Raw genomic sequence first — 135,123 nt, 5'->3', positions numbered from 1 at the left:
CTGGGTGCGGGGGGTCCGGGGCTGCAGGTACCCGAGTGCCCCCCTGGACCCCGTTCGCCCGGGGAGACCCCACTGGGGAATCCCATTTTTTTTTCTACACTGCGGGTTTTTGAGCCTAATGGCTGGGGAGAAGCTTGCGGTGCCAGGCGGAGCGTGTACAACCTGCCTTGGGTCGGCTCGGGCAGCACGGGAGGCACGGCCGGGTGCCGTCGGGAGAGCTTTGAGCTCAGCGCCTCTGCTCTTCTTTGCCTGTAACTTTTCCTCAGAGTGACATTTGGGAGATGAAGCATCTCCTGCTTGGCGTTAAGGCTGGGCTGATTTACTTTGGAGAGAAGGGTGAGAGGGAAGAGTGACTTGGGAGGAAAATGTGTTGCCAGTCTCAAGAAACCAAAGGGGCATTGTTCACCTCTAGGGAAACCGTCCAGCCTCTCCCAAGAGTCAGGCAAGTCCTCAGTCCAGCGGCTCTCCCTGAGCAGCGTGCACAGGCTCTTCGCTGCACAGCCCGAGCTTTCTGTGGGAGTTAGTGCTGCGGATCCTACAGCCCCTCTGCCAGGCAGCACTCAGCACTGAGGCAGAAGGGGCAAGGGCCCCACCCTGGAGGTGGTTTAGAGGGAAGGCATCATCCTGGGCATGCAGGGATTCCACTGGCCTCTCAGCGGCTGCAGCCGTGGGACTGTGCCTGCCCTGGACAGAGAGATCTGAGCTATGGCTTGTAACTCCCCTGTCACAATACTGCCACCTCCCACATTCCCAGTGTAGCACTGTGGGGACTCCTTGCAATAGGAACAGAGGACAGGGAGAGGATGAATCCACTGATGAATCTACTCCTGCTTTCCTACGCAAAAAAATATCTAAAACCTTTTTTGCTGCCTCCTTTGTGAAGGAGACGGTAGAGATGTAAATTTGCATAAATGTTAAATGCACTGCACTTGGTGCGCAGAGGCACACTGGGTCTGGGAAAGAGATTATGTAGGCAGCTCCATCTCTCAGAAATCTCACCAGCTCCTAATTTCCAAGATACCATTCTGCCTCAAGGACTGACTCCATTGGGCTCTACGGGACGCAGCAGAGTCCTGGTGTGTTCAGGCAGACCTTCCAATGGCACATCATCCTAAGACTGAGTGCTCGCTCGCACCGCGAGGCCTTGCCTTCTTATATCTGAGAGACCTCTCATTAGGAGTCTTGTGCTTTCCCTATTTGCATATACATCCAGTGTGGATGAAGCTATGCTGATAAGAAGTGCTTTATGCCAAGACCATTTATTCCCTTATTGAAATGAAAATAGTGTGTATTGGCACCAGCCCTTTTACCCAGCTGTAACATGGGCTGCAGTCAGAAGTCAGGGAACCTCTAACCAGTATAGGTGGTACCTCTTTATAGTTAAACACAACTTCTGCCTGCAAGCAGACCCTGTGAAAAAGAAGGTTTTGTGTAAGAGTGCCATCTGGTGCCACCTGCCAGGACAGTGTGTTTAAAGTGTGTGGTGGCCGTGGGCAGGCTGGGTCTGTCCTGCCTCATTTAAATAGCCTTTCTGCTTGGAGAGCTGCTTCTGGAAGTAGCTTGCCCTTGTCTTCTCCTTAACTACATTGCAGTGACTCAGACATCGTTGTGCTCAGCTGACAGTAGAATGGATTTTTTTTAATTTTTTTTTTTGTGTGTGTGTGGATTTTTTTTCCCAACTGCCAGCACCACAAAGTTCTGCTGGAGTGCAAGAGTCAAGCTGAACTTGCTGCAGATGATAAATATAAGAGATTCTGTAGCCACTTCTCACCTACCAAATCTGTTGGTGATACAAGAGCCAAAACATAATACATCGCCCTCTTTGTTCTCACTCTGCATGACAACGGGGTGGGGGTGGGGGAAGGAATACACTTAGATTTTCTTACTAAATCCAGCAAATCTCTTGGGATCTTGAGATGTGCGGAGAAGTTCTTTTTACATAGAACTGTGCAAAGCATCACTGCACAATAGCCCACAAAGTCACCAGTGCCTTTGCTTCAATGATGGGCAAACTTTTCTATATATTGTTCAGTAGACATTTCTCTTAAAGCAGGCCAGGACTTTTGGCCATAAATTGTGAAACTTTTCCTGAGGATGATTTCCTCTGTTCAGAAAGGAAGCAGAAAGAAAAGATGGATGAATATTACTGCAGAGGCTGTGCTCCTTTTCAGAAGGAATTACATGTCTCTAAACTACTCCTCTTTCGTCAGTCTTGGCACTCCTAATGAGTCATCTTGGTCTTTAAAAAATGGTTCTCTGTATTGTTCATCTAAAGTTGTGACAAAGAATTAATGAAGGCACATCTGTAGATGTATCTTCAAAAAGGTTTGTGTGCTTGCAACAGAAAAAAAAAATGAATAAGTGTGGGGGCTGCTTCAGAGAGACCTATCCAATTTGTAGGAATAGGTTGCAGAAACCTCATGAAATTCAGCAACGACAAATCCCAACTCCTGCCTTTGGGATGGATGGGTGTACTGACCCGCCAGAGGTCATGGGGCACTGCTGTGCCCTGGTAGCAGAGGCAGCTGGGAGCAGGAGGGCAGTGGTAGATAGACAGAGGGAAGTGATTATCCCTCTTTTCTTGACAATCATAAAACTGTATCTGAAATACAGTGTCTGGTTTTGGACTGACTGGTACCAGAAAGACATTGATAAAGCTGAGTGTATAAAGGGGATTGTCACAAGGATAACTGGGGGCTGGAGAACTTCTCCTGTGAGGAGTGGCTGAAGGAGTTGAACTTGTTAGCTGGAGGAGAGGCAGCTCCAGGAGGACCTAGCAGAAGCCTACCTGCACTGGTGAGGAAGTTGAGCTCCCACCCAACCTGCATGAGGTTATGATTATATGATGGGGTTTGTTTTTTTTTTTTTTAAATCTTGAGGAGAGTGGTGTCTGCTTGGTAATTGGAAGGGAAATCTCCAAGGAACACAAAATGTCTTTCTTCATTTAGCTTCTGCTAGCCAGACTTAAATAGGATGGCTAATAGCACTGTCAGTCTCCTTTTGCTCAGGAGGCCACATACTGCTCTTGAACTTAGGGAACTTTGCTCATCTTTTTCTACCAGAAGGACCTACCATATGAAGCTAATCCTTCATGCAGTGCCTGTTTATCAGTTTCACCTGTTTGTGTCCTGCCCAGTCCAGCGTTTCTGGTAATTTCTGAGAACACCCATCTATTCGCTTACAGTCTATTACAGCTGCACTCAGAGAGCTCTTACTTTCTCTTTCAGCTCCTATCAGTGCTGTGAAACTCTTGAAAAGACTTAATCTTTTGAGTCAGATTCACCACTGTGCTTCACTAGGTTTGTGGCACTCTAGTGTCAGAATGAAGCCAGAATAAAGCAGCCAAACAGGAGTCACGTGTTTCTTTTTAACCCAGTACCCCAGTGGGTTTGTTTCTTCCCTCTGTTTCTGTGTTTTATAGTACAAAAAACACCTTCAAAGATGACTTTAGATATTTATGTAAACACAGCTTTATTTTGACTCTACGCTTTTCGAAGCATATACTTTACCTCCTTCTAAAAGAAAGACATCAAGACAAGAAAATAGCCTGCATGCTAGCTGAGGTCTCCACTGTTAGAAGCTGCAGAATGGCAGTTCAGGCTGTCTGAGGAGTGCTAACCCACTGCCTCTGGGGAATGCACAGTAACATGCTCTTTCACTGTGTTATCCTATATGACCAGGCAGTGTGACAAGTGGCATTTTCTGGAGCCTATGGGGGGACAGCAGAATAGAAGAACTGCTTGTCTCTGTGGGTTTGCTCCTTGAGTGCAAACTGGGTGTTGTGCTTACTGTATGCTCTTTCCTTCAATATTACCCAGCCTGCAGAAAGGATAGTGGCAGGACTGTACGTAGTGAGCAGGCTGAGAGCAGTGCTGGTGCAACTCATAAGGGGATCTTCCCCTGAAGATGAAGAGAGGATATTTCACCATGGATGACTGTCACTCTTATAAGAAGCCTGTACACACTTCTATTCCTCTTATGACTACTACAGGGACATAAATAGCGCTTAAGTGGTGCTTAGGTCTTGGACTGACCTTTGGTCTGAGTGAGTTTCATGCTCTGTATACTCCTTCTCACCATCTCGGTGCACGCTGAGGACGAAGAACTCAGGCAGATTTGATCACCCACTTCTTAGCCCTTCTAGTTGCTAGACATGGTAGCTCTGCTGTAATGGAAGGCTAGGTCTCTGGAACTGATGGTAGTCTCTCATGGGGACACATGCAGCAAGCATTTTGGCCCTCTATTCCTATGCCTTGTAAAATTTATTCAGTAACACACCTGTGGTTAGTTAGCCAAGTACTGGGAATGGAAAGGCTGTTTTCTTTAAATTTTGCTTGGAACTTGTCAGTTAGATTCCTGGAGGATCTGGAGCATGGATACAGAGAGATTTGGTGGGGCCATCAGACCTGGCCTGATGGAGATGAATCCTAATATAATAGTTCCTAGATCTTCCTATTTCATTAGTCTCTTTGGATCCATCTTGTGGTTCCTCCACTTCATGTCCCTGCTGTTCCTTACTGTCTCGTGGTGGGACTTATGCCTGCAGAATTGCTAGCAGCAGGATGAAGCCAGAACTGTACATAGCAGTCCATGGGTCTCTGAGCATCATCACCGCAGGGTCACCACCAGTAAACATGTTTCCATTTTGGTAACGAAGAGAGGGAGAGACTTGAATTTCATTTGGAAGACTAGGTCAATACTGTCTTCAGAGACTGTGGATCATTCATGTGTCCTACCTGCCAGGAAAATGATAAATATTGAGATAGTCTTCCAAAATAAAACATTCATCTGTTGGACAACTGCCTGCATGTGCTGGAATCCACTGTTCTACACGCTCAGCCAAAGTGGGAGAACCCTTTGACTGTGCTGGTAGGCCAGAGCCAGGAGGTTGCAACTCAGAGCAGGACTGCAGGAAGGCATGTGTCCAAAACAGGGTTAAACAGTGGAGCCAGAGCCATCAGTCTTAGTGGGGAGAAACAGGAAGGACTTTGGTGAAGTGCTTGGAGGGTAAACAAAGGGAGCATTTGGCAGGAGGTGGAAGTACATCTGTGCATACAGTCCACTCCCACTGAGGAAGGGTGTCAGCAGCACCAGCTGGGAGATGCTGTATTGCTCAGACCATGTCTGCCAGGTGATCCCCATCCCCTGGCAGCCATTCAGTGCCACCACCCCTTTCAGAGAGGAGGAAACCTGAGGCCTCATTCGTACAGATGAGACTGCAGAAAACCTCTGAGAAAACCCATTGAACCTCCTCCTGTACCAGTACAAATGCCTAAGCATGGTGGGTGTGTGGCTTCTGAATCCCATGAGATGTATTGGGTTCATCAATGCAAAATGTCTTCTGCTGCCTGGGAGCTCATCTGGTCCCATCCCATGCTGTGCTGGTCCCATCTGGTGCTGCACTGGTCTTGCTGAAGCCTGCAATGGAGCTGTCTCTGGTATAGAGAAGGAAACTGGGAAAGAAGAGCGTCTTTCTGAAGCAGCCATTAAAGGGGAATTTAGAAGTAGGGATTTCATAGTCACAGGTGTAGCTGCACTGTTCAAAATAAAGCCAGGCTGACACCTCTGTGACACACTCCTATATGTCCACTGAGAAAGATCTACTCCCGTGCTTGCTCCTTTTTTTGTCAGTACTTCCCTGTAGGTTTTAAGACTGTAGTATTTAATTAGCATTTGGTAATTACTTGTTTCCTATTTAAAGAATTCTCAGTGTTAAAGGAAGCAAAGAAAGAGGCTTAACTCTCCGGAGTTGTCTTTGTCCACATGGCAGGTCCTCTTCTCACAACCACAGACAGGGTTGTGCTTGATACAAAGATATGATTCTTGAGACCAACTTGTACCAATGCATTCCAAGGAAGGGATGAGTCAACCCACTAAAGCCTGTGTGTCCTTGTACTGTTGTGCAGTCCACTGCAAGAAACCAGATGGTTCCCAAAAGCCAGTTGGTGACTCTCCTTGCTGCAGAGTTACAGGGAAGCAGATAAGGCACCAGCAATGAAGCTGTGCCTAAGAAATGGCCGAAAGCTGTCTCGTTGGCTGGGAGATTTCCCAGGGAAATTCCAGGCATGTGCTGCAAGGTCAAGTGCAGTCACCTACACTTCACAGGCAACCTTGTGGCCAGCATTGTTCTTCAGGAGAAGTGTCTATTGGAGGAGCCAAGTGTGTTAGTCCTCACTTCCAAGCCAATCTCAGTCCTGGGATTACTAACCTCACCAATTCCCGTTTTCTGCTGGGGTCTGTATTCTCTTTACACATCTGAAGTGCTGAGACTTCATGTCTCCACATGGGAGATGAGGACTGATAATAAAGGTGGAACCAAAGCCATGTTTCTCGGCTGAGCCCTGTGCTGGCACTGTCTCTGTCCCGCTGCAGCAGGTGACTTCTTGTGCTTGCAATGTTTGGTATCCTCTGACTGAAATTACAAATCCAGTTTTCAAGCTGGCATTAGGACAGGGTGGGTGCTTGCACGAAGCCCTTCTCTTACTTTTTCCTGTCTTTGGAGCTCAACTTGTGTTGTAAGATGTTAGGTATTTTCTTGGGTTGGTGCCTGAATGTTTTGCAACGTCCCTCAGAGCAGAAATAGCTGAAAGGTTGGGAAGAGCCAAGGGCATGACCGGAGTGGCAAGGGACTGCAGGTATCATACTGAAAGACAGGCTGTGTCTTTCAACCCAGTTGCTTCCCATGTCTGCCATACAGTGTTTACAGCTATCTAACTTATTCCCAGCTGCTCAAGAAAAAAATTTTTTCTGCTTTCCTGTAGGGTCACACCATTTAAAGTTTTCATTTCCTGTAGTTCCTTGAACTGACCTGAACACTCCAGCCTTATCCTCTCACCCACCCCCTTTCTGACTTCTTTACCCATCTTCTTTTCTCTTTCTTTGCGTATCTCCTTTACTATTATTTTCTTAAATGCTTCCAGGGCTTTCTGCCTTTGAAATCGTGAGGAGCTGCTCTGGTTTGGTTAGTGTCCAAGTGATAGATGCTTGACACTGATCTTGACATGTTGTTTAGCCAGAACAAGGTCTCATGAAGGTTGGAACTGCACATATCCACACACTGTTTCACTCCTATATTTCTTGTCCTATTTTATCTTATCATTTTCTAAGACTGCAAAAATTCCCTGTACAGTACTGTGCAAGGCTATTCTCCCTGAAATTAGTATGTAATTTAAAACAGGACTGGAGTAATTAGTACCATCTCTAGCACTCAAAGGTGATGGCTTATGTGAGGTCATTCGTTACGATCATGGTCCATCCTATTCCAGAGGAAACTTACCCCTGACTACCTCAGAAAAGTTTCTTTTGGCTTCTTTACACTGTGACTTTGTCTTGATTAGGAAAAATGTTTGCTTAGGTCAGTCTGGATGACCCGATTAGCAAAGCCTGCTCAAAATGCAGTTAGCATTTTTCCTAGAATAGATGCAAAACATAACACCTTCAGCTCAGCAATCTGTGTCAGGAGTTCCCCTGCAACTGGAATGTCAGGGCTCCCTTGGAAGGCTGGAGGAGAACTACGGCTTGGGCCTGGCATCAAGCATTTTACAGAGGAGGGAGCTGGATACGACATTGTTTTTGGACAGTCATACTGGATTGTCAGCATCCCTCCTGCAGGTGAGCTTTCTCTGATGTCCAAACAACTTCCCCTGTGCTGAGCTCCCCGCCAGTGTCATGGCTTCTCCTCTTGATGGCAGGACACGTCCAGAGGGAAGCACTGCAGATCAAAAATAACACATCTCTGCTGTTCAAGGTGCAGGGAGTCTACCATGAGAACCTGCTCCTGTGTCTGCAATATTTGCAGTCCTCTCACTGTGAGAAGAGCTTTCCCCTCTAGAAGAGGTAGCTGAGGCAGAGGGAGACCAGGATGACAAAGAGGACCCAGGTCCAGAGCCTCAGTAGTTAATTTTTGCATGTCATGACAGCTTAATGTTAAATTAGTCCAGTAAACTCATGACAGTTGAAGGAAGGAGCTGGGCAAGTGCTTTTGGCTGAGCTCACTGCTGCCCTGGAGAGGAACTGCAAGCCAGGCAGCTCAGGGAGGAGGAAACCAGCTCTGACATTTGTAAAGACTGTTGATGGAAGGTTTCTTTCAAAGACTTTTCAGTCTTTCGATCTGGGAGCTCTTTGCCTGGGGAGTGCTGGAAATCTGGCTCTTCTTTCCAGGCAAATGTGGCAAATTCTGAGAGCTGACGAGGTGCTGTTGAGCCACAAATGCTGAATTACCAGTTGAATGACGTTGGGTTTGTTTTTGTTGTGTTTTTTTCTCTCTTTATGATCAGTAATGCAGTGAGGTTGTCAGGAATGGGAGAACTGTATCGTAGTCCTGGCTCTGCCAGTTACTTAGTGTGTGATCCTCAGGGCATCACTTCCAGCGATACAGCTTTTGCTTGCTATAAAAAACTACATGTTCTTACTGACATGGGGCAGTGTCATCAATAGGTGAAGCAGATCAATGAAAAGTTAGACCGGGATGGGGTTTCGCTAGTAAATATCTTCCAGGAAAAGTTCAAAGGAGCTATTACCTTACTTCCCTGGTTAGAGTCTCTTTGTAGCTATACATGATATTAGCAACATTTTCAGTTTGGCTGATCTATTCTACACTGATCTCCCAGCTATCCTTCACCCCTCTCCTGTTCCTTGTCCCTGTGGACTGCATGTGTCTGATTTTGACCTCAGATACTTCAAGCTAATCCAGGGTAATCTTTCTGTGTCAGTCTGAGTGACTGTGTTGGTCAGTATTAGGATTTAAACTAAAGTACTTGGCCCATGCTGTCGCTGGCCTGACCTCTTTGGGCCTTACTGAAAACCAAACAATTTGTGCTTTATATAAATCCAGTGAATGGGCTGTACTCATACCTCATCCTCCACTGCACAACCAGATCCTGGCTCAGTCACAAAACCTAACTTCTCCCTGGGTTTGATGCAACTTGCTGAGAGCACTCTGTTACATTTCTGCCCAAAACTGCTGCATGGTCAGGCCTGGGCTGAGTTCCCAGGCCTTCAAGACTATGTCTCCCCTGGCTTGTAAATGAGAAGGAGGTAACAAGCTAAAAATACCAGAGTGTCGTGGCTTTATCAGTCCCCAGCAGGGCGTTCAAGACCCCTGTCATCCCTCCTGCTTCTCAGAGCATCATTTTGTACTTTCCCTTTCTTTGGAGGTGCCTTTTCCTCGCAGTAAGTCTGCCAGACTTGTTGTAAAGTTAGGATCATCATCATCCATTGGGAAGAGTGATACAGAGGTTGCTTTTCCATTCTCTGATGCTTCTCCTGCTCTTCAGGTTTTGTCAAATATAGTTGGCAGCAGTCCAGCAGCTGGATTAGCAGTAAGTAATGAGTAAATGGCCTGCAGCCCTTTTTCAGACCTGGCAAAGCACACACTTTTCAGTTTTTCCTTACATGTCTTTGAGTCCTGTTTTTATCATTCTGGGAGAGAGCTAAGTAGCAGCACATGCTGCTCTGGTCAATGCTGGGGACAGAACAGAGGGTGCTGTGCTCCTTTCTTTGTCACTAATTAGCACCAGGGTGGTAGGTAGAGGCTGCTAGTGAGGACAGCAGAACTCCCCTTGTAACTGCAGCCACAGCGAGCAGTCAGTGGCAGCTGCAAGCAGCTGGGGTGTGAGTTGCAGCAGGGCAGAAGCAATGCTGATTTCTTAATTTTCCTACATGCTTCAGGCTCCAGGGGAGCAGCCCTGGCAGCCTCCTCCTTTGTGGCCAGGAGCTGAAGTCCCAGGTGAGATGAAGGCATACGTTACTGTGTCAAGCCCAGCAGCTACATAGCGTGATGAGGTCACAGCCTCGATATCTACAAGTAAGTGACAGAGACCCGTGTCCTGACCAGTTGCCCATCCACCGGTCTCAGATGCCTTTCTGACATTTGATGAAACTGAATTACATAGAGTTGTCAGAGGATTTTTTTTTTATTATTATTTTGGGAAAGGGAAGAGGGAAGGAGGCCAGAAGGGATGGAGAACAGGGAGAGAAAGAGGAAAGAAAAAGTGAAGACAAGAGAGAGGTAGCTATGCAGTTAGCATTTCTGAGCCATCTGGACCTGTTGGCATGGCCCCAGTTGGACAGGCTCACAGGTTTATCCACAGCATGATGTAATCTCCATTGTCCAGCATTTGATTTTTCTCCTTGTGCTGGATGGCCTCGTATCTAGTGCATGTCTGGAGCGGGCATTTTGATTTCCTGTTGCTATTTGTGGACTTTTCCTGGCCGATCCTCAAGAGCGGTTTGCATTCCTCAAGCAGAAGCAGCAATGCCACCCCGCCGGCAGGAGCGGAGGCCAGCTGCAGCCAGCCTGCCAGCCAGGGAGAGGCAGCTCCACACAGGCAACCAGCTGTGCTTTGCACCGTGCTGCAGCTGGAGAGAGGGTGACACCTCTGCCTACTGCTTGGGCTGCTGCAGCTGAGCTCAGGAGTCTGCTCAGCCTTCAACACCAGCACAGAGAGGGCTGGCAGAACTGCCATTCCTGGATGCTTGTGGGCTTCCCTGCCCTACTGGGCCTTGCAGCAGAACAGGAAGAAAGAGAAATTTATTTGACCCAAGACCTATTCCTCCCATTGGTAGATGTGAGTAAAAAGCAACAGATAATCTCAGTCTCTCTCCCTTGCAATTGCCAGCACTAAAGAGCACCAGGACTCTCAGCTACCCTGTGAAGCAGGTGGGCTTCTCAGCACATGGGAGGGACATGATCTGACGCTGCCATATGCCCACTCTTCGTAGTGGAAGGCCTGTGGTCCCCTTCCCTCTATCACTGTGTGCCATTTCCAGGAGGTAGTGCAGTCTAGTGGGAAGAATTCAGACTCGGGTTCTCTCTATGATCTGTGGGAGACAGCCATGCCTCACCGAGACCAGCCATCTCTTTTTTTCTTGAGTCCTTCCCAGCACATGAAATGAAGGTTTGCATGTCCACCTCTATAAGAGTACACTGTTTGAAGGTCTTTAAGCTACAGGAGGTACTCAGTCGTAAAGCAGCCTTCATCACTACATAAACTCAATGTGTGGAGGTGCAAACAGTTGAGCTGTAGGTCCCCTCCTGCCTTTAGAATCAGGACAATTCCCAAGCTCCTGTATGGCTGGGAAAAACTGAGATACTTGGAGGATGAAGATGGGGTTTCTCTACAGCGTACCACTGCTACAAGCAAATCTCAAATCCAGAGATACGAGGGGCCTGCTTCAGACTATGCCATTTCTCTCCCTCACATCATGCCCACATGCCTCCCTTAGCTTTGTTTCCTCCACAGGCTTGGGAATGGGGAAGTTGAGTCCAGTGATCCCTAGGGAGCAAAATTATTTTCAGCAGACAATCCTACTGCCTGGCTCAGAAGTTGCACCCAGAGGGAGCACCCAAAGGGAGCAGGGCTCTGCTTTCATAATACCCCAGGGAATGCCTGTCCACCAGCGATGGACTCCCTGGAACCACAGAGCTGAGCTTTTCCACCCGACTCAGCTCTGCTGAGTGCAAGAGTAGCTCTGGAAAACGATGGCCTCATTTTAAACCAATTGGCAAAACTCTTGCATCTCTGCTGGGAGTGGGCCAGGGATTCTGAGTCACTGCTTGAGTGGGTTGTGGCCAAGGTAGTCTTACCCAAGATATTAAGTGAGAGAGGAGAGATACACCCAGGAGTGCCAGCAGAAGGAGAAATAGTCATGACCACAATTAATAATAATATAATGATGAAAATATTCAGAAATGCACTGCCCACTCAAAAAATGAAGTTTGAGGACAATTCAAATGCTGTAAAGAAAAGAGAAGAGAGGAGAGAGTCGAGAAAGACCGCCAAAGCCTGCATGTCAGCTGCAACGCAAGGAGTCCCGTCCAGCTGGCCAGGGTTCAAAGAGCTCCTATTGTCCAACAGCATTTCCAAGACACCATTCAAAACTTTCAGAAAATGAACCCAAGATGCAGGGTGAGATTTATCACACAATGAAGGCAAGCCAAATGTGTGCACCATTTCAGAGAGAAGAGACAAGAAGGCAGCAAAAGAGGAGCACAGCAGGGGAGAATCAGGAAGCAGAGGCATGAGGGAAGAGGTTGGCATGAGAATGCCTGCTGCTATAAGCATCCAGGCAGGAACAGAGGGCTGGCTGCATCTGTGCTGGGAGACACACTGGGCACTTGTGAAGGGTTTCGTCTATATGGAAAACACCATACTTGGGAAAATTCACTTAGTGTTGGGGTTAAGGGACAGAAAGGGACGTTCTCACTGATGCTTCTCTTTTGTTGCACATAAAACCATGATGGACACTGTTATGTTATCCACATGATGGATGGTTATTGTTGCTTCTGGTCCTGGATTATATACCTACAAAATAAGGCCATGTCTGAAAGGATGTCCAGAAGCCAAACCACTGTAGATTTTATCTTGATTTTCTAAGGCTCCCACTTTGGACTGACTACCATGGCAGGGCTGTAACTTCTTTTGCCACAGGAATCACTCACTTCCCCCTGGGAATTGATCATGTTAAAATCTAGCAATTAACTACACAGAAAGATAATTTAATCTTTGAATCTGCTGCTAACGTGGAGTTACGTGACCACCACTTGCCATCATTAAATAAGTCCTCAAGTTTTCCCTGCCTGCAATATGACCAATGCTGTTTCTGCTGTCTGTAGAATAACCTGGCAGGGTGGCCATGCCATACCACACTCCACAAATTAAAAGGTGAGTTGGATTTGTTCTCACAAAGATCTCTGGTAGTAAGGACTTTTTTATCTAAGAGCAAAAAGCCTGAGAAAACACTTTGGACACAAGCTAGAGAGTTCCTCTTTGCAATGACTCATATGTTTGGTGACTGTATTTAGCTTCTAGTTGATTTGGTTGTGTTTTTTTTAAGGAGTGGATTTATCTGGAGGCATTAAACTGAGATCAGTTGCACATGATGAGTTTGAAGCAGGAGACATGAATGCAGCTCCTGCACTCAGCTCTGTAAGGAACCATATTTGATTACCAGATTGGTTCCTCTAGGCCCTAAAACCCATGAAACTGTGCATCATTTCCTTGTTCTGCTCCAGGGACATCCAGAAAATGGATTCATAAAACCACCAGCTTCTGCAGACACCACTCCAATGCTGGGATGCAGATGTCTGCTTGATCTCAGACACAGGAACTTTCACGGCAGGAATTCAGGGCATAATAGGTTTCCTGTCTTCAAAGGAACTTGGGATCTTTTCTTCTCAGAAGCTTGAGTGCATGATACCATGCGTCTCCACATTTCTACTTCTTCTGAACAGCTACAGGGCACTTGGCTGCTGGGCCTTGTCATGAAGAAGTCCAGCTTGAAGAGGGCGTAGCTCGAGAGCCAGGTGTTGTGAAAGGGTTTTCACAGACTTCCTTTCTCCTTCAGCAGTGATTTTCATCCCGTGGTTGAAGTGACTGCCTGATCTCTGACCAGTCAGATATCCATCCTCATCTTTGGAAATAAAGGGCTTTGACCCCCTGGCTCACCAACATCACACCAACATCTACCCCAGGATGGTGTTAATCCAGGATGCCCCAGTAGTGACGAATGGTCTTAGAGGTGCTACTGCCCTTTGTGGGCTAGGAAGGGTTTCCCCATTCTCCAGAGACTCTGGTTTCTGCAGCTCCACTGCTATGGTGAAAATGATACCCTCAGCATTGAAGCTGAAGTTAAATTTCCTATCTACTGCTCAGGGCACAGATTTTCCACTGGGATGTTGGCGGCAGGTCAGAAATCTGCATTCCAAGTCGAATTGCTTTGAAAACTGTCCTGGGGCGGGACCCCATTCAGTCTGCTGCTTGCAAAACCCAGCCTGGCCACTGAAGAGAGTTCCAGCTCTTGCCCTCTCAAGATTTTGCGTGAAAATCCCTCACATCCTTGAGTCACAAATCAGCTAGTCCATACTTAGTTGCTCTGTAATTGCCCTTTACAAAGGCCCAAGGAATGAAAGCCACCAGTAATGTTTGGTATTAGCTGCATGCCTCAGCTTTTGGACTTGAACAGAGTACAACTATCTTCCTCTTCCAAGTCCTGCTTTTCTTTATGGGTCTACAGGGACCTGCCAGGGGACAAAATGTGAATTATCTCTGATTTTGCTCTCTGAGCACTGAAGAGAAACAGTTTCAATTAAACAAATGAAAATGATTGTAAAGATAATACAGACCTTTCCTCCTTTTGTGGTTATCTCCCAAAGAAGATTTCCTCTATCTCCCAGTGTGCCTTTCTTGATTTCGTGCAAGATGCAGAAAAAAGGCTCATAATGGTATGAGGCTGACAGGCTGTCTAAGAGCAGAGATCTGCCAACTCTGGCAACTCCATACTGGGCAGGGCCAGAAGCTTCCAAGAAAGATGGAGGCAATAGTGGAGTGGCATTTATTCTAACTTATTTTTGTTATTGAATATAAACGCTCCCATCCCACTGACTGGTGCTCAGCTTGAGCAGTTGCACCTCTCTAATTTGTTTTCAATTGTATTGAACATTCATTCTGCATTTCATGTCTTTTGGTGATACTGTGACCCAGCTTCACATCAGCATGGCAGGATTGTTCACAGAGAGTCATGCAGAGTAAACCAGTATTTTCTTTCATTTGCCCTGTCTTCTGCCTTTCATTGCATCACACATCCCTCACCATTAAGCAGAATTGTTCCACAAACTGCTCAGGCAGACATGCCACACACAATTAAATCCACGTAGGCTTTTCCAGGGTAGATTTGCCTCTAGATTTGCAAGGCTGAGCCAGAGATGCATCCCTAGGTTGTGCAGGGATGCTGCACGCCTACAAGCATGGCTATGGACACCCAGTTGTGTTCTTGCTGCTGTGCCTCTGTGGTGACTGAGAAGGGATGGATGTGTTTGGGCTCTGCAAAGGGCACACCTGGATGAAGGTGGATTGGGATAACATAGCAGATAGGGCCTTCACAAAACTGATGGATTCTATTTTCACACATATGGACATAAAGTTCACATGAACTTCCTCCCCGAGACACTCCAGCAGCTGAAAGCCCCCCATCATGGTGTGGAGTTAGAGTGTCACTGAGAGCCTGCTGCAAATGCAGCTGAGGCTGCCATGTTAACACAAAGCACCAATTTGGCCAAGAGAGCAGAGATGACAATACAGCTTCTCTCTCCAGGAGCTACTGCTTGTGTGAAGTCTCTGCCTGGAAACTGTACTGACCTTGGCTTGGGAAGGAGCAAAGAAGAGGAAGAGACCCCTGCCAGCTTGCCCAGGGGTACCTGCATTCCCATGGAGAACAGCTCCTACGCATCTCTGTTTGAACACAGCCCAGCTGCCACCATGATGGCTCAGAAATAAAGGCGACTTTGTTCTGTAGCAAGCAGGTGTCTTCAGTTCTCCAAGTTCAAGAAAAGCCTTGAAGGACAAACTTTTTATTTACCTTTCACAGACTCCTAGAAATACACCCCAAATCTTCTGCCAAATGAGGGCTAAGAGCAGCTGATCTAAATGTTTCATCCCAAGAAGGTTGTGTCCGCTTCTGCGCATGGTTTAAATCCTGCTCTAATTTTTTTTAATCAGTCAGCTGCAAGGCAGTTGTAAGCCAAAGGAAATTTGGGATGTTCATTGCACATGTAGCATACAGACAGTAAAAGCACTCTGAAAAGTGGAGGCATTCCTCATTATCCTCCAGGGTGCTGCTGCTCCGGGAGGAGGGGTGCTCCTGTCTCTGCAGATTCAGCAAGTCTCATGCAATAGGCAAACTATGTACTGTAGCTGCTTCCCACTCCAGGCTAGTGGAGCCGATTTTGCCAAAGGGTGGCTGCCATTTCCCCCTCCGCCCTAGCACGTGCATACCTGCCCTGCACTGTGGCACCCGCAGGTGATTGGAGGGCACACAGATGGCCACGACACCATGGCCACACTGCAGTGCCACTTGCCTTTTGATTCACGTCGGCCTGCGTTCTGCCTTGCTTCAGTCATTCCTCTTGCAGGGCACTCCCAATCTCTCCCACATCACCACTGCCAATGCCGGCTGCTAATCCTATTTATGCTGAACACACTAGAGCCAGATGTGGGGACTGCAGCAGCACTCAAAGTGCATCCACTGGTGCTGCTGGGAAACCCAGTCACAGGCTAGCAGATTTCAACTTCCCCTTTTTCTCCCTTCTTTTTATTCTTTCAGGAGCAAAAACATTGAAGTAAAATACTTAACTCGCCCTCTCTTCCTGAGCTGGTGCCTCCCAAGGTTCCTTCCCAATGAACTGCAGGCTTGTAAACTCTGAGCTATTACACAGCTGCAGTCTCGGAATTTCGAAGGGGTCTGTGTTGTGCACATGCTTTTATCAACATCACCCGCTCCGCCAGCTGATGGCTTTGTCCCCCTTGCCAGGGTTGTAGGGGAGGAGGGGGAAAAATCAGGAAACCTTCCTGCTTGCCAGGAAGGTTACAGCAAGCCGTGGGAGCCGTATGTGCCGGAGGGTGCCTGCAGAAGGGCCGGGCCGGTGTTCCCTGGGGCGCTCCCAAAGGATCCCGGCAGGAGAAGGAGCGGCCCGCGCCGCTCCGTCCTAACCCTGCACTCCTCGCGCCCGCCGCGCGCCGCTGGCAGCCGCCTCCCATTGGCGCGCTCGCGGCGGCCGGCCCAATGGGCGGCCGCCCGCCTGCGGGCCGTTGGAGCGCCGCCGCGGCGACCGACCCGCGCGGCCGTTCCCCGCGCGCGGGGGGCCCGGGCCGGGCCGGACCGCCCGGCCCGTGAAGGGCTGCCGGCACTCGGGCCCTGCGCGCCGCGCCCACAGTCACCCTCCCCTGATTGTGCCTTGAGCCGCCGTCGGTCCCTCCTATGTCTTGTGGCGCCTAGCGCTGGAAATTGTAAATCCAGGACCTTGGAACGGATGCGCGGTGGAAGGAGGTTTCCACACCGAGTTGTGCCTGAGCCTTGCAGAGACGAGAGGAGACTCCGGGGAGAGCTTATCGCTCTCTACAACTGCCTGAAAGGGGGTTGTAGCTGGGTGGGGGTTGGCCTCTTCTCCCAAGCAACTAGTGAGAGAACGAGAGGACATAGTCTTAAGCTGCAGGTTTAGGTTAGACATTAGAAAGACTTTCTTCAGTGATTAGACATTGGAATGGACTGCCCAGGGAGGTGGTGATTACATGTGCACACATGATGGTGTTTGGTCATAGGTTGGACTCAATGATCTCGGAGGTCGTTTCCAACCTAACCGATTCTGTGACTCTGTGATTCTACAGACAGCAGCAAATTCTGGGCCTGGTTCTAGATCAGGTTCAGTTTAGTCCACCATGCAGTTCAAGGTTGTGATGCTGAAAGTAATCACAGGTGACTTGGGCATTGCCACAGTCTCTGGGAAAGACTGAGAGGTGCTGCTGGTCCAAGTGCTGTCCTGCTGCTGGAGGGAAATGGCAATGGTGCCCGCAGACAGTTTGGCCTTTGGTGCTTCAGCCATGGCACACAGAGAAGCAGGAATAGCAAGGGGGTAGCAGGGCAATGACAAGTTGTTCAAGCAGATCAGGGATCTGGGCAGACGAGGCATGGAGGAGCAGGGAGCACTGGTACATGAGGGGAGAGAGCAAGAGCAATACAGGTCAGAATAGAGGGGTACCAGAGGGGTCTGAGAGAGCCAAGAGGTGGTTGGATGATCACTTGAGCCCCTCGGGGTGCACATGCACCAACTGGAGTGTGTGGAGAAGTGTTCACAGCATCTGTCCATCCTGCCTGAATCTTGTTAACATTGTTGAGAACTTCACTTTCATAAAGTCTAAAATTTTCTGCATTTTAAAGAGAGCAGAAGGACTGTCTGGAGTGTATGGGCTCTTCTTTCCTGGAATGTAAAGAAAACCTCAGCTCTGCAGCTGGAGTGCAGGGGGCTTCATTCCTTAGTGAAAGCAGAGAAGGGAAATGCAGATGTCACAGCTGGGACAGGAGATTTATCTTGGCAAGCAAAGAGGAAAAATACTTTCAAAAAGAAAAGAGAAAACTCAGAAGAATCCACTCCCCATCTTCACTGCCTGCCAGCACGAGCAGAACCTCCAACCTGCAAAGGCCCTTCGTCTCCTGGGCCTGGGCTGCCGCCCAGCTGGATTAGCCCCTCGCTGCTTTCTCTTTGGAGTGAGACCATTGTGATGGGACCAGAAAGGCTGTGAGAACCAGGCTGATCCTGAAGAGAGGCTGTCTCCAAACAACTCAGCTGGAGGTAGGAAAGGAAAAGTCACAGTCAAAGGATGGAAGCATGAAAAGGAAAAGCAGGGACAGAGGCAGCCAGGATGACTACAGAGAACTGGATCCAGGGAGAGGAAATCATCCCCTCCTCATCCATGCAGAGTGCCCCTGGGCTACAGGAGTGACACCTTAAGGCATTCCATGCACGCCCAGGCAGGGGAGAAGGGTTAGTTCCTCAGTCTCTGCTTGGGGCCTCCAGAAGTCTAACACCAGCTCTGGGTGGGGAGAAACGTACAGCTTGCATTTGGATGTCTGAATGCCTTACATTAGCTCCCCAGATAACTGTTGTACAACAGGAAAGGGTGTTCAAATGAGAAGTGCACGCACGCACATACAGTGTGCTATTTAGACAACCCTAAGCATGAGGTCAGGATGAAAACATGTGGTGGAAATATGTTTGGAAGAGTCAGTGCCTATGTTGATCACCCGGAGTGGGAGGGAGCAGAAGCCAGCAGCTGACAGATTCTCACTCTCTCCCCATAGCTGAGATGGCCTCAGCTTGAGCAGATTCTCCTGTGGCACCAGAACAGCTTAAGGCTCTCTGTTGGGCCTAGAGATGTGATGGTCATTGCCTCTCCATACCTGTGCACACTGGCTAATCCTCTTTGGGCACTGCCTCCCCGTCCTCCTAGAACTGTGGGGGGGGGACGGGCAGCTAGAAATCAGGCTTGGATCAGGAAATCCAGCACATCCTCGCCATTGCATTTCTGTCCCTTGGCTGCCCCCTCCCTGACCGCTCACTGGTAATACAGCTTTGGAAACATATCCCGTGCTATTTCTTGGCTTTGGAGCATAGTTAGAAGGAGAAGGAAGGAGGGTGTGAAAGGGAGGGGGAGATAACAGGAGAGAATAATGCAAAATGAGACTATGCTGTGAGCTTCGTATCCCATCTGGAAGCTGTTTTCCCCCAGTACACTGCACACCCACTCCCTCTGGGCTAGGATGGTAAGGGTCAAGTTTCCCAGTTGACTGGTCCTCTTTACTAAAGCCAGACCCATCTGCGCAAAATCTGCCCGAGATGATCTCAATAGAGTTGCAGAGTCCTTCATTGTCACAAATGTCTTGACCAGCCTTCTGAGGAGTGGGTGCTGGCTGGAAGGCACTCTCAAAGAGGCTGTGAGAGGATGAGCCTGCTCTGCTCCTGTATGTCTGTCTATCCCACCTTCCTTCACATCTGAGTTTTGGGGACTCTTTCTTGGACCTTCCCTGGTCTGCTGAGATCATTGTTGCCATTGTGTCAGCAAAAGTCTCCCCAAAGCCTAGCATGGTTGTGTCATTTTGTGGCAGCACATGAAGGCCTTTAGCTGTGCTGGCCCCACTCTGGATGGGAAGGGAGCACTGGTGGCCACCCAGCACCTTCTTTGGCATGTGACCTTCCAGCCAGGATAAAGCTGCTATCCATTTGGTCAGGTGATAAACCTACTTCTGTATATCGCTCAGAAGCTCATGCTCTGCCATGATCTGCACAACTGTGAGACACCACACCCTGGGACATGCAGTTTCCTGAAGCCTTCTTTCTCACACATGCAAAGGAAGAGTATGGCTGAAGCCTCTGAGTTTTGCCAGATAAGTGCAGCTCCCAAAATGAGGCTCGGTGGGACAGAGTTTGCTTGTTCTGGGTTAGCAGGCTCAAACTGAGCTAATTAGCAGTGGCTTTGATGGCATCTATCCAAAATAAACTCTGGGCTGCTCTTCACTGTGCCCATCACAGTTGAATCTGGACAAGAGGACTCTTTCCTCTTACCATGTGGTTGCATGCACAGGTGTCTTATATTAATAAGAAATCTAAAATTAACAATACCTGTTGGATTCAGGAGAGAATGGAGCCAACCCAGAGACCCAGCAGTCTTCCTGGGATGTGGTGACAGCTTCCTGCTGGTCCTGTAGTTTCCATTGTGGATATAGCCAGCTACAAAGCCATGTCATTATATTTGTTTGCTTTACCCTTCCTGCTTATGCTTTCCTCTGCTTCTTGCCACCTTCTTTGAGTAAAATAGCAATCTTCAGCTCTGTGTCAGCTATAGGTGCTCTTGCTCCTTGAAGGTGTCGGATCCTTGGTGCCCCCTTTGATAATAACCATAGTTATTCCCAGTCTCATAGGCTATCATCCTTCTCTCCACCGTCTGTGTTTAGAGATGTATGACTGATGAGAACTGAAATGGGACTGCTTTGGTGAGAAAGCTTTGCCAGTATTTAATTGTGATGGAGGATATGACCCAGGAGCCCAGAGAGGGTTAGGTGCCCCAACATTTCTGGATGCCCAGGGAAGCTGCAAGTTTCATTCTTTGCTTATCACCTGTTTGCCCTGTCCTGTGCAGTAGGTCTCTGTCTCTTGGGAGAGAATGGTCTCTTGGGGACCTAACTCCCATGTCTCTTGGAGAACAGTGTTGCCTTCATCCTTGCTTCCAAGCAGTGAGGTCCTCCAACAAGCCCGGTTTTTTGTTTAGGAATATAGCCAGAGGCACATCTCTGCCTCTTCCCTCCAGGTAGGTTTGTCCTACAATGGAAAGATTGTTGACTGACCGAGAAAGATCTTTGTTCTGAGTGTGGGTGGGATGCCACTAAAAGATAATCTGTGGAGCTACTGCATAAATGCATTCTCGTCTCTCTTTACTCCCACCTTTGCCTTTGTTAATGCACAGTCGTGAAAGAAATTTGAAGCACGTGGCAGAGTTGCAGATAGCTCTCCCCACAGCTGTCCATCCAGCTCTGCTTCTCCTCCAGGGCTACACTGGTTCTAGTTTTGATGGTCACAACAGTATACAGGATTTGAATGCCTCTTGTTTTATCCTGGCTCTGCTATGCTGTGGTGTGCCAGCACTCTGAATCCCTTCACTTCTCTGTGGTTATATTCTCGCCCTTACCGTAAGGCTACCGTGTTCATATCCTGTATTTGCTTGTGTTGTTTAGAGAACACAAGACAAAGAACAGCTGTTACATGAACAGGCGCTCTCTGAGGTTAATACTCAGGACTCCAAAGTCTTTATCCCTCTATGCTGTAGGATAGGACAAAACCTGTTTTTCTAGTGGTTTTTAGATAACTGTCTAACCCAGTTTCATCTGCTGACTCAGGTCCCTCTGAAGAAGTTATGCTCTGCACGGATGGAAGGTGTTTTCCGTCACTTGATTTAAGCAGAAATGCTTCTAGGCAACTTGGAAATGGATGGGTAGATTTTACCAAGCTACCCCACCAACTCGCATCTGCTATGGAAACAAGTGGAGAAAACTTCAGCCCAGACATCCAGGGAGGGCCTCAACACTGGGATTTAGCATGAGCATGCCTTTTCTGCCTTACTTTCACATGCAGTGTCTGCCCTCCAGGGAAGCCTCGGATGGTGGTGTGTTGGGCTGTCACTCCAGGCAGTCAGAGGACAAGTGGGAAGGAAGCAAATGGAGAGAAACCTCGTGTCAGGCAGAATGCTCGTGGGAGGGACTCCACCCCCATTTCCAGCATGCTCTGTGAGCATCTGAGGTTTTAAATCGAGCAGGTGAGGGATGATGTTGGAGGGTAAAAGGCACTGACGTGTTCAAGATTGCTGCAGCTCACCATCTCCCTCCCCCACTTGTTGGAAGCATGGGTCTGTTCAGTTAAAGCCTACTTCACTCCCCAGCCCTCTGACAGCCAGTGGAATGTTGACAGAGCTACTGTGCTCTGGTAAAACAAATACACGTTCCTGTAGGAGCAGGAACCTACAGGCTCCGGCATCCGGGGTCCTCTGGCCACCGCCTCCCTCAGTCCTAGCACTGATGAAAGAAAGGACTGCATGCACCCCATGCTTCTCTAGGAGCCAGGCTCCTTCCTGAGCTCAGCTCTCACGCTGGAATTCACTGGCATTCATGTCTCCACTCTAGGATCTGTGTGCTCTCTCCCACTCTCATCCATACCCTGTTGCTCTTGGTATTTCAATATACTGCTTTCAATGCTTTTCTGCCCACCCAGATGCTTTTCCAGGCAGGGGGTGGGGGGACAGACCCAGTCCGACTCTGCTGAGCTCTCTCCAGTTCATTTAAGTTACACAGTTCTGTCTGTGTAATACAGTCACTTGAATCTATCTGTCTTTTCTTTCCTCTCCCTGAGCCAGAAGCCTTAGTCTGCCAACAAATGGGATAATTTTTCAGCTGGTGTTTGGCAGCCATCATTTTTCTCCCTACCCAACCCATACTTTGTTGTAGCAAATGGAAAAGTTAGTGATTTGACTTCTGAAAAGGAGGATGTGCCTCAAAGGAAGCAGGTTCACTGTAGTATCAGGAGCCCAGCTCTGCAGCAGAACTGGCCAGATTTACTAACTGTTACTGGAATGATTAGTGGAATGATTGTTTGTTGTTAACAGCCCATCTGTAGTGTTTAAACTTCATCGGGGAGCCGAATTTCACAGGCATTATCTGGCTGGAGTACAACCTCATATGGTCCACAGAGGGGCTGTTAAATCCCAGAGGAAATTAAATACAACAGGGGGCCTTCCTGTTATGTTGATCCAACCGATCTTTTTTTCTCTGATAGAAATCAGCAGCTGGGTTGGTGTTCTCTGGGCCATAAGTGTGCCTATTGCCGCTGGCAGAGAACATGAGAAAGTGTCTGTCACCAAGGACAGGCACTGAAGACCATGATTTTCTACCACACTTGCACTTTGTCATCACAGGAATTTCTTGCCTTGTGCTCTATTCAGTTTGTTGTCACAGCAAGATGGTGCTAGGAAGATGCAGATAGGTACTCACAGAGAGAGGGGGAGATGAGAGAATATAGAAGTTTCACGAGTGTTTGTGGCATAGATAAACAAGCAGTGATATACAGCACCATGTCCCTTTCTGTCTTAATTAAAGGTGTTTTTGTCAACCTGATGCAGGCAAGGAATAGGAACTGCTTTTTCCCATCCAAAAAGTGTTGTCACTAAGGTTTGGCTCTCAGTGCAAAGGAAGGCTCTCAGATCCCCCTTGGAGTTGACACTAACGCTCTCTCTCCCTTTGTCTTTTCTCAGCATTTCTCAGAGAACCTGGATCAGTTCTCTGACAACATGGAGGATTTCTCCAATGACCTGTTCAGCAGTTTCTTCGATGACCCAGTACTGGCTGAGAAGAACCCACTGCTGGACATGGACCTGGATCCACCCACTCCAGGCATCCAGGCAGAGCACAGCTATTCCCTCAGTGGAGACTCTGCTCCCCAGAGCCCCCTTGTGCCTGTCAAGGCTGAAGATAATACTAATGGTGAGCATGAGATATGCACACGGCACAACTTTGGGCACATCTGTTAGCAGAGGCTCTGGCTGTCTTCCATGTGTAAGGACAAACTGGCTATTCCTTGGTCTTGCACGTGGCTAATCCGGGGAAGAATGTGATCCTGCAGTTGTCAAATACAGCCTATGTTTTTTCCTTCCATTTGTGCTTTGACAGTCACATTGCTCCTTTGCCGGGCTTACTGTTATTTATGAGGATGATAATTGGCTGTGGTTCGGTGTGCTGCCAGCTTCTGACAAGCAATAGACAATGTCTTTTTAGGATCCTGCAAACTTGGGTGTGGATGCCCTAGATCCAGCTCCATTTTGGCATCAGGCAGCAGGGTTTTGGCTTGAACATAGGAAGCATGAGTGCTGGTACATGTGGAAGGCTAAGTGGCTTCTTTACTGGCAGATTTTTTAGCAGGAGACAGAGAGGGACAGTAATTTCAAGACTTATTTTTAAAACAATTCATTTCAGCATAATTTATGATGGCTGGATATTTTTAGAGCCGTCCTTGCAGAGAGTCCTGTAATTTGTGGGACTGTGTGGGTGTCCCATAAGCTGATGGACACCACGCTGCCTGAAAAAGCAGTGGCATAGGCTCAGTATACACAGAAGAAAGCCATTCCTTTGAGCAAGAGTGAGACCTGGGACAGAGGCTTCCCTCTCATGGCCAGCAATGATCCCAGCTCTCTGGTACAAATGTCAAGGCAGGAGAAGAGGAGGCCGGCCTCCACTGCCTCTTTGGTCCCCTCAAAGGACACAACTATCTGCCACGTTCCTTAGGGGCAACTCAGAAAGGTGCTGGGAGAGAGGCTTATGGCAGGCCAAGCAGCTCTGCCTTAGTATCAAAAAAGCTTTCCACTTACATTTCTTCTTCCTTAGCTTTAACTCCAGTACAGTCTTGGAGGGGGCAACTAAAAAAAAACCAAACCAGCACGAACAAATAAACACATCTTTATTTTGCCCCTGAAAATGAATAGGAGGAGAAGAGACTTGGGAATGACAGTAGGAAAAAGGATGATTTTGTAGAAAGCTCTGAAAATTAAGACTGCCTACATGAAGCTACCTCAGGGACTCCTCTCTGAGACACTTATTACCACTTCTGCTCCTCTCCTCTGTGTTTGGACATGCCCCTCCTTCAGCTGCTGTGTCTCAAAGGCAAGACCATGACTCTTGTGAATGGAGCGTGACACTGATACCCTTGGGCAGAGGCCAGCACAGAGTGTACAGCATTCAACTCAGGAGAGCTTGAGATGCACCTGGCACTTGCTCTCTTGAGAGTGTAGATCAGCTTTATACAGGAAGTAAGGCCTAGCATTAATATGGCAGGTACAGGAGTATCTGTGCACCCAATCCTGCAGCTCGATAATTCAGCTCATCTTTCCAGGGCTTTCTTGGCTCATAATTGGATGTGAGTCATATTCTAGTGAAGCCCTGAGTCAGATCCAGTATTTACAACACTGTGCAGTCCTTTTGGCACGGTTCCATGCGGTCTCAGTCCTTTTAGACATTCATTTAAAATTAATTGTCCAGGAATGGCTTTTCTTTGACATTAAGCAAGCTCTGCTTGGTCTGCAGAGCTCCTCAGGAATGCCCTCGCTCTGTCTAGGCTTGGAGCTGGCTGAGGCTTGCTATTAATCAGCTTTCTCCCAGCTTTTCTGCAGATCTCCAAAACTTTTCCAAATCCTGCCCCTTCCCACATGGTTCCCACAAACACAGGTCAGCTAGAGCAAGCCACTGGGTGCATTGTGACCCCGCTTATCAGCAGAGTCTGCTTTCCAGACGGTTTGTGCATACGGACTGGCTTCTTCAGTTGTCAGTACCAGCCCTCAGTTTTGCAGGGTGTGATTTGATGCCAGGAGCAGGGGGAACCAGGGTTGTGCAGAACAGCGGGTGGTGGACCAGCCTCAGGCTAGTGCCAGCCCTCCTGTTCAAGTCCTGCTTCCTCATTGCTCTTTGCCTCACCTCCTCAACCCAGAGCAGCTACAGGTATCTCTCAGCTGTACTTCTTCCTAATATGTACAGAGTATCTAGAGTAGAGGGGGAGCTTCCTGGGATGCCTCATCCACCAGCATATAGTGAAATCTGCAGTGGTTACAGGCTGGCCAGGCCTCTGAAACATCCTCTCAGGCAGCAGAACACAGATGTGTCCGCATGAGATGCCTCCTCCTCAATCCCTTATTGACCCTCTGATGGCCTATGTGTTTCGGATTCTGTAACCCAATCACTCCCCAGATAAATCTTAGACGGTGGGAAAGTGAGCAGGGTCAGAATGTAGACAGGAAATGGGAGGACAGCACATACTTATTTGGGTGTCTGTTCCTTAGCCTGTCTGGACTGACAGCACTGGGGGCTGCTCTCTCACTGAGTCAAGTCTCGCTGGGGAGAGCTCTTGGTGGTCTGCTCTCCCTTGCTTCAGTAGCAGCTCCCACAGAGGGTGCCCCACACTTCTGAGAAAAAGAGGAATGCAGAGCTTTGCAACAGAAAGGGAAGATGAGGAAGATGAGGCTTCAAATTGTGAGAAAATTCTCTTCTATCAATTTATAGAAACGGCAAAAAAACTTTCGCAGGACAAGGAAACTTACAGAAAAGAATCCTTTATTTGCAGCGCTGGGTGCAGTCCCAAGCCACCCGCCTGGAAAAGCACACCCCTCCAAGAGCCCGTGTCTTTTTTATACTCTTCAGCTACCCAATATCTTGAATATTCAGCAGGTAACAAGTATTTTACCTTAAAGGGTACTTTTCAAATCGGCGGGTGGGTGTCACCCTCCCACCTGATTGGTTCCTCGCTTGATTGGTCCCACCTGATTGGATCAGGGCATACCCCCTGTACAGCTTGATTGATTGGTGACGTACCCCTCTGTACATGTACAGGGGGACCCCCCTGTACACAAAGACACGTGGCCGATGTAAATTTTCCATCTATATATTGTATCCTACCTCGGCCGCAATATTCCCTTGGTGTACAGCCCTGACGGGGCCTTTCACCTTACAATCTTCGCGAGACGCCTGAAATAAAATTAAATGGGAGGTAAGAAGGAAGTCCCAACACCCTGTTTCCCACTTACATAACTTTACTTATAATAAAACCAGATTATTTTATTTCTCATAAAATCATAGTAAGGCAAAATGTTCCCATACTGGGCATAGTGAAACCATAGAAGAATTTAAATGGGGGAAGCTGTGGATGCTTCATTGCCTTTCAGAGCAGTAAGATTAAGTCAGACAACCATCTGTCAGGACTGACACAGATGTGGTTGAACTTGCCTAGAGCAGTGGGATAGACTGGAAGATCTCTCAAGGTCCTTTATCTCTGTGACAGGCAGAAGTCAGTCCACGTTTTCTGGACACAAACACTCATGACTGTGTACCACCTTGCCTCCTTCCATCAGAAGGGTCTGTCTGCATACCAGAGGTATGCAGGGGGGGTTGTCTGCATACCAGGAGACTTTGCTACCAGCTGCAGGTTTGGTGTCCTTTGCAGGACAGAGAAAACACAGTCCACTCTGCGTCTGCTCAGAAGCCTCTCCATTGTTATGCCTGTGCAGTGCAGCCCTGCCTGAGACGCTGCCTGATGACATTGGCCCTGCTGCATTGTGGGAAGCTCTAGGAAGTGATCTAGCAGCACTGAGGGCAGCACTCACAGCTAATACACACACAGAGCAGCCACAGGAGCTGTGTCTGTGCTTGAAGATGTCCAGTCACAGAGGCAGCTGGAAGGAACGAGCATGTGCTAGAGATACTTGTCTAGGCAGAAAATAAGAGGTGCTAGACCAAAGACAGGAAGATAACATATTCCACTGGCAAGGACAGCACTGTGTTAACTGATATAATCCTTGCCCAGGCTTTAACACCACTCTGCCCAAGCAAAAGCCAGAGGCAGGATTCTGCCCTGGCATCTCCAAGAGGCAACAGAGGCTGAGTTGTTAAGGTACCTTTAAGTTTAGATCAGATGGCAGCTCCACATGAACAGCTGTTTGCTTGTACTCTTTGTGCAGGCTTTTCTGGACCTGAGAAGGACCTTTTTCCCCCTCTCCTCTTGCCAGGACATCTTCTGCACTGCGGCCTGCACTGAAGAGCTGCTGTGTGCAGCAGATAGCTAGGCAACATCCCTGGGTCTGACTGAGAGTGCTGCATGCAGAGAGCAGTGCAAGAGGGGTCAGAGAGTGAGTTGGACTATGGCCTCATGTGGAGGCAACTGGGGCACTATCTGGTGACATACTTAGCAATAGTTTGTCCTGTGTCAAGCCAAATGTGTTTCTGGTTGTCAGATAAAAAGGGAAAGGGCAGGCATGAGGATTAAGGAGGGTGCAGGCTGTAGGCCAGCCAGGAGTAGCTTTTTGGCAGGCTGAAGTGTTTGAAGAGCAAAGACCAAAACTTCAGAGCAGAGTCCAGGCAGCTTTCCTGCCTAGCACTCTTTTTTCCCATCTGAGCTGCAGTTTATCCGATGCTGCATGAATCCCAGTTCCTGTGATCTCTAATTCCAGTGACAAGCCAGGTTCACGTCTCAAATGTGCACAGGACAGAGCAGGCAGGGAGCAAGTTCTCTTCAGACACTTCATTTCCCTCACTGCTGCTTCTTGCCCCTGCTAGCAATGGCAGCACGGCACAGCTGCAGGCAGCAGTTCCGCTGAGCAGTGCAGGGTGAAGGAGAGAGTCTCAGAGGTGAGACTGAGGGGACCAGCTGTGGAAGCAGCCTCACAAGCAGGTGCCACATTGGGCTTCCTTCCACAGAAATGGACCTTCCTCCTTTCTGTCAGGCAAAAAAGCCCGTCATCCAGATGATGGCACAACATCATCTGGAGGCCAAAGCAGCACTGTCAGCCTTTTACTGTCATCATGCTTGCCCTCTCACCAGCTTTCTAGCACAGAGATGGTGCTATTCTTGGTAACACACCTGGCAGCTCTGTGATGCTGGCCATGCTGCCTCAGGAGCAACAGCCCAGCATCCTCCTCTCACTGAGCCTTAAATATAAATAAGCTCCAGAGGATGAGACATGGACATTACTGGGGGAAGAAACCCTGCAGCTGTCCTCCAGAGCTCGGGCTGCACAGTCAGAGCACAGCAGAGATACAATTCCTCTAGCTCTGTCCTGTCTGCTCCCCACACGCTGGGGGTTCACTCCCTTTTGCACTCCGTGTTGTGGGCCTGCACATGCTTGTGTGATTACAGTGCTAAACTTGGAAAGACAACCTCCTCAGTCAGGGGGAAGCTGTCTGCATGGCTTTTATTTTCCTTGCCCTGTTCTTGCTAGAGTTTGACTCTCACGTTGTGCATGTTTCAGAGCTGGAGAATGGAGTGTGGTCGCTGGGGCCCAAGCTCTGCTCCATCATGGTGAAACAGGAACAGAACCTGGCTCTAGACCTGCCTGAGTCCCAGCTAGCTGCCAGCTCCATACCAGTGCTGAACCTCAACCCTCTGCAGAGACTGCCAGTCCCCGAGGAGGTGAGCCCATCTAAGATCCATTGGGAACCTGGGCTCTCACACAGCGGCACCCTTGGTGATGCAGACTCAGCCATGTGACTGCAGGGTCCTGCAAGGTGATTTAGCTACTGGACAGAGAGGAGAAGGTGATACAAAGCCCAGATACTGCATTATTTGTCATTCTCCTCTTGAAATGGCAGTCAGAGAAGCAGCATTCCTGATGTTGGCTAGAACTGTTCTTGATTTCTGCAATGAAGCTAGAAGACAGCTTATCCTTCCAGAGAAAGTGGTGAAAGGAGGATTTTCTCCAACACAGGAGGCTTTGCAATCTTGGTTAAATATAAGCCCAGTTCCTTGGCACAAAAGCCAAAGGCTTTAAGCTTGCACGTGATGGAGATCTGTCCCCTCCAATCTGCCAGTATTTCTATAGCCACTCTTGGCTTATTTTCATTTTTCAGAAAACAGTGTGAAGTAGTGCGGTGCCAGTGACCCCACTCTTCCTGAGTATAGACCCCTCCTCTGCCGCTCTCTTTTGGACTTGTCACTTGGCCTCTCACTTTTCGTAACTGCTCACTAGAAGTGGAGGTTCCACTCCAGGTCCTGCTTGCTTTTTCCTATGAAGCAGCAGGAATTATCATTTCTATGAAACAAGGGGCCAACTCTTTTTGTCATATCCAGGTTTTTAAGAAATCTGTTTGTCTGAAGGAGGTACAGTTATGCCACTGGCATCTGGGTGTAAGTCAAGGGCTCAGTTTGGCTGGCCTTGAGTCCAGCTGTGTTCATGAGAAGGTCTGATCAGTCTCACACAGACCTTGCCTATCCTGAAGCAGCTCAGTAGATAACAGTAGAGCATCTCTGGGGTTCACTTCCTTTTTTCACTCATGCTGATCATCTTCCCATTTAAGCAGCCATCCAAAACAAATGGTTTTTTCCAGCCAAAACTGTGCACAAACTTCCTCTATTATTTACACAGCTTGAACTTGCTGTGCCCTCAAAGCTCTGCTGTGTGCTTAGCAGCCATTCCATGGTCTTCTCTCAGCTGTGTTTACAGTCTGGAGGAGTTTGAAATGTGTCTGTTTAGTGTAAAAACTCCAACCTGTGGTGGGCAGGGGGCTGGCAAGCAAAGGAGCTGAAGGGCAGCATAACCCAGATGGGAGTAAATCTACTCTTTATTCAGCTCTCAGTCCCCTCCGATTGGAAACAGTTGACCAGTGGCCTTGGGGAAAATCATGAGCAGGACAGGGTGGTTGTTCTGTTTCTGTTCTGTATAACCTCTATATTCCCATTTATAATAAAGGCAGATCAAAGAGGGACTTTGCATGGTAACACATGGGTTGGTTTAAATTACACTGTCTGGGTCTATCAAAATAATTGCCAAGGATAAAAGTCATCTCCCTTTTGGAGGTACTCAGCTCAGTGCATTGCTTGGCAGCACAAGCATCTGCCTCTGCCTTTTCCTCTGCAAACATATTTGCACTCTGTGTGCCCAGCAACTGAGACTTCAGAGGCTTATGTTTGAACTCTTGGTTTCCTTTATGTGTGGTGAGAGGCTGCTTTGGAGCAGAGCTGTGAGGTGGGGCAAGACGGGCAGCAGGGGAGCAGTGACTGTGAACAGAACTGGTGGGAGCCTTTTGGGCAGGGGAGGTGAGGTGTTTGGCGGTGCCCAAAAGCTCTTTCTGCTTCTTTTCCACAGATTCCCATAGAAATTACTCCAGCACCTGTGATCAAAGCTGAACCCAAAGAGGTGAACCAGTTTCTAAATGTTCCTACAGGTAAGAAGATAGAATTTCCTGGTCAACTATATTACTCAGATATGGATGGTTATTATATTGGGAGAAAAGACAACACCTGAGGTCAGAGCCATGCATACAAGGTAGCATTGGGGCACAGAATAATAGAGGAGTGAGCATTGCACTGTTCCAATGCAGATCGGTGTCTGGACCAGCAGCCACACACAGAAATTGTTCAGATAGGGACTCCCAGGCAAAGCAGGCTACTTCAGAGTTGGAAATATGCAAGAGTGCCTTTAAAATCCTCAGAGAGACCGTAGAGTTATCCAAAAATAACCATCTGAAAGTCAGGAAATTCAGGATCCAGTTTAATTTGAAAGAAACCCAAGCATCTGAAAATCTGCCGATGCACAAATGAAAGCACTATAGGAACTCCCACTACCGCAGAAAGACATTCCTTAGGCATATTCCCACTTCCATGAAGGCCCCCAGGGCTCTCCAGTACAAAGTGGGGACAGTTTTCAAGTGCTTGGAAATTACTGAGTGACCGGAGCCCCTTTGGATCAAGTGTGCTGTCAAGTGTGTGAGCCCAGCAGTGCTTTTGGAAGAGCTTTTCTCTCACAGAGCTTTCTGTACTTGTGAACATCATGGGCTTTGTACTTCATTTTGGTTGAACTGGAGTACCTTATTGTTTTGTAAATACCTTCAGTGTCTTGGCAAAGCCCCTACCAGCTCTCCTGCAGTTCCTAGTTTAGCACATTTGAGGTCAGTCTCACTTCTCTCTTGGGCAGTGCTCAGTCCATCCTGATTCTCAGACCCACCCCATCTTGGGAAACTCATCACCCTCTCCTTTCTTCTACCCTCTCCTATGCCTCTACCAACAGGCTGACATGAGAGCCATTGACTTGACCTCCTTATTTCTCAGTAGATGACCTGGTGCAGATGCCTCCAACTCCACCCAGCAGCCATGGCAGTGACAGCGATGGATCTCAGAGCCCTCGGTCCCTGCCTCCCTCCAGCCCAGCCCGGCCTGCTGCTCGCTCTTCTACTGCCATCTCCTCCTCACCTCTCCTCACAGCACCACACGTAAGGAGGCAGAAGGACATCACTGGGACACGGGGCTTCTTGGTGCTCAGAGGGATTTGGAGGCTTTCCAAGGCTCGCGTAGGGGATCCTGCTCTTGTTATGGTCTCCAAGCTGCAGTGCTCTGGCAAAGCCATGTGATGTCTTAGCACGGGGATGTGGGGACAGGATGGTGAGGAGTGAGGAGAGGCACAGTGAGTCTTGCATAATACCTACCATCAGCTACCTTGTTTTAGCAGGTACTGTCTTTCACCCCCAACCTTGGGAAGTGGCCTATGCACTAGAGGACTTTCTGAGGAGGTTAATGGGAGAGAAAGGAATTATTGAGAATTCCCGTAACCAGACCATTTTATCCATTGCCCAAAAGTTCTTTGGCAGGGTCCTGCAGTGGAATTGTGTAGCCAGCCTCACCATGAAAGAGCAGATCCCCTCCCAAGTAAAAGAGGAAAAGAGCTGCTGAGCTGTGCCCCCGTGATCAGGTTGAGAGCAGAAAAAAGCACTGTCCTGCACCTATTTAGTATCAGTGGGAAGCAGTGTATTCCATTCTGATGTATACAGCCTCTGGATGCTCTGCAAGGCTTTAAAGAGGATCACTGGGATAGAACTCCTTGCTGGCACTGATGGATGCTCTGTGTGTGTTTCAGAAGTTACAAGGAACCTCTGGCCCGCTGCTCTTGACTGAAGAGGAGAAGCGCACCTTGATTGCTGAGGGTTACCCCATTCCTACCAAGCTGCCCCTCACCAAAGCAGAGGAGAAAGCACTGAAGAGAGTCAGGAGGAAAATCAAGAACAAGGTGACTGCAAAAAATGTAATCATACAGTTCCCATGATCCCAGAGCATCCTCAGCTGACCAGTGCTATAGTTACCCTCACCTCCTCAGCTGCACTGCAGCTCAGAAAAGGTGGGATCCTGCCTTTGGTACATTAGCACGAGCCTCCCAACCCACAAAAATGGTGCCAGGGGTCATCTCTGCATGCTTGCTCTGCATACAGCCATATCCGGGAAGTATGGCTTCCAGCCCAGCTCCTGGGAATGTGTGGCCTTCATAGGGCCCACAGGCCAAGGCATCACAGATCAGACTAACTGGCCTGGTCAGTCCCCTTGCTGGTGGAGGCAGGGAAACCCAGAGCCATTGCATGATGCAGGACGGGTGATGCACAGAGCTCATGAGCCAGGCAGAGGCTGTGAGACTTTATACTGTATAGGAAAGCATCCTGTGGGAGAAATGGTGAGAGCCTGAATTAATCACCAGGTGACTCATAAGTGATCTGGGGCAGAATCAGCCCAGATGGCCACAGCACATACCCATGTGAGTCAGAGGAGTTCAAAGCACCCCTAAAGATGCTTTCAGCAGTGAGGGACATACTGCAACAAATGGTTGTGGCCTACAGGCCAAGAAAGGCTGCATACCTACAGCATCCATCCCTCCCAGTTTTGGCCTGGAGACCAGTAGGAATGACAGACTGGAAGGCGACTTCCCCATTTAGAGTACTGTGTGTGCAGGGAACAGACAAGATGCATGAGCCACAAAATGTCCAGACATTTATGATGTTGATTCCTCTCTGATGGCTTGCCTCCCTCCCAGATCTCTGCTCAGGAGAGTCGCAGGAAGAAGAAAGAGTATGTGGAGTGTCTAGAGAAAAAGTAAGTTTCTTCTTCTCAGTCTTATCTTTAAAAAAAAAGAATCCTGTCCATGCACAGTCTTCCTTTCTAGTGTTTTGTGAATTGCTAAGAAAGTATGATTTCTTGCAAGGCTGGCTGCACAGGAGTTTGGTTTGGGATCCTGCCCCTATTCCCCTCCTTCCTAAAAGCCTTCTTGTGGGATAAAGATTGCTCAAGAAATTTTATGTTTCCAACTGCTTAGTTTGGCTGGTCCCCTGCAAAACACAGGCCATTTTGGCTGCCAACAAGGTGGGATTTTGGGTAAGAGTCCTATTTCCCCACTAGAAGTTGTTTCTGGTTTTTTTGTCCCACAAGCAGTGGGCTCTCTGAGAGTGCTATCCATGGCTTTTCCCCCTCTCTTCCCATGAAGGCGGACACACAAGCACTTGATAGCAAGAAAAGCCTTGCACTACAGTTATTCCCCACACTTCCTCCCCTTCCACTCTCTGCATTAGCTTTGGTTTTCTCCTTGCAACCCTGAGGTCCTGCATGAATAGCAGGCATAAGCTTATGGTGACATCACATAACACTGACAGGGTAGAAAATAACTTCTGTACTAGCAACCCCAATGGGCATTCCCATAATGGGCAAAGAAGAATGCTAGGATCCAGGAGCAAATTCATGTTTCTGCAGAAATACTATCTTCTTCTCAGTTCCTAACACCATCTGAGATCAGCAAATGGAAAAAAACAACCCCCAAAACCAACCTTAATTAACCCTTCTTCCTGATGCTACCTGTTTATCTTCTCTAGTTGCATAGAAATGCTGAATTAAAACAGATGACTTGAGGCACCTTCAGGTTCTCACGGAGCATCTCGGTGTGCATGTGTGTGTCCAGGCATCAGAGCACATAATCTCCAGCTAGTGTCCCACACTGACACCCAGATCCTTCAACCAGATCCTTCAAGCTGGAGCTGAGGAGTTGGCTGGCCTTGCTTAAGGGACAGGTCCAGGGCGTTTGGTGCTGGGGCCTGTTTCCCAGCTGTGGCTGTGCATGGTGCCTGTATGTACTCAGCAGTTTGTTACACTGGAGCATTGCTATGACAGATGGCTTTCAAACAATGCCAGGTTTAAATGTGAACCAAAAGCAGCTTTCAGTGATTTTTTTTAATGGAACATGTCTTTGGTCAGTTTGGCTTTCTGTAAAAGCTGGTTAGTCAGAACCTGTAATTGGGCTCTTCACCATTCAGTTTGACACTTTTGCTGCAAGCCCAATTTTTGCACGGAACGCCTAGTTCAGAGGCTGTCCTGGAAGCCTCCGTCAGGATCAGGCTGTGTCCCTGGCCTGCCTTCCTCCGGGCGTGGAGGCATTCCCCTTCCCTTGTCCCAGCTGCAGCCCAACCACTGCAGTTGGGAAGCCGTAGGAGGGAGCCTGCAGGTTCTCTGCTGCCCTCAAGTGTCTGCAGTCGTAACTGGCCCAGCGTTTGCACGGAGCAGCCTGGATTTCACAGCCAGGGTGCACAGCCAGGGCAGGTTCTCAGTCTGAGTGGGAGAGGTTTTACTTTGTCCTCCTCCTCCTCATTTTTCATGCTCCTTAGGGGGGTTTGGAAGTGATGAAAATGTCTGCGTAACTTTGGGTCTATCCTGACTTGATCTGCCTGTAACCAAATGTTACTGTCTCTCCCAAACCTCGGGAAACCCTGAACTGTCACACTTAACTGTTCACCTGCAGTCTCATCCCTGCTCTATCAGGGCTGGCAGCAACATTGGGCCAGTAACATTTGACTCCAGGACCATATCTGCAGGTGATGGATGAGGCTACTGAGCCTCCACACCCCAAGAGAGGCAAGCACTACATTCTTTATCTGTCTGGCCTTTGTAACTAACTGGCTTATGGGTTTTATTCCCATAGGGTTGAGACATACACAACAGAAAACAATGAACTCTGGAAAAAAGTGGAGACCTTAGAAAACGCAAACAGGTAAGAGGGGCTAGACCTGACCCTCCGTGGGTAGGGCAGGGTGAGCGGGAAGGGAAGTCAGGGAGTGCTGGGGCAGAGGGCTGAGAAGAGAAAGGCAGGCTGTCCCAGCTCCTGGTGGATGGGTGCTGCTCAGCAAGGCACTGGTTTTCAGCCTGTGACAGCAATGAGGCAGCTGGGTTTGGTTAGCAAGCCTGGAATGTTTGTGTTGGGATGACCAGGCCACACCACAGCAAGGGGAGGGAGGGAAGGCGTTTCCCATATCCCTTATATTTTCCGCCTTCTCCTTGCAGCCCTTTGGGCTCATGCTGCCTTCCACATTGCCCTCCAGGTCTCTGGCTGTCTCCAGGACAGATGTATCAAGGGAGGCCTCTCACACCAGCCTCTCAGACCCATTGTTTCTGCTTTTGGTCTCTTTGGAGGAATACAAGGCCCTGGACATATTGTGGCTGTTTCAGGTTTCTCTTGAGAAAGCTGAACAGACTTGGTGAATACAGGGAAAGGCTCTTCCTCTAATAAAGATAGCTCCAACCAAATCTAGGGTAATTCCTTGTGCATATGGTGTTCCAGCCATTTCTTAGCCTCTTCTGGGCAAAACAAGCCCAGAGAATCTCCCTCACTGCTGCTGCTGCTGCTGCTGCTCCCCTGAAAGGAGCAAGCTGCTCCCACAGCCCCAAAGATCCCTCACCCAAAGCTCTGGTGAGCACCTGTGCTTCAAATATGCAGAGCTGGCCAACTGATCACCAGGGGAATTTGCTTCCTTGGAAGCATATATGAAGACTTCCACCTCTGCAGTGGGGATGGGCAGCAGGAGCTGGAGAAGGGCCTAAATCTGCTCGCCCTTACTGGGTGCAGCAGGTGTGAGCAAGGGCAGGGTCAAGTGCAGGGCTGGTGAAGGGGATGCTCATTTTTGTAGCCCCATTTATATCAGCTCGAATTGAAGAGGAGAACCACAGCCAGAGAGTCAGTTCCTCACCCACTCCTCTGCTGCCATTACAGCTCATGGAGAACTCCTAGAGGCTCATGGAGAACTCCTAGAGGCTCTACCACATTCCTTCCTCCCATCCATGACATGAGTGCTGTGGCATTGGCTTCCAGGCCAGCCACTGGTGCCAGGACTGGGGGCTGTCAGGTGTGGTCTGGCAAAGGTGTGCAAGAGCCAGAGGTCTCCCATCTGCCAGAGATACAGCTGCCCAGCTGCTCTCATGCATGAGGCACAGCTTGCCCCCTGGCCTCTCTGGGAGTGTGGGCAGCCCTGCTGCTGAAAAAGCATTAGCCCCACCCTGAAAAATCAGGAGATTGGCCTAAAAACCGGGAGATTTTTTTTTCAAAATACACATTGTGTTCTTTCGAATTGGATTTGGTTTTTGAGCACTGCCAGTGGGACACTGTGTGCTTCTCTCCACGTGTACAAGTAGCTGAAGAGGATTTGGAAAGAGATAAAGCCGGGATTCTCCTGCAGTCACCTGGCCCTAGGACCTGGCATTTCATAAAAGTTCAAACATACTTGTGTAAAACAATCAGTGCTCCCCCAGGGAAACTCAGCAGTAGTCTGCATTTCAGTAATTTGCAGCTGTTGGGAACTGTGTGCTTTGTAGTCTCCCTCATTCCAGATTCCTTCACCAGCTCAATGAAGGGTTCAGTACCTCTTGGTAACACTTACCACTGTTTTGTGTTTATGTGTGTGGATGCCCATGAACAGTTAAATGGGGCAGAGAGACCTTAGCACATGTTCCAACCAGGGCAGCCAGAGAATGATTAATTGCTGAACTCAAGATTTGGCTTTGCCCATATTCCTCTGCAGAGTTTGCCAAGACTGAATAAATTGGAGAGGATCACAACTGTTTCTTATTTCTCTCTCTACCTCATGCTTTGGAGCTTCAGAGTGTGTCAGTAAGTGAAGTGGGAGCAGACAAGTCTGTGCTAAAGGCCTGAGCTGTCTACAAAGCTCAGTCACCATCCCAGAACTTGGTTTTCATGGTACCCTGGCTCTCCACTGCTCTGGGAGTTGACAAGTTGGGCTTTGAGGCAGCCAGGAGTCCTAAATGAATGAGACATTCACAGCAGTGGGTAGGTGCAGTGAAGGTGGCGGTGGATCTGCTGGTGAGATCTTTTTCTTTCTCTCACTTCCCAAGTCTGTTTGTTCAGAGAACTTGGGCAAGAAACAGCAAAGGGGAGATACTTGTTTTCAGAAGGAGGAAAAATCAAGATAAAATATGAAGAGAGTAGTGATAGTCTTGCCTCGCTTACTGGCTGCTGCCTCTTATCAAGTTTTGATATGCGTTGTTTCCTATCACAGGACTCTGCTCCAGCAGTTACAGAAGCTGCAGGCTCTGGTAGCTGGGAAAGTCTCCAGACCTTATAAAATGGCTTCCACGCAGACCGGGACCTGTCTAATGGTATAAGCTTCATTTCCATATTCCTTATTGGCCATGCTTGTCCAGACAACTTTGTAGATTGCCTCTGCCCTCTTCCCTGCTGCCCTGCTGTGTTGCCAGTTACATCTGCTCTCTCCTTTTGTATTATAGTCACCAGAGCTGGGCCCTGGGTCATACATACATTGGTATTGACAGTTGTTTATGCAGAAACATTAGAATAATTCCTGCATTTTCACTGTCTTGTTCTTTGGGCAAAATGGCACTTTGTTTGCCTTTCATTAGCTATCAGCCATTCAGAAAAAATCTTCAATGAGCTTCCATCGTAGTGGGTAGAGTTTTCTTTTGCTGAGTTGGTAATGCTTAATGTTTAACTCAGCAAGGTGGACAAACAGTCCAAGTATTCATCCCAGTGGGCATTACCTTCTGTTTATTAGCGAGAAATGGCATGTTCTTGCTATGCTTGCACATCAGGCTTTGTTAAATCCAGCTGGAATTCTCTTTGTTTGCCCTTTTGACTAACCAAAATTAATCAGGGTTGTCTGTTATTTTGGTAATCCCTGTTTACCTCTCATTTCTCCTAGTGGAGGATCATGGTTAAATAATATTGGCTTCACTGAGTTGTTTTAGGACATGCCACTGTGTAGCCATAGAGTCAATTGCTTATTCTTCATCTCAGTTTTGGCTGGGGGAAAGTTTCTGATCCATGGTAAAAATATAACCTTCACCCTTGTGATGTCTTTGCAGGATTGTCGTAGTAGCTGGTCATGACAAATTTGTCAGAGTTAGTTATCTTTATCTGGTAATCACTTTTGTACTGCTAACAGTCACGAAAAGCAGACAGATGGTGAGAAGCTTGCCCCATTTTCTCAGTATCCTCAGTGTCCTGAGGGTTTGTTTTTTGCTCTTAGTTCAGTTTCCATAGTTCCAGAGCCCCTGCTCTATAATTTCCAGCACTTTCAAAATCTGCTCAAGCTTTTGGTACTCTTTGCTGCCCCCATGTCAGACCAGATTTTAATGACTGTCTTTTCTTTTTGCTGCTCTATGTCTTCATTCTCAAGTTCTTTCCAGATTTTCAGGTGTGACCTACCTGAGCCCAGTGGCTTATTGCTCCTTAATGCAGCATCTCATCAGAATATCCCTGGCTGCAGCAAATCTTCAATGCTACTACCTGGAATAAGCAAGTCCAGAAGAGGTGCCAGATATCCCCTGTGCTACAGACTGATAAAATACCTAATTTAGCGTCCCAACAATGTCTTATCTCTCCTTGCTGCTCCCTTCATTCCAGGCATCCCAGCCCACACACCAACTCTCTCAGGCTTCCTAGCTTCCAAGCATTTCAAGAATTTGTAATTTGCTTTTCTATCTTTGGCCAGTTCCTCTCTTAAGCCTCCTAGTTCCCATTTTCCATTTTCAAATACAGCACTTTTTATCACAAAAGATATGTAGAATCATCATGCCTTGCAGCATAGGAGTGGAGCAGACTTCTTTAGCTCTGTGTCATTCCTGCTGGATATTTGTACAGCCAGTTCTTGAAGGCCTCCAGTGGTGAGCAGTACTCAGCCTCCCAGGGCAAACCATTTCAGTACCATGTTATCTTTTCCAGATAAAGCTTTCTTGCTATTTCATCTCAATCTCCCTTGCAACAGCTTAAGCCTATTAGAACTTCTGCCCAAGCAAGATCTGTTTACTCCCCCTTTGTGCATCTGCATTTTACATATTGGAAAACTCTTGTTTTCAAGCAACTCCCTTCAGTCTGCTCTGCTAAATCACTATGATTTCTTCAGTCTTCCCTTGTAGGCTGAATTACTGAATCACTGCTTGTTCCCAGAGCTCTATTCCAGACTTTCTTCAGTGGCCCTGCATCTTTTTGGAAGTATGGGGCCCAAAGCTGGACACAGTGTTCCACCTGAAGGCTAGTACAGATCCAGCCAGAAAGCCTATTCATTCTGCTTGGGCTGCGATTTGCCTTTTGCAAAGTGACACCGATTTGGGCCTGTCTTGTGCTCCATTTTAACTCCCAGATCTTCTCTAGAACAGTTGAAACATGTAGTCACTGATGTGTTTCCTCTGTTAATCAGTCCTGCCACCTTGGAGGTTTCAGCAGGTCTCCACATTTGTCTGTATAGATCTTCCCACTGTTCTCTTGGACCACTTCTTCCCATGATCAAGATCATTCTGAATTTGAATATTGACCAAAAGCCAGTCTGCTTGTAGTCTCTCCCATCTGCAGATTTCATACAGTCCATCATTCAAGTAAAGTTTAAAAATGCTGAATCTTGCCAGATCCATAACAGATCTCTCTGCTACTCCATCTGCTACTTCCTCACAGTTTGACAGTGAACCATTTGATAAATACACTCTCAGTATGTCTTTTTTTGATTAGTTTTTCCTCCACTTTTCCAACTGGTTTTGAAGTAGTTTTTCTCTAGCTTGATTTCCCTCACTTTTAAGAGGTTGAGTAATGAGATGGTCAAAAGCTGTGAGATGAATTGTACTCAGAGTCAAAACACAAGTTATTGTTATGAAGTGTTGTAGAGTTTGAACTAGAACTGAATCAGAGCATCAGAGTTAACCTGAAACAAAACAGAGCAAAAACAATGCTGTTTTGCAAAGCCCCAGTTGAAAGCCATGTTAAAGCAAGATGTTAAGTATACTGCTCTTTCCCAGCCCAAAAACCTGTTTTGTTTTAGGAGGGAAGAACAGACTTCACAGGGCTGGCTCCCTTTTCTGCAAGTTGTGTGTTTGGCTGTGATAATTCCAAACAACATTTATTCATAATTTATTTTTCCTCTGTTTTTGTGGAATAAGGATTCTAAATGCCTTGTGTGCCTGATATGACGTACTTAGACAGCATCTGTGCTCTCCATGTTTAATGTCCTTCCTTAAAACCAGCCATGAAGAGTCTGGACAATTAAAATCCCTCTTTACATAGCACAGTATCCTCATGTTATTATTCTATCTTCCATATCTCCTGGAATTCACTGGTGGTCAAAATTACCTTGATGTACCAGCTTCTGTGCATTAATTAGGCACAGCTATTCTGAAATAGGTAAACTTCTGAAAAGCAGTCAAGCAATTGCTGGCTGTGCCCACAGGTGTCCCCCCAGGTCAAACTTAGCTAGTTTATATGTAGGTAGTAGAAATCACCAACAGATGCATTGCCTCTTTGGCTGCTAAGTCTGAGTACTGAGCTGGCGGCATGGGTGTTCAGGTAACAAGCATTTGGCTCTGTACCATTTCCCCTGTGTCCCTTCTTGCTCTTTACTGACAGTTCCCTAAGCTCTATAGAGGCTCTTAAAATCAGCACTGGCATCTCACTCTGAAGCTTTGCAGTTACAACAGAATTTCCAGACAGGTCCAGACCTACCTGAGGGGCATTTCCAGGGAGATTTCATATGCCTTTCTCCTATTGAGCTAGTAGCTCTGACTGGTGTGCCTGACAGCAGAGGGTCTTGCACACGTGGTCCTGCATACCTACATGTCAAGCATAAATTTAACCCTTTCATTGGACTCAGCATCTTTACTATCAGGTATTAGGCAACTGTAATTCTGCTGTCATTTCTGTCCTCACATGGATAGTAGCTTCACCTTGCTATGTCCTGTGGTACCTCACAGATTTCTCCCAGTGAGCTTGTTTTTTTACAGCCTACAATAGCTCCTGCTGAGCCAACGGTCAGGTTCCCTTTGGTCAAGGCAGAGTTCGTCCCTTCTGTTGAGTCTCATTCTTTCTCAGCTTGTTTCTCAGCTACGCCTTCCACTATCTCTTCTCAACTGGACGGACAAGTTCTCACTATTGAACCAGAAACACTCCAAATAAAGCAACAAGAGGAAGTTTCTGATTTCCCTTCTTAGATTTGAGGCAGAGATTAGAACAGCAAGTCCCTTCCCATCCTGGGGGACCACAGGTACCCAACTGTCAGCCTGATCAGATCTTCTTACACAGCCTCATGTTTGTGTGCTGTGGAGGGGAATGGTTCTTCATGGCATTTCTTCAGCGGCACTGACTCTGTGCTGATCTCCTCTCTAGGTGCTGGCACTCTGCTTCGTTCTGATCCTGGGATCCCTGATGCCCTGTCTCCCTGAGTTCTCCTCAGCATCACAGACAGTGAAAGCAACACCAGCACCAGACATTTACACAACTAGTAAGAGTGAGTCTAATGTGGTTCCTCCATTTTAACTTGTCAAACCATTTCTGGCTCTGCTCTCAACAGTCCCTGCTCAGGCATAGCATCCTCCCCTCTGTGCCTATCCCATATGCTGGGGCTGTGGTGAGGGAAGATTCCTAATCTGCCAGTGGTAAAAACTCTGTTGGGGCCTGTTGTCATTCCATGCTAACTGCTGTCCTAAAACATGGCAAGTGTCAAAGGAAGGAATATGAGGGAAGAGTCCCAGGGCAGACTGGTTGTCTTCTGAAGAGGCTATGTGTCCAGGGGTCTGTCTTCATTTGCCTCCTGAAGCTGGGGGGGAGGAGGGTATCCTGCAAAGTTACACATGGACAAGGCTGGGTGAGCATGTGCTGAAACCACTGTCATGACCCATACCCGTTGCAAGAGACCTTATCCTCATTGTTAACCAATGCTCTCCTTTTTTCCAGTTCAGTCACGGAGCCTTCTTTTCTATGATGAGGGTGCTGGCTCCTTAGAAGAGAGCTATAGCTCCTTCCTAACCATGGACCATCCTGAGGGGTGGGAGGCTGAAAAAAGGCAATCTGAGGAGGGAAGGCCTCATCTGGCCAGGACACATGAGACAGCCAAATATCTGAGCAAAACCCAGCTGGAGGGTCCCGACCAGAACCGAACTGACACAACTCTCACCCACCTCAAAGAGCAATTCCATGAGAGGTAAGCACATGGGGCCACCTTCTGAGCCCAAAATACAGCGTGGTGTATGGGAGTAAGCAGCAGGCATGTCTGTCCCCTCTGCTGCAAGCTAAGGACAGCTGAGCCACCTGGGGCAGGCAATCAGCAGTGGCTGAAGGAGGCCTGGCAGAGAGCATAAGAACAAGTTTATTTTCTAGAGCAAAAGTCTGAGACTTCATAAAGCAGCGACCCACTAGCATAGAGCTGCAGAGGGCTGGATGACTCAGGTGGTCCCAGGTTTGCATTCCATTCAGTGACCTGGTGAAGGAGTTCATCCCGATCAGAGCAAACTAGTTGGGCACACAGAAAGGTGAATTGAATAGGAGGCTGCAATGAACCTTGACTGATGCTTTGTCTTTTCTTTCCCTCAGGGAGACAAGCTCCAGTGAGACAACTGAATTCTTGTAGCAGCTGCTGGACCTCAAGGCCTCATTTGTCAGATTGCAGGATTCCCTCCTCACCAAGCAACTGAGGGGACTTGGCAGGAGAGGACACTGCATTCAGACACTAGTAAACTGGCCTTGGGTTCAGCTCCTCCCCTTCCCCATTCTTCCCATTAGTAATGATCTCTCTAAGGGGAGTCACAGGACTGCCAGAACCAGCAATAGATCTCTGGAGAAGCCCTGGACACCCTCTTCTCCTGGCCTTACCTCCTGCTTAAGTGAGCACTACCCTATGGATGTGGGCTCACCTTGAAGTGGAGTGAGATCGGGGGAGCCCCCAAACTACTCAGCTCACTCCCCAAAGCCTCCAGACCCAGGGGGCTGTCCCCAGCTCTGTACCCCTTGGCTACATCAGGTGCACCTGAAGGAGAGAGAGAAGAGAGAGTGTTGGATTTACTGTCCTGCCTGGGAGACTTAGGAGTGGGTGATGCTGGTGCTGGAGAGATGGCTCTGGAGAGTTTGAGCTCATTCCTTGCCCTCCATCAGTTAGTATATTTCTCCTTCCACTGAGAGAAAACCTAGTTCTTCCTTGCTCTAGTTTTCTCTTGATGGACATGCCTACGTAATTTCAACGCCAAATATCTGCAAAAATCTGCACACAAACGGCGTGGGGAAGGCAGATCCCAGACAGATAAATCACCATAAAAATTAGCCAGCAGCTTTTAGACAACCAGAGCTCTGAAATAGATAACAATTTTCCCCCACAACCCACTTCTCCCCACCCTCAGCACCCCTGCTTTGGCAGGAGTGGTATTTCTCCATCTGTTCCCAGCTTGGACCCTACAGTGCAGTGCTAACCAGGTCAGTGGTCTTCTCGCTTTCCATTCTGGAGGCATTTCCTTTGAGAGTGAGTGAAACACATTCCTATAATCTGACCCCCGTCCCAGCTCTCCATCCCCAATTTGGCCTCATGACAAATGGGGTCTTTCTAGGAACCACCAAGGAAGGCTCTGAAACCCATTGGAGGTCTGTCAGATTAGCCATCGTTCCCCTCACATCCTCCGTGTGCACACAACACATAGTGTTGTGAAAACCACTGAGGACATACTGGCATTTCTTGAGACAGGTACATCTGTCAGGAAAGGGGTGGCATGCTGGAATTGGCCAGGGTAACGAAAGACAGTCTTAGACCTCTTCCTTCTAAGTACTGACACCAAAGGTAGCAAATGCTTGCCATACCATCCCTCAGGCCAGACTTGCCAATTTTGGTGTTGAAGTGACCTCATCTCAAGCCTGTGCCATCCTTTTTAGCACCCAGACACTCATTTCTGATCCTTCTCCCTCCCCATCAAAAGCCCTGTAGAAAGGCTTAAGTGTGTCCTCGCTCCATTCCCTCAGCTGCCATTTGATGAAAGGACAACGTGGGACATGAGTGGTGGAGATCTGCGATGTGGCAGGTTGCCCCATATTTTAACACGGGAGTCCCTGCGCACTCTGTCAGGTCTCACAGCAGGTTCCTCTTCCACTTGCTTCTCATCAAGCACCCTGGACTCACTCTGCACTGCCCCAGCCTCTCCTCTTCGTCCAGTCTGGGAGTGGAGAAGGCCCCCTGGAGAGGAAGGATGGGATGGCTCTTGCTCAATGAATAGGAGAAGCGAGGGAAGGGCCCTCATATCCTTCTTTTCTACCTTTTGAAAATTGGTTTTGCCCCCAAAGCCATTTAGGAAAAATTTGGACACAGCTAGCTGCAGCCATACCTGCGTGGCCAGTGGGGTGAGGAAGAAGGTGGCTTTCAGCATAGCTCTTCTCAAGGTCACCAGATACCACTGCATTTCCCAACCTCCACCTCCACCCCAGCACAAAGAACCACTGCCGGGTCCAAGCACGCCTTCCTCCACCCCAACACTTCCACTGAGCATGTCCCCATGCCTCTCACTCCCACCGTTGTACAGAGACCAAGAGCAGAACTCGTTTGTACATAATGAACCTTATTTTGTATTATTGCCGATCCCTTAAGATATTGTATTTTGGAGACTCTCAGATCCTATTTTCAGTATTGTATTTTATTAAGAATTAGTGCGGGCTTGGCATCTATCAACTTCTTGTAGCAGCTCACTTTCAACTTATACTCCAGCAGCTGCCTATTCTCTCCTCTTTGGTTGGTTTTTTTTTTTGGTTGGTTGGTTGGTTGGTTTGTGTTGGTTTTTTTTTTAAATTTTTTTTTTGTTTTTGGTTTTTTCCAAGCCACCTTTTCTCCTCCTCCTATCACTTGCTCTGCATTTGCTTTGTGAAGCAAAATAAAAATAAAATAAAAAGTTGCAGCATCAATCCTGGGTTGACAGGTCCTTTCATTGAGGCATGGTCACGCCAGCCCACATGCACAGCTCCTCACTTCCTGCTCTCTGTTCCATTCCCAGGCCACGTGCAGAATTGCTTCAGTACTGGGACCCCATGCTCAGTGTTGGGGGGCTAAGAAGCAGACTTGCATGTTTTGTTTCCAGCAGCACTGTCATTTCTTCTGCAGTTCTGAACAAGTCAGAACTGTTCTGTCTCAGTTCCTTTTCCCCCTTCAAAATACCACTATCATCCTCTTGAAAGGAGGAAGATCATGGAAGAAAGTCTGTGAGGTGCAGGGACTGTGAAGGGGTCTGCACAACAAAGACATAGCTCCGGTCCCATCCTGTCTGAAAAAGTACTTAAATCCTTCCATTAACTGTAAAAGCGGAGTAGCTGCGCTCCGACTGGCAATGACCTGGGTCCTGGCTGGTAGGCTGGCTGTACTTCTGACAGTCCATTGGCATCTGTGAAAACTGGTTTGTTTTGTCCTGATTTTATGTGAAACACAAGGCAACGGGATCTAGAAAACAAATCTTCATTTTCTAGAAAGCTCCAAGTGGGTACATTAGAATTTGGCTATTGAAACAACTCTTTCTTGCAGTCAGGCCCTCCATATCTGGAAAGCAGCCCAAGCAGTAGCCCCTTTCAGGGATGCTACAAGGTGGCTCTGTCTCTCACCTCTGGCTGGGATGGTACTGCAGGACTGACTCTGCCACAGCAGAAGAATGTGAGGCTTGGGGCTTGCAAAGGTCTCTTTTTGTGTATTACAATTTCTTTGTGGAGAGAGTAAAGCTGATGCCACGCTGTCATGACAGGTCATTGAAGAGTGGCGGGTTAGACTGACGTGGGTTTCGCAGACCCCTTTAGAGCTCCCTTCCCCTGCACACCCACTGAGGCAAGAAAATGCCTGGCCTTGCCCTGCAGTTTGTGTCCTGGGCCAGAACTAGTTTTGATGTTTTCCCTGTTACACCTTGTCCAAAAGCAGCCTCCTATTCCTGCATCAGTATGATGCACCTTCCCCCACTGTGGGGTGGGGCTGCTCTCTGCACTCACCAGATTTCATCCAAGGGAGTGGCTCCTGCTCTGCTCACCCCTGTGAAACTTCAGGCAGCTCTTTAGGAATTGCCTTCCAGGGAGATTCTGGCATGCACCCTTCATGCACAATGGAAAACAGGTGCAAGAGGGAAATTCTTAAAAGGATAAGTTCTCAGGCTTTGGTGCCTTATCACTGACGTGGCCAGAGCAACCAGAACCCCATTCCATCAGGAGAAAATTCCCCTCCATCTTGACAAATCCTCCTAATTCTGCAGTCTACTAGATAATTCTGAGCTGCTCAAAGCAGGCACATTAGGATCTTTTGATCCCTGGTATGCCCCTTGAAATGCAGCCAGCCAATCACATCTACCAGTTTGGCTACAGCAGATAATTAGAGCAGAACAAGAGAATTAGCAAAGCAAGAGTCACCTTCTTTACAAGTCACCTTCAGCCTCACTCAGTTGTGCTTGGTCTACTCCAAGTGCCTCCAGTCAAGCTTTGCCGTGCCAAGATGGGCTTTTGCTCATTTAGGGTCACATTTCTAGGAAGCCTATGCACTCTCGACACTTACAACCCCTGAGCAAAGGAGCACTAACGGAACATGGACTTCGTTTTTCAGAGACAAATTATTCCGGACTGTTCTCTGTTACAGGCCAATTGAAAAAAGAAAAAAAAAAGAGAGAGAGAGAAAATAATTGGTTTTTGAGGCACACCACTGCCAAGCAGGTCACTGGCAGTCCATAGCAGCGGCCTTGTGGGTATGTTTTGTTCGTTAAAGAAGGACAAGTCCTGTTAGGGATCTCAGGAGAGTATCCCCACTCTCCAAGCCCAGCACGATCCCTCTTGCTGTTCCCATTTGGGAGTGTGCTAGCACTCACATGGATCCATCATGTGATCAGCAGGCTTTGGTCCTGCTACCTGGCAAGGAGCCTGGGCTTTGGACACCTTCTGGGGAGAATGGGGAGGTCACACGTCCTGATACTCCACAGGTACTGAGGGCTTGTTAACAGCAATGGCACCTGCATGGACACTGACCCAGCCTGCCTCAACAAATCTGTGTTGATTTTCTAATCTGGTGGCTGGAATGGGGCTTAGAGGTGAGCAGGGCGGAGGTTCCTCTCCTTCTGCCCAGGGGAGGAGACTGTTCCTTCCCAGAGCTGTACTCACTAGAAATGCTGCTTCCTAGAAGGCTCATGCTCTGCCTGTGCCTGCAAAAACGAGGATGGGGTCTGTATTGTAATACCAATATACCCTTGCACTGTTCCATGTGCCAACACAGAAGGAAACCCCTACCCAGGGCACAGGTGAGTGCTATGTAAACAGGTGACCTGGCTCAGCTGAAGGGTGCCTTGGGTGCCAGGAGGACAGGACTGACCCAACACAACTGCCCAGCCACATTGTCCCCAAGCAGCATCTGCCTGCTTTTCCCAGGTCCTGAGGGAGCTCCAAGTGAAGGGTGACCCGATTTGTGACAGACATGTGAAATGTCCTTCTGAGAGAGGTGGGCAGAGAAAGATGCAGAAGCCTGAGCAATCCTTTACATCCCCTCATGCAGGCATATCCTGTGATGTCTCCTCCAGACACACAAAATCTGCCCTGCCCTGCCTGTGTGACAGCTGTACAGTTTGGCATGTGGGTAGAAAGGGCCAGCTCCTCCCTGCAGAGGAGGTTTCTGTAGCACAGGATCAGCCCCCCTGGGAAGGCAGGAGGTACCCACTGTCCAGGCCCTCTCTCAGCCTTGATCAAATGCGCTGTGACCCCAGAGCTTTGCTTTGCCTGGCTCTTGGGACATTTCCTGCAATAAGGGCCTCTACTTCCCACCCTGAAGCTCCTTTCCTATGGCACCAACACGTCCACCAGTGAGAAATGCTCTCCACTCCTTCCCACCTGGAAGTCTGGAGCCTGCTCTCCTCCAGCTTTCAACTTGCATCCATCCCTTACTGGCCATCCCCTTCCTCAGCTTGGTGGCGTTTAACCATAAGGGATAAGACAGACGTTTGCCAAAATCTCTTGAGCACATGAGTGGACCTGCATCCCCAGTAGCTCCTCTGGGCAGCCCAGTTCTGTCCTACCCTGGCAGCTTGGCCAGCACAGGTGAAGGTGGCTCTCATAAATCCATGGCAAAAGGGGCACCGACAGGCCAGAGACGGCCCCAGGGCAGGCAGGGAGGCATTGCCCCATGGGTGGTGAAAAGAACTGAGGTGCCACAGGTCCCTCTGCACCAGCTGGGCACCTGCTGCTTCTCCCTTTCCACAGCCTGCTCCCAGCCTCTGCAGTGCCCATGGGCAGCAAGAGGACATGGAGCAGGGCCATGCATCCATGCAGGGAGCACTGGCAAGCTCCCAGGCAGGTCTCTGTCCCAGCAAGAGAGGGTGAAGCTGCTTCCCCAGGGCCAGCTCTGCTCATCGGGGAGGGTTCAGCCAGCAGCACTCCAGCTTTAATGGGGAACAAAAGCCCTGTGGGGGCTGCAGGGGCTGAGTCACACAGCAAGGAGGGTGTGGGGCTCCCTGCCAGTCACGGTTCTGTGGAGGAGTGGGCACGGGGGCTGCTGTGCCCCTTGGGAGGTGCAAATCCTCCAGCAGGAATAGAGAGGGGGAGATGTCATAGTTTCATTTAGGACCAGACAAAGGTTAGGTAACTTGAATTGAAGGTGCCACTGGGCTGTGGTTCCCAGGGAAAGCCACAGCCCTTCTCCAGCCTCTGCTGCTTCCGAGTTTGGGGTCAGGAATGGCATGGGAATATGCTGTGCCACAGCACCCTGCAGCAGAGATGTCACAGGGCCACATGGAGGTGATGGGGAGTGCTGGCAAGATGAATGAGCTGCTCCTGACAACTCCCAAGGTAATACAACAGTCAGAGCACATTGAGGACGGGTTCCAGCTCCAGTCATGCCAGACCTTCATGGGATGACACTGGGATTAGGGGTGACGGCAATGTGTTCTTGGTGTAATACATGACTGTCGGGCCCTGTCATGATGCAGGGGCTAGCTCTTATAGACCTGAAGTTCAAATTTTCCAGTGCCTAGCAGGTAAAGCCTCAGCATGTGAATCTGGGGCAGAACAAATCAGGCACGTATGGGAGCTCTGTGGGGATTTCTCACCCCAGCTGACATCCACAGCACCAGAGTGGGCAAGGCTGAGGCAGGCCATAGCTGGGACTGTGGTCACAAAGTTCAGTCCCAGCCCAGGACAAACAGACAATGCAACTCTCCTGATGGATGTGGGCAGAGAACAGAAGGGCCTTTCTACCTCTGGATGCCGAGACTGGAGAAAAAAATGCCTTGAATTAGGAAAAATCAGGGGTAATGTGGTTTCCTAAATGGCAAGGAGCTGAGCCAGCTGGGAAGAGGGAGGCCATGCTATGGCCATACCTGCTTGGTTGAGTACCACTGCCCATAGTCAGGGACCCTGTGCCCAGATAGGTCTTATCCATGTAGGATAATTGGACAAAACAACAGGTACTTTGCTCTGCTGGGGCTGCTGTCATGCAGTTTTCCAGGCTGCCTGACTTCACCTGATGGCAGGTCCGGTTAAGACAAGTGGCTGAGACCCAGCTCTCTGAGCAGCCTTTGCAGGCAGGCAGATGCCAGCTGGACTGTGAACAGAGAGGGGTGGCTGAGTGGTCACCCTCCTCTGCCTCCCCAGACTCCGAAGGGTTAAGTGCCAGTTTCGAGTGTCTCTAAGGTGACACCAGGCTGCCTGCTCCGTGCAGCTCCCCGCAGCCCCCTCCCCACGCACACAGCACACACTCACGCTCACTTTCTGCTTTGTCTTTTGCGAGCTGCTGCAGTGCACAGGCACTTTACTCGCTGCCTACCTCTGCCTGCTGCTCCTGCTCGGCTGCTGCTGCTGGGGACGCTAAGGGACGTGCCTGGAGAGGGACCCTCGCAAGAAGGCAACCCAAGCTCTCTTCCGCTTGCTGCAAGCATCGCTATCCCTGGACCGTACTCTCTCCTAAGACCCCTTCTCCGGCGAGCGCTGTGTTTCCCACTCCCTCCCCGCTGCCCTCAGTGCCGGCACCTCCGAGGAGCAGCACCAGCGATTCCGTGTCTCTCAGATATTCCTCCGCTTCGGAGTGGCAGGGCAGCAGAGACAGCGTAAGGCTGAGCTGCTGTGCCTGAGCTGCCCAAGCTACTATCAAGAGGCTGATAAATACCACTGCAAAAAGTTGGACGCTGCTTTTTCTCGTGCTTGTGCTTCCTCAAGGAGTTAAGCCTCGCTGGGACTGTCCCACGGCCCTGGGGAGGCAAAGCAGAGCAGCACCGTGGGACTCTGTGGGGCAAGACCAGGCTGCCCAAGAAGTTTTGGAGGACTCCTTGCCTAGAGAGACACCTCACTTCACCATGGCTGAAGGTCCTGGGAACTGGAGAGACTTCTCCCCTGCCAGGAACGATGGTGAGGTGGCCAGGGGGGCCACAGCAAGTCTCCAAGGAGCAGTAGATGCAGAGAGCACTGGGCAAGCACAGCGCTTGGGCCTCCACAGCATGGATCCAGCCTGGGAGGAGATGAGAGGGGCAGTGGCCGTGGCAGAGGTGGAGGAGCAGTTCCTGCAACTGGCCATCAGAAAGCAAGCCTCTTACAGGTAAGAACACCTCGGTCCCCAAGTGTCAGGGCTGGGCTGGGGCAGAGGAGTGCCCTGCCCTGGGGCATCTCCCTCCTACAGGGTCAGGGTTGGCTCTTCCCACTAACCACCAGCACCTTCTCACCAGAAACCATGTCAGCACAAAGACAAGGGAACCAGTTAGTCCCATCTCTCCCCATCCATGCAACAACTCCCTCTGCAGTGGCAGTCCCATTGTCACTTTTGCAGGTCCCCTTATTTTCCTTCTATCCAACTCCCTGTTCCCATCCTGGGGCTGTGATGCCTCCCAGGAGCAGTCTGTGCCCAAGAGCCTCCCATGAGCTCTGTCATGGGGCCATGGGCTGGAAGTTTTCCTCTTTCTCTGCAGCACCAGCTTTTTGTTGTTCAGTGCATTGAATAGACGGGACTTCTCATAGCACCTGTTCTCCTTTTCCTCCTCTTCCCCAAGGCAAATGTCCCCTTACTTGATTTTCCAGGTCCAGAAACTTTGATCCCACCTGGGGAAATTGAGCAGTGATACAAAGATGAAGGGCCTGAGATTAGGGCTTAGGCTATAAATGTGTTTTTGGGGGGCACCTTGCAGCAAGAGGAGATCTGTCCTGCTTTTTGGTGTGACTCTTCTGCCAGGACTGCTCTGCTTACCCACCTCTGCTATAGCCAAGCAAATCTGGTGAAGGCAAAGAGTGGTTTTGATAGCTCTCAGAGCGCTTACAGCTTGTGGGAGCCACTGCCTGATGACACTCAGGTGAGCTCCTATTCCCAATTCCAACCATAATGTCATAATCCTGCTTGGTCAGCATCTCCAGGACCTCAGCTCTACTCTTTCTGTCACAGTGAGAAAGGCCCAGGGTCCCACCCTCCCCTTTTTTTCACTAGAAGGGCATTTGAGCCCTTCTACTATTTACTACCCCCAATCTTGGCAGAATGGCTTTTAGGTGTAATTGAGGAGAAATCGTTTTATCCTGTCTCTGCCCAGAGTAAATGTGAGCACTTGCAGGACTGACCCTGGGTTACTGTGAGGGTCTGGGACTGAGTAGTGCAGAGAAGGCAGGAGCTGCCTCCTTACAGTTCTCCTGAGCTGGCTTGGCCGAGGGATGTCTCTGTGTCCTTCTGAGCTCCATGTCACCATGTCATGCTTAGCAAGTGCCACGTAGTTTACAAGCAGGTGGAAGACTGACATGGAGGATCTTGGTGCCATGCTCACTGCCATGGCGGATGGAGGCCGGATGGGCTCTCCTGCCTCTAGTCTGGGACTTGGGGACCCTGGGGTGCAGAGTTCCTCTGGGGAGGCAGATTTTGGGCAGGAGCTGTCGGTCACCCCCATCCGCACTCCTATGTGTACAGCAGCCCTTTTTCTCCTTTGCAAGGGCTGCGGTGCAAGCTATGAGGAAATTGCTCTCTAATACTGCAGTAATGAGAACTAATAGGAAACTGTATTAGTGCCTGCAGAGCAGGAGGGGCCCCTGAGCTGACTCATCTCCAGCACTCCAGCACATCTCATCACCCACATTCCTGCTGTGGGTGACAAGCAGGAGCTGGGGTGGCAGAGATCTCCTTGAGGTGCCCTGCCTCCCCGATCCTTGCCATGAGCTGGGGCAACATGCAGCTCTCCTGGTCCTCATTCTGTACTTAGAGCTGCTCACTGAGGCTCTGCCCTGATGCCACCGAGGATGAGAAATCACTGTGCCAAGAAGAGAGGGCAGAGCAGGCTTTTCTTCTCTTAGCTGTCTTCCTCCAGATGTGCACAGTTTTGCGAATGGATTAGCCGGCTGCAATTTTCCAGCCTCCCCTCCAGGGGAGGAAAGGGACCATATTGCAACCTAATTTGATCAGCCTGAATATGCTCCAGAATTGTCTAAGGTTGCTGGGGATTGTTTACATCCTACCCATGCCACCCCAGCCACCCAAAGCAGGTGGCTCTGTTGACATGCTCGAGCCTGTGCTGCCCTTACACAAAGCACCTCTGTTCTACTCAATCCTCACTAGGGATCTCTTTGCAAGAGACTTTGCTCCATTCAATGCAGGCTTTGCAGAAGAGAGGATTCTGGGGGGTTGGAGGGAATGCTGCAGCTATCTGCAGGCCATCAGCGAAGGAGGAAACGGTACTTGGGATGAGTTGCTTCCTCCACCCTGCGTTTTGGGCAGCCAAGCGAAGGGAAGGAGAAATGGGAAAGGAAGAGTCTGGGGTGGAAGATCTGCTTGAGCTGTCCTGTGAAACCCATGGAGGTTTGGGTCTGGCCAACTTTCCATCAGGTGCCCCTCCTGCAGCATGAGAAGCTTTGGGGGGCTGACAGAAATCCCTTTGCTCTGCTCTCTGGATCTGGAGACACTTACTGAACCCTGGTACAGACTTTGGAGGAGCTCCTCTGTGGGCCGCGGGCATTACAGGTGTCCTCAATGTTAAGAGAAGGTTGAAGGCCTCAGTCTTCTTGCTGCCAACCTGCCTGCTCCTGCTGGGACCTATTAGTCATCACAAGGGGCAGGCAGCATAAGCTGCTATATAAAGGTTTTGAAATGAGCAGAAATGATATTAATCCCATGGAAATAAAGTTCCTTCCATAAATAGCTGCCACGGTGTATGGAGGCGCCTTAGGCGGGTAGAAGAGAGCTCAGCACTCAGGTTATATTTAGGGCTTTGAGTAGCAGTTTCGTGCCAAACATTAATGATGCTGGCTTGTGCACCAGATTTGCACATTCTGGGACAATTTTCCCAGTAGGGAGGTGCCTCTGCAATGCCAGAAGGACCCAATGCCCTCTGTCACTGCAGCAAACCTGGAGCAAGCACCAGGGCTTTGTGCCTCACCACTTGGAGAGTAACTTCTGCCAATGGGAGTCCAAAGCCAGCTCCTCCTTCCCTTGAGTGTCTCCACCAAGGTTTTGTGGTGGGGCAGGATCATCTCTAGCTTGAGAGTGAGGCAGCTTTGGTGGCAATAAGGCAAGTTAGAGGCTGGAAGAACTTTGCTGTAGGGAAAACCCTGTGACGTGGGTCCAGGGAGGCCCGGGACAGGTGCTGGTGGGCCGCAGCAGCACCCTCCAACCTCTCCTAAGCAGTTCTGAGCTCCCTCTCAATTTCCTCACTTTCTCAGCTGCTTTCAGGGTGATGCTTGCAGCAGTATCCTTTGTCACTGCCACTGCTCCCAGCAACCAAGATCAGAGGGGTGTTTACCCAGAAAGGAAACCACAAGCGCACAAAAGCTCCTGCATTGGCTCCCCACAGGCTATGCTGCACGTCTCCCGCCCCATAGATGTGCAGGGTGTCAGACAAGTGCCCTTCTGCTCTCAGCCACCTCCAGAGGTAGAACCTGGACCAGCCCATGCCACACAGGGCTCCTCATGGCGTGGGCTGGGCATCTCTGGCAGGAGGAAGAGGGGGTCCTGTGTCCCTCTGTGCCCCCCAGCCTAGCGTTAGCCTCTGAAGAGCAAAGAGGGGTATCAACTTGCCAGCTCTCATCCCTACTAGGGAGATGTGGGGCACCTTGGCTGCTCGGCGCAGTCCTCAGGCTGGCAGATAGGACACAGCTAACGCATCTCACAGGCTGTTCTGTGCCAGGGAGCTAAATATAACCCGGAGAGCAGAGCAGAGGGGGCTACTTTGTAATGTAAATAGCAAGGGAGCTTGGTCACAGGGCAGGCAGGACAGAGGGGAGAGCTGGCAGGAGCTACTGGAGAGAGGGAGGTAGGAGCACTGAGGGGCCCAGGGGAAGCTGGTTGCAACTCTCTGCTGTCTTCTCTTCTGTCTGCCTTCATATCTGCCTGGACTCTGGGTATTTGTGAAGTCTCAGAACAGCCTGGGCAGGGCAGGGGTTGGGGAGGAAGGAAAGGAGAGCCTTCTCCTTCTGCAGGGAGAAAGGGGCAGAAAGGGGATCTCCTTCCTCTGAGTCCTGCCTGCTGGCCTTTTAATCGTGTTAGCCTGGCTCTGCAGAGCAGCATAATCAAATTCCCATTCATTTCCAGCAAGCCGAGCCTGCTCTGCTCTGACAGACACATCTGTCTCTGCATCCCTCTGTGCAGTCGGGGAAAGGAGATGGCTGGCACAGTCGGAGGAAAGTGCTATTAAGACCAGACACACTCCCTGATTTAAGCTAACCCAAGACCCTGCTGCTGCCAGAGGGGATACTTCTGTCCTCTCTCCTGCTGTGGTTTTTCCACATCAGGCAAGCCAGGTTAGCTCCCTGAGGCAGAAGATGACACCAAGTTAGCCTCCCCTGGTTGTCCCCATAGCCACAGCTGCAGCTTTCCATGCAGTGGGGGTGTGCAGAGGGGCTGTGGAGTGGGACTCCCCAAGAGCAGGCCAGTCAGGAGGTTAGGGGCAATGCCAGACTGCATCCAAACACTCCCACATGGGGAGAGCTGGGATCCCTGAACCAAGGGACATCCCTTCCCTTGGCCACCCCTTGATCCCAGTTAACAATAAATCCCACAGGCAGGTATCCTGCTGAGTTTGGGTGAAGCAGGCAGCTTAATCTTTTCTGTACCAGGGGCTGCACAACTAGTGCAGAGACAAGGGTGCTGGTTCACAAAATCACCCAGCACAGTGACCTCCATCCCAAGAACAGCCAGAACTGGCCTTTCTAGGGGATCCTCCACAGTTCTGCACCAAGCCCAAGGGACAGAACTGTGGAAGGACACACAGACACAGCGCAGAGAGGATGGTGCAAGTCCCAGGGCAGGGTGTGTTACTTCTCTGACAGCCTCACCAAGCGCCGGTGCTCCTGGCTAAGAGGGTTAGACATCAGTGCCATGAGACAGAGCACAGAACATAAAGCGGAAAAGTCCACAGGCAGGGAGCAAATGCACCTAACCCATCACGGCACGCAAAGCAGTGGGGATGACGAACTCTTTCCGTGATAACGAAACCTCTCCCCTCCCTGATCTCTGAGCTGGAGTTAGGCATCCAGGACCTGCCTTTTTCTCTCTGTGTACACTAATTAGCACAGATTGTGTTCAGTTTCAGAGCTTGCCTGGTGAGATCAAGGTCTGCTGATGTTTCTTTTTTTTTCTTTTGATGATGGAGGTTAAAGCAAGACCACGTGCCCCTTTAGAAATGCCATCCGTGCAGGCCGTCAGGACCAGCTTTGTTTGCGTGTTTTTCTCTGGCTCACTGAAGCTGTCCACAGACCCCCTTGATGATCTGAAGCTCTCCTGAGGCCAGATTAGACCAAGTAGCATCTGGTTGTGAAGAGCTGGAGTTCTCGGAGGTGGGAACAGGCTGGGCCTGCAGTCTCATGCTGTGTCCACTCAGACTGGGGGATGGATGATGAATGTCAGGGCATCTCTCCTCTCTCTGAAGGCTGGCTGGGAGCCTCCTGGATGATTCTACTTTCCACAGTGCCCATCCCTGGTTTACCCAGGTGTTTTTTCAACAAACTCCCGTGCAAAGTGAGCCGACGCTCATGGCTGGAGGGTGTTTTCAGACCCGCCGCACAGAGAGGATGCAGACACCTAGGGGTTGTGAGTGCTGTGGTGCTGTGAAGGGTTGTGCATGGCACAGGGTGGGTGGCCGGAGGACTTGCCACTGCCATGGCCCAGTTTGCATGGTGGTGCTGGTGCAGCTTTGGGAGAGCGGGCTGTATGGGGGCATTCAAAGAGCCACCCAGCAAGGGAGGTGCGGCTCCTCGGCACACAGCCTGGCGTGCCAGGGCGTGCTGCTGCTTGCTGAGGGTGCGCGCAAGGCTTCACTGGAGAGGACCCAGCAGAGGAGGTGGCCGGCGCCGTGGGAAGAGTGCAGCACAGTCGGCTGCAATGACAGCCGCCCTCACACTTCCAGGAAGTGCAGAGAGAGGAACCAGGTGGAGGGTGCAAACAAAGCCGAGGCCCCAGGCAGGCGGCCGTGGCGGAGCACAGCCAGGGACCTGCCCTCGGGATGACTCCGGAAAGCAGCTGCCGAGGGAGGAAGAGCGAGAGTGAACCCCGGGCTGGCTGAGTGCATCAGCTCGTGGTGCGGCAGATGTGGCGGCATCGCTCCTGGGACGTTCCCCAGAGCCCTCCGGGGGACGTAGATACGAGGTACCCACCGAGCTGGGATCTACCATCTTCCTCTTACTCTTGGGGGACTGAGGTGCTGTGGCTGGTGCTGACAGCCCGTGCTTCAGGGGTTGGGGGAAAGGCTTCCCGTGCTTGCCTGGTGCCTCACCGGCAATCCCCTCCTCCTCTCCTAGTGCCATTGCTGGGCTTGCGCAGCACAACCTCACAGTCAGGATGCCGGAGAGCCGTGCGGGTGCTTTCGATGCCCAGTCTGTGAGCACACTGGGCCAGTGGGACTTTGCTTGGGCCGTCAGGCTCCTGGGGAGCTGGAAAGTGTGTCCCCATCCCCACCAGCCCTCCTAGGAATGGCTGGTGCTTGAAGTTTCCAGCGGGACCTGCCCCAGGCTACTAATGGTCAGCAGAAGCACCGTGCGGCAGGCAGACAGGGCCCTGCCCAGGCAGCTCCCGCAGCCCTGGCTTTCAGCCTGGTTCCACACCTCTGGGAAGCGGTGAAGCTGCCATTGTGGCCGGCACATATTCCATGCAAAGGAGGGCTGGGAGAGCCGCTCCTTGCCTAGACTGACAGCCATGTCGAGCAGGCCAGCCCCTGCCCACTGAACCGGCGGCTAGATGGCCAAGGTGCCCCTGGACTCAGGGAGAAGAGGGGCAGGCGCTCGCCGGGCTGAGTAAGAGCAAGGCTGGCGGTGGCTCCCGGTCCCCGGAGAGGGCGGTGGCGGGGCTGTTGACTCCGTCCCCCCGTCCGGTGGTGAACAATGGGAGGCGGAGACGGAGGGAGGCTCCGCTCCCGCCGCCAAGCCTTTTCCCCGAGCGCGGGGCGGCGGGGCCGACACGCGGCTTCCTGAGCTGGCGGCGCCGGGCGCGGAGCCACAAGGACCGACCCCGCCGCCAGTCCCGCTCCCGGCAGGCGGCGCTGACGGCGCGACCGCCGGTGCGCGGCGGCACTTCCTGCCCGCCGCCCTCCCGCGGCCCCGGCGGGGCGGGAGCGGGCCGGCCGCGCCCCCCCCGCCCGCCCCCCGCTGCCCTCCCCTGGCGCGGCACCGCAGTAAGCGGTGGTGCCGAGCCCGAGCCCGGCCATGGAGCGGCTCGGCCCCCCCCGCCGCCCGGCGGTCGCCCTCCGCCGTCGCCTCCTCAGAGACCGCCGCCGCCGCCACAGCCACCGCCACCTCCTCCGGAGCGTCGGGCGGCGCCGAGCCCGAGTGGGGCCGCCGCCGCCGGCTCCCGCTGAGCCGCCGGCACAGCAACAAGCGCTTCACCGGCCTCAAGCTCTTCGGACGCAGGTGAGCTCCGGGCGGTGCGAGCGCGGGCGTGCGGGCTCCGGGTGGCGCCTACCCCCGTTGCCCTGGCACCTGGCGGCGGAGCGGGGCCGGAGAGGGCCAGGCTCCCGGGCAAGGGCTGGCTGCGGGCGGCTGGAGCATCCGGAACGGAGGCGGCGGAGCAGCGGCTCCCGGCGAGCCTCCCGCCGCCGGACTGCCGTGAGCAGCCGCCGCACCAGGCCCGGCCGAGCGCAGGCGGGGGATGCGGCGCACGGTGTGGGGATGGAGCGGGACGAGGTTGCGTTTTCCTCCTTTCGAGCTCTTGGCACGAGCAATGAGAAGTTGGGGAGCATCCCCCTCGCTGCGCTCGCTGTCCTCCCCGTGGAGTCGGAGCCTCATCTCCGCGTGATTCGCTTCCCCTCGCCCAGACCCGCCTGTCTCCATCCCCGCGCGCCCGTCCCGTGTTTCGCCCGACGGGCAGTCCTGCCGCGCCGCGCGACGGCTGTGCTGGTCCCGTGCTGCCGGCTGGGATCCCGGCTTCCCATGCTTCCTTCCCAGAGCTAGCTGGGCTCCATGCGCCTCCCTTAGCTTCGCTGTTAGCCTCATGGGATTTGGGGGATTCTTGGACCGTGTAAGCGAAGGGGTGCCCCTGCCAATCTGTGAAAACACTGAATAACTGAGGTCTGAAGATCACCTGGTCTACCCTGCCGCCTCGAAGCAGGGTCAAATTTGATCAGGCTGCTGATCTTGAGTTTTGAATGTCACCAGCGTGGAGAGAGCACAGCTTCTGTGGACACCTGCTCCCACGGTTCAGCTCCTTGGGAGTTTTTTTCCTCTGGTAAATATTCAGTTTCCCTTGTTACAGCCTGTGTCTCTTCTCTCTCAGGTTGTCACTGTTCACCTTTGGGCAGCATCTGGCTCAGTCTTCTCTCTATCTTTCCATTAGGTTGCTGAAAATGGTATTAATATTCCCCCTTGAACTTCTCTTCTGCAGGCCAAACCGCCCCCATTATTTCATCTTCTCTTTGTATCTGATAACTCCTGCCTCGAGCCATCTTGGTGGCCCTGTGACAAACTTGCCGGAACAGCTGAAGCAGGATGCAGTGCACCTGGGTGTTGTCACAGGTGCTGAATGGAGGGGAAAGGCCCCAATTTCAGCCTCCACAGCCATGCTGGAACTGGGAGTGGATGGCTTGCAAGGTCACTCTGCCACAGAGCAGTGTTCTCTGAACTGGTTTCAGAGCTATTGGTAGTGGCTTCCTTGAGCTCCTGGCAGTCTCTGACCTGTCCCCAATACTGCATGGCATCTCTTTCTGACTCCCAGGGGTTCAGGCTGCTGTTACCACGTATATCAGAGCTGAGGGGAAGTTCTCCACATGTGAACAACCTTTGGCAGTGTGGACACATGGGGGAGAAGCAAAGTGGGACAGGCAGGAGGTGCTGAGCTGGAGAAGGCAGCAGGCCCTTCAAGATGGCTGGAAATGCCCATTGGGTTGTTTGGTGATACTTCTCTTGCTCTTCTACTGCTGATGGAGGGACCCAGTTCCTTCTGGCTCAGGGTAATGAATGCAGCGCCTGGAGCTGCAGGGTAGTGAGGAGAGATTCTCACGGACCTCTGAGATTGAAGGGGCTCCCACGCATGCCTGTGGGAGGTAGACTCGATGGGAACTCATGCAGGATAATTGGCTGCATGCCACTAAATTCATGCCCACCTGAGCGTTGGAGGAGACGATGGCTTGAAGTTTCTTCACCTCCTCTGAGGGAATTACTGGGGAAGGCTGTGCTGCACTTTCTTTTGTCAAGAAGTACAACCAGCCCCTAACCCCCAAATGTTTTCCAACAGCCATCAGTGAGGAATTTTGCACCCCTCTCTATTCTGAGCTTTACCTAGAGTATATGTAGCTGGGTCTAGAGGAAGCTTTGGCAATGGGCAGGAGCTTGCTCCCTGGCAGTGATGGGTCTCTGGAGAGCACTGGCTTCAAGGAGAGAAGTCTCCTGAGGTGGGCATGCACTACTGGGCTCTGCCTGCAGCAACACTGGGAGGCATGGCCGGGGGGGCAGGGGTCCACAAAATGGCAAGAGAGCCTGTCTCGTCCCGAGGGCAGATGAGCCCTGAGGGGATTTGAAGCAACAGAGGAGTGGGCTCCCAAGCTCTGGCCTCTGGTGGTACGTTAGTCCTGTGTTTTGCAAGAAGGCTTATTTCTGTACCTTGTAATTGCCTTACTGGAGGGTGGAGTAATTGGCTCTAGGGCCGACAGAGACAAGTACACAATACATGCATCCGGGCCATGGATGGGTAATTCTTTTAATTGGGCTGATAAAGAGATTGAGGCTGATCAGATAATAGGTGGTTAGGATTAAATTGCCTTTCTAGGTGCCCCATTTCTTGTGCTGTGAGTAAACAGCACAGTTTACCCTTTCCAGGGGGGAACTGGGGAAGGAGTGTGAGTACTGGGAACAAAGCCTGTTTCTTGCTCTCCCCCATCCCCGAGAGGTGGGATGCTGAAACGGGTCTTTCCTGTGGATTTCAGGGTCTGTAACACATTCCCCTTCAAAGGAGGTATGTGTAATGGCTGGGTCTGGTGTGACAGCATAAGCAGGTAGTGTAGCCACCAGTGGGGCAAATTGGCAGATGGTTGTCCAGCAGGGAGCAGGGGACCAAGATTTTGGCTGTGACCCGTTGGCAGGCTTGGTGCTGGAGCCTGCACGTGAGCTTGGGGGTGTCTGCTACTGCCCCAGGGAAGGTCTGTGGGTGGCACAGCCTGTGGGTAAACGGTAAACTGAGCCGAGCACCCGCCTACGTGTTTCTGGGGCGTTGCTTGTCGCTGTCTTTCTCGCAGCTTGATGCTTGCGCCTGTGTGAAAGCTGGGGATGACGTGCCACTGGGACAGCAGTGCAGCCTTCCCCATCCCTGCTGTGTGGGGGTACCCTCAAACTTGCTGGCCTGTGGGCCTGCTTTCCTCTGTGCAGGTGCAGTAGAGGGACTGTGCAGTGGGGTAAGCACAGGTGCCCTGGGGGAAGACCAGACATGGTGAGAGTCCTGAAGTTTGTGCTCTGCATGCTGGCAGGCTGAGAGCAGTGCTTCCCTCGGGATAGGCTTTTTCACAACTTACCTTGCTGCCAGCTAGCTGTTGAGCAATCATCTTCCTACTCCTCCTCCCTGCATGCAGATTTTGTCTCTAGTTCTGAAACCCTCCAGTCTCTGCTCCCCGTCCTGTTCACAGGTGTTGGGTAGTATTTAGTTGGGCCCAGGCCAGTGTCACCTGTGGGAATCCCCAGCTGTCTCCTACAGTGACACTTGAGCTTGTTTGCAGGGCAGATGGGATGTGCTGGCAGAGTTGTTTCCGCTGCCGTGTTTGCTCTGTGATCTCTGCTCAGGGCCTGACCTCCTGTGGGGCAACTCAGGGACTTTTTATCTCACTGGGGGAAAAAAGTAAAGCACTAGGCACTCTGAGCAGCTGTGCCTGTTGGCAGCCAATGCAGCCTCCCAGCAGAGTCAGGCTGGGGCGACCGCCAGCTCATGGTGGGGCTGTGGCATAGGGCAGGTGTGGTGGGTCTGGCTGCTTCCAGAGGCTCGGATCCTCCCTGCTGTGGTCCCTGCCTGCCACCTGCCTTGTCTCACCAGTTTCTGGCAACCACTGGCAGCTCTGCTGCCCTCCCAAGATCAGAGCAGGGGCTGCCACAGTGACATGTGCCTGTGCTGGAGAAGGTGTCAGAACCTTTATTCATAGAATCATAGAATGGTTTTAGGTTGGAAGGGACTTTAAAGATCATCCAGTTCCAACCCACCCCCCCGCCATAGGCAGGGACACCTTCCACTTAATCTTCTTAGGAGTTGGACCATCCTTTCCAGGAAACCCGGTAATCTCCTCAAGGGGCTGAGAGGAGGGAGGATGATGGACCTCTTTCCTACTTTGAGCGAAAACAGTGGGAAGAGAGTCAGGCACTGGGAAGCAGGTACAGGTCTTTGCAAGGAGACAGTGCTGAGAGAGGAGAGGCAAAGCCATGAGTAGTGCAAGCAGGGAGAGTCTGGGAGCTGTTTGCTTGTGTGGGTCCCCTTGGAGACTAAGGAGATGCTCGTAAGGGGAGGTCAGCCCACTGCTATGGGGGCAATGCTGTCATGAAAGGCAGCCTGAACTCTGGCAGGTGGTAGGAGATACAGTGTAAGATTTCTTTCACTCATCATCCTGCCGTGCCTGGGGAGCAGACAGTCTTCCCAGAGACTTGGCAAAGCCTTTAAATTGAACTTGCAGCTCTGGTCATGGTGGAGCTCAGGTGAGTCCATGAACTGAAGCTCCTGAGTTATCTCTCAGCCACTCATTCGCTTGCTTGCTGGTTCTTTAAACCAGTGCTGACTTTCAGATGCTGAGCTCAAGAGCAGAGCTAGGGCTGCAGGCTGAGGACCCTTGACCCTTGGGCCCATAAACAGTCTTTTTTTGGAAGAGATGAGGGCTGGCAGGAGGTGAATGGCTTCTGCTGAAAGCATTTAGAGGTAGGGACTCCAGTGCAGGTCTGACTCAGGGTCATGGAGAAGATGGAGAAATAGGGGAAACCTGTCCTGCTGGTTCTTGAGCTGGCACGAGGCTCCAGAGAAATAAGTGGCTTTGTCTTTGCAATCCTGAATTGGAGAGTTTTCCCTGGACCAGCTCTCCAGTATTACAAAAGTAATAGCCTGTGTTTCTGGTGCAACTTGCAGACCCAGCAGCAGCTGCAGTCTCTCTGAGAGTTGGGAGGCTTTCTTCTCCTCCCCATCAGGACACCAAGTGGAGGGTGAAACTCTGCCAAGGCAAGCAAGGAGGCTGCACTGACCAGGCCAGTGCCCAGTGGGGATGGAGTCCTCCTGTCCACAATGGATGTGAGTTAGACACAGTACTGTTCTCCTGCTGCCTTTGGTTTAGGGATTGATGCCTGAGGGTGTTAGTTTTGTATTTAACTGTGAGGTCTTCCCCCAGAAGAAACTCTTCCTTATTGTGCTAGGATGAGGAACTGAGAGGATCTCTTCCCAGTCCTTGCTGTCCCAGACAGTAAGAGTTAATGGGCCTCCTGTCTCAGCCCTGCCTGCCGGGCAGGTTGTGCTGTCTGGGTTAGACTACCAGTTCCAGTTTCTACCTGTGACCATTGCTCCCACACCTGGAAACTGCCTGCCTGAGCTTTGCCCATCTCATGGCTGTCAGCCCTTCCCAGTGGCTCAGGGCCTGGGGAAATGAGCTAAGCATGCCCCATCTTGGAGAAGCTCTGCCCAGCTGTGAGAGTTGGGGACCTGTCTCTGGGGAGACTGGGGGTTGCTGCCCAAGATGTGGGTACAGGGTGGTAGTTACGTGACACTGGTGTGGGAAACCTTGCTCTGGGAGGGCTGCCCTGGCAGTACTGCAGGATGCCAGCTTGTGGCAGGCTGCAGTCCCAGCCCCACAGAGAGGCACCCAGCCAGAGGGGCATGAAAATCCCACCCAGTGCCAATAGGAAAGAGCTTGGTGTTCACACTTTCCATCACTCTGCTCACACCATCTCTCTTTCCCTGCTTGCCAGCTGCATCTTAGCTCTTTGTGGGGCTGGAACAGCCACGGCTCCAATACATGCTATGGCTTTGTGGAGAGTCACGTGTCCCACTGGCTGGCTGGTCCAGGAAGTTAGGGCAACTAACACAGAGCCTTCTTGCAGAACATTTTCCTCTCATTTGGATGCAGCTTGGCTTCCAGAGGAAATGTGGGTGCTGGAACAGTCCGCCCCTCGCTTGCAGTTTGCAGCTCAGGTGTGGATCTGGAGCCAGAGAGCAGGGGAACTCCTTGCTGCCTGCTCCCCCCTGGCTGTGGAGGGTCCCACCTCCACTCTAGGGCAGGACTTAACAATAGGACGAGGATAGAGAGTCACAGAGCAGAAGTACCTAAGACAGCTCAGTCTCCTCCTGAGCTCCCAGCCTCCAGGCATGGCCTGTAGCCATCCCAGAGAGGGAGCAGGGGGCCATGCAGCCGGCCACATGCTCACCCCTCCATGGGAAAGTTCCCACTCGGTCAGATTATTTGTATCTCGTCCTGCCTTGACACCCTGGCCCTGGCCAGGAGCCTCTGAGATCCAGCGCTAAGCCTCTTACCGCCCAAGCCTGAGGTCACCACACAAGGGAACATGGCGTGGGGCACTCTGACAGCAGGCGCATGGCAGCTACTGCTGCTGAAATGTGGCGGGGGGTGAGGGGGAGGAGTGTTTTCTGCAGGGATTTTGCACCCATTGGAGGCTGGCAGATGGCAGGATTAAGAAGCTACGGGGCTCCTGTCCCGTGAGAGCTGCCAGGGTGCATGGAAGGAGGTACCCCGCTCCCCAGTGCGGCTCCCAGCAGGGTTACAGCTTGGCGTAGGACCAGGAGATGCTCCAGCACAGGCTGCTGGTGAGGATCCCCCACCTGGGCTCGAGCAATGTTACCCACCCAGAGGTTTTCTTGTTGCATGAACAAGTGAGGAAGCAGATGTGGTGGGGGCAGGTATCAGAGGGGTCTCAAAAAAATGCTTTTCATCTGCACTGAGTCACTAAGAGCTTTGCTCCCCAGCCCCTGGCTGGTGGTGGGTCAGGGCTCCTAGGGCTTGGTGCCTGTGCCTAGCCAGAGGGTTTAGGGCAGGTGAGCTGCTCTGCCCTGCCCAAACAATGCTTCTCTGTGCAAGGCTTGGAGAGTGCCTTTGTGATTTATTTGAAATTCAAATCCATGCCTGGACCCAGAGGTTGAGGTGAATGAAGGCTGCCAGGAGCCAGGCCAGCAAAGGGGATGAGGAAGGGAAGGAGAGCTTCCTCTCTGTGCCAACCTAGCCCTGGTCCCTGAGTCGTGTGCCCTCTTGCAGCTGGCTGGGTTGGGCTAGAGGTTACTCCCAGAGGAACTCTGAACTGAGTTAGTATCCCAGAAGCAGGAGTGTAATGCTTGATGTTTGCTGACTGGCTCATAGAGGAGAAATGTCCTTGCTGACTCCAGCTCCATGGGCATGTTGCCTGCATTGACCTCTATGGCTGACAGCAGGGATGATGGCACAAGTGCCATTGGAGCCCCTGGGATCTGCAAATGCCAAGGCAAGGGGAGAGCATGTGTGGTGGAGGGATGACATTGGGGCAGCAAAACTGTGGAGGGGGAGGATAGTGCTGTGTGCCAGGTAGCCAGGCATGTTCCTGGGGAGTGCTTGCTGACCAGTCTCTGTGTCCCCAGACTCCACCTGCCCCACAAAGGCGTCTTCCCTTGTCTCCAGGGCAGCCAGCCCACTTGATGGGGATCCAGGAGGATAAAGCACTGGCCAGCAGTATATAAGTATGTGGTATTTTTATTGGCTTGCACAGGCTGTGCAGTCCCAGCAGCTGCCACAGTGTTTCTTCTCAAGAGCTCTCCTCACCACCACCCCCATCTCACCCTGCCTCACCTTCTTGTGTCTGTACTAACCAAGGCCACTGAAAGCCAGGCTGCCTGCCTGCTGCCTGTGTCACTAACCGTGTTCTAGAGGGCAGCTCATGGCTGGACTTTAATTGATTAACATTTCAGCTCCTGTTTTGCTGGTGTTTGGATTAAAGGTCAGTCGAGGTCTTCCTCCTCTATGTCCTAGCCATTGTGGGCGTGAGCACCTATACCCAGTGCATGCTGAGTGCTTGGAAGACCTAAGGTGACAGCACTGAGGCTGGTTTAGTAAAATGGCTGAAGCAGCCTGAAGTTTGGTAGGACTGTGACTGCTAGGAATGGTGGAAAATCAGGGCCTGGGAGACAATCACCATTGTTGGAACGTAGTTGCTGTATGGGAGCCAGTTCCTGGACTAGCCAACACCTCACTCACACGGGCTCCCGAGGAGATCAGCAAGTAGAGACAAGTCCCAGGTCCATTCCCAGGCTCCCTACACCATGGTCTTTGCAGAGCAGCACATCAGCCTGGGCAGGATTTGGCTGCACATGTGCAAGTGCTGCAGTAGAAGATTGTCGGTGAGGACTGCTGCTTTGTGGCTTCTGCTGTACGGTTTCTCTAGGTATCACCCTGTCTGCATGGCATCCTGGGCCTTTCTGACTTTGCTACTTGGTCTCCAGTTTGTGTCTCTGACCTTGTAGACACAACAGACTTGTGTCCCAGGGCTGCTTGGGAGTGGTTGGAGGTGTTGGGAGCAAGAGGCAGTGTGGCCAGTTAGTGCTCTGCAGAGGCGAGGAGGAGGGGTTTCAGAGAGGTCCAAAGAGCCATGGGTTGAACACCAGAGGGCACAGTTGGTCTTCAGAGCTCTTTGTTGCTCTGCTGTGCAACTCTAGCCCTTTCTCTGCAGCTGGCTTCAGCTGGGTGTTGTGACATGTCCCCTCTGCAGGGTCACTTGGTTCATTGCTCCTGGTTTTGCTTTCCTCTCTTCTGCAAGGAAGGGCTTGGCAAAGCATCTGTGTGGAGTTTTTTTTGTGCTGCCACGACTGAAGTGGCTGGTGAGCTTGATGGCTTAAAGTGGTCAGCTGCTGCCGCGGGCTGGCTGATGCTCAGAGGCAAGCCTCCAGCCAAGGCAGCTGTTAGCCAGCTCCCGCTGCACGGGCTGGCGTGTCCTGGTAGCACTCAGAGTCACACAACAGCAACCACACAACCTCTGCACCTGAAGGCTGGGTTGCTTCCCCCAACACTGGAGGTCTCCAGAGCACTCAGTGCTGCTCTGTGGGCGTGGGAGGAGGAGCAGAGAAACTCAGGGAGCAAAGCAAGGCAGCCCTGCATTAAAGGTCTATGCTAAAGTGTTAGTCCATTCCAGGAGGAGGACAGTGGTCTACTTTCTGCACCAGCATTGCCTCTTCGCCTGGGATCTCCTCTCTGAAGGACAATGGTTGTTGCAGAAGCTGACAGATGTGGGGATATTAAGGTGAGAGAAGAAAACGAAGCACGTAAGAGCAGATATGCTGAGGGCATGTAGAAAAAAAAGGGTGGAGGAGAAAAAAAATCAACTTTTCCTCCTGCCCTCCCATTTGTTGCAGAGAGAGAAGCTGACATTCAGCAAAACCAAAAAAAAGATAGATTTAACGTTGTTAAAAGGAATTACTTTACTTTTTATATGAGGTGCATAGTTTTGATGTGTGGTGCGGAATAAAAAGACAGTCACTGCCACAAGGTGAAAAAGTGAAACTAAAGGTTAGACTTGATATCAGTAACAAGTTCACAGTTAAACCAACAAATGCCATTTGTGTGGCAAATCAGCATGTACTTTGCTTAGTCACGGGGTCACAATGAAGGCTTGGGAGGTGTCTTTCTTGTCTCAGGCTTTGTGGTGTGGAGAGGTCACTGGGGACCAGGTTTCTCAGGGATGCTGAGCAGTTTTGCCCCTTGCAGACACCTGCAGGGGCTGCCACTTGTGGTGTGGTTTCAGGTGCGTGGGACCAGGGTCTCCTCACTTGGAAAGTCTTGCTCAGGGCTGCGTGGGCCTGGGGAGCCTCTCAGCTAGGAGCAGTGGTTTCTGCTTGAACACAGCAGACTGAAACCTGTGACAGCAGCACAGGGAGCCAAAGGTCTCCGTCATGACCCATTCTCCCATGTGCATGTTTACAGGCTGAGGGCTTAAGTAAGTCATGGGGGAAGGAGGAGAATGGCAACAAGAAGGTTTGCGTGGCTGGCTTGAGGAATGGGCTCTTAGGCTTTCTACTCCCACTGCCTCCAGGGAAAGGGACTTGGAGAATTAGTGACCTGGTCTTTTGCTGGTCTGCTTGACTGGGAAGGGATTTGGGGGCCAGCTGGAATCCTCCTTTGTCACCCCTCCAGGCTGTTTCCATTTACATGTCTAGATCCTGCTGGCCCAGGAGGGAGGTAGGACTGTGGTGGGGGTGAGGAGCAGCAGGGGTGTCTGCTATGCATAGACCATGGGGAACAGGGAGAGCAGCATGGGTACAGGGCAATTGGAGACAAGCTGGAAGCTTGAACCCTCCCTGGAAGTGTTCAAGACCAGGCTGGATGGAGCTTTGAGCAACCCGGTCTAGTGGAAGGTGTCCTTGCCTGTGGCAGGAGGTTGGAACAAGATGCTCTTTAAACTCTCTTCCAACCCACACTATTCTGTGATTCTGTTAGCTTCCTTGGCTGGAGATGGGGCTGGGGAGGAACCGCACATATCTCTTACCAGGCTACTTTGTTCTGAATGATTGATTAGTTATAGCACAGTTTTAATTTCCCCTTTGATAGAACATCCTGGCAGTCCCAGTCAATGGGTCTTAGTGATGGACAGGGGACTGTTCCTAGGGGCCCTTCTGCAGCTGGCAATGTGGCCACCCTGAGGCTGCAAGGATGCTGGGACCTGCTTGACTGCTAGTGGCAGCTGGCTCTTTCCTGGAAGTGGGAAGGGAAGTCCAAAGGATGTGTAGATACCCTGTGCAGGGAAAGGGCCCTCCATCGTTCATCAACTGCCAGGTTTGAGGGGAGAGAGGACTGAGCAGGTGCGAACATCTCCTGGCTGCCCTGGGTATCTCCAGCTCCCTTTCCCCTCTGGCGTTGTGAGAAAAGGGCTGAATGCAATCCCCACAGCAGCTTTGGTGGTGCTCACGTGTCCTCTCCTACCCCTGCCTCCCCCTGCTTCGCAAAGGCTACTTGCTCCTTCTGCTGTGATGGAGGTGGCAGCAGTGGTGGTAGCTCAGCCTTCAGGCCTGACTCCCCTCTGGTTAATGGTTTCCTGTGAACTGCTTTCAAGACACCCATCAGGGAAGGCGGCTGGCCGCTTTGGCACACTGGCTGCAGCCTCCGTGACGTTTTGTTATGATCCTGTTACTGTAGTCTCTCTCCAGGCCCCAAGGAGCACTGGGCACGGTCCAAATACATGCACGTTCCTACACACAGAGGAGAAGAGCTCCCTGCCTAATTTTAGCCATGACATGTAGGCAAGGGGAAGGAGCAGGCGGGAGGGGGCAGGGTGTGAAAGGAAGAGGTCCGAGCTGCAGCCACTCAGGCTGACTCACTCACTACAGCCGTGTGTGTGTGTGTGTGTGTGTGTGTGTGTGTGTGTGTGTGTGTGTGTGGCTATCGGTTCCCATCGCCGGGTAAGTGACCAAAATAACAATAGTTGATGACGCATCCTGAAGTGAGCTGGCCTGTGGCATGACCCTCCCTCCCCTCTCTACAAAGACCAAAGCAGACGTGGGTTTTGTGGCCCCAAAAGGGAGCTGGGTTGTGTTTGGCTGGGAGCAGGTCCCTAGGGACAGCTGGGGGACCCAGAGAGTGGTGAAACATGATGGGGAAGTCCCCAGCCTGGCTACAAGAGGGTCCCATGGAGAGTTTTAGCAACAAGGGAAGACAAAAAGCTCCTGAGACATCTGTGGAGCCTGCCTGGAGCAAAGACTGTCTATAAGTCAGGAGCAAGTTACCTCCTGTACACGAAGATAGGTTCTCCGTGGCAGGCGGCTTTGATCTCGTCAGCTGTGCAAACCCCTTTATCCAGGTCCCAAGGAGGCGGGAGAGAATCGCCTCTTAGGCGCATTCTTCCCCTTGTCCTCCTCCTGCCGCTCCCAGGGAAGCAGTGCCATCCTCGAGCCGCAGCTGGGTATTTGGAGGGCAGCTGGGCGCCGGGGGGACCCCTCTCTTTTTGACCCCCCTTTGGTGCCCGTGCCTGCGACCGGGGGCAAGCCGGCCTTGGGGCTGCTCTGAGAGGAAGTGCAGTTGGTTATTTTAACGAGCGCTGTCAGGGTTTGCAGCGCGGGGAGGAGCGGAGGGAGAAGCCAAGCGCTCGCTCTCCAAACTAGGACTTGGTAGGGGAGGGCTGGCCCGGTAGGGGAGGGCTGGCCCACAGCTGCTGCACGGCCACCGCCACCCGCTCGGCACCTGCAGGACCCCTGCGCCGCTCCGGATCAGGTCACAGGGGCTTCTCCCCACGCGCTCCCCTTCTCTGCTCCTCTTCTTTCTTGTCCCCTCGTTTGCTGCTTTTGTTTGTGCTGGGTGGGGGATGGGAAGGGGCCTGGATCAGACAGCTGGTCCGTGGGACTGGCCACCCTTTAAGTAGCATGTCCTGCCTTGTGAGGCACAAAGCTGTGCATACTGAAGGAGGTGACCAGCACTGGGGACAATAATGGGAATCTGCAAAAGAAATCACGGGCTGGGCACCCAAACCACCAGGACACCCTGCTAAGCCCCCCTGCTGATTTACTTTGTGCATGTCACTTTGGAAAGGGAGCTCAGAGAGAGAGAAGAAAGTGACTCCAAGTCCTTCCCAGCCTGCATTGCTGGTCCTGCTGATGGGACCAAAATAGAAACTGCATGGCTGGCCTCTCCCTCGACCCCTGCATCACTGATAGCGGTGGCTCAGCCTCTGCTTTTACTCCTGGTTAATTCACAGCTCGAGGCTATCAGTCTTGCTGTTTGACTCCTTAGCCAAATGCAGCAACAGATTGTTTATATCAGTGCTGTCAGGTTTTTTGATTGCCAGGAGGCAGATTATTTACTGTAGTGGCATATAAACTTCATAACATTATGGTGGTGGAAAGTTGTCAAGAATATGAATGCCCAGAATCAGCCCAGGAGACTCAAAGGGAATGGCTTTGATTTAAATCAAGACAAAATACTGTCTTCCATGGATTTTGGGAAAGAAGTCATGTTACTCTGAACCCTAGGACTGACAAACTCTTGACTTTATGAAGCATAAGTAGAGGATCTGAGCTAGTCTGGCAGATATACCATAAAGGACATCTCAGGTTTGCTGAGAAGGTGGTGAAGGGGAGATGGCACTGGAGCATCATACAGAGTTTGGGGTGAGGCAGGATGGAGTTGCCACAAGGATGTTGGGATAATGCTAGGAACTGTAAAAAAAGTCTCAGACCCTTTTGCTCCCAGCCTGTACTCTTCCCAGAAAACCAAACTTGAGAACACTGTCTTTTGAAGGGCCAGGCATGAAGGTGGGATGACTTTTGCCTTGCATTGATTGAGGCAGGGCCAGGCAGTGGCCTTCCACCTGGCTTTGCCACTTGGAGAAGCCTTCCATGGCAAACTGCAAAGCTGTGGTGTTTCATTTCTTTACCATGCTACAATCCCCCTGCAAGGCAGCTGCTGGTCCCCAGTGCTGCATCCGTCCCCCTGCCTTGCTAGTTCAAAGAAGGAAGCTTAGTGGCTGCATCTCCCCCGTGTGTCCCCAGCTTCTGACTGACTGTGAATACCCAAAAATGGTGTGGAGTTAGTGCCTGTGTCTCATCCCTGGTGTGAACTGCATGGTGATGTGCCCAGGGCACCAGCAGTCAGAAGTGATGCTGAAATGGTGATGCTGAGGTGTGCTGTGAAGTTTCTGTCGCCTGCAGTAAGGCCTGTGGACAGGTTTTGCTTCTGGTCATCTTGTGCAGGTATCCTGTTAGTCTTTCATGTCTGGGGTGATAGGATATTTGTGTCAGGTCCACAGTGCTGGCAGTGCTGTGACACTGTGAACAGAGGTGTCTATATGTGAGAGCAGGAGGCTGTGAGTTGTGCTCTTGCTGAGCCACACGCAAGATGGGTGCAGAGGGCAAATTGATGTAGCTGCCCATCCCTTGTGAAGCAGTGCTGTCCCAGGGCCTCCAGGATGGTCAACCAGAGTGCCCAGTAACACTGGCAGGCTTCTGAACAAGTTAGCAAACTTGCTTAGGTATTGCCAGGGGTACCTTGCTCTTGCTGTCCATGCCCAGTAGCCCTTGCAATGCAGAGACCCCAAAGACCTCAGGACTGGGAGGAGGTTCTCTGCAGCTGCATGCATCTGACCACCAGCTGGTTTCTAAGCACTTTCCTTGCTTTCTCACTAGAAGAGAGGTCTGAATTTGTCTTGATCAAACCCAGGGCTCACTGAGAGATAGGTGGAGATTTGTTCCCCTCTGAGTGCTCTGCTAGGACCAGAAATGGGCTTCTGCAGCCTGGAGGGGCAGCCTTAAGGTTGTAGCAGTAATCTCTTCCCCTGAAGGGTGACAGCGCAACCAAGGATGTCCTTAGCCATGGTTTGCCCTGGGAATGCCATGCTCCTGCAGCTCAGAAGCCTGGGAGTGAGGTGCTGTGGCCCCTATAGGTGGTGGCACTTGTTGCAGTAGATCAAATGTATGAATCCCCAAACAGTTGAGCATAGCCTGTAGCTCACCCCTTGTGACACTTTGAAAGGCTCATGGTTTGGATGGAGCCTCCCTGCCCCTGTGCTGGGGGGAGCCCCATCTCCTTGCTCCTACTGGACCCAACATGGGGGAATTCCTGACTCTTTTATTTGCATGATGGTAGGAGAGATGACAGCTGGAATGGAAATTCTGAGTACAAACAAACTGCACAGTTTGGGAACTTGCTGATTGCTGCAACGAAAGCCTGAAGGTTGCACTACATCTTGTCCAGTGTTTTCTCTTCCCTGTCTGGCATGGGGGCACCTTCCTCAGCAGACCTCATCTGTGCAGGTTGCTCTTTGTGGCCCTTCAGAGAGGGTTGGCCAGGGAGCCCTAAGGGGAGAGGCTGGTGACTGATACGTGGGAAGCAGCATGGGAGAGCAGGGACGGCATCTCAGGAAGGGTGGTGTGAGGACGGCAACATACATGGGAAGATTGAATATCAGAGCACTGAGAGGGGGATGTGGGCTGCACAAGCTTGTGATAGAAACCGAGGCTGAAAGCAAGTGGTGGGTGGGGATGGCGTGGGGATGAGCAGCAGTTCTCTGGATGGGCTCCCAGGCTCTTGTCCCTCAGTCCTTCTGATGTCCTAGCAGGGAGGAGACAGAGAGGCAGAAGCCCAGGGGATCTGGCTGTCATGCAGGGGTGGCTAATAATAACAGTTATACTTTCCTTATGGTTGATCTGTACAAGTCAAGTGTCCTTGACAGGCGAAGACAGCTTGTAAACTGAAACGGGCTCCTGCACGCATGCTGCCAGCTCCAGTGCCACAGCAGCTCCCCAGCACCCACAGCAAGCCAGGATGCAGGAACCCAACCAGCTGCCATCAGGACAGGTGCTTGTCATGGAACAGGGCAAAGCACTCTGACTCGTTTTCCTTGTAGTCCCGTGGTTGGAAAAAATGCTTTCCAGTCGACTAACTGGAGATTTGCTGAAAGGTCAGGAGCTAATGGTGTTTTTCATATCCAGGCTTTTCTATGACTCAAGACTTGTGTGTTTGCTGCCAGCAGTGTCCTGCAGTAGGGTCCTCTTGCCACCTTTGGTGCCAGGGGACAGGTGCCAGATATGCCACTGTATGAAGGTAACCTGAGATCTCTCTTGCTTCTGGGCACTGGCAGGAATAGACCAGGTTGCTAGAGGGACAGAGAGAATAAAAATGTGGAGAAAGGGCCAAGCAGGCTTATGGCACAAGATCGCTCTATGTATCTAAGGGCACAGAGGGCCTGTTCAGTTTAGTATATGGGAGTTTGCTTGAGGCTAGTGAAGCAAAGCAGAATAATGGAGCTGAATATCCAGGTGCTCCTCCTGATGGGGGCAAGAGGTTATACCATGATGGACACTGCATGTTTAGCCCTGGGAGTCAGCCTGTCTGATTTTAGGACTACCACCACCACATGAGGGATGGCTGTTGGATGTCTGGAGAGATGTCTCTGAGTCAGCTGATCCATGAGCTCCGTGTCCACTGAAGTTACAAGATGCAAGTTTTTCCTCTTCAATCCCTGCTGTACTTTCCAAGGGCATTTGGATCCTGCGAGGACATGTTCCTGCTTCAGCAGTGTGTCTGCCCACTGAGACCAGGCTGGGAGTGTAGGAGACTTTGAGGGCTCTGGTTATCAAAAAAAAAAAAACACCTCCCAAGAGCTCTGACTGAAAATCATGAGCAGACCAGATCTGCTGTCTCTTTCCTTATTCACAGGAGGAGATTGAAATGGTAGTGTGTATCTGCTGATAAGTAGATTTGATATCCTAGTGTACATAGCAGTACTTCCTTTCCTTTGTACACTGCAAATGCCAGACTGGCTTCATCCAGCCTCCTAACTGAGCTGAGCAATGCAGTCTGCAGAGCAGCCACAGGTGCTGGCTCTTCTCCATCTTTTTCTCAGTGGCAAAAAGGGCAGATCCCAGAAGTATGCTGCTGTTAGGCCAGAGGCTTCCAGGGCTTAGCTCCTCTCAGGCTCCTCTCTGCCCGGTGTGTGGTTCCCTGGCTGCTCTGCATGCAGCTCTGCTGATGCATATCAACCCTGAGCACCCCTGGCAGTCTGTCCATCTGCTCTGCCAGCAGCAGCTCTCAACACCTGCAGTACACCATTTGGAGCTCAGGTTGGAAGTAAGATGCAAGAGGTGGGGATATGTTCACCCAACATATCTGAGCTGCCGTGTCCTGCTGTCATGGGCTGTCAGAAGGTTGTCTTGTAATAACCTTCACCATTGGTGGTTGGAGCTTGAGGCTGTATGCCACTTACAGACAGCCCTGAAGATAAAAAGGCTGGTAATCAGCTAGTACTCAAACATAAATGTCAAGCCAAGGTTGTTCTAGCAGATTTCCTCACGAGACTGTGGTGCAAAAAGGAAGGAAGCTGTGTTGAGAGATCTTCCTGCCCACAGCAGCTTGATGCTGGTGGAGTATCTGGGACATGAGGGAGCAGCCGTTCAGCTTATTTGGGGTGCAATTGGTCACTCTGTCTCCCCCAGCAGCTAAAGCTAGCCAAAAAGGATCTGTTGCAGTGTGCCACATCCAAGCAGCATTCTCACTTGCATTTTTTAATGTTTTATTTGTTCAGACAATTTTTAACACCTGTTGGTAATGATGCTGGTCAAAAGCCGGCTGAACATGAGCCAGCAATGTGCCCAGGTGGCCAAGAGGGCCAACTGCCTCCTAACCTGTATCAGAAATAGTGTGGCCAGCAGGACTAAGGAAGTGATTGTCTCCCTGTATGCTGCAACACTGGTGAGGCAGCGCCTCAAATCCTGTGTCCAGTTTTTGGCTCCTCACTGCAAGGACATTGGGGTGCTGGAGCATGTCCAGAGAAAGGTAATGAAGCTGACAAAGGGTCTAGAGGACAAATCGTAGGAAGAGCGGCTGAAGGAGCTGGGGTTGTTTAGCGTGGGGAAAAGGAGGCTCAGGGGAGACCTTATTGCTCTCTACAGCTACCTGAAAGGAGGTTTTAGCAACGTGTGGGGTCTGTCTCTTCTCCCAAGTAACAAGTGATAGAACAAGAGGAAATGGCCTCAAGTTGTACGGGGGAAGTCTGGATTCTTAGATTCTATGCAATTTACTGTGCATCGTCCTGCAGACAATGGGGGCAGCAGACAGGAATGAAGCACTACAGTGTTGGGGACAGGCTGGAATCAGGGTCATCAGCAAAATGTGCTTTTGCCCTCTGCAAAGCTGCATGGGCCTCAGTGGATTGAACCTTCTGGTGACCAAGTGCCTGCCTGCATTGCTTGCAGTGGTGGGACTTGAGAAATACTTCTGAAGAGGTGACGCTTTAGTTTTGCTTTCAGTTCAGCCAGGCTTTAGCTGCCCTGATGCTGCTCTCTGGAGGCCGTCGCTGTCCTTCTTTCCTTCTCTCTTTGTACTACATTACTGAGTACAGGCATGGTGATGAGACTGTACAAACTAAAGAGCTGATCTCCTTGCCCACCAGGCTGGAGGAATCCAAACCAAGCCTGGTCTTTTCCAAAAATATAAAGTCAGCTTTGTACTCATTTAAAAAAAAAAAATGTACAGCCCCTAGTGCTACAAGCACTATCAAAAACTCTAGTTTGTCCAGAAAATAAAATATGTCCCATCTTACAGCATTTCCCAAATAAAAAGGGAAGAAGCTTCTGACAAGGTTACCTGTTTGTGTGGGCCTTGGGACTTTAAAAGTTTGGGCCAGGGTGTTCTCCTGAAGATTCTCTGGTATTGCTGACCTACAAGTGAGTGTGTAAAAGAGCATAAGAAAGAAGGAAGATAGAAGCAAGTGGAGCAGATGTCAGTCTTAGCATAGTGGTGAGCAGCATGCCCATACCCTGTGGTGGGTACAGGAGATGCCTTGTACAGAACTGAAATCCTTGAGAGTGGTGGTGGTGGCTTATGTGTGCTTGCAGGCTGCCATGATCCAGAGTCCCCTGCCTTGGGAGCAGCTGAAGAGCCAGAAGTTTGCTTATACCAAACTGTGGAGGTTTTTTGAATTGACCTTGAATAAATCCTCTCTACCAGTTGAAGAGAGGTGGCAGCCAGAAGGTGGGAAGCAAAGCACTAGCTCTGGAAGAGGGGAGCACTGGAGCTAGCCAGATCTACCAAATCTGCCTGCACTGCTTTTACTGGCCTGGTTCATTTTCTTCTGTAGGATTCACAAGGGCTTAATTTCAATTTGCTGCAAATTTGGTGGGACTAGTGCTTAGCCAGAGTGGTTCCTGTGGGGAAACCAGATGGACCAGCATCAGGAAAGCAGTGAGGGTAGTTGAGGTACCAGGGCTCATTGGCACCTTGGGGTGCAGGGTCTCTGCTGATCCCACAGTAGAGAGCAGGTTTCCAGTTAGGTGGGAACACTTGCCCTGCCATCGCAGCCCCCTGGGCTGAGCAGTGAAACTCAGGGAGCAGTAGAGCTGTGGGGAGCAGGACCCTGCCACGTGCCCCAGGAGGCATTGCCATGTCCCCCACTCCCTGCTTCAGCCCTCTGTTCCCTACTTTCTCCTGACTCCTTGCCCTGACCCCCACAGCCTGGCCTGGGGACCCGTGGGGGAGCCTACTTAATTCCTGGTCTCTTTGAACAGCCACCATCCAGTTGCAATGGAAACCTTTTTTAGGCGGCACTTTGGACGGAAGAGGCTGCGGCACACCAGCGTGGTGGCCGTGCCCACAGGCAAGGCCAGGCGTCGCTCCCAGGTGGGGCTGCCTTCCAGCGTGCTGGTCCAGCGCCGCCGCGGCTCAGGCACTCCAGAGGCATCCCTCTCCTGCCTGGGCCTGGTCCGGCGTCCTGGCACCCGCCGACGCTCCAGCACCACGCCACCCTGCCTCAGCCCCAGGTTTGCTGTGCAGGCGAAGCGCGGGGGCCAGGCACAAGCCAGTGATGCCCAACTGCTGGGTCCCTCTGTCCTCCTGGCCAGCCTCATTCCCATGGGAGAGGAGGGGAACAGGGCTCCCCATGCTGACAGCTCCAAATCCGAGTCTCTGGAGGATGGTGGCACAGCAGCAGAAACTGAGCAGGGCCAGCATGAGCGTTGGGCTGAGGAGACATGGCTGGCCATGCTGCCCCAGCTGCGGCCACTCCAGGGGGGGCTGCTGTCATGGGGCCCCCGCTGCCTGCGGCGCTCCTCCTCCCACCACCTGCCACCGAAGTTGTGTAAACAACCGGGCTGCCTACGGCTGCCAGGCCAGCTTAGCCGGCCGCCTCAGCCAGCGCCGGCGCTCCAGCGATCCCCTCCGACCTGGGCTGCTCCCCTCCAGCCACCCACGGCTGCTGGCCCAACACTGTGCAGGGGTGGCCAGAGCCGGGTGCCCCTCTGCCACCTCCCCCGAGGGCTTGGGACCGGAGTCCACCTGCCACGCTGCCCCGGATGGCTGGAGCCCCCGGTTGCTGTATGTATGGCGACAGCATGCAAGTGGGCAATCGGTGCCTTGGGGAGGGGAGAAATTGGATGCAGACTCAGGCTTGGTGGGGAAGGAGGGAAGGGACTCGGTGCCTTTGGCCCTGGTTACTATTGGTGTTTTGCAGTGCTGCTGGCATACCTTGAGCATCTTCCACTCGGGCCAGTGCTGCTGCTGATGCTTTCAGTGCAGCCCCTGGAGTTTGCGGTTGTCCTCTCCTGCCAGACTGGGGCCAGAGGGAGATGGCAGGCCTGGTTGTGGGCTGGAGGTGCACACTTTCTTCTGCTGGCTGGATCACCTGCTCCTTTCCTCTACCCTAGCGCATCTGGGGAGAAGCTCGCTAGCCCCAAACAAACAACAGCTTTTATTCTGGCTAGTTGTGCTGGTCCCTGCAAGAACTCCAAGCTCTGATGTGCCTTAGTATGGGAGAGCTGCAGGGAGCCTCTGTGGGCCAGGGGCTCTGGATTGTCCCTGCAAAGGCAGCCTTACCACCACAGCTTGTTGGAGACTTCCAGGGTGTTTTGCAATGGAACTGTCATCCCCAAGGGCATTGACCCAGCAGGCCCAGGCTGTGCCTTTTGCTGGGTACAAGGTGTCTTTAGCTGAGCTGTCAGCAATGTGGGCAGCTGTCTCATAGGAACAGGCACTCCTCAGCCAGCTGTGCTCGAGATGCGCCTCATTTCCAGCCACTTGGTCTTGAGGAAGCTTGTCTGCTCCAGCCTGACATTGCATCTTAGAAGCAGGTTGTTATTCCTCCTACCTTGATTTAATAGCCAGCCTCTCTGTGTCTTCCAGGAAAGCTATTGCCAAATCCAGCCTCCAGCACATGATAGCCCAGCCAAACCCTGCACTAGCCCTGAGAAGCGACTCGGAGAGGCAGATACGCAGCACTGTGGACTGGAGCGTAAGTTGTAACTCGTTTTGCTGGGCATTGCATGGAATAGGCTCCCAGCCAGGAAGCAGAAGGCTCTTCCCAGGTTGAGGCTTCCCAGGTGACTGACTTCGACACATTTATGGCCTCTACCATTGCCACCAGCTGGTGCCAATGTCTGTGCTGCTGGCAACACTGCTTGATGCTGCAAGGAGAAGCTGTGCAGACACAAGTGGTTCCTGGGAGTATGACATAATTACTCCACTGCCAGTTCTTCTGCTTCTGACAGCTGAGATCTGGTGGCTGGGGCCAAGCAACAAGGAGCAAGTCCCTGCTCCTTTGCAGGCAAAGCCTGGCAGGCTTTAAACTGCATCCTGAGGTTGTAGAGCAGAAGCCGGTTCAGGAGAGTCCCCTGCACTGAATTTGTCCCGATGCCTCCTCTCAGGGGGTGATGAATCAGCTCCCCTGTGCAGGACACTGCAACTGGGATGTAGGAGTTAGTTTCCTGGGGCCCTTTCATTTCCAACAGATTGGCCATGGCAGCAGCTTTGTGAGGTTTCCTCTGTCCAGATGTTGTCCCTCTCTGTTGCGTGCATCTTGTCTCCTGGCCTACCTTTAGCTCCAACCTCCTACCCCCTAGTGTTGTCTAGTATCTTGTCCCTTGCTTAAAGCATTTTAGGGGCTCGGTTGCCTGTCTGGGGGTACTCTCAGAGAAATGTGTTGTCTTGTGCCTTTCAGGAGACTGCGATATATGGGGAGCACATCTGGTTTGAGACCAACGTCTCTGGGGACTTCTGCTATGTTGGGGAGCAGAACTGCATGGCAAAGCTGTTGGTGAGTCACCTGGGATCACCCACCTCCCTGGTAAAGGCTGAAGATGCAGGCTGGGCTGTCATGTGATGAGTGACAATGGAGTCTGTACTGCTGCTGCTGGGGGACATGCAGAGGTCTGGGGAGCTGCCAAGACAGGGAGTCTGTCCCTCCTGCTTCTGCACACTGGAGGGCTGAGTCTGTAGTTTCTGCCCGTGGTGGTGCTCAGTTTGCAATAGGAACCGGACGCAGGGCTGCCACTTGCCCAGAGTATTCCAGGGAGAAGGTGTTAGGATCCCACACCCTTATAAGGATAATCTGAATCCAAGACCTTTCAATGGAGGAGAAAAATGTGTGCTGGAGACCCAAGCCCCTGCAGGCAGCACTGTTCTTACAGGGTTGCTGCAGTCCTCCCTCCCAGCTTGCAGGTTCAGTCCTACTTATGATGTAGGATGGAGCAGTGATGTGACAGTGCCTGCTCATGGGGCTTACTGGGGGAGCCCTGCAGGCGCCTCCCAGACCAGCTGCCACGGTGCTCTCAGGCAGTGTCAGAAGAGGCCAAGAACTGCAGGACAGGACAGTGGGGAAAATACCTCTCTGTTCTGTGCCAGGCTTGAGAGCATCTGCTGTAGGCACATGCTTAGATCCCTTCACTTGCAAGGAGTCTAGGCTGTGTCTAACTTTACTATGGGGCGTGTTCTGTATCCCAATATATATGAAGGAGGTATGATGGGAGGCTGAGTTTGCCGGCCTCAGAACACTGCGTGTTTTCACTCACATGCATGTTTTTCTTCCCCTTTTCTTATCCTGCAGCAAAAACCGCTCTCCAGGCGTAAGTGTGCAGCCTGCAAGATTGTAGTGCATACACCCTGCATCGAACAGCTGGAGAAAGTGAGTAGAGCCTGTTGAGCCCTCTCTGCAGCTCACAAAACTGTAACAACCCTTCCTTTTTGGCAATAAAAGACGAGAAGATTGGGGAACTGCAGTGTGTAATTGCAAAGAGGGGTCTTCTGAGGAGACAGTATCAAAAGGAGTGACATGATTGGGACCCTTGGCCCCATTTTGTTCAGTAACAGAGATATGTGAGGGTTTTGCAGCAAGTACCAAACAGCTCTAGAAGTTCTGGGCCTTGCTGTAGTACAGTAAACTCCAGTAGGTTGCCTTGAGGTATGATGGTTTTACTAATTCCTCTCATGTGTGTTCAATCTACAGATAAATTTCCGCTGCAAGCCTTCCTTCAGGGAGTCAGGATCCCGGAACATACGGGAGGTGAGAGATGTGCCTCGGACACTGCCCACATCTACCTTTGCTCTTTCCAGTGTGGTGACAAAGACACCAGATGCTGCCAGCATCTTGCCCATCAGAGTTCAGGCATCATGCTGCCTCCTGCTCCAAGGGGGCGGTGCAGTAAAAGGAATGTTTCTTTGCCAGGCAGTAGTGCAGACTGAGTGTGAGGAGTGGGGAGCTTGCAGACAAGGAATGTAAAGCATGTTCTGAAGTTCCTGAATCTGCAGAGAATCTGCAGACTGTTTTCTGGAATAAACTTTCCCCCTCGTGTTGGTCCCCAGGCACAATAGACAGGGCTATTGCAAAAAGCAGGTTCCCAAGTCTGCAATTTGGAAGGAAGCAGTATGGGCTCATTTCTTGCTTTATCACTCAGCCCTGACTGGGGTGTCACAGGTACTGCAGGTAGCAGTGGAAGATGCCTGCAGCGGTGCTATCAGACCACTTTAGCCCATGTTTTAAGATACTGGGTGTAAGAGGTGGCCTGGGACCTGTCTGCTGAGCTGCACTGATGGAAGCAACTGTCAGCCTTCATGTTTCACCCTCCAGCCTATGGAGTCAGTGTAGCCCATGCAGTGCTCTAGAGTGGGTGTGGATGGCTCAGTCATGGGCCATAATGGTAACACAGCTGCCCTCACACTGTGTTTGTGCTGGCACAGCAGATGCAGTAGGGGAAAGGTATTCAAACACAGGGCTGCCTGCTTTCAAATGCCAATGTGACATCAGAAAGCAAAGCTTTCAGCATCACTTTAAACCTTCCTTTCTTGCTTTGCTCTTCCTGCCATATCTCCTTCCCATATCACTCTTAGCCTAGCTCACCTATTTGTGCTTCACTTATTTTTAGGGCTCTGCTGACAGCTGTCTGCCTCTGCTTGATCTTCTGTCTCTATTTTTCTTCTGTCCAAACTCTACAAATTTTCCCTCCCCTTTCTTGGTTTTTCTTTTTTTCTCTCAAACTCTGCTTCTCCATCCTGTCTTTCTAATGCTTCTCAGTTCCTTCAAGGCCTCTTCCTTCCCATTTCCCTAGAAATGTGCTCTTCTGGCCTTTGTGGTGCCAGGGATCTCAGTCAGGGTCAGCCCTCTCCCTAGATGTGCCTGCTGGGACTTAGAGTTCAGCTCAAGGCATAGCCCCCCTTCTGCTCCTACTAGATTCATGTCTGCTAAAGCCAACAGGTCTCTTTGTCCTCTCCAGTGTGCTGCACTCAGAGCAGGCAACACTGGAGCTGACCCAAACCTCCTGCCAGTTTGTGCCTCTGTCATCATGATCCCAAAAGCTGTCAGGAGCAGGATGTTGGGCCCTGCCACAGCCTGTGAATTCTCACTCCCTCTTCTGTTTTTGCTATTCTCTCTGCAGTGCCATTCCTAATCCAGGGCTGGAAGAGTAGGGTGGGATTTAGGATATGTGGTGCTTCCTTACAAAACTTCTGAGTCCCTCACTGCAAGTGACTCCTGCAAGCCCCAGCCCTCTCCCACCATGAGCCTGCAGGCAGGGTAGAGGTGCTTGCTTGCTGCCCACCCTGGGGCTGAGGCAGGCTGCAGGATTGCCCTGGGGCAAAGAGCAGGGAGAATTGGGGGGGGGGGGGGGGCTTTGGGTCCGCTGCTGTCCTAGAGGAATGGGAAAGATAGGTTCTCTGCTTAGCTGCAAGCACTTCTGTCTCTCTATGGGCACAAACTGTGTCTCTCTGGGGATTTTCACACCTTCCACCAGCAAGTTTTTCACCTGGCACTAGGGGCATCTGGACAGAGATGTTAAGGGACTGAGATGTGCTACTGCTTGTCCCCTGTCTCTTGGATCTGCTTTCTGTGATTTTCAGTCTTCACTTTCCCTCTCCTCCTTCCTATTTCTTCTGGTTTTGATTCCCTTTTCTCTGAGCATCTTAATTTGGCCTCATGCCCCCAATTCTTTGGCTTTGCCTTCTCTCAGAGGGTTGGAGCTGGTGCCTGTGAGCAGTGGGTTTGCTGCAAGAGCAGTGGTCCTGGGTGGCTTGGGTCCATTATTTCTGCCTGTTCCTGCATTCCTTCACATGCTGGGCCTTTCATTCCCCTTTTTTTTCTTTTCTTTTTTTGTTTTCCCTTTAGCCCATCGTTGTCCGGCATCACTGGGTGCACCGAAGGCGGCAGGAAGGGAAATGCCGGCAGTGTGGCAAGGTGAGAAGGTATCTTGGGGTGTTTTTCTCAGCCTCAGGAAATCTAAGGTCAAATGAGAGACAAGAACAGGGCTGGGAACCAGGGACATCCCACCGTTCTTGTTTGGCAGTAAAAGCAGGACACGTACTCTGTTTTGCTCAGTGAAGCACTATGTAAATGCTTCCCACATAGAGTAGTTTTCCCCCTGGGCCCAATCAATCCTGAAGGAGACTGTCTTCCTGTCATGCTTTCTTTGAGCATTAAGGACACCCCTGTGGAGCACAGTGACCTCCCTGGTGCCATAGTGGTGGTTGGGGCTATCTGACAGGGATCTAGAGGGCTCCAGCTGCTGACATGCTCTCTTTGTTAATGTCTCTCTTAGTGGTGGGAAAGTCCTGTTGGAAGGTAGAAAACCCTGAGGGAATTCCCTAAGCCTCTTATCCTTTCTTCCACAGGGTTTTCAGCAGAAGTTTGCCTTCCACAGTAAAGAGATTGTAGCCATCAGCTGTTCCTGGTGCAAGCAAGCGGTGAGCAAAGCCCCCATAGAATGCCTGACCAGCCTGTTCTGCACCTAATGACCTCTACTTTCTGCTGAGACTCCCCAGGCTGCTTCTCTGCAGCCTACCCTTAACAGCTCCTCCTACTGACTGAGGCTGTAACATGATATTTGTGAACTCCTTCTAGAAACTTTCCCTTCATTGCCTTCCCATTACAAAATTTCTGTATGGTTTCCTTCAGCACTCCTTGTATTGGCATGTGGGAGCTGGGAGAAGATGGTGGCTGTCCCTAGAAAACTGAGCAGCTGAGTTTTCTCTCTGTCTTCTCATTCCCCAGTATCACAGCAAAGTGTCATGTTTCATGCTGCAACACATTGAAGAGCCCTGCTCGCTGGGGGCTCATGCTGCTGTCGTCGTTCCTCCCACCTGGATTCTGCGGGTCCGACGGCCCCAGGTAAGTCATCTTGGTTCTTGTGACTCTTTCTCAACTCCCACTTGCCCAGTGGCTCCTTACGGAGTTGCTATGTTTATTTCTTTTGTCTCTAGAATCCACTAAAATCTAGTAAGAAGAAGAAGAGGACATCATTCAAGCGGAAATCCAGCAAAAAGGGGGCCGAGGTAAGAGATCAGGGGACAAGGAATAACCTTGTCTTGGAAGGGCAGAGGGACTGAACAGTGAGGAGCAGGGCTGGGAAACAAAGGGGGCTTTGCTGGGTCTGTGCTGAGGTTAAGGAAGTTGAGCTGGAGGGCAGATATCTCCTGGTAGAGTATATTCCAGCTATGAGGCTTATGGGGTGACTGGGATGTTCTCTTCCTCACCCTTCTGACCTGCATGATGTTAGGGCTCAGCTGGAGGTGGGAGTTTGCGTTTTCCCAGGTTTGTTGAAGGACCTGTGGTGTCTCTTGCAGGAAGGGAGGTGGAAACCCTTTGTCATCAAGCCCATGCCAGCTCCTCTTATGAAGCCCTTACTGGTGTTTGTGAACCCCAAGAGCGGTGGGAATCAGGTATGGCCTTACCCAGTGTCTCCCTGAGAAGACATCTCCATGAGGGCACTGCCGTTTGACTGCCAAGGTCTCATCATGGTTTTGGTGATGTCTCAGCTGCAGAAGAGGCATGGCAATCACCACAGTGCCAGTTTTCTGCCCAACAACTCCTACCTAGGCCAGGCTTTGCCTCTGTGCCTCTCAGAATGATGTTGTCTTGGGCTGTCCCCAGGACCAGATGCCTTCTTCCACTGTCCACTGGGAACTCCCTGTTACCTGATGTCTTTCTTCTCCCCATAGGGAGCCAAGATCATCCAGTCCTTCATGTGGTATCTCAATCCACGGCAAGTTTTTGACCTCAGCCAAGGTGGACCCAAGGAGGCGTGAGTACTGATGGAGGCAGCATCTTTCTCTCCTCCATCCGTGCCCCAGAAATTGCTTGATGCTCCATAGCTCCCACCTGCAAAGAGACCTCCAACATTTTGAGAGGCCTCTCTAGGATAGCTTGTGGTCAGTTGGTGATTCCTGCTGGAGGGCTGGTCTAGTCTTAAGGCTAGTGGCAAAGAGACTATCTATGGGGTGAGGTTCCCAGACTTAGTTCCTTATATTTAATTAACATTGTGTGAGTCTTGTCTCCTTACTTGGGTTATCTGTGTGTGCACAGCCTGTGGACACTCCGCTCTTCCTATGCAAGCGCTGGTGAAGCCAAAGTTGCTGTGGCTTTACCCACTGTTGAGAACACCTGTGGCAATGGGAGAGTAGCCCTTTGTGAATACCAAGGGCTCTGTGAGGCAGCTGCTGTGTAACACCTTCAGTACTTCTTCCCTCCCTCCTTAACCTCCCTGTTCCCTGCAGGCTGGAGCTGTACCGCAAAGTCCACAACCTCCGGATCCTGGCATGTGGGGGAGACGGCACGGTGAGTCCCCCAGGCCCTTGGTGCCTGTGATGCCCTTTGCCCCATGCCCTTCCAGTGCAGGAAGCAGCCCTTCCTTATTGTAATCCAGAATGAGGCAAACTGTGCACTGTGGCACTGGATACTGTGGGTGCCCTTATGCCCTGCTTCAGGGAGTGATAGTCTGTAACATGTCTGGATTTGTAGCTCTTTAGGAGGCCAGTATCTTCACTGGGGTTACTAGTATCTCCTGCATCACCTGTTTGGAGCATTAAAGACTGTGAATAGCCTTGGTGGTGGCTAAGGGGACCCCATCTCTGCCATCGCAAGTGCTCTGAGCCACCTCTGCCTGCTTGCTGGTCCCTGAAATAACCGCTCCTCTGCACTCTCTTGCTTGAGCAGGTGGGCTGGATACTCTCCATTCTGGACCAGTTACGGATCAACCCACCTCCTCCTGTGGCCATCCTACCTTTGGGAACAGGGAATGACTTGGCCAGAACACTGAACTGGGGTGGGGTAAGTGATGGGCACGAGAGCCCACTGCTGACAGAGAAGGGCTGAGCACTTCAACTCCTCTTCCAGACACATGGGTGGGATTTTGCATGGGCTACTGTTTTGACTTCCCATAAAAACAGATCAACAAATAAGTGCCATTTGGATGTTACCATTCTTCTAACATTTGAATTGTTCTGCATTAGATAATAGTCTAGTAGGATGTTAACAAAAGCAATCACTATTTCAAACTTCAGGAGATTTTTAGAAGGAAGATATATTGTTTTAAATTTAAAGTCCCACTTTGTTGTGCATTCAAGTAGAGTTGATCTCTTCTACATCTTATGCTCTGGGATGTCTTACCAAAACCTGCTGTCTCTGGGGCATCTCTGTGGGAGGCAGGCATGAGACTCACCAAGTCCTTCTCTTCACCAGGGTTACACGGATGAGCCTCTGTCCAAGATCCTGTCTCATGTAGAAGATGGGAACATAGTGCAGCTCGATCGCTGGAACCTCCATGTGGAGCCAAACCCTGACACAAACCCTGAGGAAAAGGATGAGGCAGCCACTGACAAGGTGGGACACTCCTCTCCGTATTTGTTTCCTGCGCTGGGGTGCTCCATTCTCCTTTCTCCCACTGGCTCAGGCAGCCCTAGCACCTGGGGCTAGAGTGTTGGGTTGGTGTTTCTCTCTCCCTTCTGCAATTTCACTGCTCTCATCATGGCTCTGAGTCACAGTGCTCATGGCAAGGCATGTAGAGTTCAGAACTAAATGTCTATGGTTTTTAACCATAGCTTGCAACAGGTATAAACCCAGTACCCTCTGAGACTGTTTCTTTAGCAGATACATGGGTATTTGCAGATATCTCAGACAGCAGAGTGTGTTCCCTTGGGCCTAGGAGCCAGGGACCAATCCATCATCTCATGCTGGTAACCTCTGTATTTTCTTGGGGAGAAGGCAAGCAGGCTCCCTCAGCCTCATGAGCACTGTACGTGGCTCTGCTGTAACCTGACCTCATCTTTGCCACAGCCACACACCGGCAGTCTCATCCTTATTCCTCCTTTCCATTTCAGCTGCCTTTGGATGTCTTTAATAACTACTTCAGCCTTGGCTTTGATGCACGAGTGACGCTGGAGTTTCATGAATCCCGAGGTACAGGGCAGTGGCAGGGCTTGGGCAGGGTCTGTGGGATGGACCCGTTCGCGTTTTTGGGTTCCTCAGGAAAGTGAACAAGAGGATTTCCCCAGAGACAGACCTGAACGTTAAACATGAGGAGCAGTTTGAGGCTGCAGAGTGGCAAGAGGGATTGCCTGCACAGGAAGAGAACTGGGGTCTGACTCCTGGATGAGGCTGGCTGGAGAACTATGTCTGGGGAGAGCTGGCAAGTGAAATATTTCCATGTGCAGGCCAATGACCTGAACTTTTTTATCCTTTCCCTAGAGGCCAACCCGGAGAAGTTCAACAGCCGGTTTCGGAATAAAATGTTCTATGCTGGGGTGAGTGTGTGGAGGATATCTGAGCATGCCTTCATAGCAACCTTAACATCTGGAGCACAGGCATGGACCTGCCTCCTGTCTACCCCCTAAACTCACTCATCCAAGTTACATGGACCTTTACCCGCCCTGAAGCTGGAGGATTGCTGGAGAAAGGCTGCAGCGCTGGGAGTCACAGCTCCTCTTTGGCTGCGAGTGCTGCTGGCAGTACAGCTTGCTCCATGGCCTGCAGTACAGTTGCTGTCTTGATCTCCTGCCACTATTGTTCTTGTTCTCTGGCTCACGGTTGGTCACCCAGGCAGGACCTCCCCAGAGCTGTGGGGAGGCAGGCTGTCACCCCTGCAGAGGAAGGAAGCCTTTCCATAGAGTCCCCACACTACTTTGTTCTTTTATTTTATATCTTGGGCCAGTTGCAGCTCCCTGGCTAATTATACCACCTTCCTGTATCTCACCTCTAGATTGCATCTCAGCATTGCCTTTATTCCTCTGTCTCCCCATCCTCAATATACCTTCTACCTAGGTGTCTGGGTGGCTGGTACTTGAGCATACTAAAGGCCAAATGCTGCTCTGTGCCATCTCACATCTGACCTGCTTGTGTCTCTCTTCCTGTCTGTACAGTTAACCCCAAAGGGGACCCATACTGTCCCTCCTGGTATCTCTAGATGGTGTCACATCAGCTCTGGTTTGTGATGCTTCCTTACAACTTGAGACTGAATTTGTCTCTTGTGACTTGAGCCTTTTGCTAGCAGAGACCCATCTTGCCAGCTCTTCCCTGAAGTCAGAACTGGACTGGCAAGGGAATACTGAGGCATGTTACTGAAGGTGCCCCAGGGTTTCTGGTAGGCAATATAGCAAATGGAATGTATCGGGTCATTTTGGGACAGGAGGAGGAGAGGGCTTCTGCCAGTGCATGAAAAGGGGATTTGTGGTTTTCAGCAGCTGAGATCTGCAGGTCAGTGGCAGGCTTCCTGGCTGCCCGTTTCGGTGAACATCTGGACACTAACACTGGCTCTTACCTTGGCAGACGGCCTTCTCTGACTTCCTCACTGGGAGCTCCAAGGACTTGGCAAAGCATGTCAGGCTGGTTGTGAGTATGCTGGGGTGCTCTGGTGCAGTGAAGGGGTGAGCTGTGGAGATGTGAGGAGTGGTCCCTTGGCACACTGAGTATCTCAGTGTTGGGGAGTGGATATGTTTCTGGGACATCAGCTTCCTCTGACTTGGAGGACAGTCACTGTAGGGAGCAGAGGAGGGAGGCCATTTCTTCCAAAGTGGGTAGGATGGACCAGGCTCCCTCTTAAAGCAGCCTGAACACCTCTGTATTGTCTCCAGTGTGATGGGACAGACCTGACCTCCAAGATTCAGGACCTGAAGCCCCAGTGCCTGGTCTTCCTGAATATCCCAAGGTGAGCAGTCCCAGGACCTGTCTTCATATGCTGGCCTTCTCGCCCATGTGCCGCAGATCCCTGCCTGGGTTTGGGGTGCCTGTCCATGCATCTCTTACCATCTTTTCACAGGTACTGTGCAGGCACCATGCCCTGGGGCAACCCTGGAGAGCACCATGACTTCGAGCCTCAGCGCCATGACGATGGTTGCATTGAAGTTATTGGCTTCACCATGACATCTCTGGTAAGTCAGTGCTTTTGCCAGTTGTAGCTAACAACTAAGGAAGTGACTGGTCCCATTGACCAGGTGTCAGCCAACTCCACAGATCCTCTCTGGAGAAGCTGTGCTGTTGGCCTGTGTGACAGCGTCTGCTCTCTTGACATTTAGGTGAGGTGCTGTCATGCCCTGGCCTCTGTGGGTCCCTTCTCTCTGAAATCAGGACTGAGACCCTCAGAACTTGGTTCACTTAAAACATCTAACTGCCAGTGGGTGCTCCTCTCATCCACCCCTGAGTCCATGCTCTACTCTCACAATGGACCCTTTCACAGGCTGCCTTGCAGGTCGGTGGCCATGGGGAACGGCTCTGTCAGTGCCGGCAGGTGGTTCTCACCACATCCAAGGCCATCCCTATGCAGGTGGATGGAGAACCCTGCAAGCTGGCAGCTTCCTGCATCCACATCTCCCTGCGCAACCAAGCAAACATGGTGCAGAAGACCAAGCGCCGCAACTCCATGCCTCTGCTCAATGAGTAGGTTCCTCAGATCGATCTGCCACCTTCTCTCCAGGGAAGAAGGGTTGGAGGGGGAAGGAATGGACTGATCCATGACTCATGGAGGCATTTCAATCCTCTTTTTTGTAGAGGGTCTGGGAAGGGATCAAGTCACAGAAATATGGCCAGACCGTGGTGGTGGAGAAGCTGCTGATGCCAAGCTCCCCACCCAGTCTGTAGAACACTGTGCTCTTGCTTGTTTTGGAGGGATGAGGGAGATAAGGAGAGAGTGGTCTGTCACCTTGTGATCTCTTCCGTCTCCTTCCCCCTTGCACACAGCCAGCAGCCAGTGCCCGAGCGGCTGCGGATCCGGGTGAGCCGAATCAGCATGCGTGACTATGAGGCGCTGAACTATGACAAGGAAAAGCTCAAGGAAGCCTGTGAGTGACCAACTGAGTGACCAAGGGGCGGGAGCTTCAGTACCTGAGTCTGGCAAAGCTTGTAGTTAAATTGCACGAGGTGTTGGGGATGGGGCACGGGCTGCTCCCTGAGTTGTGTCTGTGCCCTGTCATGCAGCTGTGCCACTGGGGATCATCGTGGTTCCAGGAGACAGTGACCTGGAGTTGTGCCGGACCCAAATCGAGAAGCTGCAGGAGGTGAGTCTCTGTGTGTGAAGTGGTTGTGGCTGGATGCCAAGAATGGAGGAGTTCAGGGAAAGGATTTTTAAACTTTCTTGACTTTCGTGCACCCACACACCCACACTCTTGCTTCAGGTCGTGGTTTGCCTTCACCATGTGGTGGAGGCAGGATCCCAAGCTGGATGGCTTGTAGCTCCCTGCTGTTTGGCAGCTTCTTTCTCAACGTTGCTCTTCTGACTGTGTTCTCCAAGCCCAGAGTGTCAGTGACACAGAAAATGTATGGAGTAGTGGAAATAGACACCCATCCTGTGGGGGTCTATCACCCTTCAATCCTCTGCAGGTTCTGTGCTTCCTGGCACAGCTCTGCCCTCTCAGGTGCCGACTCTTAATTTGCAAGTACTAACTTTTGTGCTCTTGCCAATGTACTAGCACATGTCTGTGACCTGTACACAGACTGTGTAACTCTTACTCCTGGTGAGCAATGCCTTCTGAGTCCATAGTGTGGCTCCTGATGCTGCACTGCTCAATCTGATTCTCACCCAGAAGACTGAAGGGACATTGCTCAGTCCCCAGTTAGCTGAGTCTTGTGCCTGAGGGAATCCTATCCAGCGTGTGCGTAGTGTCCTGCAGGGCTGAGTTGTGGAGCTGCTTGCCTGGGCAACAGTGTGCCTGGCACGCTGTCGTCTGCCTCTTTTTCTTCCTGCTCCGCATGTCTGTCCCCTGCTCACCTTGTGCACAGGCACTGGCAAGGACACACAGGCGGGCACATGGCTCCTGGACTCAGAGGGTAACACTTTCCTATAGTGTCAACATGGTAGACTGATGCCTCTGCTACCTCCTGCATCTCTAAAACTGTGCACTGAGGGTGGTGTTCCTTGGTCACCTCACGGTTTACCTCTTCTCTCTCCTTGGACATCCACTGTGCTCTGACCTTAAAGCCAGGCAGGGACCAGGGACCTTGGTCAAGCCAGATATGTCAGCACATTAAGCAATTCCAATGGGATGAGAGAGGGGCTAGGGGGCCAGCCAGACACAGACTGTAACAGCACACCTTGCCTTTCTGCAGGATTTCCCTCCACAGCCCTCTGCTTTAGAGTGCCTGCTCTTTCAGGTGTGTACGGCCTCACTCTGTCCACTGGGCCCATCTGTTATGTCCACTGTGCCAGTCTCATGGGCTCATCTTGTGACACCTCTCCACAGTGGGCTGGTGTGCATTGGCTCCAGTCTGTCCTTTTCTGCTCTTCGTCACTCTGTGCTGTGCCCGTGTTCAAGGTCTCCTTTACATCCAAGCACCTGTGGTCCTCTGTGTCTCCAGGAACCTTCCAAAGCAGGAGGGATGCTGTGAAGAGAAATGGGGAGGCCAAAAGATACAACTTTGTCCTCTCTTTTTTTATGCAGGAGGGAGATGGAGCCAAGCCAAAGACACTGTCATTCCAGAAGCTTTCACCCAAGTGGTGCTTCCTGGACTGTGAGTATCACCCTTCCCTGGGAGTGTTGACTGTGTCTGATGATGCGTTAGCAAGGTCCTTTGGTCTGCCATCTCAGTGGAAGTAGAGGAGGGAGATCCATGTGGCAGCAAAGATGCAAAGGCTGTTGGTGGGTGAGAAATCACAGAGGCACCTGAGAATTAGGGCATAGGAATTAGGGTGGTAGAAAAGGTGGTGGAATCAGTAGCCCAACTGAAGTGCATCTCCACTAGTGCATGCAGCATGGGCAGCCAACAGGAGGAACTGAAAAGACATGGTGCAGCAGGAAACTGCCATAGTTGCCATCATGGAGACATAGTGGGACAAGTCACGCAACCAGGCTGCAATGGATGGCTATAAACTCTTCAGAAGAGACAGGCAAGAAAGGAGAGGCAGTGGGGTAGCCACTGTTAGGGAGTGTTTCAGTTGTCTAGGGCTTAATGATGGTGACAGTAGGGTTAAGTATTTATGGGTAAAAATCAGGGGAAGGACCAACAGGGCAGATATCCTGGTAGGAATCTGTTATAGACTCCAGCCAGGATAAAGAGACAGATGAAGTATTCTGTAAGCATCTGGGAGAAGTCTCACCATCACCAGCCCTTGTTCTTGTGAGAGACTTCAACTTACTGTATGATTGCTGGAAGTACAACACAGCAGAGATGAAGCAGTCTAGGAAGTTTTTGGAGTGTGTGGAAGGTAGCTTCCTGACATACCTTCCCAACTAGGGAAGGTGGCCTGCTGAACTTGCTGTTTGTGAACAGGAAAGGGCTGGTGGGTGATGTGACAGTTCAAAGCCACCTTGGGCATCATGATCACAAAACGATAGTTTTTGATTTGTGGCGCCATAAGGAGGGGTGCCAGCAGAACTGCCATCTTGGACTTCTGTAGGGCAGATTTTGGCCTGTTAAGGAGACTGCTGATGGAGTCTCTTGGGAGTCAGTCCTAAAGGGGCAAAGGAGTCAAGGAAGGCTGAACACACTTTGAGAAGGAAATTCTAGAGGCTCAGTAGAAGTACATCCCCATGTACAAAAAGATGAGCTGGCAGGGAAGAAGACCAAGCTGGCTGAAGACAGAGCTTTGGTTGGAACTCAGGAGAAGGGAAAGGGGGCAGACAACTCTGGAGGATTACAAGGATGTCATGAGCTTATGGAGGGAGAAAATTAGAAAGACCAAAGCCCAATGAGAACTTAATCTGGCTACTGCCAGATTAAAATATAAAAATGTTTTTACAAATACATCCACAACAAAAGGAGGGCTAAGGAGAATCTCCATCCTTTTTTGGATGAAGGGAGAGACATAGTGATAAAGGATGAAGAAAAGGCTCAGGTACTTAACGCCTGCTTTACCTCAGTCTTTAATAGTAAAACCAGTTGTTCTCAGGATACCCAGCCCCCTGAGCTGGAACACGGAGACAGGGACTAGAATGAAATCTCTATAATCCAAGGGGAAATGCTACACCATTTAGACACACACCTCTATGGGACTGGATGGGTCCACCCAGGGGTACTGAGGGAGCTGGCAGAAGTGCTTACTGAGCCACTTTCAGTCAATTACTAGCAGTCCTGGCTAACGAGGTCCCAGTTGACTGAAAGTTAGCAAATATGATGCCCATTTATAAGAAGGGCCAGAAGCAGGATCTGGGGAGCTACAGGCCTGTCAGCCCAACAGGCCTTTTTCATGCCACGAAAAGTCATGGAGCAGTTCATCCTGAGTGTCATCATGTGGCACAGGCAGAACAACCAGGGGATCAGGCCCAGCCAACATGGGTTTGTGAAAGGCAAACCCTCCTTGACTAACCTGATCTCTTCCTTTGTCAAGTTGACCTGCTTAGTGGAAGAAGGAAAGGTTGTGGATGTTGTCTACCTAGACTTCAGTAAAGCCTTTGACACCGTTTCCCACAGCATTCTCCTGGGAAAACTGGCTGCTCGTGGCTTGGACAGCTGCACTGTTCACTGGGTAGAAAACTGGCTAGATGGCCAGGCCCAGAGAGTGGTGGTGGATGGAGTTAAACCCGGCTGGTGGCCAGTCACTAGTGGCATTCCCTGGGGCTCAGTATTGGGGCCAGTCCTGTTTATTAGCTTTATCAGTTATTTGAACAAGGGGATCAAGTGCCCCCTCAGTCAGTTTGCAGACAACACCAAGTTGGGCAGGAGTGTTGATCTTCTGGAGGATAGGAAGGCTCTGCAGAGAGATCTAGACAGGCTGGATTGGTGGATCAAGGCCAGCAATATGAGGTTCTACAGTGCAAAGTGCCAGGTCCTGCATTTGGGTCACAACAATCTCAGGCATTGCTACAGGCTGGGGGAAGAGTGGCTGGAAAAGTGCCCAACCAAAAGGATCTGCGGGTGCTGTTCAACAGTTGGCTGAATATGGACCAGCAGTGTGTCCAGGTGGTCAAGAAGGCCAATGGCATCCTGTCTTGTGTCAGAAATAGTGTGGCCAGCAGGACTTGGGCAGTGATTGTCCCTCTGTACTTGGCACTGTGAGGGCACACCTCAAATCCTGTGTTCGGTTTTGGGTCCCTTGCTACAAGAAAAACATTGAGGTGCTGGAACATGTCCAGAGAGGGGCAATGGAGCTTGTGAAGGTTCTGGAGCACAAGCCATAGAAGGAATGGCTGAGGGAGCTAGGGTTGTTTATCCTGGAAAAAAGGAGGCTAAGGCTTATCTCTCTCTTTAACTACCTGAAAGGAGGTTGTAGCCAGTTGGGGTTTGGCCTGTTCTCCCAAGTAACAAGTGACAGGGTAAAAGGAAATGGCCTCAAGTTGTGCCAGGGAAGGTTTAGATTGGATATTAGGAGGAATTTTTTCACTGAAAGGGTGGTCAAGCATTGGAACAGTCTGCCCAGGAAAGCAGATGAGTCACCATCCCTAAAGGTATTTAAAAGATGTGTAAATGTGGCATTTAGGGACATGGTTTAGTGGTGGACTTGGCAGTGTTGGTTTAACAGTGGGACTCAATGATCTTAAGGGTCTTTTCCAACATAAACAATTTGATGATTCTGTGAATCTGGGGGATGAGAGGACAGATACTCAGTGACAAGCCACAGGGAGCCATGTGATGCTTGGAACCTATGGATGTTGGGGTCGAGCACAGCAGTGCTTTGCCCCAGGCCATGTCTTTGGCTGCTGACCAGGAGTGAAGCAAGGGATGTCTGCTGGTCTCCTGCCCTCGGACTGAAGGCAGCTTGGCAGCCTGTGTTCTGCTAGGGCTGCTCTCCTGTGTCATGCAGGCAGGGGGCCCCCCTGCTCCTCATGCTGGGAGCCAGGCACACCATCAGCATCTCAGTGCTGTAGGGGAGCATGCTCCCCTGCTGAGCTCTGGCTGCTTCTTCCACCCTGCCAGAAAAGTAGCTTTCTCCTCTCCCTTTGCCTTCACTGACTAAGAGGCTCCCTCTGTACCTGGAAGCTGGCTGAGAGAAATGCCCATTGGTGGCACTTCATCTCCCTGACTTCCCAGCAGCAGGGTATAGAGCACAGCAGAGCACAGCCGTGGGTTGAAAGGTGGGCCTGGGAAACCTCGTACTAGGCAGAGAGGATGCAATTTCTCCCTTTGAGGTTCCAGCCCTGCATGTGGGGTTGCTGGTGCTGCTACTCCCACGTGTCACTACCAGGACTGCTGTACCAGGGCCACTTCCTCTTCTCCTGCTAATCTCCCAGCAGTAGATTCTGAGCTTGGAAAAATGTGTCAGACGCCAGAGCTTCATTCAACACAGCACAGGCTCGTTCAAGTGGCTAAATTATAGGCCTTGAACAGTAGCTCCCTGGCTGTAAATCTCCAGCCAGGACAGGATAAACGTGGCTCTTTCATTTCTCTCGTCTGCTCTGGCACATCCTGACTCTGTTTGCAGAAAGACTTCCTTGGGGCCCCAAGGGTCCCATGACAGCAACCTCTCCTGGAGTGACAGTAGCAGCCTGGCAGGACATAGGGGAAATGCTTGATGCCCTGCATGGGAACCCAGTTGTCTTGGCACTGTACTCTTACCTGTCCTGCTCTCCCTTGGTGGTGTCCAAAGTCCTCAACCCCTCCCTGCTCCCCCAGCAGTGGTGGCTGCATGTGTCTGGCTCTAGCATAGCCACTTGCTCTGTAGGACCTCCTCTCCCCCTGTGTGATCTCTTCTCTAAGGAAGAGGACTCCATTCAGACAGGCTGGAGGCTGGTTTGAAGCTCTCCTGCCATCCTAGGAGACAGGGTCTTGGATCTACAGCTGGTGGTGGCATGCTCTGTTGTGCCTGCAGTCACATGCTCTGCGTGGCCTCATGGAAGTCTGTGGGACCTTACTCAGTCAAGTCAGCAGGAGGCTGAGCTCCCTCTTCTCCCAGCCCCCCGTAGTGCCCCCACTTCTGAGCACTGTGCGACATTAACATGGTGCACCATGTTAATCACAGCAGTTCCTCACCTGGTGTAAGTGAATACTGAGATGTGCACTGCACAGCCCTGAGCTTCGTCTGCTTAGGATAATGGTAGAGCACACAAAAGCCACCAGAAAGGCATGGCATCAGCTAGATGTGTTCTTGCCTTCCCTGTAGCTCCCTGCCAGGAGTCATTGAGGGGGGCATAGGAAGCAAAGGCATGTTTCACAGGGGCATGATGGTCACAGGGGCAAGAAGAAGAAAGCAGCAGAGTCAAAAAGGGAAGTTGTTAGCTTCTGGTCGGGGAGTGCTGTTTGCTTTGCTGTGCCCTCTGTGCAAGCCATGAAGTGGCTGGATAGCTCACTGTCACTCAGTGGTGGAAAGTGGCTGTCTCCTTTGTCTCACACCAAGAATCACCCTGTCTCGTTCTGTCCCTGTCTTACAGCAACCACAGCCAATCGGTTCTACAGGATAGACCGTGCACAGGTGAGTGCAGCCTCATCCTCCACCATCATCCCCCTGGCGTCTGCTGGAAAGGCGCTTGGGTGTCCCACCTTCATGCAGACCAACAGGCAGGCATAGACTTGGGGTCACGCAGGTCTCGCACTGCTGCCCTGCCCTGTGGCATCCCCCAAGGGATGGCATGACATGCCTGGTTCAGGACCAGCCCCAGCACCTCCAGGTTCCTGGAGAAAAGAGAGAAAGTGTGGCTGGTAGCACAGAGCCTTGGCTTAGAAGCTGCCCACAGGGCCCTAGAGTGGAGTGGGTAAGGAATAGCAAACATAGCAAGACTGGTCAGGGAACTCACTGACTGGGGTCATCTTCACCAACATTAGATGCTTTCCCCAGTGATCTGGAGAAGAGGACATGGAGATGAGGTTTACAGCGTTGATAAGTTGGCAAGGCGATAGGAAGCCTGAAAAGGACAAGGAGATGTGAAGGTTCCTGGGCACAGGACTCTTCAAGCCACCACTTTGCTGAGCAAGTGGGTAGGCTGCAAGGCGTGGGTTGTGAGGGGATGGAGCTATGCAAAAGGCAGTCTTGCTTCTGAGGAGGCCTGACTTGTGTCTTTCAGGAGCACCTGAATTATGTGACAGAGATCTCTCAGGACGAGCTCTATGTGTTGGACCCAGAGCTGGTGATCACCCAGACTGTGAGCACCTCTCCTGCCATGCCCGACCTCGTGGACTCATCTGCCACACCCCCTGGACACCACTTTGCATTCCCCTCCTCTTCCTCCTCTCCACCCTCTTCTCCTGCCCCCAGGTGAGTCTGGAATGGGGTACCTCAGGAAGGATGGGCAGTGATGAGAGAAGCAGGGTTGGCTTCACAACATTGATCCCTGGGCCAGATTACAGAGGGGCTCCCGGGAAATGAGCAGGAATTCAGTGCTGAGTTAAACCAATGGGTGAGATGCCATCCTGTCTTCCTTGTTCCTCTGCCAGTGCTGCTATAAGCAGTGGAACATCACCAGGTGACTGAGGCCTGGGGTAAAGCTCCAGCACCTGGCCCATGGGGCAAAAGACATGGGTGTCTTTCAGTCCAGCTAAGGCCAGCCTCAGGTATGGAAGAGCAACGGAGCTAGGAGCAGCAGTAGAAATGGGAGTGGGGATGGGGAAGAACCCAGATCAGGGAAGAAGTAGATGACATGGCCAAAGAACAGTCTCTTGGTCTGCTTCTCCTCCTGCCTGCTGAAGGAGTGCCACAGGCAGGTTTCTCCACAGCCATTCCTCTACCCACGTCATGTACTTCTGGGTGATCTGCTGCCAGGACTGGCAGAGTTAGTTACACCTTTTCTTCTTCCCTTCCAGCGCTGAGCCTGAGCGCTGCCTCCCACACAGAGGTGAGTTGTGTCCCAGCCCCTGTCACACCCTCTCAGGTCATGCTTTTTTTGTTTTCCTGCCATGTTTTTTTTGGCCAGTTCTTTCCCTGGTGAGCAGGTAGGAGCCCTGCTGCCCATGTGCTAGTGGGAGCAGGGAGCCCTGTGGGCAGGTGACTCCAGAGGTGGGCAGGAGGCACCTGACAGTGACTAGTGGAGCAGCCCAGCCAGGCACCTTCCCGGCTCCACTGTGCAGGAAATGATGTGGCAAGGGGTTAATCTCCCACCTGCAGAGCTGAGCACTCTAGGCTGGTTTGGGAGGCTGTCTCCCCTGGGCAACTGGGGAGGTGGGAACACAAGACAGGGGGCTCACCAAGCTGAGCAAATGGAAAGTGTTTCCCGAAGCTTGATCAGAGCCTGGAAGTGTGAGTGAGTCATTGGTGAGGAGTATCTTGGCCGCTGGCTGATGCCCAGGAGATCTGCTCCCCACTTCCATCACAAGTTATCCTGCTCATGGGCAGAGACTACTCCCCCTGCACATGCACCTCACAGGGGCTGAGGTCTCGCTGCACCCCCAGTTATGTGATCTCTCCTTCTTTCCCCTGACTTGTCCCTTACATTCCTGAAGGTGGAGGAGCCATGTCTGACCAAGGGATTAGCACCTGGAGGATCTTGCACTGTACCCTTAGCAGACTGCTCCACACCTCTGGTGCCCAACCCTTGTCTCCAGCATTAAGTAAATTGTGTTACAGCTTGACTTTTCTGACACTGATACATCTCCCTTCTTTGCAGATGATCTTCTAATAGAAGCTGCCAAGGGTGGCAACTTCAGCAAGGTAGGTGCTCCTACAGCCTGCTGCGATGAGCAGCCAGGGCTGGCTCTGGGCAGCCTCCCTGCAGCCTTCTCAGCTGGCATGCCCCTCAGGCTAAGGGAAGCCCTGCCAGCCATGCGAACCCCAGTTGCCCTGGAGCAGCTCCTGTCAAGGGCCTTCCTTCAGGAGTGGTGACTGGAAAACAGGCAGGCTTCTGGCAAGAACCTGTGTTCCTTTCCTGGGGGACGCATAGGAAAGGGACTTGGCAGCACTGCTGAGCTGGACAAAGCTCCCCGCCAGCCTCAAATATCCACACAACCTGTCAGGCACTTCAGGGACACAGTGCCAGGGCTTGGGTCTTGGAGCTGGGAAGGGCAACTCATCCTGAGCAATCTGGGAATCTTGTAGTTCCAAGAGCTGCATCGAGCTGGAAGAGACCTGATGGTGCGAGACTCCTCAGGCCAGACTGTCCTCCACCATGCCGTCAAATCAGGGAGCAAGGACATCGTCAGATACATCATCGAGAACGGTGAGCTGGGGACAAGAGTGCCACCTTTAGCAAAGGAGCCTGGCAGCTAAAAAGCCCAGCCCTCTGCTCGGAGGGAGTGCTCCTGGTCTTAGATCCCTTCCCTCTGGGTTTGCTACATCACCCTTCTGGCATCTGTTTGCCAGTACTGGGGTGTCCCCACGGCTGTTCCTGCATCCTGGCAGGACCCAGCATGTCTCTGGGAAACATTTCTCAGTGTCCTGCTTCTGCCATCGGGGCAGCTGACCTGTTGTTTTTGGCAGCTCCCAATTTTTTCAGCTCCCACTGAAATACAGGCTGCTTTATTTAGATATTTCTCTATAATGAGTCCACAACCAACACTTCCTCCCTGGGATCAACTGGGCTCAGATGCTGTTGCTGACTTGAGTGCTTTGGAGTTGGGACTTTGTCAGGCAGCATGAAAATAGCAGCTTCTATGGAACAATGCAGAATGTGACTAGGGAGTAGGTAGGTCTGTCTCTGCCCTGCAGCGGGTCTCACTCACCCTGCACTCTTTCTTTCCACAGCCCCTTCAGAAATCCTTGATGCCACAGAGGAGGAGAAGTAAGTTGCTGACCAACTTGTGTTACCTGTTGGCCAGACCCTCTGCGAGGTGACCGGTCATTTGGGCACTTCAGCTGCCTGTGCTCTAATTACCAGCCATGATTCCAGTCCGTTTTGGACTGACTGCCCCTGTGTATCACCCCCTCTTCTGCCAGGGCTTTCTGGGCAAGCACACAACCCACCATCAGCTTCTGCTGCCGCTGAATTGCTGTCTCTCGCTGCCACCCGCATGTGCTGCTTGTCCCCATTTGGGGGGACATCTCACATCTCCCGCTTTCTCCTCCCCAGCGGTGAAACCAGCTTGCACCAGGCTGCAGCCTTACGCCAGCGCACTATCTGCCACTACATCGTGGAGGCCGGGGCTTCGCTCATGAAGACAGACCTGCAGGTGACAGTGGAGGGGGTGGCAGTGGGGCTTTCTGGGGTGACCAGAGGGCTGGCAGGAGCAGGGCCAGCAGGAGAGCAGAGCAAGGGTGCTTTGGGTGGGTGTTTGCCAGCCAGAAAGGACCTAACATGGAGCACACATGCTTGCCCAGCAGAGTCCAGCTACAGAGGGGTTAAATCCCTCTCCTCGCTGCACTTCTCTCCCTGTTGTTTTATTAAATTAGAAGCGAGGGGCTGGAATGTCTCATCCCTGTCTCCCCCTTCCCACCCTCCGGGGTCAGAGCAAGGACATTCTCCCTGCAAGCTCCCTCCCAGCTGCAAGACTCGCCCCACTCTCCCCCACAGGCAGTCATGATGGAGGAGCTGGGAGCTCCTCTCAGTGGGTGAAGCTGGCCCGTGGGGAGCAGGAGCAGGCAGTGGCAGCACTTTCCCTTACATGCTGTGTTAATTGAGCTGTGCCTTGGCATCAGGGAATTGTGCCAGCCCTGGCAGAGATGCCGCAGAAGGGGGGGGCTTGAGGCCATATTTTGATACAGGAGATTCCTAGGACTGGCATGCAGCAGAGAGAATGTGGTCAGATCTGTCTGGTGGAGACTTGTAGTGATGGGCTGTAAGAGAAAAGATGTAGAACAAGCCAAGAAGGTCCAATCTGGACAGGTCTGGGGCACAGGTTCAGAGCCCAGCTGAGGGGTGCAAACTTGCTGGAGCTGGTGGAGCTTGGAGGTCAAATTTAGACAATCCCAGTTTGCCAGTGGCCAGGGAGATGCTGTACAGATAATTTCTGGCTCCCCATCTCTATTCCTTGGTCCTGTCTAAGGCTTAGGCTTTGCACAGCATCCAGAGTGGGGCTAGGCTGGATGGAGACTTGGCTGGCAGAGGCATGAGGAGAGAGCAGATCTGGGGGCACAGCTCCTCTCTGTCCCCAGCCCCCTCATTTGCCTGAAGGAGGGGAACAGCCCCCAGCCGGCCAGCACAAAAGGGAGCCTCACTCAGGCATGCTGCCTGCTCCAGGGAGTGGGCTTGCACGTGCCTGTGCATGTCAGGGTTTGTAGCTGTCTGGGGACCCCTCTGTGCCGCTGCACTGACCTCACATGGGCTCTGGGTCACAGCCTGCCTGCACAGGCAGGACCCACCTCGTTAGAAACCCCGGCGTGAGACCTGTAGCACAGGTTCGGAGTGGGCTGATCCCACTCCCTGCAGTGGTGAGGGAGGCTGAGCCTAATCAGTTGGCATGCCTGAGCCCAGCCGGGCAGAGAGGCCCTGGCAGCTCTGGTTTCAGGCTGCAGGCAGCATTGCAGAGGGGCTTCTGCAGGGGGACAGGAAAGAAGCTCAATTCCTCCTCCGTTAAATGAGCGATTGCATTCGGGGGCTGTGGGGAGGAGGTCCCTGAGGAGAACCAGCACCGAAGCAGAGTGGTCTCCGTCCCCCTGATGGTGTGGCTGCTGGGGGATGTGTGCAGGGCCATGGGGTGTGCCCAGTCTTGGGGCACACATGCAAAAGAGGGGATTTCTTGGTGCAGCCATGGGTGGGCTTTTGTGGGCAGCCCTATCCAGGCCCAGTGGAGGTTCCACATGTCTGATCATTGTTCCTGATGGAGAAATGTGGCTGTGGGCTGCTCTGGAGGACCAGGCACCCTGCTGCAGCTTCCTGTGGCCTGCTGGGCACTGGGGAATGAGTGGGGCAGGCCGAGTGTCCCTTCCAGCCTTGGTTTTGAATGGCAGTGGCAGAGTGCCAGGTTTCTGTGGCTTTTCTCAGTGGCACGGCAGAGCCTGGGCACTTGGTGAGAAGGAGCAAGGGGAGGGAGAGGAGATGGAGCTGGGAGCTGTTAACAGATTTGCTTTTTATGGAGTGCGGGAGTTCATTAGTGGACACAGTCCAGATGGCTGCAATAAGCTGGTGAAATGTGATCCTCCTCCGGGAGCAGGAGCGAGCAGGAGTGCTAGCCAGGCTGAGAGAGAGAAGGGGGGTTGGTATTCCTGGGCATTCCCCAGACATACCCCTCATTCCTCACCCTTTCCCTCCTGCCTCCCCAGCATAGGGAAAGAGCAGGTCTTGGGGAACAGCCTTTGTCTCCTCTTGGGTGGCTGGTGATGGCCAGGGCCAGTCTCTGTCCTAGCCATGCCTGGAACTGATGGCCCTTCAGGGGACAGTTTCCAGTCCTGCAGCAGTCAGGCTCCTCAGGACCACACTCTCATCCCATGGTGAGCACATGGGCATTTGGCTACCACCTGCCTTGGGGCTTGGCTGCAGGCTCTGCTGGACCCAGTTGCATGGGGGAATGAGGGCACCTTTGGGTGCCAAGGCAGTATTTAGGCAGTGTTTGGCACTGACTTCTTGCCTCCCCTATGCAGGGAGACACCCCAAAGCACCGTGCTGAGAAAGCCAATGACCCTGACTTAGCTGCCTACCTCGAGAACCGACAGCACTACCAGATGATCCAGCGGGAGGACCAGGAGACAGCTGTGTAGTGCTTGGCGTGCCTTAGCCCAAGCCAGCTTGGGTAGGACAAGAGGACAATGCCAACTGGCAGAGCTATGAGTCTGGCCCAACCCTCCCTAGATATCAGCCTGGTCCTTGGAGATGGATACAGCAGAGTTCTGCCCCAGGCTGGGCTGGGACTCTGTTTATGAGGACAGTGGGTATTTCGGACTTGAAGCCTGATTCTTTGTGCGTCCACTCCTTCACCTCTCATTCACCACATTCCTTGCCCTAGATGGGCTCTATCCCCTGGCCATATTGAGGCAAGCCAGGCTGAAGCCCCCAGTCACTCTTGTGCACGGGAGTAATGCCAGTGCCCCCTCTGCAGGCTCCTGCCTATGATCCTTGTGGGATATCATTCCTCAGCCCCTCTTTCTGCTGGCAGTGCCCCTCTTTTAGGTGCTTGGCTACGTTCAGGTCCTGTTCCTCCTCTCCTGTCTGGCACAGCTGCAGGAGGCACAGGTTCTGCAGGAAGACAGCAGAGGCCATGAGCCTCAGACTTTGCTGCAAGGGAAGCAGCACAACTTACTGCCCCTGCCTCTTCTGGCTCAGGGTATGGATGGCACAGAGGAAGGCTACCAAGCCGTCCCACCATCCTTCCCTCCACAGGGCTGGGTGGGACAGCTTGCACACCCAGTGTCTGCTGGGCATCTCTCTGTGAGCCTACTGCAGCATGTAGCCATGGTGGAGAGCTACTTGACCCTGAGTAGTGCCTGTGGTGAAGCCTGTTATATTTCCCAAATGCTGACTTGGATTCAGCTGCCCTCCCTGGTTCAGTTTCCCCTTCAATGCTAGTCTGTGCATGGGGCTGGAGGAGCAATGCTGGGGTCAGTGCTGCTCTCAGGGATTCCCCCCCATGCCCCTCAACCTGGCAACATGTATCTTCTGAGTCCAACCAAGTCCTGCCATTCCCTAAACTGGGCACAGGACTTTGCAGGGAAAACTTCAGAGCTCACCCAGCCAAGGCACAAAGTCCCTGGACAGGCCACCAGCTCACTGTCTCCAGTTTTTTTCTCCAGAACAAGGAACCTGGGAAGCATATGGGCTCCCAGCCCTGAGTCGCGCCTGCAGGGGGGCCTGCCATGGAGCATGAGGCACCACAACCCATCTCCCCTGCAGTGGACACTTGATGCAGAGGCATCAAGCCAGCCTTTCAGCAAGGCTTTTAGAGAACTGGCATTCTCTGAGACCAGGAGGGGCCAGCAGAGGAGGAAAGCTGGTAGCTCTGGGCCTGGCAAACCTGCTTGGCACTTTCACGTGGGCAGTGAAGTGGGTTGCTGTTCACAGCTTGGATCCTGGGAAAGGATGCTGCTGCTGCCGCGTGGGGTCTGTACAGTCCCTCTGCACTTACACCCAGCTGTGCCCACTGGGTAGTGCCAGATGGCACCATTTGAATCTCCTAATACCAATACCAAAAAAAGGTGATTATACCACAGAGAACCAGAATACTCTTCAGGTTTTTTGGCCAGGGGCAGAGTTCCCTTTGAGGATGGGGGATATTGTAGTGGGGAACAGAGGCAGAGGGCAGTGCAGAGTGGCAGGGGCTAGTGGCACTGGCAGTTAGTAATGTTTGCATCTTAATGCATTCAGAGTTAAGATGCAGGCCAGTGACAAAAAAGGCACTGTCATCTTCTCAGAGGTCCACACTACTGCACTCCCAGATGGGACACCCAGCTTGGCCCAGAGGCATCTACAGCGCCAGCTTCTCCCTTTCTCCCTTATAGTTTTTGTACAGGTAGTTGAGAGACACTGTCCCCCTCCCCACCTGGCCCCTCCGTGCATGCGTGAGCTGAGTTGCTGTGCAATTCCAAGCCTGCTGGTATTTTGAAGACGGAGGGGGCGTTGGTTGCCCTGCTCACTGAGGGCAGGAGTTCTGTGCAATACCTGGGTCTGTGTTTCCTAGATGCTGTTGTAGGATTGTATTTTTGTAACTCCGTGAGGATGCTGGCTCCAGCAGGTCCAGGGCCTGGCACAAGCCTGTGTTCCCATTGCTTTTCAACTTTGACTGTTTGGATGTTGTTGTTTCTTGCCATTGAAATAAAGAGATTGATGTTTTAGTTCCCATCTCCTGCTGCATCCGCAAGAATCCGTAGGGTACTGCACCAGTGATGCCTTGCACAGCTCAAACAAGGTCATACCCCAAGGCCCCTGCCCCCATCCTACCCTGGGGGGTACTCTTGGGTGTTCCCTGTGGGCCCAGGTCCTTGTCCACTTCCCTGCACAGCATCCCTCTGGAACTTTGCTGGATATGGGGTCTTTGTCCCTAGGGACCTTCTCCCCTGTTCTGTGTCATACATCAATACTCGGTGTAACACAGAACAGGGAGAAAGCTCACTGCCATCCCAAGTGATCCAGAAGGGCTTGGAATTGTGAGTTAGGAGCAGGCAGCCTGCTATTGCTCCCTGGGGCAAAGGCAGCAGCCCCAGCGGCTGCCCTGCCCTGCCCTGTGCAGCCCACAGCAATCGGTGGGTGGTGGGTACTACAGTGGCATCCAGCCTCCAATTTAAAACCATTTGTTGGCCTTTTTTTGTGGTGAGCTGTCCCTAGCCATGCTACTCTGCAGGAGATGAGCCTGCCAGGGGCTATTCCTATTGTTTTTCCACTGGTCCTGTGTATGGTGCTGAGCACTGAGGGCAGGGATTATCTCTCCCACCAGCTGCTCTGGTGGGAGGACTGCTCTCCAATTACAAAAGCAGAGGATTAGGGACACTTCTGCTTCCAGCCTCAGACTATTAAGGATGACTGTGGCCAGCACCATCTCTCCTGCATAGTTTCCTTTGGAGAAGGGATGTAATCACTTTGGCTGGCGGAGTGCTGATGATGGAGCCAGAGATGGACATGGTGGGTGATGAGGAGCTATACTTGTACCTTGAACTGGGATTCCTGAGGGCAGTTTGGCAGCCTGCCTGGAAATCCTGCTGCCCCCTCTCTGCTTGGAGAAGCAGCCTCCTTCCCCGGCTGCATTGCCCCTTCCACCCCTCTGTCTCTCTTTATGGTCTTCAACCTTTCAGCTTCTGCCCAGAGCTAACAGTGGGGATCTGTAGCAGGTCTAAGGCACACCAAATTGTCCTGGCCTCCCCTGGGACCCGGCCTACATGCAACTGGGAGGAGGGGGCCCAATCTGCTTCAGTGCCCAGACCCCAGCACTTGGCCTGTGTCTCAACAGCGAGGATTGTCAGTAACCACGGCAATTACTTTTGCACCTGACCCAGTGTCAGGTATATGGTGAGGAAGAGAAGCTGTAACATAATCACTGTGATGAGGGGTGTTAGGAAAGGGGCAGTGTAGCTTTGAGGCAGAGGGCCTTGGTATCTCCCCTTACTCCCTTTTAGTCAGGTGTTGGAGGTTTGGAGGTCTGTCTGCCCTCCTGTGGGATGGAAACACACCTGGGGATATATACACAGGGTGCATGGGTGCAGGCTGGAGAAGGCCATGCAAGCAAGCTGGGATGACAGCAGTTGGCTCTGTTAATGATTACCTGCCACACACCTCAACAAGGAAAACATCGTCCCTCTCCAATGTGCAGCAGTGCTGCACCGTGCACTATCAGTTTCCCAAGGAGCAGGCTTTGACCAAAGATGGAATGTTCAAAGCAGAGCTGACATGCCATGAATTAGCTTGTGACATTTTTAGAGGTAAAAAGCTTGAGCAATTGCAGGGAAATGCACCTGATTTGGTCACACTCCCTCTTTTTCCTCCTTCCCTCAGCATGAGGCCCCTTTCTGCAAACACAGCCTGCTGCTTGTTTGAGCTGGGTGAGGAGCCATTTCCTCCACATCCCTCAGAAAGGGCCCAAAGGGATCAAGCACAGGCACTGCTGAGACTGATGTGCACCAATGCATCCCTGCTCTCCTGCATGTCCAGCACTTGTCTCCTGGTCTCCAGCCCAAGAAGGCAACAGGAGGGGATTGGGAATGGCTGGAAATGGAAGGAGTGAAAGTTTGCACAGGATTTCACCATACCTTATGCTGCTCTGCCCTGGGGACCCCAGCGAGATCTCCAGCTCCTGGCCAGAGACAGCTGAAGAAAAGCAGCATTGCTCACTCCACACCTAGTTCTTTAAGGTTTCTACCAGGCCTTGGTTTGCTCATCACAGTCCCTTAACTCAGACTTGCAAACGCGATGCACACCTAGGTCCTTCCCCATGTTTTTTACAGTGAAGTTTTTCTTGGCAGCTTTCTTCAGCTTTAGTTTAAAGGCCCAGCAATTGGGGGAGGCTGTTAGCCTTGCTACCTGCCCAGCTGTCAGGATCCATTTCTGCATCCTGGCCTCAAACGTACAGCCCAGCATGTCCAGACCCCTCACCACCCAGAGCAGTACCTGTTGCTGTGTATGCAGCAGGCAGGGGAGATTCCATGTTCCCACATTTGCCAGCCTCCTCAAAACCTCTGCAGATGTTCAGGAAACTACTGGCAGGGTGTGAGTTAAATGCACTGATCTCACGAGAAGAGAGCTGGTTTCAAAGCAGCTCATAAAAACCAGCCCCTCCTGCCCTGCAACCCTGCCTGTGCCGGTCCTGCTTTCAGCAACCTTCTTCCAGAATAACGATGGCAAAACGGCTCCATTCCCCACCACAGCCCGATTCTTGTGGCATGACACTCGCCTTTCTGACTGCTAACTCCAGAGGAGAATTGGCTTGGCCCCTGCCTCAGCTCACCTCCTAAGAAAAGGGGGCAGATGTGGGGAAGGGAGCAGTCATGTCGGCAAGGTCCTTTTCATCCCCCCCCAGCAGTCTGCTACCGCAGCTTGGTCCAAGGAGAAGAGCTGCAGCATGGCTGAGCTGGGGACCGGCAGGCAGGTCACAAGGGATGGTCTGGAGAGATGCTTGGGCCAGCATGTTAGTGATGTGCTGCTTTGGGTACTGAGCAACTACCTCCCCCCCAGTACCCTCCCACGAGGGGCAGAGCAAGCAGGGAGAGACCACGAAAGGTCGGTCCATCGATGCCAGTGGCCTTGATGGGGAAAGAGGCATCTACGGAGCTGGCAGAAACACGGTATGGTTCCCTTCACTCCACCGAGGTCCCAGGACCACCTTCCAGCGTGTCTCAGAGCGGCAGCCCCCAGGAGAGACCCTAACCGGCTGTTCAGCTGTGCACCCCTTCGGCCACTCAGTGATATTGGGGTGCGTGGTAAGCTGAATCCTCGCAGCTTCCCTGGTACCACGCAGTGGCTGCGAGTGGGAGAGCACTGCGTTAAGGTGAGACCGGGCAGGGGGCAGGGGCCGTGCCCCGCGGGACCTGACGCCCCCGGGCCCAGCACACCCCCCAGACCAGCGAGCCACCGCCTGCCCGCGTTCCCCCTCCCCGCCGGCCGAGGGGCCAGCCTGCCCCCTCCGCCGCCCTGCCTTTTCTGCCTGCCCGGGGGGCTAGGGGGGCAGAGGAGGAGCTTGCGAAAAGTTTTTTGGCTAAAAAACCCACCTTTTTGCTGCCAGCCGAGCCCGACGTCAGGGGCCGCTGTGCGCTGCGCAGGGGATCCGCACGCGGCCGCCACACAAAGGCAGCAGCTCCGCACCGCGCTGCTCCGCTCCGCACCGCAGGTGAGTGTGGCCCCCCAACCCCAGCACTCGGGGTCGCTCCCCCACCCCAAGCCCCCGTGGACGGCGGCACTGCCCGCCCGACGCCGCGGAGATGGGCGCCTTCGGGGAGGCGAGAGGCGACTTCCCCCTCACCTCCCCAGCGAGGCGGCAGTAATCCAGGCTGAGGGTTCCCCGCAGGGGGAAGGGGCTTTGCCTTGGTGGAGAACACAGTCCTGCCTGGTGAGAAGCTGCAGAAAAGGGCGATTGGGGCAGGGGTGCCGGGGGCGGCGTACCCTGGGGTGCGGGATCGCCTGCGAGAACTGGGAAAGAGCCCGGAGATGCAGGAGGATGGAGTTTAGGAGGGACTCAGGGCACCTGGAGAGCAGACGGGTTGAAGCAGTGGCCTGGTGTCTTAGCCCCAGTCCTCTTGGGAAGCACCCCACTGTCTCTCGGGGAGAACTCAGCTGGTGGGAGATGCACCGACTGGAGCCTGGGGAGGTGCCCCGGAGCGGGGCTCGGCCACTGCCAGCCTCTCCGGGGGCCGAGGGGAAAGCGCTGTGCTGGGACCACGCACAGCATCTACTCTGGTGTGGGAGCAAAGAGCGGAGGTGCTCCCCTCTCTGCCCCTAGTGCACGGGCAGAACATTTTCTCCCTGGAGCACCTTCTCCTCTCGCGAGCTGAAGATGAGGCCGCCTGCTGGAAAGCCCCAGAGCCCCCCGGGTCTGCTCCCCTCAGCACCTCCAGCAGAACTTCCTGATCATGCTAAGGCCTTGGCTCACGAGGAGAAGCTCAGTCTCCCCTTTCCTGGCAGCAGAGAGCTTCATGCTTTCTGTGTGCTTGGCACTCCAGGCCACAGGCTCCCCGAGCGCTGGGCTTCCCAAGTGCTGGGCTCCCTGCCCAGAGCAGCTCAGCCCGCAGAGGCAGGACCACAGTCCCGTGCCCACCTCTGCCAGAGTCATCTGTAATTTGAGCCCAACCAAGAGGTCCCACTGCTGGAAAAGGGACTGCAAAGGGTCTTGCAAGCCCAGCAGCTGCCGTGCTACCTGGAGTGCATCGGGGCAGTAGCAAGGGGAGAGGATCTGGGGAGGGTGTGTGGCCTGCATTAGGAAAAGCCAGTGGCACTATCTGGCCCTGCGTAGTGTTCAGAAGGGATCAGGCTATTTGGAAAACCACTTGGAAAACTGCACTCGCTTTCCCTTGTGAATGCATTAGGATGAGCTATGACTGAAGACTTTTACCTGGAAGATGTGATGTGCCAGGCAGAGCCTGGGAGCAGATCCAGTAGCTGTAGCTGGTCTGCCCTCAGAGTGCCCTTTCTCACATCCCTCTGCACACATGGGCAGGGCCCCACAGCACCCAGAGGGAGCACACGGTGTCCATACCTGGAAAGGAGGCAGGGGTGAGCATGGCAACTAGGGCTGTCTGCCCTGGGGGCTTGAAGATCTTGTCTGAAGGGCCAGAGCAGAAGGCACTGGGCTAGGAAGTAGGTGCAAGGAGCACAGGGAAATGCTCTGCAGCCAAGTATGGAAGAAGTTTGCAGAGAACCTGAAACCAGAGAGATGCTGTGAATATGTGCAGATGTCAGAGGTGCTGCCCCATAAGAGGTGCTGCCCTATAAGAGGTGCTGCAGAAAGCAGGACAGCTGTGTCTGTAACTCAGCTCAGCTCCAGCCTTGTCATCTATAACCAGCCCATCTGGGCTGAGCTCTTGTCCTCTTTGAAGGCAGGTGGGTGGGAACAGAGCTGAGCCAAGCTGTGCTCGGCAGGATGGCTCTCAGCCTGGCTGGGTGAGGGGGAAGGCAGATCTCACCCTTGTGACTGTGCCCTTAGCCAGCCAGTCTGTGTAATTCCCTGTGACAGTTCAATGCAGAGCGAAGCCGGCAGCTTGGCAGCGGATGCATGAAAGGTGAGTGCACTGGAGCCTGAATAATGTGGGATGCTGCTCTCTCTGGCACACTGCCCGGGGAGCCTGGGGGTAGGGAGCAAACACTGACCCCAGGTTCTTCCCTGCATTGATGTCCTCTTGGGCCTGCAGTTCACCCTGTCCTCTAGAGGCCAGTCCTGCCAAGCACATCAAGCCCATTGTAGAGCCAGGGCAGGTGCAATTTATTTTCTGGCTGGCTGCTGCCACACAGATATGGGTGGCATCCTAGAGGACTTTGGTGGAGCAGGGAAGGGGATGCCAGCTCTGCACATATGCACAAGCTGGGATGCCAGTGTTGCCAGCAGCATCCCACAGAGTCTCATGGTGACAGCTGGAGGGGAGCTGTCACCTGTTCCAAGGCCACCAGGGCAGGGGGTTGAGGGCAGGGTCCCAGGAGTCAAACCCTTAAGTGTGTGCACCCTTGTCCCCAACATGCTTCCAAGTGCATGCACACCTGTGCACCCCCCTGCATGCATAGGTGGCACCAGCAGTGGGCTCAGCACTCCCACTCCATCCCTCCAACAAGCTCCCACACTGCTTTTTTTGGTGTTTAATCCATTGGTTTAACTCTCAGACCCTGCCTGGCAGCAAGTTTGTTTTTCCCAGGCTTTTTTCTTTTCCCCCAGCCTCCTCTGGAACTGGAGAAAGGTATTATGGGAGCTGTGCCCCCTGGCCCTGGACAGCCTGCTGGGTGCTCAATAAAGAATCCACAGGCACCCAACTTTAGGACCTTCCCCAGCTGCTGTGCGGAGTGTGGGGGTCCCCATGGAGAGCATTTCAACCACACACAGGGCAATGAGGGGACTGCAAGGATGGGAACAATCTTTCAGCCCTCTAGCTCTGGTGGGAGCCACTTACTGAGCTACACAATCAACCTTCCTGTTACAATTAATGCACATATTCTAATGGGTGGCAATGACCAGGGCACAGGGGTGTACACACACACGTGGGGGGGGTGTGCAATGGAGGCAGCTGCTGTCTTACCCCCGCACAGGCTGCCCACAGCCCACTATGCCCTCTGCTCGACACCACATTGCACCCCAACCTCCCACCCATCTCACCCTCTCCCTCCTTCCCAGGCAGGATGCAAATTCGAGGCCTCCTCCTCCTCCTGGTACTGATCCTGCTGGCTGCCACCACTGAGGCTGGCAAAACCAAGAAAGGTGAGGGGGCAGCCCGGGGCAGGGAGCCAGTCGGGTGGGGGCAGCCTGGGGTGTGCTCTTCTGTCCTTGCAGAGAGCACCCACTCCTCTTTTCCTCACAGAGAAAGCAAAGAAGGATGGCTCCAAGTGTGAGGATTGGCGCTGGGGACCTTGTGTTCCCAACAGTAAGGACTGTGGCCTGGGCTACCGTGAGGGAACTTGCAAAGATGAGAGCAAGAAGCTCAAGTGCAAGATCCCCTGCAACTGGAAGAAGAAATTTGGAGGTGGGTACATGAAGGTAGGGTGGCTGGGGACCATGCTGGGGTGGGTGATGGGGGCTGATGCCCACACCAGGTCCTAAATAGCTCTGATGCCTGTCCCCTCTCATCCAGCTGACTGCAAGTACAAGTTTGAGAGCTGGGGAGGGTGTAGTGCTCAGACAGGCTTGAAGACTCGCTCAGGCATCCTGAAGAAAGCCCTGTACAATGCCCAGTGTGAGGAGATCGTCTCTGTGACCAAGCCCTGCTCTTCCAAGATCAAGTCAAAGTCCAAAGGTCAGTTCTCACTACTCCTGTCCCTAGAAGAGTCCTGCTGGGACCCTAGGCAAGGGTTTTTCGGAGATATCTTGGCCCATTGGAGTTGAGCTTTGCTGGTGGTGCGGGGGATTACATAAGTTGTTCTTTTCTTTGCAGCTGCACACGTGACAACCCCAAAGTGCAGCTGCTGGCTGGGTGGGATGCAAGTGCTGCTAGGAAAAACCCCGATCCCCCCGCAAGTCACTACCGGTTTTGGTGGGATGGGGATCCCCTGCTCTCCTCCCTGGGACTAATGAAAAACATGGTTTTACGTGGTGGGTGGCCTCCTGCCAGGATGTGTCCGCCGCTGTGCTGTGCCATGCTGGCTGTGCTGGCTACATTTCTACCACAGCTCTGTCTGGGGGACCAGTGACTTCCAGCAGATACACTAACTCTTGTCTCCTGTGCTTCTCGAATGCAGCGAAGAAAGGCAAGGGGAAGGACTAGAACAGGAAGCCATCATCTTCATCGGCCCCTAAACATCGTGCCTACAGGACTGGATGCCCAGCTGCAGCTGGCCCATGCTACAGTCTTCCTTCTCCCCTCCTTCCTCCTTTCCATGACCTCCTGTTTCGCTGAGATGCCTTGTTTTAATCATTAGTGTTGTAGAGAGCAAACCCATCCACCCACCCTGCAGGAGAGGCTGCTTCTGTCCTTGCTACCCCACTGCCACTGCCAATGCCTCTCACTCATCTTCTCTCAGCTCGTGTTGGGGTTCACTGGGATGTGCCCAGAGAGCTGGGATGAGAACACACATTTTTCCACCCTCCAGCACAAATGAGTTGCCTTTAGCACATCCTTTGGCAAGTCCAGGAGCCTTATTGTTCCTCCACCAGCTACCAGTGACAGAGGGAAGGGATGGGTGTTGAATGCCAGAGTAACTCCATTACTCCTGCCCCTTACTTGAGGACTGCTCTCAGCTCAGGAGGCTTATTCTAGCATCCCTTTGGCTAGGGCACAAATTACCTGCAGCTGAGGTAAACACAACCATCACCCCCAGGAACCACTGTGTCTCCTCTCCTCTATCCCTTCTAACCATGTGTGTTCACACTAGGGCTGCAGCCCCTCTGCCTTTGCCACACCAACACTGGTGCTGGGTGGGAGCTCTCACTCCTTCTGGAAATGGGGTTTGTTTTCTTTTCCAATAAAAATCTTTTTTTAAAAAGTATCAGAACCAACCTGTTGACCCCATGAAGTGCTGCTGTGCTGGAAACCCCAGCAAACCCCAGCTTTGCTGGCCACACCGGGACCACCAGTGAAGTTACTGTGCAACTGGCGGTGGTTGCCTGGGTGCCACACGAGCATGGTCCTGGAGAAAACACATGGGTCAGACCTCACAGCCTCTTCTCAGCAGCGCTTCAGGCTACCCCACCTTAACCTCGACAGAAGGGAGGGAGCTGCCACCCACACTGCAGGAAATGTCACCGGTAGTTGACACTGGGAAGTTGGGAAGGAGCACCCAGGTGATGACTCATTTACTCCTCACACTGTAGCTGCTGTTTTCTGATTCAAGGTCTTTATTTGTCTTGGGATGGGATGGGTTGGGCCACAGTTGTAACCATTTGAATATACCCAGAAGCCCACCAGGCATTTTGGGCACACCTGTGTGAATTATCCTAAAGGCAGTGGTGGAGGGGTTTCCATCTGGGTTGGGGCAGCCTTTCTCCAGGTTACACAGCATCATCCTGGTGTGAGGATGGGAAAGAAATATGGACACAAAATTTGCCAGTGCTAGAGTGGCCCTGTCCCATTCCTTGTCTACACCTGGCTGTGTCCACCAATGCTTCCAGAAACCTGGCTTTGGAAGAAGCTGAGCAGCAGTCCTGGGATGGCCTGGGTTTGCACACACAGCGGGGCTGGGCGGAGGCTGGGACGCTGGCTGAAGCCCGCATGCTGAGGGCTCTGCCACAACACCCACGACAGCATTACATCCATTTACAAAGCTCAGCAACTGGCTCCTTCAGCCTCCCTGGAGCATCCTGCTGCATCCGGGGCAGGAGAGGGCCTCTCCCGCCTCCAGAGCCATGCACCAGGCCTCCCACACCCACCATGGGGAGACTGGGGACCTGCTCATGGTCCGGATGAAACACAGGGCAACTCGGCCACATTGTAAACTCTCTTCCCACTTGCCTCCAAGGCCCCCAGGTCCCACCTGTCCCACCCAAGGACAGTTAATTTCACAGTCACTGCTGCCCACTTCTCAGGGGCCACGTTCCCCAGGCTGTGGAGCTAACTCCTGCACCACACCACTGCTTTCTTTGCAGTTTTGGTTTCCATCACCACAGGAGGTGACTGGACTTCACACTCCTCATCCAGGAGTGAGATACTTGGCTTGTTTGTCCAGGCATTTGCTGTCTGAGGACAGAAAGGGCATGAAGAGGACAGTGGAGCCAAAGTCCAGGGAAAAATTCTGCCCTGGGTCCCTGCATGAGGATGCCTGATGGCACTCTGAGGAGAAAGGAAGGAGCTTGCCACATGTTAGGGTGCCATCTTGCCTGCCTTGGGAGGGGGCCTGGCTGGGCCAGTAGGGCTCCCCATTAGCATGTCTGAGCTAGCCTGGTACAAGATGTCTAGCAAATGTTTGGCCCTGGTTTCTTTTCGTTTCTTGGGTAATAAACATTTTAAAAGCCCATTGAAAGCATCCAGCATTAGCCCATCTGCATGCAGACAAGCTCTGATGCTCTGGAGACAGTCAGCCAGGGGAGAAGTTGCATCCAGTCTTAGGAGAAACACTGATGCCATTTGACCAATCTCAAGAGCATGGAGCTGGGGAGGGCTCCTGGTGACCACATCTCCTCCTCTTGCCTCTGGCTTTCCTGCTGGCTCCCCAGGCTAGTCCCCAGGCCCTGGAAGGACTTGCAGCTCAGAGGTGCCTTGGATCTTTGTCAGCATTAGATGAAGGGCATCATCTGCAATCACTGCACAGTCTGCACTGTTGTGAGTGGGGAGCAGAGGAACCCCTGCTGGCAAAGGAGGCAAAGGGAAGGGCTTCCATAATGTTACTGAAGTGGTCCCTGAGTGCCAGTTTATCTGGCTGTGCCAATGTTCCTGTACTGGCACATGAGAAGGTGCTTGAAGGTTTTCTTGAAAGTGGCGTTGCAGAGGGCATAGCAGGCTGGGTTGATGGTGCTGTTGACATAGCAGAGCCAGTAGCCAATGTACCACACTGTTTCAGGTACACAGGTCTCACAGAAGGTGTTAATGAGGACCATCACGTTGTATGGAGTCCATGTGAGTATGAAGGCTAGCAGGATAGCAAATATGGTGCGGGTGACTTTCTTCTCTCGGGCTGCCATCTGGCGCTTTTTCCGTACTTGGCTTCTGGCAATGCTAGCAAACTTCCTGGCAACATTGGCTGGGCGGCTGTTGGCCAGGGAGTTGTGGTTAGAGCCTCCAGCCTTAGCTGGGACGATCTCAATGGCGGTAACACATTCACTCCCAGTCTGCTTGGTGACAATCTTAATCTTGGACCACTTGGAAGTTGGGTTCACCCGTGGGTGGGATGGGCTCTGTCCTTGTCCCACTGGCAAGATTTCTGCTGTAGGCTTGTCTTTTGTGGTCTGGGTCATACTGACAGTGCTGGACTCATTAGATGTCTCCTTCTCTTCCTGATGGCCAGTGGCCTCTGTCTGTGCTGATGGCTGGTCATCCACTTTCCCATTCCTCACCTCCTCCTTCACCTCCACAGCCCTCTTGGGAGAGTTATTATTGTTCTGTTTGACCAGGGGGCCCTTGAGGAACCTGAGGGACTTGGCTTTCCTCTCTTTTCTGCTTTCAGGCTTATGTCTCCTCACCCTGCTTCTGCTGGCCAGGGAGATGTGGATGTACAGCACTGTCATGATGACTACGGGAAGGTAGAAAGCAGCAATGGCCGTGCCAAAGGTCACTGCTGGGTTGGAGAGGAACTGGATGTAGCATTCCCTCTCAGGGACTGTCCTCTTGCCCACAATGAACTGCCAGAACAAGATGGCAGGGGCCCAGAGAACGAAGGACAATATCCATGCGGCTGCAATCATCAGCCCTGCCATCTTGGTGGTCCTCCTGGCGGGGTATGTCAGGGGCTTGGTGACACAGAAGTACCGGTCAAAGCTGATGATGAGCAGGTTCATGACAGAGGCGTTGCTCACCACATAGTCCAGAGCCAGCCACAGGTCACACACCACGGCCCCCAGCGGCCAGTAGCCTTTGATGATGTAGACAGTGTAGAGGTTCATGGAGAAGACCCCGATGATAAGGTCTGCGCAGGCCAGGCTGAAGAGGAAGTAGTTGTTGACGGTCTGGAGCTGTCGGTTCACCTTGATGGAGAGCATCACCAGGATGTTCCCCACCACGGTGACAAGGCTGAGCGAGCCAGTGACTGTGGCAATGAAAACCAGTTCCACTGTCTTGTAGTTGGTGGGAGGCTGGATGGCCACCTCGGAGCGGTTGCCCAGGGTGAAGTTGTCATAGGTCAGGTTGGCCATCTTTGCCTGCCAGGGCTGAGCAGAAAGGTTGTGCATGGAGTCTGCAAGGGGAACGGGGAAAGAAAGGGAGAATATCAGACTTGCCGGCCTGTGCTGGCAGCATTTGCTGCCTTCTCAGTTTCCCAGGCCATCACTGCTCTTGGCTAGTGCTCAAAAATCTCACGGCATTCCTGGTCTTTCTCTGCCACTACAGCCTTCCCCCAGAAGTTCTCTGGAGGCAGTTTTTGTGTCCCTTTTTTAGCAGTAGAGGAGGCACAGAGGCTGCAGAGAGAGAAGCAGGGTCAGGTCTAGGGACAGCCCTTTGGCCAGGGTGAGATGGTCTTTTTTTGCAGGGCTAGAAACTGCATCCTGGCAGGAGCACAGACCTCATGTGCCCCGGAGAGGCATGCAGAGACCAAAGGTCTTCTGGGGGAACGGGGCTGCAGAGCCCAGCAGTGATGCACACACAGCACTCGCTGCTAGAACAGCATGGCATGGAGCCAGTGCCCTGCCTCAGAGATGAGAGCAGGTTTATGGTATGCCTCAGACATGTCCTGCTGAGCTCCCCAAGAGGGGGGTTAATCCACAAAGCCTGTGCCATGGCCCACTCAGCTCACCTGTGTCTCTGGCAGCAAACAGTTCCTTCTGGAAGATGAAATCTGTGACAAGGAAAACAGCAAGTTACACTACAGCTTTAGACCCAAGGAGTTTGTGTGACTCCCACAACATCTTACTGGGGGCACCAACCTGTCCAATAGGTTGACTGCTTGGATGCAGATGGCTGAAAAGCCAAGGCTGAAAATGGGGAATTTGGCTTGGCCTGGTTCACAGCTCAGCCCTAGCAGGCACAGGAGAGGGAGGGAGCTGCATGAGTGCCATCAGTCAGTGACACTGGTAAGTGATGGCCCCTTACCCCAGTCCCACATCACGCTGCAGCTGCTGCCACCCCAGCCATGGAGATGTACAGGGTGAAGTCAGACACCTCAGCATGAAATTATTTATGAAAGGTGATGAGAGTTATGGACAGAAAGACTGCCTTCATCCGAAACAAGATGCCTGTGGTTAACTCCCCAAGGTAAGAGTAGAATGGACCTTAAAAAAAAATCAGTAGACCAAAATTGCTGTGTTGGGACGAAGGGGAATTTCCGGGAAGGTGAAGGAAAAGCAAAGGTGCTGAGGGAGATGGACTAGACAGAAGAGCTTCCCACTGGATCTGCCTCTCCTGCACCACACGGACCCCCAAAACATGCTGGGCCTTCAGCAGCTTTACCCTGGGTCCTGGGGTCATCCCAACCCCACCAGCCCATCAAGGGCAGCCTCTCCAGCAGCTTTGCCTGGCGCCCAGGGCAGTGGTCCTGCCAGGCAGCCCATCCAGCCCCATGGGTGCTGCTGCCAGGAACCCAGTGGAAACCAGTGAGCAAGTGGGTGTCCACACTGTGCCCTTGACACAGCATGTCTCTACAAGCTGGTGTGGGTGCTGGCTCCCAATGCCTGGGACTCCTGAAGTTGATTTTGCTAAGTGTATAAACACACCATTAACATGCGCCTCCTCCAAACGGGGTCTGGCAGGCTTTGGGATCAGTTCATCTATTTAAAGTATTTTAAAATACATACCCTTGTCTTTTATTTGTGGTGAGGGTAGAAGATTTCTGCCATCAGCAAACAGCCAAGGTTTTAATATAACCACTTTCTAAAGAGATGCAGGTATAATTAAATGGAAACATGGCTGCTGAGATGCTAAAGCCAGGCACCAATGTAGCCATTGGGCAGCTTCTGCATTAGCAAGGCTACAGCCACGATAGCGGTGGAGCTTTTCTTCCAGGTGCAGGGGAAAGAAGTGGGTGAGGGACAAAGAAATACCTCTCTACCATTACCTTCTGAGCCTGTTACACGTGGTCCATGAAAACGAAATGCTTTGAAAAGAAAGCAGTACCCTTTGGTATATGCTAAATTCTAGATACCAACAGGGGGAGGAAGCCTAGTGGCATTGCCCAGCTTTACACCCAGCTCCAAGTGCAAGGGATGCATCAAGGGAGAGGGAGAGAGGTTTCTGCTGCCATCCTTCCTGGGCACCCAGCCAGGGATGTCAGAAGAGGTGATAAGTATATAAAATGGCTTAGAAATATATAATCATGGCAGTTTGGGGGTTGATTTCAATACAATTGAAATGAGTTTTAATTTCTTCACTTTGGTGAGATGGGGAGATTTAACTGTCATTCTTGTAACAGCTAATCAAACCGATCAGACAACCTAGCAATCATACAGACATCTACCCCAGCTCTTCCAAGAAGAATCTGAAAATCTTGAAAAGAAACCTTTCCATTGTCTCTGCTAAAATGAGGGTTTCACTTTTCTCACTTTTGTTCATGAACCAGCCTCCTCTTCTAAGTGCATCTAATTAATTATCGGCCTTGACAGGTGCTTGTGTTCTCAGTTGCCCAAAGTAAGAAAAGTCCATCTCAATCCACTCTACAAAACTGTTTATACAGGTCACGAGACAAGCAGGAAAGGCTGATGCAGACCCACACACGTGCGTTTGGATGCCACCCAGAGGTCATGCTGCAAAATGGTGTGATGAGGCAGAGGCAACTGCAGCCTCAGGGTGGAGGGCTTACATGGGCATTTTGAAAATGAACCTTCACCGAATAGCAAAAATAAAGCAATCACCTGTGTGAGGGAAGGAGGGGGAGTGAAAATGCTTAAAGGTGTGAGGATGCATTCAGCACAGACATACAGCAACACATACAAGTTGAAGATGTGTACACCACTCACCTCGCCTCAGATGCCCTGGCTATTCTTTGCCATGCCCCAGCTCACTGGGCATCCTTTTTTTCCCCCGTTTTCTGCTCTCTTCATCCAGCTATGTCACTCTTCTGTCTGCTACTCCCTCTCTGAACTCACTGGGACAGCTCTGCACTGCCTTTGCCTTCCTGAGCAGGGCAGGCAGCTCAGTCCAGAGCTAGGGGTAGGCCAAGGATGTTACAAGTTTGTTAGGGCTCAGAGCAGTTGACCAAGCCATGCATCACGCTTACATAGGCACTGGGGATAGATCCTACCATTTGCCTTTGACATGGCAAAGTCAAAGTTGGGTGGGACTTTGTATCCATGTTGGGTGGGTAGGGCCTGGGTAGGGACACAGCCCTCAAGGCAATCACAGATCTGTCTGCATCTGCATGATGTATCTGAGGATGGAGGGAGCACACAAGAGAGCTGTGGTGCTGTGACAAACTCACCAGTGTGACTCCATCTCCACCCTCATGCCAGCCACATCATTGTTCCCAATTCTGTGAAGCCCCCAGACACCAAGGAACCTCTCCAGGCGTGGGGTCTCCCCACTAAATGTCTCCCATATGTACCTCAGTGCCCAGCTCTCGCTGCCTGCGCCTCCAGGAGCACATTTCTTCTCTCCCTCCCCTCATACCCCCCCCATCACCCTCCTTGTCTCCATCCTCTTTTGCCTCCCACCTTCATGATGACACCGCAGACAGGGAGGAGACTTAGCCTTTGCAAAGCTCAGAGATCACTTCAGGAGGGCTCCTGGGGCTGAGGCCCCTATCTGTGACACCAATTGGCTTTTCAGCCTGCGCATGTTATCCTATGTCTGCAGTGCTCAGGGGGTGCTCTGCCACACTTGCTTGCACCAGCCAGCTACAGCAAAATTTCTCAAACTTTTGGTAATGATTTATGCTTGGTTTTCTCCTCTCCACCAAAGCCATTAGGAGTCTCCAACTCTTCACCAAGAGCATCTTTTGGGCTAAGGGTTTCTGTGGCTGCTGCAGTGCTCAGCAATTGCGTCATCAAGATAGTGAAACACCTTTCCCTTCCCACACATCATCTTGCATGTTATGGATGAAGACATAAGGCACAGGTAGTCACAGATCCAAGCAGAGAAGGTTGTAATTTGGATGGGGTCCAACTATTTTGGGCAGTGTTTGGCACAGCAGGGTCCTCATTGCTGCCTGAAATCGTGGGTGCCACCACTGCTGGGTGAGGAGACAGCTCCAGAACAAGAGAGCAAAGCCAGTGCTGCCCACCCCTCCTCAGTCACAGGGTGACATCCAATGGCACAGCAGAAAACTCCAGCTATTTCCTTGCTGTACACCTTATATGCAACTCCAGCAAGCCTTCCCAGACTCTCAGCTCCTGAAAACTGCCTTACAGCCTGTTGCCAGGTAGAAAAGGCAAAAGCCCTGTCATGGACTGCTGATAATCCCCCAGTACCCAAAAAGTCTGAATTAGCTAGAAGCTGGTGCTCCATTAGGTGCAGTTAGTGACTGAGAACCTGCTGAGCACTCAACTTGTGTGGGATGGAGGGTTTAACTCCCTCCTGTCTCCACTGCTCCCTGTGTGGAAGGAGCTGGTCACCGTCCCCACCAGCGCAGCAAAGACAATTGGACAGGCTGGTATTTACACACACCCATGTGATGGTGGCACCTCAAATTATGGGATGAGCTCCTGGACCAAGCAGCCCTACCGTCCCAGTGTTCTCTGCTTCTCCTCCCTGTGCTGCACAGCCTCGCTCTGCCCCTCCACAGCCTGTGTCCCTCATGTCACCACCAGCCATGCCCCTTCCTGTTTTGACACTGCCTCCATCCCAGTCTCAGCCTCAGCGCTGTGGGAAGTGAGTGTGTGTGTGTGTGGGGGGGGTAGAGTCACATCTGATCCACATGCAGCTTGAAGCAAGATCTCTGGGAATGATCAGGGCTGTGCACACACCCAGTGTGCTCTGCAAGCATCCCCACCATAAAACAAGCCCCACACTCATACACCAGCCTGGGGAGGAAGATGTTTAGAGGAAGGAGAGGAATTAGAGGAACCCTTACTTTAAGAGCCGCTTATGAGTGTGAGCTGTTCCCAGAGGAGAAGGGCCTTTGATCTGCATTGGTTTGGAGCAACAGCAAAACTGAAGAGACCTCAAGCCCAGGGACAGGATGGGGTGACTGTGGCTGCCAGATCCTGGTTGGCTGGATCCTGTGGGGCTCTTGGTGCTGCCTGTCTCCAGGAGGAAGGGAAGTTGACCCCCTCCACTGCAGGCACATCCCAGGAGAAGGCACACATCACCCCCTGCTCTGGCTGGATGCAGAAGGCTGGGCCAGTGCACATCACCTTTGGTGTCACAGTTGGAAAGAGCCTGGCCAGCCCCAAGGCAGCCCCCTGCTTGTCTTTGCCTTCCTAAAAGTGCCGAGAGGGTGAAAATCTTTACGGGATTAGTCCTGTCATGTCAAGCTGCTGATGTGATGTGGGTCTGGGCAGTTAGTTCAGCCATCACCACACGGAGGAGAGGAGAGAGAAAAAGGAGGGAATAGAAGATGCTGAACATTTATGGCTCATGCCCATAAAGGGAAGAGATACTCAGGGAAGGGTGACAGTTTGTGGTGCTAATTGCATTATCTAATAGCTGTTAATTAGCTCCTGAATCATGGCACCAGTTTAGAGCTAGTGAAGGATTGTTCTGGTTGACAGATTCACACCCCTCAGAGTGTGAAAACAGAGTTCCTGTTAACTGTGTATTGTAGAAATACAATACACAGGAGAGGACCAAGCGGAGGTCCTGTGCCTGGCAGGGGGAGGGTTGTTGTCAGGCTACTTCCGTGCCTCTGTATCGGGAATGAGGAAAACAATAAACAACTGGAAAAACAGAAAGGAGATGAGAGATGAGGGTCCAAATGTTGTGTTAAAATGGCAGGGCTCCCCCTGCCCTCCTGGCTCCAGCTGGTGGCTGTGCTTTCACTCCTCTGGCACATCAAGGTTTGATGGACCCCTGAAGTCCTTATCCTGCTCCAAGGGAGATCTGAGCCATCATGGCACAGGAAGAGTTTCTTGTCAGTAGCATATGGGGTGGTTCTAGGAATTTTATTTTTCCACTGAATAATTTATTCCTCTTTCTTCCTCTGCTATTCAACTGGTTCTCATGAGGCAAAGCAAATTCCTCCATCCCTACATGTTGAGAGTCTCTGATAGCTTTTCCTGGAGCCACTGGAAAAGCAGTGAGCAGAGTGCCACAGGAGTGGCCAGCTTTTGGAGGGAGGTGAGGGGGCCAGAGAACCCCCCGTTCTTGACACGTGTTTGTCCATCAGATTTTGAAAACTCACTGTGTCTGGGGCCAGAAGGGAGTGTTGAGATTTTGTATCTCACCACCTGCCCCAAGCAAGTCAGGAGCTCCCCTGCCTTCACTGCTGCTTGTAACTATGTGGCTATTGCTGCGTTTCAGAGTAAAACAGGCACTGCATCCAAGGTGGCATGCACTTGGCTGTGAGAAGCACTTGCAGGTCAGAGGCTTATGAGCTGCTCATGTAGGTAGTGCCCAGCCCATCAGGATCACCAGCATCCTACAGCTGACAGAGCTGCAACCCCTGCCCAAACTGGCCTCCCGGTCTTGTCTGTATCCTTAATATGCCCTGTGTCATACACAGCTTGTAAGAGGCCACACTAGCATTACCAGACAAGAAGCGAGCCAGTGAAAAAGTGTTTTTAAAAAAGTGATTGAAAGTCACTCCTATAAATAGCACACCAGCACACTGGTCACTCTGACAATTAATTAACCGTCTGCCACCCAATTATTAGGCCAAATAAATAACCTATCAGTGGAATGCTATCAGTAAGTGTGCACGGCAAATGCCATGCAAGCCAAAGTCCAGCCTTACCCGGCAGTGCCCAGCCTGGCACCAGCAGCTCTCCCAGCAGGTCCCACGCCTGTGCTGGCTCCGATGGGTAACATCAGGGAGGGAGAAGGCTCACCATGGCAGCATCCCACAGTGGGGCAGAGGGAGACACAGTGCCCTCTCCCCGAGTGCCCTCTTGACTGCCCCAGGGCTGCAGCTCCCAGCCGGTGACAGACCTCAGCCCACGCTGCTGAGCCAGGAAGGTGCTGGGCTTCCAGCAGAGCCTGGGCTGGAGCCACACTTCCCCCCTCCCATCCACTGCATTAATGCTCTCTGCCTCAGAGAGATGCTCACGTTCTTTTATATGCCTGGGCTGAATCTTTAACAGAACCCAGCTGTTTCAAGGCAGTGCAACAGAAATAACCCTGTTGCAGCTACAGGTCCCGCTGCCGGGAAGGGCTTTGGGATCAGTCAGCAGAGGGGAAGGAGGGAGAGAGGGAGGATTACAGCAACAACTGACTACTTGGATTAGCTGGGCTCTCCCCAGGGAGAGGTTAGTGGCTGGGAGAGGTTAGTGGCCTGTAGGAGAGACGGTGGTGGAGGAGAGACTGGGGATTAGAGGTCCAGGAGTTGCAAGATCCCAAGTCTGTTTGCTTAGAAAAGCGGCTCCCACTGCCCCAGGGACAGGCCTTGCCTGGGGAAACCAAGGGGGAAGGACTCAGCCCCTCTTTGGGGAAGCCCCCTCACCCTGCCACTGCCCCACGCAGCCGTGATTGCCCACACCAAGTCCCCACCACCCACATGGGGAATCAGCCCCTTCGGCCCCATCCCAGGAGCCAGTGCTGGTGCTGAATAAGGCAGGGGCTGGCCCCCATGCAGAGGCCTGGAGCACCCTGCACTCGCCCTCTTTGTCCTCACAGGGTCCCCATAAGCCATAGGGTGGGGATGCAGCTCAAACAGTCAGGGATGCAGTGTTGCTCTGGCAGAGCATCCGTGTCAGTAGGGCAGGGAGAACATGTTTCTTTGTAACTCTTCCCAGAGCTGAGGTACCATAGGGCACCTCATCTGGAATTTTAAACACCTGACAATGGAAATGAGAGCTCCCTACTCCATGGAGCAGGGTGAGGCTCTGTGGGGCTTTGAGAGGATGAATGAACCAGCTGAGCAATGGGTGAGAGAAAAGAGATCTGATGCCCTAAGCCAAGCACAGAAAATTGGGCAAGGGCAAGGACCCTACTGGATGGATGTGTATGTGAGAGAGGAGAGCTCTAGTCCTGGGGACAGATAGCATGTGGGAATCTTTGAGGTGCTAATGAAAAAGGAATGAATATATGAGACCTCACTTGGCCACAAGACCTGCTAGATGGTTTGGAGTTGGAGGTGATGCCTGAGTGAAGGTACAGACTGAGGGAGAGGAGCTACAGCAGAAGGTGGTCAGGAAAGACTGGAGCATGGAGAGGCAGAACGGGAAGTGTGGGGGCCAGGGGAGGAGGGCAGGTAGGAAATCCCCATCCATAGTGACAACAGAGGAGGGGAGAGATGGAGACAAAGGAAGTGGGAATAGTTTCAGACTGCCAGGGAAGGATTACCTATCTCCCCTGCAGAAAAGCCCTAAGAAAACCTGAGAAGGAGAGACCTTACACAGAGATATTGCCTGCAAACCTCTCACTGATGCCTTCCCCTGAGGCTCCTACCACCTCCTGGCTCAGCAGAGCTGTGCTGGGCTGGAAACCTTTGTGGGCTGCAGCTCTGGCTCAGACAGTCTGGCTGTGCCTAGGAGTCACCTCTCTCATGGTAGGATGGTGGTCTCCGCCCTGTCATGGCCCCACACTAACGCTGCAGGCAGCACTTCTCAGCACTGGGCTGGGGTTTTAGCCATCTCATTGCCTCTGACTGCACATGGTAGCAGAGGGCTTCATAAGTTGAGCATCACTTGGTGGATAATCTGTGCTCTGCTAGCAGTGTAGAGACCACCGTGCTAAACGCTGCTTCTAAGTGCTGCAGAAAGATAGGCCCAAGGCCAGGCAACTCATGCCTGTTGTCAGACAAAGGCCGGTGCCAGAAGAGTTTCATTGCTCTCCCCTCCTCTCTGCACACATGCATGCACTTTTTTGGCTTTAATTGGGACTGCACATGATGTAACTGCCGGCAGAACAAGGATCTAAACTACCCTAGAGGCACTAGAGACGCTCCTTTCCATCTCAGTCATGCGAAGATCCTTCAAGGATCTTTATCCCTCCTCAGCAGAGCGAGCCTGACGCACTGCCTGGGACTTGGGAGCAAACATCAACATCGGGAGGGTCTGCCAGCGAGGGGGCAGCGAAGCCTGGCGCCATGCATGCCTCCAGAGAGCTGCCCTGTGACCTGGAGCGGATGTGAGGGCCCGGGACATCATGTTTGCAGAGTGATGTTTTCAGACCTCAGCGTTGCACAACTGAAGCTCTGAGTTTCCCATAGACAAGTCAATTTAATTCTGCTTAAGGAGCCTAAAGACATTAACCCATTAAATGGCCAACACAAACCAGCTTTGCCATGAACCTTAAATCTGCTGATGACATTTTGCCTCTAGACACTTCCAGCTGAGGTACCTGTGCCAGTCTCCAGCTACCTCCTCCGCCAAGGCGCAAGGTGGTATAAAATACATTAGATTTAATAGCAGATGTGGTACCAGAGGGGCTGCTTCTCTGCCTGGCTTTCTTGGCTAGAGGTGCACAGCCAGCCTTGACAGCTCAGTAACGTGGCGATAGCTTTGGCCAAGCCTGCTGTGCATGAGGAGCTCCATGGTTTACACTGAGTCCTGCCTTTAAAGGACAAATTTCCCAGCTGCTGCCCTTCTTTCATCAGCTGACCTGGGATGAAACTCCTCTTTGAGGCTCTTGAATAAAAGTAAACAGAGCTGTGGTTCCCCTTGTCCCTCTCCAGCTCTCTCTGAGTCATGGAAACAGCGCCTGGGGTGGGAGAGGTTCCTCTGCAGCTGCACATCTCAGCCTGCCTAACACTGGTGCAGGGGGGTGGGAAGGGAACAGACACTCGGGGATCTTTGCTGCTGCCTCATGCACCAAGTGGGACTGGAGCTAACACTGCACAGGACATAAAGGAGTGATGGGAACAGGATCACAGTAAGGTAGAAGGGCCAGTGTCGCTCCCACAGCTCTGATTTGCAGGATCTCCAGCAATAATTTTGGGGATTGCCAGGGGGACAAGGCTCTGTGCCTACAGCCATTGCATTTGCAGGCTTGGACAGGCTGGTGATGTCAATTTTCTCTGCAAACTTACATCATGCAAGGTACAAAGTGAGCCTTTGTTGGAGTTCCTCCTCTGTGCAGTGCAGCCTCAGGGCTAAAGGCATCTCTGGAGGGTCCCGGGAGCAGCCCCGGAGCAAAGGTGTGAGCAGCTGTGCCCAGCACGCAAGGGGTCAGGCTGGGGAGCATCTCCAGCAGAGCCTCATTTGCTCATGCTCACTGTGCCAGGGGACTCGGGGTCTGAACGCAGGTCAAATGATTGTCCTAGCACAGAGTCAAGTCCCAAGAGGACCAGTGCATTGATCCGCAGGCAAGGTGGGATGGCTGCCAACACACACAGACAGAGAGAGGGCTTCCAGGTGTCTCTAGCAAGGGGAACAGAGACTGGTCGGGTGTCTGCTCCTAAAACCCTGCTTCTAAGCATCAAGGGGGAGATCTGTAGATGGGACACCTTGCCCTGTGCTCCTGCACCAGCAAGATTCTAAAGTGGGGCAGCCTGCCCAGGGAACACTCGCCACAGATTCCTTTCTCCAGGAAGTGCCTAACTCCTCCTTGAAGCTTCAGCAACTGAATTTGTCCAAATATAGGCCAAGGGTTCACCTCAGTACATTCAAAGGTCTGGATTCAGCAAGACTTTGCTGTGCCTAGAGGGCTAAAGGGGTGTTGTGGTGGGTAGTGCCCCCAGGGACAGTTAAGGCTGGCACACTCTTCCACTTGGCTATGAGCTAGATAATAGCTATCCATTAAGACCCTCACTGCCTGGCCTGCTGGGGCCCAGGGCGGTAAAACACGAGTCTTCCTAGAGACTGGTGTCTGTTTTCTTACTGGTCACCTGAATCCTTCAGATGAAGGATGGATTTGGCATGGCTCCAGTCACCATCTTGAAGAGGCTTCAACATTGCCTGAGTGTGGAGCCCCACCTCACCACTGACACCTGGCACATTTGTGGTGGGTGCTGGTGCTTGGGCAGGCTAAGGAGCAGGCAGCAGGGGATGCTGGGATAGGGTTGAAGAGTGGAGAGAAAGTAGATGGGAATGATCAGGTCCAATACTTCCACTTCTTTGCTGCGCCAGACCCTACACTGTTGTGTCTCCCCGAAACACATCCTTTAAATATGCACTTTTAGAGCAGCCCAGAATGGATGCTGAAATGTAGAGCAAACCTCCTCCCTTGGCTTACTGGAGAGCAACAAGGGCGTAGACCTGTGTCAGACTGAGTGGCAATTGGCTCAAGGACAATGCCCGCCTCTTCAGAAGATGCCTGTCAAAGCCCTGATTTAGCGTGCCAAGGAGAAGGGGTCAGCTTGCATACATGAAACTCTTGTTGTGTATCCATGATGCGGAAAGAGGAGCTGTGTTTGTGCAGAAAGCAGCAACCCCTTGAATACAGCCTCCATTTCCCTCTCCTCTCACTATTGCTCTCCCCGCTGCCTTTGCAGAGCTGTGTCTGCCACCTCAGCCGTGCACTCACCAAACCTCTTCAACTCTGTGGATGCTGCTGGCCAGGTCTCAGCAGGGCAGGCAGACAAGGGCTCCACACAAAGGTGTGCTAGGGACTGTTCTGCATCAGCCACTCCTCCTGGTCTCACTATTTTTCTTCCCTGTTTTTGTCTTTTTTCTTTCTTTTTTTTCCTTTTTTTTTTTTCCCTAGGGAGATGTTTGTCATTTTCATTTAAAAAAGCAAAGAAACAAAACCCCAGCCATGACAAAACCTGACATCAATAAGATGCTCGTGGGGACAGTTAAAAGAGAAAAACCATGCTCCTTCTGCAAACTCAGAGTAATTGGATCACAGGATTAATTAATCATTTCAGTTCATTTCTCTTCTATGAAAGAAAACAGACTGACCCACTGAGACAGGTATGCCCCTCGTGTGAATAAACAAACCACTTTTACTAGTAGCCCTCCCCCTCCTTCTCCAGCCAGCTTTCCTCTGTGCCCACTCACCAGGTTACTCCTGGGGCTGCCGCTACTCTGTCCAGCAGATCTGGAAACTTGCTGCTGGCTCTGAGCAAGGGCACATTGGCTTGGGTCCCACAGGAATTGGGGGCTACTGCACACACCTGCTCCCATCCCCACCTTCCCCATCCAGGGCTCTGACCACTGGCTACAAATCCAGCTGAAGGGCGAACCAGGAATAGGTCGCTGATTCTTAGGATCTCCACTGGATGCCCTGTTCTTTGGTGGGATGCCTCATGGGGGCCTAGTCCAGGCTGGAGCAGCAGCAGGTGCTCAGATCACAGAAGTCAGGGTGTTAGGAAACAGGAGGTGATGCCCAGCAGTAGTGACAGCAAAAAGCATCTTGCTGTCACCTGTGATTTCAACGTGAGCATTGTCACTGGTGATGTTTTACCAAAAGCCTGGCTCTAAGATCTTGGTATTTGAGTATTTTGATAGGTACTGTCAGCATCAACAAGTCACCCAACTGCATTGGTACTAACCCTTCCAACCCCTCCGCTCATTCTGCAAGTTGTGGCAGGAGAAGCCAGGCTGCTCTTGGAGGTCACTCGAGGCACTTGTGACAAAACATGGAGCCTCCAAATGCCCAGCTGGTCCCAGCTGCCACAGGGCACAAGGGAACTCTGCTCCTCCTTGCCACAGAAGTATCTATGGCAAGAACTGTTTTTTGATTTGAAGTCAATGTCATTATTTTGGGAAGAAAGAAGGGTGTGGCTGCCTGACCTATGTCCATGATGGACCAATGGAGAACAGAGTACCACTCTGTCATTACCAGCAGGGAGGGTGCAGCAGGGCCAGAAAGGGCTAAAGGGAAGATAGGATCCACACTGGGTGAGAGAAGGGGCAAGATCTGCCCCATTTGCAATGCCCAACCTGGCAAAGGGCTCTGTGGAGAGAGGGAAAACTTCTGCCTAGTCATGTCCTGGGAGGTGGCCACCACGGTCAGAGAGGTTTGTCCAGCATGGGGACAAAGTATCCAAAAGATACGGGATTGTGTCCCTACTGCTCTTGTTGGAATAGTGAAGGAAGCAAAGAAAGCGTTCAGGTAGTTTCTCACCCAGAATATCTCCTTCCCAGAGAAGGTACCAGGGGGGCAAATAACCCCCCTCCTGGGTTTCCTGCTGGGGGGGTGACTGCCCCGGGCGCTGCAGGCTGCTCATATACTCGACTCAGGGTGCCGACAGGGCCGTTTTCTCGGTGACAAGAGAGACCTGAGGTTCCAACGACGACGCATCCCGGGAGCGGTGTTGGTTTGGATGGGAGCAGGGAAGGGGGTGCCAGACATCGCCCCGGTGCCCTGTCAGGACCGCACGGCTCTACACATCCCGGGGCAGCGAACCAATGTGGGGGTCCCGACCCACGGAGCAGCCCGGGGTTCCCGGAGGGACGCGGAGGGGTGGGAAAGTTGGCAGAGAGACACCTGTCCCCATTCCTAGGATGACCAGGTGCCGTATCCCCCCGGGATGCGCACCTCCCTCCCCATGCACCCTAAAGCCATGCTGACACCCCCGGCAGGGACTATCCGGGGGATGCCCTGCGCCCGCCCCGCGCACACGGAGCCCCCGAGCAGCGACTCACCGGGCAGCCCAGCCCAGGGCGCGCCGCCGCCCGCCGCCGAGCGGTTTCTCAGCGGCCATGTGCCGCGCCGAGCACCGCTGCCGCGCCGCCGGGGGCTCCGGCTGGCATGGCCCGGCCAGCTCCCGGCTCCCTGCTCCTGCTCCCGGCTCCCCGGCTCCCGGCTCCCGGTCCCGGCGGCGCCGCGCGCGGCGGAGGGGCGGGGAGAGGGAGGGCCCGGCGCTGCCGGCTCGTCCCCGTCTCCCTCCCCCGCCCCGCCCTCCCCTTCTCCCAGATGTGTCCCGCCCAAATGTGGCGCCCCCAGATGTGCGGCCCCTTCGCGCCACTCGCGGACCCACCGGGGCGGGAGGGGCGGGGGGGCAACCGCGACGTCGAGATCCGCGGCCAGTCCCACGGCGTCGTTCCCCCCCGTCCCAGATGGGCCTCCGTCCGCCGGCCAGATGTTGTGCGGGAGCGCTCCTGCAGCACGCGGACAGCGCTCCTCGGACCGCCCGCTCCCGGCGCCGGGCTCTGGCCCCCGCTGCTCCCCGGCACACACCGGCGGGGGTGAGCCCCGCTCCGCTGCAGCCGGCAGCGCCGGGAGAACCGGCGTCCAACGGCGGGAGAGAGCGAGGGGCCAGGAGGAACGGAGAGGCGCCCGGCACAGCCCGGGAAAAGGGAGTCCTGAGGAGCTGCCCGGTAACCAAAATACAGCCCCGGCACACACGTCTGCGAACTCGAGAGGCTCGGTGCCGGGCTGTCACTAATGCTCGGGATTGGGGTGTTCACTCAGAACAAAAACCTCATCATGCGGTTCCACAAACTGTCCCACAGGTTCGGCTTTCTACTTTCCTCGCAGTAATGAGAAAGTGTCAAAGAAGAAACAAGGGAAAAAGAAAAAAATCTGTCTTCCCTTCCCTGTACACCTTTCCCCTTCCCTCTGCTTATACCTAGAGCAACTCTCTCACCCACCCTCTGCCTCTCACTAGTACTGTCTCACAGATACACACGGGTATCACTTCCCCGTCTGCTCCGCTCTCACACATACATGCGTAAATACACATAAACAAATAAACGCCCCACTTTATCCCTCCTTTGAAGCGATGACAGTCTCAGATGACTTCCTACCATTCACTCCTTCAACTCCTCACCCTCTTCTCTTCCCTCTCTTGCTCTGGGAGGTAGCACTTAACTAATGTGCAGTGTTTGATGTCAGTTTCTCATTTAAAGTGTTAGCCAGCTGTTCCCAGTTCACAGATTGGATCTCTCTCTTCCCTACATCCTGCAAACTGGTATCTTCTCCCTCAAGATGAAGACACATTTCTGAATTCCAGCAGAGAGAACACTGTTAAGATAATTCAGGTAAATTGTCTCTGATGACATATCTCCAACTCCAGGTGCTTCTCGGCATCCTTGAAAATATTAAAAAGCCTTTTGGCCCTTGTATCTGCTGCTGCCTTTGCACACCAAGAGGCCCCTGCCAGAGCAGTGAGGCAGATACACCACCTTCACTTTGGTCACCCGAGGTCACGTTCTGGCATTTCTTTAGTGAATTCAGTTAGCTGGTATTCATTTTCTTTCCTGCCTTCTTGGAAGAGCAAGAAGACAAAGCTTTCCCCGTGGCAGCTGGTGTGGAACCATGCAATTGTACTGAGTGCAATGAGGCTTTGCTGACTTTTTTCAGCTTAACATCTGCCCACACATTTTTTGCAGTCACTGACCAAAACCTGTCAAAGACTCCAGCCAGTTAATTTGAGTCTCTTGCCTTGCCCCAAAGCCCTGACCTCAAATAAATACCACCCTCTCCTCCTCCTTCTTTTCCCCTAAAAAAAATTAATGTGAATAAACCTTTTTCTGGGTGAACCCATCAGACTGAGGAAATATCTGCTTCTAAGACAATTTGATTGCACTGGAGTTGTGTTATTTGATTGGACTCCTGTTTCAAACTACAACTCCCCATAGATAGACAAAAGACTGTAAAAAACAGTGAGAAATCTTCTTCCAAAGCTGATCAGTCACAGAGATAAAAATGTATAACCAAATTGGATACAAAACTTTTCAACTTCTAACTCTTAGCCCAACTTTATGCACTCATTAGGTAAAAGTAGAGTTTCTGAAAGCCCAAACTTCCCGTACATATTCCAATTAAAGACAGCACTTGCTTCTCTTGGTTTGACATATTCACACATTCCCTGCCTATGGGCTGCCAGCAAGTTTCACCAGCCCCTCTTGTTGTCACCGAAGTCACATCATCTTCCTTCCTAGGCCGTGTTGGCACTGGTCACTAAAAACAGTAAATCCCCTTCAGAATCTGACCCCAGCTCCAAATACATTGTGACAGGCTGTGAGGTGGATTTCTCCATGTAAGAAGCCAAAGGCTAACCTGACTTCATGCTCAACGGCCCAAGCAAATTAAGGGCCTCCCTTACTCTCTTTTGGGATTAAAACCTGTGACAGTCTGAGACTCCTGCCATCCTTCCTGACTGACACAGTTTGGTCTGGGGGAGTAAAACCCAGCACCCATCATCTTGTAGAGACCAGGGATACTCCTGGAGCTGGCCATTTTTCATGTAACTGCACATCTCTCAATTTTTTTTTTCATCACTGTATTTCCAGCCTCTATTTTTGGATGGCTTCTTTGTCTTTTTTTTTTTTTTTTTTAAGACATGTTGTGCTGTGCCTGATATCTGATCAGCAATTGTTACTTTTCCATTATCAGTTGGCAATGCTTCATCATGCTCCCCCATATCAAAAATGCACCAAAACACATCAAACACCTAGAAATAGACAGAGTCACTCCTCTCACCTCTTTCTCTGAAGTGGGAGATGCAGAGGCCACTGGCAAGTGACCATATTAATGCTCCTCCTTGGCTTGCAACAGTTCCCATCCATAGCCATCCTGAGGCAGTGGTTACTCCACTGAGCTGGTGCTCAGGAGATGGATATGTTTGAAGAGCAGGAAAGGCAATTATGGATCTTTTACTCTGGCTTCCCTCACAAGCTCAGGAACATCCACCCATTTTCCCTGATGGATTCCCAGTAGCCATACTCACACATGCAGCAGCCTCAGCAGCAGCCAGCATCGGCTGCGGGCACACCAGCTAATGCCAGGCTGTGGCTGCTGGGGGACTTAGGTGATTTGCCCCTGGTCCTGTAACCCAATGCTCATGGCAGGGACTCTGCAGGTAAAGAAGCAGTTATCATCCATCCCTGCAGCAGATGGGGCATGTAATTTTTCATACACATGCCTATGGCACTGGATGCTGCCAGCGACAAGCCTGCTCACCATCAGTTTTGACCAGGCTATCCCCTCCCTCCACCAGTCCTCCCCTAGGCTTACAGTCCCTGCCAGTCTTCAGCAAAAACATCCAGCCCAAGTCTGTCCTACTATCCTGCTCAGAGAGAGGTGCACTCCTGTATATTCTTGCTTGCTCCCTCTCCTTTCTTTCTGTCCTTCTTCAAGGCACTGAGGTTTTCTTTCTACTTCACACACCCTTTCATGCTCCACTTCCCTCCCTTTGCCCTCAGGTGGATCCAGATTGCCTCTCCCAGCACAATGCAGGAAGCCAGTCCTCCTCCCTCCGACAGACTTACTCCCACAAACTTGCTGAACCCATCTACACGGTTTTAATATTCATAAAAGTCAACCCTAGTCTAAAGAAAATGTGGTTGATGATGAAAGTATTTACATTGCAAATCACTTTTAATAGTCCTCTAGTAGTCAGCCTGGTGATAAATGCCAATCTATCTATCAGCTCAAAAACAAAATAAACCCGACTCAGAAGGGGAGAGTCAGAGAGAGAAAAAGCAGCTGATAGTGAGAAAGGCTCAGCCCTTTGGAGCACCACTCTGCTGAGGGAAATGGGTGCGAAGGCTTCACTGAGAAGCTGGTGATGATACTGAAGTGTCACAGAGGGAGCAGGAGCAGCTACTCTGCCTGCTCTTGGCCAAGCAAGGAGACACAGGGTAGAGGATGAGCCCCTGGGCATGCAGTCTCTTCTCTCACTGGCATGGAGCTGGCATTGCCTGGCTGGACAGAGCTGTTTAAATGCCAGGGCAGTAACTCAGCCTCCCTGCCTGTGTGCAGGGCTGCAGGTGACTGGGCAATGCCACCTGGGGGTGGGCTCTTGCCCTGTGTGCACTGGTGGGTGAAACACAGCCCAAGGGGGACATGGATCATTGCCCTGGGCCAGCATCATTCCTGTGGGAGGTGGGAGAGAGGGCAGCATCTGGTGTCATGTGCCTCTCTCCTAATAGTTTGCCTAAGGGCATGGGAGGGCACATTTGTAAAGGGGCTTGGGACAGCCCAAAAAGTCTAAAATAAATATCGTCCTCAGGCCACATTTGCCTGGAGCCTCCCACAGCTATTCTCCCAGTTGAGGAGGCACAGGATGTCGTGTGCACAAGTCCTCTTCCCCATCTTCAGGGAAACAGCCTTTCCCCCTCATTCCAGCTGTCTCCAGGGTAGCATAAGGCACATATGGCCCCACAAGTGTCCTGGACATGAGCTCTGCAGGAGGGCAGTCACTCGTGGGTTCGAGGTGAGCCAGATCCCAAACGAGGCTGGGACAAAATCTCACTGCAGGGAGCAATCAATACTGTGGGGGAGCAGGGCAGGAGGATTTGCAGGTTTAAGGAGGAGCGGGGCTGCTGCAGCCTTCCTGAGAGATGAGGTGACTGAAGGCACCCAGCCATGCTCTGCTGCCTCAGCCAGGCCCCCAGGAGTCATCCACAGCCACATCTTCCTATGCTTCATGTCATGCCTTAACTGGAGACAGAGGAACAAAATACCAATGCTGAACTCGCATTAGGCACATCACTTAGTGATCAGCTGCTTCCCAGCCCCCCGGGCTGCTTGCAGAGACAGGGTAATGAACAATTCTTTCATTATTTGGAAAATGTCATTTTTAGCACCAGTGAAGGATGCCAGAGCCACAGCCCCAGGGAGTGGGTGACTACGTTTAGCCATGCAGCAGGTGTGGCCCCAGTGGCTGGGGTGACGGTGGCACAAGCAGCTAGCTCCCACTCGCCCCGGGGTCCCTGGCAGGGCACAGCCAGGAAAGCAGGGTATAGCCACCTTGGCCCATGTAGGGAAGCCAGGTAAGCATGAAAAATAGTTGTAACTAATATAGAAAGCCATTCTCTCACCTCTGACTGGTCCACAACTGTGAAAGTCACAACAATCCATGAGCCCATGAGCATCCTTGAAATACCAATGGGAGCACCAGACACTTGTGCTCTCAGCCTGACCCCAAATATCAGTGACTTAAATCAAGCGAGGGGGTATGGTAGGAAAAACAGACTTATGTCACCTGATGCTAGCCCTTGGAAAGCTGGCTGTTGGACACTGCCAATTGCTTGAGCTCATCAAAGCAGGAGGGCAGGCACAGCCCATGCCCGCTGTGGCACCTCTGGAGAGAGTTAAACACAACAGCCTGCACCCAGCCTGGTGTACTGTGATCTCTTCAGTCAATAATCATCTGCTTTTTGTGTTTTAAAAGATTGCTGTTGCTATTTTAAGGTTGCGCTCAGTTTTGTCACATTTGCCATATAAGCACGACTTCAAATACTTCAATATAATTGTTTTGTTGCAGTCCCCACTCTTGCAACTCTTATTTGCTTTCTCAATAATGGAAGGGGAAAGTGTTTCTGAATCACTTACATCTATTATCCAAAAAAAAAAAAAGGAAAAAAAAGAAGGGGAAAAAAAGGAGGAAAAAAGGAAAAAAGAGTGGGAATGTAAGCTTGCACTGTTCCCCTGCCATTTCCCACACAACACAGAAGACAGCCCATCTCCCTCGTAACCACTGTGCCCGTGAGCTGGGTCTGGTCCACAGAGCCAGGCAGTGTGCAGGGAACCCCATGCCTGCCTGCAGTTGCCTGCTGCTGGCAGCCAGCTGTGTGCTCCCCAGGATCCTCTTCCAGGCACTGTCCCACACAGCTTGCTGCCTGGCCATAAGGGAAAGAGCAACCAGAGGATCAAGCCCCTTGAAAAGATTAGTCTAATTGTTTAATTTTCTAATTCATCACTTCATTAATTCATGAATTCACTAACCCACGTGCTTACTCACACAGCAGCTTCCTCCCTGGCAGTTGAGAGTGCTCAGCTTTCCTCCCTGGCACGTCACAGGGTCCCCAGTGACCAGTGCAAGAGCCCAGCTGCTGCTGCTTCCCCTCCAAAGACTTTTGGGCTCAGCTG

The 135,123-nt window shown here is 52.0% G+C and overlaps 4 protein-coding genes across 4 annotated transcripts; 3 read left to right on the top strand and 1 right to left on the bottom strand.

Annotated features, from left to right (window-relative positions):
- Window positions 1–18,884: 18,884 nt before the first annotated feature.
- On the top strand, window positions 18,885–45,192 carry CREB3L1 (cAMP responsive element binding protein 3 like 1). Its single transcript, XM_025896106.2, has 12 exons — window positions 18,885–18,893; window positions 23,127–23,355; window positions 28,656–28,816; window positions 30,489–30,567; window positions 31,451–31,611; window positions 32,253–32,402; window positions 33,195–33,253; window positions 35,124–35,192; window positions 37,489–37,588; window positions 41,595–41,715; window positions 42,162–42,408; window positions 42,798–45,192. Exons 2-12 carry the CDS (start codon window positions 23,163–23,165, stop codon window positions 42,832–42,834), a joined length of 1,377 nt encoding a protein of 458 aa, XP_025751891.1. The 5' UTR covers window positions 18,885–18,893; window positions 23,127–23,162; the 3' UTR covers window positions 42,835–45,192.
- A 4,859-nt stretch (window positions 45,193–50,051) lies between these two features.
- On the top strand, window positions 50,052–104,035 carry DGKZ (diacylglycerol kinase zeta). The gene is made up of 31 exons (XM_018082753.2): window positions 50,052–50,763; window positions 78,188–78,296; window positions 79,002–79,097; window positions 79,887–79,964; window positions 80,286–80,342; window positions 82,437–82,505; window positions 82,940–83,011; window positions 83,319–83,435; window positions 83,528–83,599; window positions 83,891–83,986; window positions 84,266–84,348; window positions 84,821–84,881; window positions 85,260–85,373; window positions 85,785–85,925; window positions 86,423–86,501; window positions 86,790–86,845; window positions 87,867–87,929; window positions 88,172–88,245; window positions 88,357–88,468; window positions 88,774–88,973; window positions 89,274–89,374; window positions 89,511–89,590; window positions 90,971–91,040; window positions 95,834–95,874; window positions 96,464–96,654; window positions 97,200–97,231; window positions 98,000–98,043; window positions 98,428–98,548; window positions 99,073–99,109; window positions 99,398–99,497; window positions 101,845–104,035. Exons 1-31 carry the CDS (start codon window positions 50,525–50,527, stop codon window positions 101,959–101,961), a joined length of 2,922 nt encoding a protein of 973 aa, XP_017938242.1. The 5' UTR covers window positions 50,052–50,524; the 3' UTR covers window positions 101,962–104,035.
- A 6,294-nt stretch (window positions 104,036–110,329) lies between these two features.
- Window positions 110,330–112,281, top strand: MDK (midkine). The gene is made up of 4 exons (XM_018083010.1): window positions 110,330–110,573; window positions 110,674–110,835; window positions 110,944–111,105; window positions 111,548–112,281. Exons 1-4 carry the CDS (start codon window positions 110,495–110,497, stop codon window positions 111,571–111,573), a joined length of 429 nt encoding a protein of 142 aa, XP_017938499.1. The 5' UTR covers window positions 110,330–110,494; the 3' UTR covers window positions 111,574–112,281.
- A 273-nt stretch (window positions 112,282–112,554) lies between these two features.
- CHRM4 (cholinergic receptor muscarinic 4) lies at window positions 112,555–116,297 on the bottom strand. The gene is made up of 2 exons (XM_029964309.1): window positions 116,186–116,297; window positions 112,555–115,630 (listed from the first exon to the last, which is right to left on the bottom strand). Exon 2 carries the CDS (start codon window positions 115,623–115,625, stop codon window positions 114,153–114,155), a length of 1,473 nt encoding a protein of 490 aa, XP_029820169.1. The 5' UTR covers window positions 115,626–115,630; window positions 116,186–116,297; the 3' UTR covers window positions 112,555–114,152.
- Window positions 116,298–135,123: the final 18,826 nt, after the last annotated feature.

The sequence above is a fragment of the Manacus vitellinus genome, unplaced genomic scaffold (genome assembly GCF_001715985.3).
Source record: "Manacus vitellinus isolate BGI_N305 unplaced genomic scaffold, ASM171598v3 scaffold_6_pilon, whole genome shotgun sequence".
NCBI lineage: Eukaryota > Metazoa > Chordata > Aves > Passeriformes > Pipridae > Manacus > Manacus vitellinus.
The sequence above is the reverse complement of the archived record's forward strand: the minus strand, read 5'-3'. Positions and strand labels throughout refer to the sequence as shown.

Excerpts from the sequence above, each read along its gene's own strand:
- DGKZ (XM_018082753.2), top strand. The coding sequence starts at position 50,525 with ATGGCTGAAGGTCCTGGGAACTGGAGAGACTTCTCCCCTGCCAGGAAC. Across the intron at positions 84,882-85,259 it reads CATGTGGGGGAGACGGCACG|GTGGGCTGGATACTCTCCAT; the intron begins GTGAGTCCCCCA and ends TTGCTTGAGCAG. Across the intron at positions 91,041-95,833 it reads CAAGTGGTGCTTCCTGGACT|CAACCACAGCCAATCGGTTC; the intron begins GTGAGTATCACC and ends CCTGTCTTACAG.
- MDK (XM_018083010.1), top strand. The coding sequence starts at position 110,495 with ATGCAAATTCGAGGCCTCCTCCTCCTCCTGGTACTGATCCTGCTGGCT. Across the intron at positions 110,574-110,673 it reads GGCTGGCAAAACCAAGAAAG|AGAAAGCAAAGAAGGATGGC; the intron begins GTGAGGGGGCAG and ends TTTTCCTCACAG. Across the intron at positions 110,836-110,943 it reads CTGGAAGAAGAAATTTGGAG|CTGACTGCAAGTACAAGTTT; the intron begins GTGGGTACATGA and ends CCTCTCATCCAG.
- CREB3L1 (XM_025896106.2), top strand. The coding sequence starts at position 23,163 with ATGGAGGATTTCTCCAATGACCTGTTCAGCAGTTTCTTCGATGACCCA. Across the intron at positions 30,568-31,450 it reads GTTTCTAAATGTTCCTACAG|TAGATGACCTGGTGCAGATG; the intron begins GTAAGAAGATAG and ends CTTATTTCTCAG. Across the intron at positions 42,409-42,797 it reads AAAGAGCAATTCCATGAGAG|GGAGACAAGCTCCAGTGAGA; the intron begins GTAAGCACATGG and ends TCTTTCCCTCAG.
- CHRM4 (XM_029964309.1), bottom strand. The coding sequence starts at position 115,625 with ATGCACAACCTTTCTGCTCAGCCCTGGCAGGCAAAGATGGCCAACCTG.